This window comes from Pseudorasbora parva, chromosome 1, assembly GCF_024679245.1.
Source record: "Pseudorasbora parva isolate DD20220531a chromosome 1, ASM2467924v1, whole genome shotgun sequence".
Taxonomy (NCBI): Eukaryota; Metazoa; Chordata; class Actinopteri; order Cypriniformes; family Gobionidae; genus Pseudorasbora; species Pseudorasbora parva.
This window is the reverse complement of record NC_090172.1, coordinates 6,320,575-6,464,753: the sequence shown is the minus strand read 5'-3', so window position 1 is coordinate 6,464,753 and position 144,179 is coordinate 6,320,575. Positions and strand designations below refer to the sequence as shown.

The window sequence follows — 144,179 nt, the reverse complement described above, 5'->3', positions numbered from 1 at the left end:
AAGAGTGAACTTAGTTTTACCTTTCTGAAGACATGCTTGACCTCCAGACCATCTCCAACCTCTGACATTTGACCGTCCCACGGGGCACTAATGATGACTAAATCATCTGCTAAAAAGCACACCTGGAGAGACCGGAGGCATTCAAATAAAAATAAAAAACTGCTTTACTAAACATATGCATGGAGCTTTGTTCAGTGACCTGCTTCTTCCAAAGCTCTCCAAAGCTTTTGACCTGTTGAAAGACATGTCAAGGTTTAGAAAACCCCACCTAACACCTCAAAGCTCAAAAGTAAACACGCAAGCCAAGACAATACATGACTCAAGGTTGCATGTTTTATATGACTTTTCTTTCAGAATATTTGTTTTAGGAATGCATCTGCCAGCGACATAATTGTAAATCAATGTGAGCGCTCGCGGAGGTTCCCATATTATTCCAACCATTTCGAATCAGAAGGAAAGCCCGCTCAATGAGGAATTCCCACGCCTGACTTAACCCACCACGTCTTCAGAGTAACAAAAGAGGTAAATCATGTCATACTGCTTCCCACAGATGGGCTGGCTTCTGTGTTGACAAAGGCATGCAAAATAGTATTTACAGATGGCAGAGCGGGCTCTGGCTCTCCAGCATAAAGGGTTTCCTTTTGAGAGCCGTTTTTAGGGCCATGAGAAAACATCTGAGCTGAAGTGTGTGGCGCTTGCACCGCCGTCCACGTCCCTCCCTCCGCATTGCTGGAGTCTTTCACGGCAGTCTGTGGATTTCGGAAGCAGCTGCCCCGCAGAGACGCCACTGCTGTGAGGTCATACAGAGGATGTGACATGCGTGTCATGTTCGGCCCCCCTGCCGCCCATATTCTCTGAAAGAATAGCCCATGAAGTATATGTGGCATTTGTTTGCACTGTCAGACTTCTTGAGTCCCTGTGGTAAATATCTCTGAGACTTGGGTCTGATTTTGCGGGATTGACCTTTGACCTTAACTGAATGCATTAGTTTTGTCTCCCAAACTGCAGAAGCTTTCAATCTTACACAGACTTTACTCAATACATCAATAATTTGTAAGGTCATGTAAATGTTTTAAACCGTGTTCTTTTATTTGGCAAAGGGCATACATGATTTAAGCTGATCTGCATACATAGATATTTTGGTAACACTTTAGTTTAGGATCCAATTCACACTATTAACTAGTTGCTTATTAGCATGCATATTAGGGTAATGGGTGTTTATTAGTACTTATAAAGCACATATTAATGCCTTATTCTACATGACCATATTCCCTTATTCCCAATACAGTAATTAATTATGAGTATAGTAGTAGTTAATAGTGAGAATTGGACACTTAAGTATGATCATTATTTGTATTCCCCATGTGGTTGTTGTCCTTAATCAGTTTTGATCTTCAAACATCTTTATTGCCATTCTCATTGCTTATTCAGCATGTATATATATATATATATATATATATATATATATATATATATATATATATATATATATATATATATATATATATATATATATATATATATATATATATGATCTTCAAGAAGCTCGAAAACATTTAAAAAAAACTTAATTATGGAACCTTTTGACCACACACTTTCTTCATAGTTCATTTTTTATGTTTTTGAGCTTCTTGAAGTTCCTTATTCTCACCAAGGCTATATTTATTTAAACAGTAAAAAAAAAAATATATATATTTTGTTAAATATTATTACATTTTAGATTACATTACATTTTAGACATTTACTGTTTTCTATTTTAATATATTTAAAAAAAGTATTTATTCCTGTGATGTCAAAGCTGAATTTTCAGCATCATAACTCCAGTCTTCTAGCCTGGATGTCAGACCAAACTTAGCCCCGCCCACAAAATGTTTTGTCAGAAACTGTTCGGACCAATGAAATCATCAGGACGGGCTTTAGACGATGACGGACAGATGATCAACAGTAACGTAATCATGCACGTCATCAAAATTTGTTCAAATCCTAAACGGAGAGCTTGTTTGTGTATGCATTCACCTTCACTATTTCTCTCTGAAATGATGATCATGTTAGTAGTCTGTACTAGTCTTTAAATCATTAAAATCTTTTATTTTTTTAACAACACCGGCAAAGATCGTTTATTTCAGCGCGATTATTTCAATCATGTGACACTGAAGACTGAAGTAATGATGCTGAAAATCTGACATTTTTTGTTTGTTTGTTTTGTTGCACATGTAAACACACTCAATATTGGAGTCACCGCAGAGACTCCAGAATTTTTGGCACAATATTTAGTAAAAACAAAACAAAAACACACATTCCACCTGATTGCTCAAGTTCTCAGGTGTTCTCCATCTGGGGTCTGAAGCTATTCCCTTTAGAAAGGTCAAGTGTGGGGAACTGGATGGGCATCAGTCATATTATAGTTCAGAATTTATATTTAAAAATATATAAATGTGTTGGAGTTGTAAAAAAGCCAAGTGGTAGTGCAATCGTCAGTGAATTATGACCTACATTTGGTCTGTTTCTTACATGAACTAGCTTTAGAAGACTTGAAATATAGTGCATGAGTCACTTTTATGGTACATATATGGTGTTTTTCTTTTGCTGCTTTAACTTCATAAGTCCCAAACTTTCAATGTATGAAAAAGAGGGAATAGGAATGAATGAAAACTGCATTTGGGTTTAAAACAACAATTCAGTAATGACAGAATGTTTAATTTTGTGTGAACTAATGTGAACATAAACAAAAATATGAAGAAAAATATCTCAGATACTTGAGGCTAAAAGGCAATACTGTCCAATAAATGTCTGTTTGACATTCAAAGCTTGTTTTGTTCCTTTTTTTTTTTCTTTATTATACAAAAAATAAAAAATAAAGTGCAGGATCCATGCTGAGATTTTGACATGGACAGCGGAATATCCAGCTTGGTTAATGTCAGTCATCTGGCTCCTCTGTGTCAGCTATTAATGAAGCACAGTAGGCCACGGCAGACAGTGACACCACACAGGAAGAGCTCCAAAACTTCCACTGGGAACAGAGGAACTGGGGAAGAAAGAAGCTATGCTGAGAGGGCTTCAACCATGGAGCTAAAAGTCATAATTGTTGGTAAGAAATCACTATACTGAGGGTACGAAACAGTCACAGACCGATCATGAGGAAGACCTTTGTATGAGATTTATTGAATCTCTGAAATCTTTTTCATGGAGCGTTAAGGTTCTGGATGACAGATGTGAGATTCCAGCTGCTAAGAATCTGAGAATAATAACTTTACTGTAATGTAAAATACTTCTTGTCAACATAATTCAGAACTAACACTGGTTGGTTGTCAATGGGCAATTAATCTCCATGATCCCCAGCACCTGCATAATATGCAACAGTAAAAAAATGTCATGAAAACATGGATATATGAAGATATATTGCAGAAACTGCAAGATGTAGTTTGTCTGTTTTTGTGAGTTTTGTTATTATACTAATGTAACACTAGATGTTCGTGGGGGAAGAAGGAGGTGGGAACCTTTTGCGAACATGTTGCAAAATTTTGGCGAAATGTTGCAAACATGTAAAATACTTTAATCAAACAAAACAAACAAAACGAAAGTAACGCGGGTAGCCCCTCATGGACGACTTCCCGCACTCACATAATAAAACCTAAACAAAATTCCAGGCCTGTTCCTCTCTTGTCCTTCACTGGTGTCGCTCGTCCTTTTATGCCTCCGAACTCCCTCATGAGAGAACTCGAGACCAGTGTGTCTCGCAGGTGACGATCCGGTGCAATCAAGCCCCGGTCTCACTCGATCCTCCCATGTCTCTCGCTCATCCATCTCGCCACAACTAAAGACAGTGTATCTTTTAGCATCTTCTTCGTTGGGAGCTTTCTACTGCCACCAGAGTGTTACAGAATAACCGACAACTCAAAAACGAGTTAAAAAAAAACTAAGGACTCACCCGCACGGTGTCTCCTCCTCTTCCCAGAGAACCGAAAGTGGTTGGAGTATTTGGCCTGGATGGTCCAGAACGGCGGACTCTGCTTCACCACCAGCAAGCACGAGGCAACCACCAGATCAAGAGCTGGAGGACATCAAAGCCCCAGAGTCAACGCATGTGGGGCAGTCCATCGCAGAGCCAGGGGTGGACATAGACCACTGTGACCACTGTGGTCCACAGATCCAGTTCCCACTCAAATGTTCACCCTCAAATCAACATCTTCACCAGTCCTGTCCGGCTATTTGGATGCTCCAGTCCCATCTGGAGATCTTCTTCCTGCCTGTGTCCCTACCTGACTTGCCAGCAGCCATATCACCCTGTAGCCCAAGACTGGTATCCCACTGAAGCTAAGCAGGGCTGAGCCTGGTCAGTACCTGACTGGGAGACCAACTGGGAAAACTAGGTCGCTGCTGTTAGAGGTGTTAGTGAGGCCAGCAGGGGGCGCTCATCCTGTGGTCTGTGTGGGTCCTTACACCCCGATATAGTGATGGGGACACTATACTGTCAAAGAGCACTGTCCTTTGAAAGAGATGTTAAACTGAGGTCCCGACTCTCTGTGGTCATAAAAAAATCACAGGATGTCCTTGTTGTTATCCTAGAAACTACTCCTTTTATTAAAGAATTCTATCATGTCTGTATATGCAAGTGAAACAGGATATTCAATGACAATTTAGGACATGAGTAGATAATAATTTTTTATTTTAAAAAAAATAATAAATAAATAAATAAATAAATAAATAAATAAATAAATAAATAAATAAATAAATAAATAAATAACTGGCTATATTGGCTATTATATAACATTAGCTGAATCTTCTGTTGCCTCCGCAATGTTAGCGAAAAAGTATACTGTTTCTAAGGAAGAACAAATATATTTTTTTAAAGGGGTCATGAATTGAGACATCAACTTTCCCTTGAGCTTTTGATATATAAAAGGTCATTGTAATATAAGAATATCCTGTAAGTTTCAGAGCTGAAAACTTCCTTGTTAGTCAAAGAATAGCTTTTATAGAGACCAGGCCCAGAAAACGATGGTGTGCGCATCTATACGTCATCTGTTGCGAAACAAACCTCTACAGCATAGTAAGCACGTGTAATTCAGTCGCCCCGCCCACCAACTCATGGAGCTGTTCGGATCACGCTAGCCAGCAGCAATAAACATGCCGAAGAAGATGGTTGATAAAGTAACACAGACATAAGCTTCCTTTGGATCATAATATTGGGAATGTATCAATTGTATTTTTAATGAAGATGCAGCTCACGTGGGGAAGAAATGTACGTGTGTTCGCTTCATTTCACTGCGGAATCGTTTGTAAACAAGTCTCAGGTCGAGCTGGATTTCCAGACATATTATGATTGAAACACAATGCTGTGCCTTAAATATTGGATCCAACAGGAATGGTGCAACACACTTATGTGAGTAAAACGTGTTTAAAAAAAAAAAAAATGATAGTATTGCATTGTTACAGATCGTTTTGATTATGCGTATGTGCCTAACAGAACATACCTTAGCATGATGTCGCAAGCGGAAGAATCCTTTATTCGTTGGTTCATTGCGATTCGGGATCAGACATGTTTGGGCCTGGACTCGCAAAGCCCATTGTCCCAGGGCTGTGTTTTCCAAACCAAAACATAAGCGCATCAGTAGGCCGGTGTATCTTAAATAGTAAAATAACATTCCTATCTTGATCTGTGTTGTTCACTCTCTTGACTTAAAATGTTATTTGAAGGGAGCGCATGTCTGTGTGTGTGTGTGTGTGTGTGTGTGTGTGTGTGTGTGTGTGTGTGTGTGTGTGTGTGTGTGTGTGTGTGTGTGTGTGTGTGTGTGTGTGTGTGTGTGTGTGTGTGTGTGTGTGTGTGTGTGTGTGTGTGTGTGTGTGTGTGTGTGTGTGTGTGTGTGTGTACAGTTTACGCTTATATCCACCGATCAGGTAGCCTACAAATTTAGACGCACCCTAGCGGCAGCAAATCTAATCTGCCCGTGAGTGTTGTCTATCAACTCTCAAAACCCTTCTGAGCTGTATTCGCCTAACTCTTGCCGGGCCAATCACATCGTGTATAGAGTCGGTGGGCGGAGTTGCGTTTGCGTGCTTCTAGTAAACACAGAAACTGGCAAACGGTGGTCTTTCGAATTAGCTTTGACCGCAACTCTGGAAGACTTGGAGTTAAGCTTTTCTCTGAGAAAAGAACAAAGAACGGCACTGAAGTCATTCTTAAAAAGGGAAGATGTGTTCGGAGTTTTGCTGACCGGGTACGGCGAATATTTAATCTTTCAACAAGCTCTGCTTCACCTTCGTTGCTCTGGTTGGTTGTAGCGCTATCCTATCACGTACAGAGGGAGTTTGAAAGACAACCGTTTATCTCGCATTGAGCCCTGTCAATGGTAAGTTTCCAGACCAAACATCTTGATGTGGCGGTCCAAGAAATAAAAAAAATATATTCCAATCAATTGTGGGTGGATGAGAGATAAATCATTCTGTTTGATAGAGACGTTTACGAGCCCTATGGTTGAGAGAATCATTCCGGTTGTCGCTTTCAAAACAATCCCTCCCTCATGTGAACTGAACTGACAGGGGAGCTGAAGCTCATTAAATCTGCAAATCTTATCCAATCCTGACTGTGGGCGTTTACTTTCAAGTCTTCAGTGCGGCATGCCCCTCAAAACCCAGCGTTCAGAAGAGAGCCTCAAAACCAGTGTAGAAAATACCCTATTACTTATTAGTTATGATGTTTTTGAATGTAAAAACCACACAAATGTCATTAGTTGACCTCAGACAACAGTATAAAAAATAAGAAAGCCAGTTCATGACACTTTTAAATTACAGATGTTCTCAATTGCTAAAACACTAAACCCCATTCGTTGAACCTAGCTTTAAAATATTTGTCAAATAAATCACTATTTTTTAAATCTCATGCTCTGTTTTTGCAAAAATTCAAAATGATGCATTTAAACATGAGTGTCAATAGATAAACACAACTACTACAGTTGTCATCAATTACACACCATGACTCATTTTTTCATACTAATGATCTTCATCAGTTTTGTTTTATTTGAGCCATTTCATTTTCAAGGGTAGAATTAAAGTCAGGTTAATGTAAAATCAAAGCAAGGTTCATTTGGAATCATAATCTCCAAAAGAACCACTAAAATATATATCCCATATATAGGCCATATCTATCTTTCATGATCATTGTTACACATCAAAACAGAATTCATCTGTCGTTAATCATTACAAGATAACAACTGCTTGGATGGTAATTAATTTAATAGTATGGCAATGATTCCAGATACGTTTTATTTATTTGACAGTTCTTCACCGTGGTTTTTACAAGGAAACACCCTTTCAGAACAAACAAGGGCTGGAGCAGGGAAAGAATGTCAACTAGCAGCTCTGAACTGATTTTTCTTGTTTCTGATATCAAACTGAAGCAATAAATCAGCCTCACACCGAACCTCAGTAAATGTTGACTTTGACACTTGCACAGCTCATGGATCATAAGTGCACCCGTGAACATGTGCAAACAGGAGTCACGTACAAGCACCAGTACAGAAACAAAACTGACTCCCTTTATCTGTGCAAAATCAAGGTAGTATCACATGCATCTATACAGATTCCCTGTATAAGGGTGTTCAGAAGATCACCTAAAAACATCCTCTCCATGTATAAGTATTGGGTTTACTTCCAGTACCAGAGTTTTAGAGCGGAGTTGCATGATAAAACACCCATAGCTCAGCTAATTCAAATAATCAATGTGGGGGAAAAAGCCTCCTGGAGATCATAGCTGCATTATACAATGGGTATTTGAAGAGCTGGGACATGGTTGTAAAATATATATATTTTTATTATTTTAAAGATTGGGTAAGAAGTCTTTTATGATCACAAATGCTGCATTTATTTGATTAAAAAGAAAAATACAATAAATAGTGAACAGTAATTTTGTGAGACATTCTTACAATTTAAAAGAACAGTTTTCTATTTGAATCAATATAAGTAATTTATTCCTGTGCAGCGAGTTTTTTAATATCATTACTCCAGTCTTTAGTATCACAGGATCCATCAGAAATCACAAATAACCCTTGATACACATGGACCAAACTTTTACAAAACATGCACAAAAAGCATGGACATAACTGCTCACCATCAGCAGTAACAGGAAACAACATAGACAACGGAAATATTAAACACGAGGGCTAGTTATACACAAAAAATAATAAGCAACAAGAAACACCTGAATCCAATGACACAAACAACCAATCAGAATGTGACTCAAGGAACACAGAACCAATGAAAACAGGACACATGAACTGGGGAGGCACATACCTGGGGTCAGGGAATACATATAATAAACCAGCAATAAGACTTATAATATAATGCAAAATAAAAGACATGAAATGTCAATATAAAACCCAAAATTAATCATTCAAATGTTTCTGCATTGGTTAATTTACAAAACTGTCCAAATGAAATGATTGACTAAAATGAATCTACATAAATGAGAGGACATTCAATATATTCCATTTGACTGATGCATCATCATGCTCAGCTGTAAAACTTGAAAAAAAAAATTGAATGTAAAATGTGACAGTCATTTAGCGATGTGTCTGTTCTTAGTAAAGCAGCTTGTAACAGTTACTGAAAAATGAAGTCATTAGTAGCCCCAGCTAACAGGGAACTTTCCCTGAACTTCCATTCAGAAAGGTTCTGGCTAGAGTTCTGGCGAGCTTCTCTCAAAGTAATGAAGCATTCTTCCAGGGACGTTAATAGATTTTTCTTTCAAATGCATCATGGTCTATAATTTATACATCATTCATAGAGCATTTTTTTCTGAAACATTTTATATCAAACATTAGTTTTTTTCTTTTTCTTCAGAGAACATTCTAAAAGTAACATCTCCATAATGTTTTCATTATGATACATTGGAAAGTTCCCATAACATTGTTTTTAAAACTAAAAATGGGATATTTTGAACATTCACAGAACATTCAGAAATAACATTTTCATAATGTAACGAGAACATCAGCAAAACATTCTTAGAACTTATTTTGAACTTTCTTAGACCTTTTGTTAGCTGTTAGCTCTCCAGCACTGTTACACACAATCTCTACCACACACTGTTAACACATTATCTCCTGTAATAAACACTAGAGGATCAGGAACAAAGATTAAATTGGGCCTTGACTTTCAATTGTTAAGGTCTACAAACACAAAACATAGTTGGAATTAACAGTGAACAGTGGTGTATTTTTAAATGACATTAAGCAAAAATATTAAATAAAAAAATGTTTTATTAATTTTTAGTTTCTGATGTCTATATCATTACTAATGTTAATAAATTCTCATCTAACAGGAAATGTTCTCAGAATGTTCTGGCAAGCATTTTCCAGTAACGATAATAGAATGTCTAGTCTAATGTTCTCAAAATGTCATTACAAAAATATTATTTATATCATTATAGAACTTTTTTCTCTAGAATGTTTTAGTTGGATGGTCATCTAATGGTTTTGGTTTACATTTTAGAATACTGTTCCATCATTAATTAATAACTTAACAGGAACAAATGCAATATTAAAGGGTTACTTCACCACTTTTTCATATTAAACTGTTATTCCCTTAACTAAAACGAGTTGATACATACCTCTCTCGTCTCAGTGTGTGCACTTAATCTCTCTGACGCGTGGTGACGATCTGATAGCATTTAGCTTAGCCCACTAAGCCCAGTTCATTCACTATGGAACCAAACAGAGATCAAGTTAGAAGTACCAAACACCTCCATCTTTTCCCTATTTAAATACAGTTACACGAATAGTTGAACGATCAAGTATGGTGACAAAATAAAACGTGGTACTTCTCTAATCGGATTAAAAAGGAGAACTATAATGTATGGCGTAATAGCACTTCGGCTCGGCGCAGTAAAAAGTCCCGGCCGAAACATCTTCCCTCACACCTCCCCCTCACTCTCTCATTTCTGTCAATAGGCAGATGTGAGGAAAGATGTTTCGGCCGGGACTTTTTACTGCGCCGAGCCGAAGTACTCTCAGAAGTGCTATTCCGCCATCCATTATAGTTCTCCTTTTTAATCCGATTAGAAACGCGCCACGTTTTATTTTGTCACCATACTTGATCGTTCAACTACTCGTGTAACTGTATTTAAATAGGGAAAATATGGAGGTGTTTGGTACTTCTAACTTGATCTCTGTTTGGTTCCATAGTAAATGAATTGGGCTTAGTGGGCTAAGCTAAATGCTATCAGATCGTCACCACGCGTCAGAGAGATTAAGTGCACACATTGAGACGAGAGAGGGATGTATCAACTCGTTTAAGTTAAGGGAATAACATAGTTTAATATGAAAAGGCAGTAAAGTATCCCTTTAACATTCTATATTCTCCCTATTTCTCCTCCCCCATTGTGTGGACACGCCCCCTACTGCTGATTGGCTCACCTTCCCTCCTCCCCCATCATGTGTGGACACGCCCCCTGATTGGCTACTAGTGTGTTTTGCTGCTCAGTCTGATCCACTTTCAACAGCATTTCTCAGAAGTCGCTCAAATGCGCCATGAACAAAGTATTTTTCTAAGTGACAGTGAATAGTAGAGAAACAATCCACAACCGGCTCTCCTGTCTCTTTACTAGGTTAGGGTTAGGAGTTAGGGTTCGGCTAAGGAGAATAAGTTCACATGTACTTGCAAAGTTACTTATAGTCAGTAGAATGTCTAAAGTGGTCAGTCAAAATAAAATGTTGCAGAACTTTTAATTTTTTTAATGTATACACTGAGCAGTATACTGTTATTGCATCAAAGCTAACCGATGTATTGATTTTATACCTTTTTGTGTGTGTGTGTGTGTGTGTGTGGGGGGGGGGGGGGGTCATGCCTTAGAACACTGGACCACAAAACACACTGCTCTCTAGAATTTCAAAGAGAGCTCAGGACGTGGCCTACGGCCAGTGTATTGCTGTCTTTCTGAAAGCGTCAGTTCATCCAGCGCTCAGCTGAAGCCGGACTGCTCTGACAGGAGCTGTGATCAGAGGAACACAGTCAGATGATTTAAATGTCCTGTCAGATTCAGAGATAACAGCAGCACAATTAACTGTCAGCTAAACTAACACATGTTTTCTTAATATTTTGATTCAGCAAGGATGAATTGATTATGCTGATTTGATGCTCAACAAATGCCCAACTTTGAACCACTGTGGTAATTAACACAGTAATTTACACAAATCTATTAGTTAGGGAATTAATCCATGATGGAACATTTAATTATAAGCAATTCATATGATGCAGCGCTCATTAGTCAGTGGTTTAGTTTTGTGAGTCACAATTGGATTTAATGAATGCGTAATAATGCATATTAGTGCACACGTGTTGTAAAGTGTTTCCCATATCAGAATGATTTCTGAAGGATCATGTGACACTGAAGACTGGAGTAATGATGCTGAAAAGTCTAGATCCGGGCTGGCACTATGTTGCTGTCTGGAAAATATATCAAAAGAGAAAATGGTTTGCAATAAGACAGCAACATAGTGTAGGCCCAGATCAGGCCCACATCTGGCGGAATCCCCATCTCGTGGAATCCACATGTACCAGATGTGACTTGGATCTGGGCTGACACTATGTTGTCTAGGCCATGTAGAACCTCTAAAAACCTCTGAACCCTTTCAAAAACAGGCAGTTATTGCACATTATAGATTCAGTTTAATATATAGCATGCACTTTGAAAAAAGCTAATATATCCAGAAAAAAAGATACTGTCCTGTTGAATATAGCTTCAGTGTTCGCTAGATTTTGTTGGTAGTGTAGTGTAATTGCACTGTAGCTAAATATTTCAAACGATTCATCTGACTGCAGTTTATCTACTTTAAATTAGTAGCCTGTAGCTTGGAGAGGTACGGTTTCAAAGAACTGTAGTTCCCCCAAGTGAACACCGTACCTCTGCATGACACCGAACATCAGCCCCTGTGGCACAACTGTCACAGAGGAATTTCACACTTCAACCATCAGTGTGTGTGTGTGTGTGTGTGTGTGTGTGTGTGTGTGTGTGTGTGTGTGTGCGTGCGTGCGTGCGTGCGTGCGTGCGTGCGTGCGTGCGTGCGTGCGTGCGTGCGTGCGTGCGTGCGTGCGTGTGTGTGTGTGTGTATGTGTGAGCCTGTTTATGTGGTTTATGAGGACACAAATTTGTATAACTACATGGGTATTACACTGGTATTACATTAAAAATGTGGTTTATGAGGACAGATCAAATGTCCTCATAATTCAAATGGCCTTAAAAACATACTAAATGACGTTTTTTTGAGAAAGTAAAAATGCAGAATGTTTCCTGTGATGGGTAGGTTTAGGGGCAGGGGCAGTGTAAGGGGATAGAAAATACGGTTTGTACGGTATAAAAACCATTACGTCAATGGAGAGTCCCAGTAAACCACATAGACCAACATGTGTGTGTGTGTGTGTGTGTGTGTGTGTGTGTGTGTGTGTGTGTGTGTGTGTGTGTGTGTGTGTGTGTGTGTGTGTGTGTGTGTGTGTGTGTGTGTGTGTGTGTGTGTGTGTGTGTGTGTGTGTGTGTGTGTGTGTGAAGCAAAACTCTCTTTGTATATTAGTACTGATTAGAACCTCAACTTTCTTAATAACCCTTATAACTTCTGCATTTATAATACATATAAGAAAATCATACGGTTTTAATTCGACCCCCCCCCCCCCCCCCCCATATATCAAATGAAAGTTGTCGGCCTCAAGAATATCGCTGAGCAGTTTATTTCACAGATCCAATAATTTACAGTAACTTTATTATCAAAAGAATCACAAAGATGGAAATGACTCCTTTGAACAAGCAAACACATGAGTCATATTCCTGTTTGGATCACAAACTCGTTGTAAAGCTACTAGCCTCAATCGCTATATCAGCTTGTTCCTTATGTTGTTTGCTTCAAAATGAGACTATTTTTACATGTCTGTGAGCAAGCATGGCCAAATGACACTGTAATATGTCACCGATGTCCGGATTAAAAATGTGATGCAGACAAATACTTCTTATTATCCTTAGTTTTGATTAGCGATGTTAGCCGCAATTTTTGATCACATATTGCATCATATGACAAAAAAGCTGAGAAGCTCAGCTCTTTATAGACATGCTTCTAGACCAATGAGAACCCGAGATCTCCCTTTACAAATTTAAAGAGGCGGAGCCTTCTTTTCGATTTCCTAGTGGCCAGTTTATGTCAATGCAGATGAGTAGGAGTTATAAGAGACTTTGGACAGATACATCTTTTTTAGGAAGGAGATATCAAGAAAATTATTTTTCCCCTGTTTAGTGCCAATTTATAGAATCAACAGAAACTTCCAGAAAGTTTGTAGACCAAACTGATAAAAAAAATTATATAGATTTTTAAATAACAAATTAATTTAAAAAAAATCAAAATATTTATTTTTTATATATGTTTATCATAAAATCAATTTGAATAGATACAATAGAATATATGCAATATTCCACCACTGTGTAAAAATTTAGAGTGTTTTCTGTAAAATGAGACAATTTTTATCAATTTACTTCATGTGGGTAGGGCGCTCTTTTAAATTCATATATGCCTAATTAAAAAAAAAAAAAAAAAGCTAAATGTGCCGCAGAGCTGAAGTGGTTAAGAAAATAGCTTATTAATGTCTTAGGAAAAGCTTCATGTCTTGTTTCCTAAACTTTGAAGGTAAGAAATTCAGTCAGCGCTACAACCATCACCAAAGGTGAGGGACACCTTTCCCTCAGGTTGTTAGAATACTGGTTGATCAAATTCAGTTTTTAATCATATATTTCCTTTTTTTCCACCAGTAGCTGACCCTAAACCTAGTGATGAAGAGAAGACTGAGTTAAGAAGAAATCTGCTGACCTGGTTTCCAGAAAGGAACTTCACACAGGGCTGCAACCATAGCCTTTGGGGGCCACATCTTTCCCTCAGATATTCAGAGTAATGTTCAATAAAATCAGGCTCCCTTTTGAAGGAACGAGACGTTGTGTCAGATTTTGAACATCTATGAACATCTGATGCAGCATGTCAGGGAACCGGGACTACATACGTAACTAAAATGTGTTTTTTAATCACAGAATTTCTTTCTGTGATTTTTTACACCATTTGCTGACTATAAGCCATTTGAGGAAGAAGAGGCTGTATTCAAGGAAAAACTCATGTCTGGTTTCCTAACATTGGATTTAAGGAATTCAACCTGGGATGCAACCCCCATAGAAAAGTGAGGGATGCTCCATTCCTTCAGATAATTTGAATATTGGTCGTTCAAATTGAGTTCAGGAGAAATCTCTTGACCTAGTTTCCAAACATTCAAGTTAAAAATTCTATCCAGGGCTGCAGCCTCCTCAAATATTAGGGACACACATTTCCCTCAGATATTCATCAAGGTCAATCATAGATTTCTTTTCTTCACCAGTGGCCGACTCTTAACTAAGTGAGCGAGAGAACATAACATCACAGAAAATGAGAGATTGAAGATGGTAGTCCATCTTGAAAACGAGTCAAAATAGAGATTCAAAGAGGGTCTGAACGATTCGGACAGTGTAAATATGATATCCTTCTGCGTGAAGGAACTCGTATTTTGTATCAGTTTGACACAAACCTTTGCACCCTAGAAATTGGTAGAAATTATCTTACATACCTGATTTAAGTTAATCCATGTGTCTCCCATGGCACCCTACAATTGGCACCTCCAATGCAAAATGATCATCAGATGACCTCCACTTAGACTACTTTGGTAACTCCTCACTCCAAAGAATAGCCACTCAGACTACATCGGGTAAACCCAGACCACATAAGAAGCCCAAGAATAATAGCTACTCTGACTATGTCAGTAACGGTAGTTAATCTCAGTCGGATGACATATCACCCCCTATAAACACTATCACTTGGGAGAAGTGACCTGATGTGCTGCGCAGGAGTTACCAAACAGACTCCAAACATAATCACAGCCGGGAGGACCTCATCTCAATCACAGAGGATCCCCACGACAACAACAACAACAACAACAACAACAAAAGAGTACATCAGTTTATAGATAATTACATTGCAAAAATTGCATGGTTCATTAACTTAATTTATTTTATATAGTTGGTTCTTTATATATGCTAACCCTTATCTGTTATAGGTAAAAAACATTTTGATTAAGTTACATGAAGGCCAATTATGGCAACCCATACTCAGAATTTGTCCTCTGAATTTAACCCATCCAAATTAGTGCACACAGATTAAGAGTAGTGAGTAGTGATCACACAGACACACGCACGCACGCACGCATGCACACACACATCACCTAGAAACACTTGAGCTTCATCTCAGGCAGGTGGTTGGACTCTTTTGAAGAATCATAAAGTAAATTGCAGACTTCATGCACTTTTAAATGAAGTCCCCAGGCAGAAATTAATTCCCATATCTTCACACTGTCACTTCTAGGAACTGAGTCTTCTCCATGTGGAGGCTCTGGCGTGCACTTTGGTTCAGGAACCTTAGAAATGGCTTTGTAACCTTTTCAACATCTCAGCTGTTGCTATTTATTTTAGTTGCGCCATTGTGTAGAAGCTTTGAGGTGAGCAGTTCTCTCTGATATACAGTATGCACAATTTAAACGCAACAGGAAGTTTCACAAGTTTTGAACAGCACATAGATTTCCCAACTTCGGCTGTACTCAATAGCCTCTTAATTTGTTTTCGCAATTTGTTTGCCAAAACTGGGCATCTAGAGCTCAAGGAAATCTGTTGAGTCCACAGTCTTTTCTGACGAGACATAAGAGGCCAGTATTGTCTCCTGCAGGGGATCAAATCCTTCAGTTGCAGAGTTTAGACCTCACTTTTCAGTATCAGACATTGGTCCATGACCTACCTGACACCAGCCTTTGTGAAAGCATCTCTATTCAGCCTCCTAATTTGAATAGGATTAGGCCTAATGAAGGTCCTCTCCCATTGGCAACAGTTCAAATCAGAAGCCTGTTGTCCTGGAGCCTGCAGGCAACTTAAGGCTGTGACACACCAAGCCAACGTCAAAGAAATAATGACAACAATTAGTTGATTGTGTTGTCGCTGTCTGCTGCGTCTGGGTCAAAAAGCTGGGCTTGATCACACCAAAAGGACTGTAGATGACTCTTAACTATGTGTATCTGGTGTAACGGTTTATATCAGCAGGTATCAATAGTCTATATTTACCGTTGAAGAAAGAGAAACCATAATGAGGATTGCAGATATACAAACCTTAAACAAAGCAACACTTATTTGGATATCAATCATCATGCAATGTCCGACTACCTGATTCATGTTCTTTGTGCAAATGGTGTAAATTGTAATTAGATGCTATTAGTGTAAGTAGCGGCAGATATCATGTGCACCTCAGTGTATTTATATATTATACAACAGAATGCAATAATAACAACATATTGTAACGGATTCACAGAGGCAGGATTCAATTGCAAGTAACTCAGTTTATTGACAGAATAGTGTCACAGAAGTCAAAACTCAGAACACTGAAGAAGTCCGGATAAGACGGAGCAGTGAGAGAGGCTCTGTTTGGCGACACGGGCAGGCTGTGAGCAGCTGTGACTCGGGAGGTCTGAACAGGTATTCCGGGAAGGGATCCAGCGTTTCACGGAAGGGGGAAACGACAACCAACATGGAGACACAAGGGGAAACATCCAACAACGCTCTGACAAAGACAAGAGAGAAACAGAGAGACTAAATAGTGTGAAGGTGATGAGTTGCAGCTGGTGCAGGTGATCAGCCACAGGTGCGTGATGAGCCAATCCCAGGCTCCGCCCTCACCTACATTCAACACGCACCCAAGAGTGAGACAGGGAATCCATGAACCGTGACAGTACCCCTCCCCCTAGGAGCGTCCCCTGACGCTCCCAGCCGACCTTACCTGTTGATTGTAATCATCAATAAGGGAGTGATCCAGAATGTCCCTAGCAGGAACCCAACTTCTCTCCTCCGGACCGTAACCTTCCCAGTCCACCAAGTACTGGAAACCGCGTCCCCTCCGTCTAGAATCCAGAATGCGATTAACCGAATAAGTTGGTTCCCCATCTACGAGTCGCGGCGGTGGGGGAACCGGGACTGGCGGATTAAGGTGGGAGTGAAAAACAGGTTTGATTTTGGATACATGGAAGGCGGGATGAATCCTCCTGTACGCCGGAGGGAGTTTGAGGCGGACTGTCACCGGACTAATGATCTTGGTGACAGTGAACGGGCCGATAAATTTGGGAGCAAGTTTATTAGATACGGAGCGGAGAGGAATGTTCTTGGTAGAAAGCCACACTTTTTGACCGACGACGTAAACGGGAGGCTTAGACCGGTGGCGATCGGCTTTAGCCTTGGTGCGCGCTCCCACCTGGAGCAGAGTCTCACGGGCTCTGGTCCATGTGCGATGACACCTCTGGATAAAGGCGTGAACAGAGGGGACCGCGACCTCGGAATCCAGACTAGGAAAAATAGGTGGCTGGTAACCTACACTACACTCAAATGGCGAAAGGCCCGTAGATGACACTGGTAACGAGTTATGAGCGTACTCAACCATAGAGAGTTGCTGGCTCCAGGATGAAGGATTCTTGGATACCAAACATCGCAACACTCTTTCCAGATCCTGATTGGCTCTCTCGGTCTGACCGTTGCTTTGGGGGTGATAACCCGAAGACAGACTAACCGTGGCTCCTAGTAATTTACAAAACTCCTGCCAAAATTTGGACACAAATTGGGAACCTCTGTCGGAGACCACGTCCATCGGGAGGCCATGTAACCGAAAGACGTGGTCTACTACAGATACCGCTGTCTCCTTGGCTGAGGGTAATTTGGGCAAGGGAATGAAATGTGCTGCCTTCGAGAATCGGTCCACGACGGTCAAAACGACCGTCTTGCCCTGGGAGGGCGGGAGGGCGGTAACAAAATCTAGAGCGATGTGGGACCAGGGTCTCGAAGGAACAGACAACGGCTGAAGTAACCCATGGGGAGGTTGGTTAGATGTCTTACCAACCGCACAGACCGAGCAAGCCAAAACAAAACTGCGAATGTCGCGAGCCATAAGTGGCCACCAAAATCGTTGCTTTATTAAACTGCAAGTGCGGTTTACCCCTGGATGACAAGCAATGTTGGAGCAGTGACCCCATTTGAGGACCTCGGATCTTAACCCCTCTGGAACGAACAAACAACTCGGTGGGCCGCCGGGCGGGGGCGTTACCCCTTCTAAGGCCACTTTGACCTTCGATTCGATCTCCCATGTGAGTGTAGAGATAACTATCTTCTCTGGCAAAATACACTCGGGAGTAACCGGGCGTTCGGAAGCATCAAAAATACGAGATAAAGAGTCGGGTTTGATGTTTTTAGACCCGGGGCGGTACGAGAGAACAAAGTCAAAACGTCCGAAAAAAAGTGCCCACCGAGCCTGCCTGGAGTTGAGTCTTTTAGCAGATCTAATATATTCAAGGTTCTTATGATCCGTCCATACAATAAAAGGTACCCCCGACCCTTCAAGCCAATGACGCCACTCCTCCAACGCTAACTTGACGGCCAACAACTCTCTGTTACCAATGTCATAATTGCGTTCGGCAGGAGAAAGACGATGGGAGAAAAACGCGCACGGGTGCATCTTGTCATCTGAGGGAGAGCGCTGTGAAAGAACCGCTCCTACCCCCACCTCTGACGCGTCGACCTCTACCACGAACTGACGTTTGGAATCAGGGGCGACTAAGATGGGAGCCGAAACAAAGCGGCTTTTGAGTTTGGCGAATACAGCCTCGGCTGTATCGGACCACCTGAACGTCGTTCGGGGAGAGGTCAAGGCAGTCAGAGGTGCGGCTAGTTGGCTGAAATTGCGAATAAAACGCCGATAGAAATTGGCGAACCCCAGAAACCTCTGTAGGGCCTTACGGGAATCTGGACTTGGCCAATCCATCACAGCCTTAACCTTGTCGGGATCCATGCGCATTCCCTCCGATGACACGATGTACCCTAAAAAAGGAACAGACTGTGCATGAAAAGCGCATTTCTCCGCCTTGACAAAAAGCCCATTCTCTTGCAACCTCTGAAGCACTCGTCTGACGTGTCGAACATGTTCCTGGAGAGACGAAGAAAAAATCGAAATGTCATCCAGGTAGACATATATGAATTGGTCGACCATGTCTCTCAACACATCATTGACGAGTGCCTGGAAAACCGCTGGGGAGTTGGAAAGGCCGAAAGGCATGACCAAATATTCAAAATGCCCCCTGGGGGTGTTAAATGCGGTTTTCCATTCATCCCCCTCCCTGATGCGAACCAAATGATAAGCGTTACGTAAGTCCAACTTCGTGAAGACGGATGCTCCCTGTAACCTCTCGAAAGCTGAAGACATCAACGGCAAAGGATAGGTATTCTTTACCGTGATGTTATTCAGCCCTCGGTAATCAATGCAAGGTCGCAGAGAACCATCCTTCTTCCCCACGAAGAAGAACCCCGCCCCCGCTGGAGAAGAGGAAGGGCGGATGAATTTGGAGGCTAGAGAATCAGAAATATATTTCTCCATGGCCTCCCTCTCTGGAATAGAAAGAGAGTATAGTTTGCCCTTAGGCGGAGACTTACCTGGGAGTAAATCTATAGCACAGTCATAGGGACGATGCGGAGGAAGAGAAGCAGCTCGGGACTTACTGAACACTTCCTTCAGGTCGAGGTACTCCGGAGGCACGTTAGACAGATTCACCGTCTCACTCTGAAAAACAGAACGAGAAACAGACGAACAAGCAGACACCAAACAAGACTCATAACATTTATCACTCCACGCAGACACAGAGTTTTGTCCCCAGTCAACCCTTGGATTGTGTAACTCCAGCCAAGGGTGACCGAGGACAACGGGAGCCAAAGGGGAGTCCAGGATGAAAAATGAAATGCGTTCAGTGTGGTTGCCGGAAGTGATCAGTGTAAGTGGTTCAGTGGTGAATGAAATGTCAGGGAGAACTTGTCCGTTGAGTGCGTTGACAGAAATGGTGTTTTTGAGTGCAATGATGGGTATGTTGAGTTTATGAGCGAGGGCAGAGTCAATGAAGTTACCTTCCGCTCCCGAGTCGAGGAGGGCGAGGCTGGAATAATCCTGAGCTGCCCACAGCAATCTCACCGGGAGGAGAGTGGAGGATGAGGTCTTTTCCACGGAGATCCCGCCCGACAGTAGCCTTCCTCTTACCGCCGGGCGTGGTCTTTTACCGGGCAGGAGTCTAGCAGGTGTCCGTTCCCGCCGCAGTACAGGCAAAGACCACGGGATCTCCGTCTTGCCTTCTCCTCCCGGGAGAGCCGAGCTCGACCCACCTGCATGGGCTCCGGGTCGAAGGTGTAGCTGACCGCATCCGTAGCGCTGGCTGGAGGGCATTCGACACTCCCATGCTGAGGCTCCATCCTGGACCTCAGCCTACTCAGACGAGCGTCCACCCTCAACGCAAGGTCAATGAGACCGTCAATCCTCTCCGGAAGGTCGATGGTGAATATCTCCTTCTGGATGCGGTCAGCCAGCCCATGCAGGAACATGTCCCACTGTGCCTCCTCGTTCCACTTGCACTCGGCGGCCAGGGTGCGGAACTCGATGGAATAGTCCGAGACCGAGCGGTTACCTTGACGGAGCTCTGCGAGTTGACGTGCCGCTTCTCTTCCGGTCACCGCTCGGTCAAACACCCTTCTCATCTCTGCCGCCAGCGTCTGGAACGAGGAGCAGCAAGGATGTTGATTCTCCCACACCGCCGTTCCCCAAAGTGCGGCTCGTCCGGAGAGCAGGGTGAGGATGAATGCCACCTTGGATCTTTCTGTGTTGAAAGTCTGCGGTTGAAGAGCGAAAAACAAGGAACACTTGGTAAGGAAGGCTCTGCAATAATTGCTCTCACCGGCATAACTCTCAGGGGTAGGCAGACGTGGTTCCGGTTGCCGCGATGTAGATGGTGTGTGGGGAATCGGCGGTGGGTCGGGCACAGTGGGACCGACGAGTTGTTGCATCTGTTGGGTCAGCTCGGCCACCCGTGCCACCAAGGTGTGTACTGCCTGTTCTGTGGCAGTTAAGTTCGCCTCCTGCTGGTCCAGTCTCTCGTTGCTGCTGGTCAGTAGGGCGTTGATACTTGCTGAATCCATGGTTGGTCAGAGCGTTCTGTAACGGATTCACAGAGGCAGGATTCAATTGCAAGTAACTCAGTTTATTGACAGAATAGTGTCACAGAAGTCAAAACTCAGAACACTGAAGAAGTCCGGATAAGACGGAGCAGTGAGAGAGGCTCTGTTTGGCGACACGGGCAGGCTGTGAGCAGCTGTGACTCGGGAGGTCTGAACAGGTATTCCGGGAAGGGATCCAGCGTTTCACGGAAGGGGGAAACGACAACCAACATGGAGACACAAGGGGAAACATCCAACAACGCTCTGACAAAGACAAGAGAGAAACAGAGAGACTAAATAGTGTGAAGGTGATGAGTTGCAGCTGGTGCAGGTGATCAGCCACAGGTGCGTGATGAGCCAATCCCAGGCTCCGCCCTCACCTACATTCAACACGCACCCAAGAGTGAGACAGGGAATCCATGAACCGTGACACATATTCAGTGGACATTGAAATCATAAATGGATGCTACCTTACATTACTTGTCCCTCAATGCCTCCACCACACCTACCCTTAACCCTACAAGAGCAGCACTTTATTCACGTTTTATTCTGTTAGGCACTTTTCGAATATTTTCTTAAGGAAAATATGATTTCTCAGTTCATGACCGCTTTAAATAAAGAAAACTTGGGCTTTTAGAGAAGGCTTTATTTGAGACGAAGGCTTAAATATATTGCTGCATCACTATGGGAGAAAACTTGCCAGAATAAACCTCTTCACCATCTATCTAATTTCATTTTTATCTTCAGGGCAGCATATCTTGAATTAGGCTGGGTCTGAGTAGGAGGCATGTTCATTTTATTCATTACTACATCAAAACGGCTCTCCATGCCCTCGAGATACAAGCACACAGACAATACTGTGGCTGACTCACTGTGAGCTTTGAGCCAATCTGATGGGAAGGCTCTCTTTGGGCTTTTTCTGCTATGTGGGTCCCACATATTCCTAACGCATTGTGTCAAGCCTCAGTGTGATTATTTTCATTTCAGAGATGTGAAGCACAGACAGTGTTCATGTGTGTATGCAAGGGTGGGTCCTTAACAATTAAGTGACTGTTTAAGTGGGGGAGTCATGAATTATCTACTGAGAAAACAGAAACAGTCTAGACAGATAAAGATGAATTCATACCACACATCATAACACTAGCATTTGTTATACACATATAATGGGATAATCTATAATACCATCTGTTATATAAATGTCATGCAATTTGGCATCACTTTGGAACTGAATATGATGCCACACACAATGTTATGTCATAGATGTGGAAAAAAAACGTTTTATCGCACTTTAGTACACTTTTAAAAAGTGCACTTTTGTAATAATGTCAAAATAAAAAAAATGACTTTAAATTACACTTCAATCATTGTTTTTATATTATTGTTATGCTTTAAAAAAATCACTTATTTTGATCACTTGATTATAAGTCACCTTTTAAAGTTTTGCCATAATATATTATAAAGGTGTTATAAAGATATACAGATGTACTACTTAAGTGGGCCAAAAAGCACTCAAGCTACTTGAATTTAATACATTTAAACTATAAAGCATTTTTATTCAATCAGCATGCAATAAGGTGTCCAAAAACATTATATTAAGTGCACACTAAAGTACATCCCCTTTTGAATATGTACTATGAAAATATTGACATACTAAAATTGTCCCACTTGTCACACACGCTTTGTATTACTTTTAGCTAAAAACGGCAACTTCAAAATCATTATTACTTTTAGATTTTAAGTTTTAGATTTATTTTAAAAATGTTGGGACTTCAGCCTTACATTCATCCTCTTCTGTAGTTCAAGGGATTGTCGGCAATTTTAGGCCCACATTAAAGGAACTGTATTTAAGAAATGTATTTCAATGAATTATAAAATAGTCCTGATATGTCACTAGACATTAAGAAATCATGTTCATTTCAAATACTTATATCACTGACAACAGTAGTCCGGTTAGGATATTGTCATTTAAAAGTTGTTGTTCACCCCTCAACTGATGTTGTTGTTGACATGTTGTGTTTTGGTGTAAAGCTCCGCCCTCCACCTATTGACCAATCATGAAGTCAATAGTGTTTCGGCATCCGGGTTGCCAGATTTGCTCTAGTAACCACAGCTGCCGCTACAAACGTTCCTGCTAATCCTGCAACCTCGAGTCAGGGAGAGGGGGAGAGGGGGAGAGGGGATACACCTGTAGTACCAGTTTTGGCCACAATCTTACATACACTTCCTTTAAGCATGCATTTCAAAAACCCATGAGAAAAAGTTACTTTTGAGAGTATTTTTAATGCACGGCTATTTGCACAACTCAAATCCTGAGGTCTTAAAGGGATAGGTGAAAATCATGAAAAAAATAAAATCTGTCATCATTCACACTAAAAAATGCAGGGTTAAAACAACCCAAGTTGAGTTGAAAATGGACTAACTCAGCAATTGGGTTGCTTTAACCCAGCGGTTGAGTTGTTTTAACCCTGCAATTGGGTTTTTTAACCCAGCGGTTGGGTTACAGTAAATGTTTGCTTAAGACAACTCAACCGCTGGGTTAAAACAACCCAATTGCTGGGTTAGTCCATTTTCAACCCAACTTGGGTTGTTTTTATCCTAGCATTTTTTTGGAGTGCAGCTTTATGTTGTTCCAAACCTGTATTTCTTTGCTCAGTTAAACACAAAAAAAGATATTTTGAAGAATATGGATAACCAACTATTGAATTGCGTACATAGGGAAGAAAAATACCATGAAAATCAATGGGGCCCATCAACTGTTTGGTTACCGACATTCCTCCAAATATCTTCTTTTTTATTCATTCACATAGGTTTGGAACAACTTGAGGGTGAGTAAATGATGACAGAATTGTCCTTTTCAGATGAACAATCCCATAAACACTTGCATTTTTTGTGTAATTTTCCTAACTGTGTTCTCTCTTTCTCTCTCTCTCTTTTTTTCTTGCCAGCATTTTAAAAGCATATCCTCTGGAAGCTGAACAATGTGTGAGCACTGATGCTATCACAGGTAACAGAGATGCGGCTCTAGGCAGATGAAAGGCAGTATTGTGTGTGTTGTCCACAGGTCTGATGCAGTGAAAAGCAGCTCTAAGAGGCTGAGAAAGTGAGCAGGCAGTCAAGGCTGCCAAAGCCACCACCATTCCAGCACTCTGCGCACTGCCTTTCAACACTCTGACGTTTCTCATGGAGGTAATGTAAAAAAAAAGATGAAAAAATCAAAACATCAAGGGCAGTTTGTCAAGCTCAGAATATGAGAGCTCTAGACTACCTGTATTATCGCATCGACATAATATCTGTGTAGACTGTGTAATAGGTATGCACACATCCCTCTCAAAATCCATCAAAACATCATCTAGTTTTATTGAGTAAGTGCTTTGAGGTTTGAGGTTTTTGCATACAAATGCAAACATAGAGGCAGCTTTGTGTGTCTCTCCCATGTGGGCATGTCCAAAAGGCCTTGACAACTCTCTAAGAGAATTCAAGCATATAAAGCACTGAATAGAGTTTATTGAACGTCCTGCTTGACTCTGTGGGCATCTGCTAAGGGATGAGGCGTGGACGGCAGACAACGTCTCCCCTTACACATGTCAGACATTAACACTTGACCCTCAATCTGCTACACATGGGTCTTGTTTCACTCACTGTAGTCGCTGTGTGTGCAACACAACCTGCTGTGAGCTTACAGAGGAGTACTGGCCTCAGATAACTACTACCTGAGTAGATTAACTTACCATCCATTCACCATGACACCGGATAGTGTTCACACATACAAAGTATTTGGCTCCATGCAGTTTGAATTCTACATGTGGGCGATGCAAGAAGTGCAATATGTGCCAACATTAATTACATCCTCAAAGTTATCGAGTTAGAAACCCTAAGTACTTGCCAAGTAATAATTAAAAAATTATAATGTGGAGTTCCAGCTTCATCAAAGATTAATTAAAATGTCACATAATTAAACATTTTATTTTCTGTTCTTTTGAAGTACATTTTCATTTAAACCAGGTCCCTGATTCTTTCAGCCTGACCTTTAAAGTTTGATTAGTTAGCATGAGATAAAAATTCACCCTCTTTATTTTTCAAATGTATGTTATATCTTATTGTGAACGATTCATCTATAGATTTTTCTTTGTGTGTGTGTGTGTGTGTGTGTGTGTGTGTGTGTGTGTGTGCGCGTGCGCGTGTGTGCGCGTGCGCGTGCGTTTGCGTGTGTTCAAAATATCCACCACCATAAAAGATAATAAATGCACAAAAGATAGATATAAATATATATTTTACATCTCTAAACTGAAAATTTGCCTCCATTTTTGGACTGAGCTTTTTTTGAGATTTTTGAGCTTTCTGTTCCTCCATTGACAGTTATGCAACTACCACTTTAACACTTCAAAAACTTCATGAAGAGATTGTGAAATGAATAAACCTCACTGGTTCTTACTGAAGCACAAACGTGATGCGTAACGCGGGAATGAACCTCATTGGTTCATAAGGAATCTCAAACCTGCTGTGTAATACAAGAATGAACCTCATTGGTTCTTCCCATATGTAAATGATGTACATACACTCACCTAAAGGATTATTAGGAACACCATACTAATACTGTGTTTGACCCCCTTTCGCCATCAGCACTGCCTTAATTCTACGTGGCATTGATTCAACAAGGTGCTGAAGGCATTCTTTAGAAATGTTGGCCTATATTGATAGGATAGCATCTTGCAGTTGATGGAGATTTGTGGGATGCACATCCAGGGCACGAAGCTCCCGTTCCACCACATCCCAAAGATGCTCTATTGGGTTGAGATCGAGTGACTGTGGGGGCTATTTAAGTATGAACTCATTGTCATGTTCAAGAAACCTATTTGAAATGATTCAAGCTTTGAGACATGGTGTATTATCCTGCTGGAAGTAGCCATCAGAGGATGGGTACATGGTGGTCATAAAGGGATGGACATGGTCAGAAACTATGCTCAGGTAGGCCGTGGCATTTAAACAATGCCCAATTGGCACTAAGGGACCTAAAATGTGCCAAGAAAACATCCCCCACACCATTACACCACCACCACCAGCCTGCACAGTGGTAACAAGGCATGATGGATCCATGTTATCATTCTGTTCACGCAAAATTCTGACTCTACCATCTGAATGTCTCAACAGAATTTGAGACTCATCAGACCTGGCAACCTTTTTCCAGTCTTTAACAGTCTAATTTTGGTGAGCTCATGCAAATTGTAGCCTCTTTTTCCTATTTGTAGTGGAGATGAGTGGTTCCCGGTGGGGTCTTCTGCTGTTTTAGCCCATTCACCTCATGGTTGTGTGTGTTGTGGCTTCACAAATGCTTTGCTGCATACTTCCGTTGTAACGAGTGGTTATTTCAGTCAAAGTTGCTCTTCTATCAGCTTGAATCAGTCGGCCCATTCTCCTCTGACCTCTAGCATTAACAAGACATTTTCGCCCACAGGACTGCCGCAAACTGGATGTTTTTCCCTTTTCACACCATTCTTTGTAAACCCTAGAAATGGTTGTGTGTGAAAATCCCAGTAACTGAGCAGATTGAGCATGCCGTATTATTGTACTGTACTGTAGTGTATTTTAATATATGTCCTTGTCAGGACTCCTGATTCTTTCAGCATTTTAATCACTAGAGACAATCACAGATTTTAGGATTTTATTTTTAGGAAACCAGTTTAATCAACAGCGCACGTGACTGCACTTTAATAATGTGACTGGACACTGCATGGACAACATTTATTTTGTGCTTTATAGTGTAATTGAATTAGAGGTGATTATAAGACAATTATCTGCAGCAAAAATGACAACTGGATTCAAAGAAATGTTCCTCTTCCAATTTCTGTGAACTACCTGACCTGATTCCATACAAAAAGGTTTTGCTTAACCCAGAAATCATCTCTGCTTATCCAGTCTGGCTGGCACATTTATTAGTTTGTATGCCCTGGTTGCCTCCAGAAACATCAATCAAGAAAGGTGATTCAAAGAAGGAGTGTGTGTGGGGGTGTTGGAAGAGAGATGTGGCCACACTAGCTCCCAGGTTTGAAACTGAATCCCATGTTTTAAAAGAAGGAATCCATTTAGCCATCATATCTCTGACTGCTACATCTCTGAAGCACCGGCAGAATTCCCATTCATAGTAACTTATATCACATTCACAGAAGAATGCTTCAAGGTGACATACGTGAACATTTCATCCGCACAGCCTGAAGAAAGCTTTAAATGAGTTACAGCGTTATGAAAACACATAGCGCACAAGTGCAGCTGTAAACTGAACTCATTCAGACACACATAGAGCTCATACAGCAACTTGTTTAAATGAAGTGATATGTCAAAAATAAAAGTTATTCTTTGTGTGAGGCTGGGGGGGGGGGGTTACAGTACAGTTAACACACACTGAGCAATAATGTTAACTGGCATGTTAATGTATGACTCATTAGGAACTAAACCATTTATTAATGATTTCTGCGTCAGCAACTAATGACCATTCTATATGATTAATAGATTAGTAATATATTGATTGCTAGTAATTAAATGTGACATCATTTATTAATGACCTAATTACCTTCGACCTAATTGGGTCGATGCCATGCATTTCAACTTCCAGTTGTCTGCTTTAATTAATCATTGGCTAAGGATTTGGAAAGGATTTATTATGACTTTACTTGTTGAGGCACATGACTTTTAACAGGAGGAGCCTAAACATTCAGTCCTGTCAATCATCATTAGGAAGGTATAAGCAGCAGTCAATGCATCATCCCAGTGACAATTCTTCCAGCATCCTGTCTCCTCCCCATCTCCTCCTCTATTTCTCTTGTTCTCCCTCTGCGCAGTATTGTTATAGGGCAGGTTTAACTCGGAGCTCGAGCTGAGCCTCGGGTTTGAACCCCCTACAAGTTTGTTTTACCATTACCATTCAGACTGAAAGGGCAGGCGAACTTGTGAAATAAAGACTTTGTAAAAGGCTGTATGGATGGAATGTCTATGTGCAAAAACTATATAAGTTATTGCAGCTTGTTACAGAGATTTAGCCCTTGTGACTACCTCTCCATGTGACAAGTAACATCAAGCTCTGCTGCTTAAAGTGAAAGCTGAAAATTGTATGTCTCTGGAGATCTAAGGCATATTACATAAAACCCACGGCTTTACACATGACGTGTAATCATGCAAAGACAGGTCCACATTAAATAAACATGATTCACGGTTTACTACCATTGTGCTCAGTGACAGAGATAAGTACTGCTATAGTTTCACTCAAGTTTTCCAACACAGGAAACTAACAAGGCATGAGCTAATGAATGTTGCATAGCATTGCATTTGGAACGGTACACAATCCGGATATGCACCGATCCAAGAGATCAAAAAAGTGGAACCCAACATCTGCTGTAGACTAGAGTGTCTGGACATCTAAGAGCATTTCTGAGGGTAAAGACCACTAACTTCGTTAGAGACCCATCCCACAGGAAGTAAGCAGATGCCTAATGGAACTAAGAAGTACTTATGTTAGCATTTGGTTCATTGAGGCATGGCTGACGTGCTCGGTTGTACTTTAGGCTTTGTTCTAAATTCATTTAAGGCGGCTCGGTGGCTTTCAGCTAGGGGTGACCGAATTAGCTGCCGAGATACATTAGCAGAACCCAGTGTGCATGTAAATCTCTTTTCAGAACAGGCCAAGACCATGTTTGAGGTGCCATCAAAATATGTGAAAGTAAAAAGAAGTTAGCAAGTAAAACATCAATTATTAACATTCTGAAATAAATTTTGAATGGTGCAAGCAAAAGTAAAATTCACGTGCTGCTAGGCAGATGTTCGGATGTTTTTGGTAGTCACTAGCAGTGTTTTAACTTTTAACGTAATGAGGTACAATATTGTATTACTCCCTTAAAAAGTAAAAATTGTGTTACTTAGATACTTTTTATGGAAAGTAATGTGTAATGGTACTTTTGCGTTACTTTTCTCATCTGGGCTGGGGTTGCTTGGTTGATTTTTAATTTAAAAATATATGTATATATATATATATTTGGTAAATGTTGGGCTCTTTCATACCAAAAGTGAAATGAGCTCAAACCTTTCAGCTGTGCTGCCATTTTAGATCGCTGGAGAAGAAAGTTCAACACTCTTACTTCAGCAATACTAACACAAAACACAAAATTCAACACAAAAGTGATGTTTATCTAAAACCATTTTGGCTTCTTAGTAGTGCTGTTGAATCAATTAATTGCAATTAATGACATATTAGATAATTAGTTAAAAATATTTGTGTGTGTATTGTGTATAATTATTATGTATATATACTGTATATATATTTCTGAGATATATACATGTATGAGTGTGTATTTATATATAAATGACAATTGTTCTCAATACACACAAATATTATGTGTAAACAAACTTTTATTTTGGATGTGATTAATCACGATTAATCGATTTAACAGCACTACTTATTACTATGGCTGAATGGATCATTGAAGGTCAGCTGCAAAGACACTGGTTAATAAAGTGAGATTAAATACATAAAGAATGTGTTTGTCATTTAACATTTAATTTCACTGTTTTTATTAATTTTAAGTAACACTGAATCAGCTTTTGCATCCTCACATTTAGTCTAAGACTACAATAACCATCATGTTCACACAGCGCACAAAATGAGCACTTCTCAAACGGAAGGCTGTTACGTAAACATAAAGGAAAAAACTGGTGCAAGGATTCAAGTGCAAAATGAGTGATTTATTAACAAAAAAGGAAACAAATACAAAACATAAAGAGAAAACAAAACCCACGAGGGGGCAAAATACATAATCAAAACATAAACTCAAAAACATACCAACTGGGAAATCACAGGAAACCAGGAGACATAGACACAACAAAACCGACAAAGACTGACAAACACAAGGAGCTTATAAAGGGAAGAAATCAAGAGGGAACAGGTGGGAGAAATCAAACACTAACCAGATAACAAGGGGGATGGATCAGACAATGACAGGAGCTCACGCTCAGAATAACAAAACCCACATGTGCACACAAGACAGGACAGGCATGTGACAAAGGCTGCATCGTGAGGCTGTGTCCTTCTTAGTCCAGTCCTTTGGAGACTTGTAGGCTAGAATCCTCAGTGCTAAAATGAGATGTCTAGTAAGTGTGCATGGCTATTTTCATATGGGGGGGGGGCAGATAATGTGTAACATAGGCTTTGTCACACATGTTCTCGCCCCCACGGCATGAAAATACTGTTATAAATAACACTAAAGATACACTTGATGTATCCTTAACAATTAGCTGAAAGAAGAGCGTTGAAAAAAAGGTTGCCTTCCTAGTGTAACAGATGTAGGTTAGTAAGAGCAGCTAAACCTCAGCCCACTGGCCTCAAGAGACACATTAGCATCTGACGCTAGCAGCTGCGGTCTTGAATGCGGTTTGAATGCCGCTTGGATCAGGTCGAGTAGGACCGGCTGCATTTGGTGCCGTGACCCGGATGGGACTGAAGTTTAGGGGGTAGTTACGGACATAGGCCAGTAAGTGCTGTGTGTGTAAACCTAATTCCCCTGCCCTCAAGAGGTAGCGACTATTAGCTAGCGACTTATGCTAGAGTTTGCTGCCTTGCTTGTGTGCCCTTCTCCAACACACGGAGACACCCATTCAAATCCTGCTTGGATCGGGTCGAATAGGATCAGTTGCATTTAGAGGTTGGGGGGTGGGGGTGTAACGGACATTGGCCAGTAAGAGCTGTGAATATAAGCCTCACTCCCCTGACCTAGGCATGCTAGCAGCTGCAGTTAGCTTCCTCTTGTTAGCACACCTGCATACCATGCTGGAGACCCCAGTTTGAATCAAGTAACATTTACGATTACTTTTGGTGCCATTGTGGAAAAATAAAGTAACTTGTGCAAAGTAATTCAGATATTTTGTTGTAAATTTAAAAGTTATGATTTGCTAAATTAGTAACTTGAAAAAAGTAATCTGATTACATAACTCGTTACATTACTTGTAAGGTGTTTCCCCATACTGTGGTCACAATCGGGTGTTGCTAGGTGGTTGCCAGGGTGTTTAGCCGTTATGTGCTGGTTCACGTCAAATAATGATGAACTGAATATGGGTTGGGTTTTACTGAATGCAGACAAAATCCATAAAAAAAAAAAAAAATATATATATATATATATATATATATATATATATATATATATATATATATATAATTTTCTTGGTTATGTGATATTCAGCGATAACATGAAGGGAACATTTCATTTTATAATTTTGGAAATAATCATGGAAATGTTACTTTTGAAAATTCTTTAAACATTCAAAAAAAAAAGTTTTACAGTTGAAAAAAATTGCACTTGAAAACAAAAAAACAGCTACTGTGTACCTCAACTTTAGTTTAGTTAAGTTTTTAAGTATAATTAAGTCATTTTAATTGATAATTTGTTACAGATTTGTTACATAATTTGTTATAGATCAACATTCAATGATCCATAAACAATGTAAATAACATTTTTGTGGTAAAGATTTGAGAACTTTATTAAAGACTAGATAACTTTAAACAAACGTGTGATTAATGTTATGCAGATGATACGTTACATCATGTCCAGGGTACCAATGGCATTAAAAGTTAGAAAAGTTTACTACTAAGTGTAAGAAGTGTGTTTTAACACTACACAGAATAAGTGAGAGGAACAGTGATATTGCCTTAGCAAACACCTCTAATGAGTGTGCTGCAGGCTAGAGGAATATTTTATGAGCTGATAAAGCTCAGCCACATTTATTCGTCTCAAGGAGATGAGCATTGATAAATAAGACATTTCTAATTGCATTTCTGCTTTGTCATTAGGTTCTTCTTTCTTGCTAGACAGAACTTGTCGTTTAGCTCAGCATCAGTGGAGATCCAGCATGGTGCACAATGTGAGTGGAAACTAATTGCAAACAGTCTTATCTCTGCCTCATTGACCAGGAAAATAAGAGTCTGACGGTTTCATTTGAGCAGCATACCATCCGTATCTCAACATTCATAATCATCCATTATGATTTGTTTACCTAATGTGCATAGAGATCTCACAGAGCGGAACCAGGTATGTGGCTGGCCCACATGGAGTGTGTGTGTATGCGTGTGTGTGTGTTTGAAACCCATCCTGTGTAGTGACCACAGCTGGCTCCCACTCTCCTCTTCCGCTCCACTTCCTCTACCTCATCCATACAATACAGCCCACCTCAAATACCCTCCCCACATACACACAAACACACACACACACCCACACACACACTCCGGCTACAGCTGCCCTGCAGAGAGGCCACAAGGCACAATGAATGACAGCGTGACCTGCTGTCTCCTCTGCATGCTTCCCCTGAAGCACCTTTATAGCCTGACCCATGAAATTTCATTTGAATGCAGCTCTCCCCCTCACTGCTCGCCATTAATAACAATCCACACATGCAGGAATGCTGGGTAACTGAGCAACAGCATTCGCATTTGCCGATTTTACAAATAACTCTGCAAAAGAATCATGAGTTGAATTCAGTACTGCCCATACCATTGTTCACCACTGTTCCACACCTCCACTGCTACAGCTTACAGTTACTGTAGCAGAAACAGTTTTATTAATATTATTTAGTTATTAGCTTGTAGTCTAAGGCCCTGTCCCAGTTGGAATGCTAAGCCCTCATGATTTTCTTTCGAGTCCACACATTAATGTGGAAGTAACGCCGCCGTCGGGTAGAAGTCTGCTGCAGAGATCACTTCAGTGTGGGCTGGGCAAAAGTGCACATAGTGGGTGAATATCAGCTGCAAAGTCTGCGCTTTATGAGCACGCTTCTGAAACCAAGGCCCTGTCCCAAATGGCACCCTAAACACTCACTCTTCCTACGACCTATCAGTAAAGAGGGCGCCCACGAGCACCCTTCTGAAACCTATAATGACAAATGGTACACCCTGGCCTATGGTCTTGTGAACTTCACAATCACAGACGCGCGGTGGCCATTGCAAGTCCACAGACAGTAAGTGCACAATGAGTGAATGTAACATTATCTTTGCTGGCATGAAACATGACCATTATGTCTGATTCACAAAATGATGACTCTTTATGAGTCTTTATTTTCCTGTAATAAGACTCATGAGTCATCAGTTTAAATCAGTCCATCTAATCCATCACTGAATAAATCATTGAATCTGTCATGTTGGTTTCTGAATTAACATCTAATTTAATTAACTTACTGAATTTTTTAGTAATGTGTGCCTCAAAATAAAACAAGAAGTGTTTTGACTGGTTGTTTATATGAGAATGTGTAGTCAAAGATACATATTTGTAACACAGTTTACTTTTTTCAGTGTAATTTTAATTAAAAGGAACAGAAAATATCTATAAATAAAAGATTAAACAATCAAAATGTCAGACACAGATGAGGACACAGATGGAAAAGTGTTAGTGCAAAGTTTAGTTAACAGAGGTACGGACACATGTGATACTTAGAAGGGTGGTGACACTAAAACGAAGGACAATGAAGGTGAAGACAATGAAGGCGAGGATGATGGAGACGAAGAGGATGGCAAGTGAGGGCTTCGAAGAAGGACAGGTAGTCAAGGTTGGATTGGTGCCAGACCAGACGGTGAATGTGAAGGTGAGGAGTGCTTATGTAGTGTAGCTGGTGATGGTCCCCAGGTGTTCAGAATGCTGGTGATGGTGAACGAGTGGGCGTGGCTGTGTCTGACGGCTGTGAGGGCGTGACAGTACCCCCTCCTCCACGGGTGGCTCCTGACCGCAGGCCCAGAGGAGCGGGTCGGTCAGGGTGGTCTTGATGGAACTGAGTTAGAAGATTGGGGTCCAGCACATCGTTCCTGGAGACCCAGCTCCGCTCCTCGGGAACGAAGTCCTCCCAATCCACCAGGTACTCAATCCGGGACCTCTGTCGCCACGAGTCGAGGATGGCTCTCACGCGGTAGACAGATGGGTCCTCGTCGATGGTAGGAGGAGGAGGTACGGCACCATCACCAGGATCTGTGGGTGAAGAAGGGACAGGTTCAGTGAAGGGTTTCAATAGTGATACATGGAATGAAGGTGCAACTCTGTAGGTGGGAGGAAGGTGAAGATGGTAGATGACTTCGTTCAGCTGCCTGTCTATTGTAAACGGTCCAATGTACCGAGGACTCAGCTTACGGCATGGCAGCCGGAGACGGATGTCCCGCGTGGAAAGTCCCAGACCCTCTCGCTCTGGTGGAACCAGTAATCCACCGCTGGGACCTCGGAGGGCTCACCTGTCCAGGGGAAGAGCGGTGGTTGGTAGCCGAGGACACATAGGAATAAGGTGAGCCCTGTGGTGGACTGCTGGAGGGAATTCTGGGCGTATTCAGCCCAGGGCAGATACTGGCTCCAGCTCTCCTGGTTCTGGTGGCAGTAGACTCTCAGGAATTTCCTTATCTCCTGGATCTTCCGTTCAGTCTGGCCATTGGTCTGAGGATGGTAACCTGATAAGAGGCTGACGGACACCCCTAGGAGATGGAGGAAGGCTGTCCACACTCTAGAGATGAATTGGGGTCCTAGGTCGGATATGATGTCTTCCGGAAGCCCAAAGTGTCGGAAGACTTGGGTGAAGAGTGCCTCCGCGGTTTGCAACGCAGTCATAGGCCTTTGAAGGGGATTAGCTTGCAAGATTTAGAGAATCAGTCGACAACGACTAAGATGCAGGTGAATCCTTGGGAAGAAGGCTGGTCGGTCATGAAATCGATCCCCAGATGGCTCCAGGGACGCTCTGGGATCGGAAGAGGGACCAGCTTGCCCTCAGGGAGTCTCCTAGGGGTGTTGGCAATGGCATCCCGGTGAAGAGTGAGTCAAGTCCAGTAGGGGCAGGCGATGATGAGGCGGGACATAGAGGCGCCCTTCTGGACCTCCCGGCAGAGCAGGCTGTTGGGCGTTCTCCTCTTGTATCTGTTCTTAGAGAGCCCACTGGATCGGGCTGACAACGAGGATGGTTTCAAGGTGTTCGGGCTCAGGATCGGCTTGGAAGAGACGGGAAAGGGCATCCACCCGGTTGTTTTGGTTCCCTGGGTGGTACGTCACCTTGAAATTGAATCTGGTGAAGAAGAGGGCCCAGCGGGCCTGACGATGATTTAACCGTTTGGCGTCACGTTGGTTACGATGGTCGGGGATGACTTCAATGGATTTTCTGCTCCCTCCAGCCAGTGTCTCCATTCCTCCAGGGCTTGATCGCCAGGAGCTCCCGGTTGCCGATGTCGTAGGTCTGCTCCGCCGGGGATAGCTTCTTGGAGAAGAAGGCACATGGATGGAGTCATGAGGGTGTCCCCTGCCACTGAGACAGTTAAACGGAAGATGAGGATTTGGGTGGACCAGGATCAGAGCGGACTGGAAGGCGTTCTTCAGCTGTTGGAAGGCCTAAGTTTAGTTAAGTTTGTGGCCAATGGAGTCCAGGACAGAGACTTGGGCCGGTTCTGGAGCAGAGAGGTGAGTGAGGAGCTGAGCAGGCTGTAATTCTTTATGAAGTGACGGTAGAAGTAGGCGAATACCAGGAAGTGCTGCAGCTCCTTGATGGTATTGGACTGTGGTCAATGGGTGATGGTGTCCACCTTCCTCTGGTCCATCTTGACTCCATGGTTGTCTATGATGTACCCAAGAAATTGGACAGTAGAGACATGGAATTCACACTTCTCGAGCTTGTCAATAAATAAATAAATAAATAAATAAACAAATAAATAAATAAATAAATAAATAAATATTTTTGTCATCATTGTGTCAGAAGATGGCAGAATTTTCATTTTGGGGTATCCCATATACTCCAACTATAACTATCCCATTGAAGAGATTACATTTGTGATTTTCTTTTTCTTTTAGCCTCTGAACTCAGTTGTTTGAGAGTGTGAATGTGATGAAGTTGATGTTCAGCCTCTCTCACTTAGCCCACCAAAAAGGTTACATTCCTTTCTACTTCATTTCACTCATACTCACAGAACCTGTGTGGGCATCTCTAAATCTTGCACCCCCTATTTAAGATGTGTAAATACTCTAGTGTCCTCTGAATTCAAGACCACTAAAAGGTGAAAAGAGCACAAGCTTTTACTCATTTCAACAAAAACTGATTTAACGCCTAGGATTCCTCAAAGGATTTGCAAAGTGCAACAGAACAGCAATCATCTAACCACAGAGAAAGCACACACACACACACACACACACACACACACACACACACACACACACACACACACACACACACACACACACACACACACACACACACACACACACACAAAATCCTTTCCCAAATGAGTCTTTAAAAAAAGCAACTTTCAGTTTTGAACTTTTATTATCAAGTTGTTATTAACTGTCCCATTGAAAGAGATGGTAGCAGTGACATTGACAATTAATGTAAGCATAACTAAAACAATTAAAATGTTCAGTTCTACTCAGCAGTGGGAGCAAAAGAAATTACAAAGTTATATAATTGTAATCATACAATTCTATAAATCATATGTTTTAACCTTATATTATTTTTCCTTTACGTCTTTATTGTGTCAAATATATAGAAATATGCAAGCAAAAACAATGCTTTACCCAAAAAACTGCTTGCATACAGAAAGCTAGCCTGCTCTCATGCAACACTGTAGGAGCAGCTCCGGCTTGTTTGATAACAGCATGAATGTGCATTATACCAGCACTAACCAGCATAAACCAGCCTGGACCAGCACTATACCAGCACTAACCAGCATAAATCAGCCTTGACCAGCACTATACCGGCATAAACCAGCCTGGACCAGCACTATACCAGCACTAACCAGCATAAACCAGCCTGGACCAGCACTATACAATCATAAACCAGCCTGGACCAGTACTAACCAGCATAAACCAGCCTGGACCAGCACTATACCAGCACTATACCATCATAAAGCAGCCTGGACCAGCACTAACCAGCATAAACCAGCCTGGACCAGCACTATACCATCATAAAGCAGCCTGGACCAGCACTAACCAGCATAAACCAGCCTGGACCAGGACTATACCAGCATAAACCAGCCTGGACCATCCGTGGTAGTTTCACGGAATCGCCGAAAATTCCGTGATGGGTTCACCTGTATGTCAATGACAGTCAGCATCCGTGGTCCACACACGGATTCCCAACACACATTCAATTATTTGCATTTGTAAATAGTAGACATGATTTTATGAATAGCCTACTTTTATATTGGAGCAACTAACTCAACTCCTACCCTAACCTACCCACTCAACAATATAAAACACATAACAGGCAAATAAATGTACAGTCACCAGTGGCGTAACTTTGTTTTAAAAAGTGGGTGGGACAGATATAGTATCTGTAACGTTAGTTGTCCTGTGAAAGAGCTTTCTTTAACTTGCGAATCGGTTCAGTGTGTCAACTGTTGATTTAAAATTTGCTTTGACGAATTCCTCAAGTTCATTCAGAAGGATTCGTTTCGTATTCGTTAGAGCTGATTCAAGATTAAAACCAGTGTAACGTTACGTGAGTGAAAATAAAACGAGTCATGAAAAGAATCTGCTCAAATGAGTCATTTGCTCGTGAATCGGACTACACTTGTTTGTTTTGGTGTTCATGTAGCTCGCGAGGAGGACTGGACAACTTGCAAGGCAATTTATTAATTTACGCTATGTTTTTATCATCCCATTTAATTCAGCCTTCACAATTCGGCCTTTAAAAAATCTAGTAAATAAATGTTTTGTGTTTTCTGTGTGTGTTAAATATTGTGGCGCTGGAGGGAGAGTCTGCATCGCATACACTGACTGGAAAACTGGTAACGTTACATTTTCTATTTACCCACCCGGTGATTAAAATCCAGTCAGTAAATGTAATCTGAGTATAGGAAATTGTGTTAAATTATTTATTTTACATTAATAATAATAGATGATCATTAGTGAGTCAGCAACAACATAAACCTGCTACTGTCAATCAATCCGTTTCTATGAGAAAAGCGTGGAACGTCAAGTATTATTGCGTCACAGACAGCACTTGCGTCACAGACGGCATTTACTATAAACACTCTCACTTGAAGTTTCTTCAGCACAGCTATAATCCGAGCGATTTTGAGCTACACATCTGACTACCGATATTTTACAGCAATAACCTACCGATATTAACTTTAGAAACAACTTTACACGCACCATCATTTTATACAGTCTCCATTCAGCGTGCATACTCACAGAATAGACTCGCACTGTACAGCCACACAGGGTGCTGAGCATCACACATACAGTTTTGTACATCTGATCTGATATCACCTGTTTCCGTTGGATTTGATTTGATCAGCATACAAAACAATGGCTTCAAATTTAAACTGCAGAGAGGTGCCTCTGGAGGTCTATGTGAACGGTGAGTTGTTCTGCATTGACAGTGTCTGGGTCCCGGATGAGGAGAATATGCAGGTGGACTTTATGGTCACCGACAGCATCTACGAGCTTCTCGGGTGCTCACCGGGCGACATAACCGCACAGCTGGAGGTGGACGGTGATTGCATGTCAGTCAGTCACGCCGCTTTAGAGGGCGAGGATCTGCAGATCGACATAACCTGTAACTCGACAGGTGAATGCTCAATATGCACCACTCACAACTTTTCCATATAACTTGCAGTAATCATTATGATGATCACAACTTTTTTTAATGATATCATTATTTCTGCTTAAATTAATACATGATGTTAGCAAACTGCATGATTTGTGTTGTGTACATTTCTGACATATGGACATTAATTTGGCCCGGTTTACACCTGGTATTAAGATGCGTTCTGGTCATTCGTCATACGAGGGAAACACATTCCCGTTTACACCGTGTTTGAATCCGTCTCTTTTGTCCACTTTCAACCACTTCTGTCCTGATGTCTTTGAGGGGAGGGTCTGTGGGCGGGATTTGGATGAAATATGCTCACACAATTTACATATGAAACCAACCAGATAAAACCAAAGAACATTCGCAGAGCAGCAGCTTTCATTTCTGCTCTGACAGCCGCGACGAATTGTGCTTGGTATGTTTTTTCATCTTCAAACCAAGCTTGTGTCTCCACTCAAAAGTTTAAATCCTGCACTTCCCATAATGTTAACGCATTAGGACAGATGTGTTTCTGAATACCTCCAGAAGTGGTCAAAAATGGACAAGCTCAAACTGTTTCACCTGTAATGAGTGTCGTCCACTTGTGATCTGATCGACTGAAACACATCTTTATACCAGGTGTAAACAGGGTCTTAGACACAGTCACCTCTGATAGCAGTTTAATTTAAATTGTAATAAACACAAATTGAATGAGAACGTCAACCTGGTTTCCGGATGTAAGCTAGTTATGTGTTTAAAATACAACATTTATATTTTAAATGGGTGGTAATCAAATGAGTTAATGTCACATCCAATATTTTCTTTAGATTGCCACAGTGATTGCTTGTCATTTATTTCATTAAAGATTAATTTAAAGTGTTACGGCAATTAATGTAAAAAGCAATTGGGGATTCTCAGACTCTGACAGTCTCCAAAAGCATCCTAAGATACAGTTCTGCTCATACTTCTTCATACTCCTTGCAGAATATGCAACATTTCATTAATTCATTTCATTATAATATTAGCAAAATAAGAGGGATCTAGGATCATAAAAATTGCATGTTACTTTTATTTAGGACTGTCCTGAATAAGCCAATTCATATAATAGATGCTTACTTATAGCCAACAAGACAAAATTACTGAATTTATACATATTTATAAATGTCTATTTATGTCTGTTTATCTCATGTTATAATTCTGACTTTATAACATGCAATTGTAAGTTTAAATCTCACGGTTCTGAGAAAAGGCAAAATTGTAACATAAAAAGTCACAATTACCTTTTTTTATTATTATATTTAGTGACATGATGTGTACATTTATCTTTTGTTGTTTAAAGATCTTTTTTTTTCATTGAGTACTGCCCTCAGAAACTAATAACTATGTTTCCCAGAAGACAAAAAGAGTACATTTACCCTGTTTATCTAATTCAATGGATTTTAGTGAAATACACTTTAAAAGTGTCCTTCCCAACCCTGATGTCAACAGAGCATTTGAGATGCAACATTACAATAAGAAGCAAACAGAAATGTCTTTCCAGTCCGACTAATTATTCATGTCTAATCTGTGGTTTGAGATGTTTCTAATAACACATTATTTGTTTTTCAGAAACTACCACCGAGTGGATGGCGAGAAAAATGAGTGGATTCTTCAGAACACTTTTTTGGATGAATCCGGCTCCTGAACCTGAAGTCAATCTGGTTACTGTCCGCTGGCCAGCAGAAGTGCCAGAGAACAAAAAGTACAGCCCTAAAAGAGGTGAATGTCAACAGAGCATTTGAGATGCAACATTACAATGGCCACGTACAAACTGTAAAGTTTCAGGAGTGACGACCGCATTTAACGTCATTAACAACCAGCTGTTCAGTTTAGTTCAAACACACTGTGTATAGTTTTTGTAAATGCGGTCGTCAATCCCGTAAATTACTGAACTGTGTGTGTGCAGAACGAATAAGATGCAAACAGAAATGTATTTCAAGTTGGGCTAATTATTCATTTTTGATCTGTGGTTAGTGATGTTTCTAATAAAAGATAATTTGTTTTCTTCTTCTTTTTACTAAAGTGATTAAGAAAATGAGTGCTTGCTTACAAAAGTATTTTCCGATCGATCCGGCTGAGCCTTTGTGTGATCCCGTAACGGAACCTGAATTGGATCTGGTCGAACCCAAGGAGTCGTGTGTCCCAGATGCAAACGTTCCTGACACTGAACCTGTGTCTGCGGAAGATCGGAAGGTGGATGTCAGTGATGGCATGAATGCCTCTCCTGAAATGAGCGGCCCAGGAGGTGAATGTCAATAGAGCATTAGAGAGTCAATATTACAATGTCCACGCACACACTGTAATGTTTCAGGCGTTATAAATACATTTACATGCAGGAGTGAGTTCCCAAAATGATCATTCCATGTGTATACGGACCACAACTTACTCCTGAACTTCAGAGCGCACTCTCGCTGTGTTGCCATGTCCAAGCAGTTTTTATATCATTTTATTTAAGCTTGGCTCATACAGCGTTCAAGTTTATGCCGTTATTAATGTCTTCTGCTGTGGGTTGCAGTATTTAATTTATTTAGTTTTTATGAGCTTTTCTGCTGATTTGCTTGCAAGATCTGGCAACACTAATAAGTCAAGGCTCATACTACTTTACCTGTGATTCCTTGCACTGCACATACAGACGAGATAAATCTCTGGTCTTATCATCTGTCATCTCTTATATCTCTCATTGTACATCGTTAACAAATAGTTGTTCAGTTCTGTTCCGTACACACTGCGTATAGTTTTTTTGTAATTGTGGTCGTCACTGCTGTAAATTACTGAACTATGTGTGCAGAACGATTGAGATGCAAACAAAAATTTCTTTCAAGTTTGACTAATTATTCATTTTTGATCTGTGATTAGTGATGTTTCTAATAACATGTTATTTGTTTTCTTCTTTTTTCAGAAAGTACTAAAGACAAGAAAATGAGTGCTTTCTTAAAGAAGTATTTCCCGTTGGATCCGCCTGACACTGAACCTGTGTCTGCAGAAGATCGCAAGGTGGACGTCAGTGATGGTGTGAAGGCTTCTCCTGAAATGAGCGGCCCAGGAGGTGAATGTCAAAAGAGCATTTGAGAGTCAACATCACAATGTCCACGCACACACTGTCAAGTTTCAGGAGTGACGACCGCATTTAACGTCATTAACAACTAGTTGTTCAGTTCTGTTCCGTACACACTGAGTGTAGTTTTTGTAAATGTGGTCGTCACTGCTGTGAATTACTGAACTATGTGTGCAGAACAATTGAGATGCGAACAGAAATTTCTTTCAAGTTAGACAAATTATTAATTTTTGACCTGCAGTTAGTGATGTTTCTAATAACATGTTATTTGTTTTCTTCTTTTTTCAGAAATTACTAAAGAGAAGAAAATAAGTGCTTTCTTCAAAAAGTACTTCCCGTTGGATCCGCCTGACACTGAACCTGTGTCTGCAGAAGATCGGAAGGTGGACATCAGTGATGGTGTGAAGGCTTCTCCTGAAATGAGCGGCCCAGGAGGTGAATGTCAAAAGAGCATTTGAGAGTCAACATCACAATGTCCACGCACACACTGTCAAGTTTCAGTAGTGACGACCGCATTTAACGTCATTAACAACTAGTTGTTCAGTTCTGTTCCGTACACACTGTGTATAGTTTTTGTAAATGCAGTTGTCTCTCCTGTAAATTACTAAACTGTGTGTGTGCAGAACATTTGAGATGCAAACAGAAATTTCTTTCAAGTTAAACAAATTATTAATTTTTGACCTGCAGTTAGTGATGTTTCTAATAACATATTATTTGTTTTCTTCTTTTTTCAGAAAGTACTAAAGACAAGAAAATGAGTGCTATCTTAAAGAAGTATTTCCCGTTGGATCCGCCTGACACTGAACCTGTGTCTGCAGAAGATCGCAAGGTGGACGTCAGTGATGGTGTGAAGGCTTCTCCTGAAATGAGCGGCCCAGGAGGTGAATGTCAAAAGAGCATTTGAGATGAAACATCACAATTTTAGGAGGGATGACCACATTTAACGTCATTAACAACTATCAGTTCTGTTCCGTACACATTGGCCCTCATTTATCAATCTTGCGTAGAAACGGGTGTATATGTTGGCGTAAGATTATGCTTACACTCCTCTCACCGCCTGATTTATGAAGCTGTGCGCACCTCTGCAATCCAGGTGTACGCAATACTTGCCCTTGATAAATGTGGCGGGTGAAAACGATCGTCATTAGAATAACACGCCCCTATATATTCAAGTCTCCGCCTCCCCCACGCCCTCATTTTACGCCATGGACAAACAGAAGATGGCAAAGAAGCAAAACTTCTCCGACGTGGAGATCGGGCGCGCTCAATCATCTCACTAGTCCACTAGTCAGGGCACTGATTAGGACATAAGTCAATGGGCTGACTCAGTGCTCTGACTACTGAACTAGTGAGATGATTGAGACGTGCGCCATCGAGATCACCAGGGAAGTAGGAAAAAAAACCGAAATTTTTATTTAAGAGTATAAAGAGTGGGAATAAAGGCACGCACAAAAACAAAATATGGACCCAAATTACGAGTACTGTTAATAGTGTGGGGGTTGAGAAGCGCACTCCAGCAGTTTAAAGCTGTTTGGATGATAAATTACCATCACAATGCATTATTTTACAGCACCTTTTGAAACAATTAGCATTTAATTTCGTATCACGGCACATGTATTGGGGTGTACGACAGTGATGATGATGTGATGTGGAGTACCATTCATTCACATTAATAATTACATGACGATTTGTAAGATTCTTATTATTATTATTCTTATTATTATTCTTCTTATTATTATTCTTAATGACGCTTGTTATTTAGAAGAAGAATGTCGTTTTTATTGATTTTATTATTATTTAAAAGAAGAAGGTCATTTTTATTATTTTGTCAGTCTGAATTATTTTAGTCCCAGTCCGTGCGCAGCTGCCGGGCCAGGCGGGCCTGAAACGTCAGGTAAAGCGCACAGGCTCGCGACTGGAGGAAGCCTACAAATCAAACGCTTTGATAAAGTCACACAAATTAAATATTGACATTCATGTTGCACAAAAATACTGAATGTTGTTGTTGTGGTTTTTCATAATATAGCATATCTTGTCAGTGCGTTTTGTGGTGTTAGGAATTGTTTTTCTGCGCATTTTCCCACTAACTCAAACGTGCGTACACCACCTCCTGAGCTGGCGGAGGATTTGAGCGTGCCGTACGCCAACGTCCATATTGATAAATCTCAAAGTCACCGTGGGTTTGGGTGTACGCAAGGTGTATGCTGGAAATTTGGTGTACGCACTTTTGATAAATGAGGGCCATTGAGTGTAGTTTGAGTAAATGTGGTCGTCACTGCTGTACATTACTGAATTGTGTGTGTGCAGAACGTTTGAGATGCAAACAGAAATTTCTTTCAAGTTAAACAAATTATTAATTTTTGACCTGCAGTTAGTGATGTTTCTAATAACATGTTATTTGTTTTCTTCTTTTTCCAGAAAGTACTAAAGACAAGAAAATGAGTGCTTTCTTAAAGAAGTATTTCCCGTTGGATCCGCCTGACACTGAACCTGTGTCTGCAGAAGATCGCAAGGTGGACGTCAGTGATGGCATGAAGGCTTCTCCTGAAATGAACGGCCCAGGAGGTGAATGTCAAAAGAGCATTTGAGAGTCAACATCACAATGTCCACGCACACACTGTCAAGTTTCAGGAGTGACGACCGCATTTAACGTCATTAACAACTAGTTGTTCAGTTCTGTTCCGTACACACTGAGTGTAGTTTTTGTAAATGTGGTCGTCACTGCTGTGAATTACTGAATTGTGTGTGTGCAGAACGTTTGAGATGCGAACAGATTTTTTTTTCAAGTTAGACAAATTATTCATTTTTGACCTGCAGTTAGTGATGTTTCTAATAACATATTATTTGTTTTCTTCTTTTTTCAGAAAGTACTAAAGAGAAGAAAATAAGTGCTTTCTTCAAAAAGCATTTCCCGTTGGATCCGCCTGACACTGAACCTGTGTCTGCAGAAGATCGCAAGGTGGACGTCAGTGATGGCATGAAGGCTTCTCCTGAAATGAGCGGCCCAGGAGGTGAATGTCAATAGAGCATTTGAGATGAAACATCACAATTTTAGGAGGGATGACCACATTTAACGTCATTAACAACTATCAGTTCTGTTCCATACACATTGAGTGTAGTTTGAGTAAATGTGGTCATCACTGCTGTGAATTACTGAATTGTGTGTGTGCAGAACGATTGAGATGCAAACAGAAATTTCTTTCAAGTTAGACAAATTATTCATTTTTGATCTGTGATTAGTGATGTTTCTAATAACATATTATTTGTTTTCTTCTTTTTTCAGAAAGTACTAAAGACAAGAAAATGAGTGCTATCTTAAAGAAGTACTTCCCGTTGGATCCGCCTGACACTGAACCTGTGTCTGCAGAAGATCGCAAGGTGGACATCAGTGATGGTGTGAAGGCTTCTCCTGAAATGAGCGGCCCAGGAGGTGAATGTCAAAAGAGCATTTGAGAGTCTACATCACAATGTCCACACACACACTGTACAGTTTCAGTAGTGACGACCGCATTTAACGTCATTAACAACTAGTTGTTCAGTTCTGTTCGTACACACTGTGTATAGTTTTTGTAAATGCGGTTGTCTCTCCTGTAAATTACTGAACTGTGTGTGTGCAGAACAAATGAGATGCAAACAGAAATTTCTTTCAAGTTAGACAAATTATTTATTTTTGACCTGCAGTTAGTGATGTTTCTAATAACATGTTATTTGTTTTCTTCTTTTTTCAGAAAGTACTAAAGAGAAGAAAATGAGTGCTTTCTTCAAAAAGTATTTCCCGTTGGATCCGCCTGACACTGAACCTGTGTCTGGTTGGAAGGTTGATGTTAGTGATGCTTCTCCTGAAATGAACGGCCCAGGAGGTGAATGTCAACAGAGCATTTGAGAGTCAACATCACAATGTCCACGCACACACTGTAAAGTTTCAGGAGTGACGACTGGATTTAACGTTATTAAAAACTAGTTGTTCAGTTCTGTTCCGTACACACTCTATAGTTTTTTTAAATGCGGTTGTCTCTCCTGTAAATTACTGAACTGTGTGTGTGCAGAACAAATGAGATGCAAACAGAAATTCAATTCAAAAAGTTTATTTTATTTCTTATGATTGTCAGCATTTTTTTGCTTCCGTAAATATTGTGGACAACTAATGTTGTTTAAAATAATTTGCAGAGGAAAACCCGGTCCTATGTTTGGTGGTCCCTTTGTGTTACATGCCTTAATTAAAGTGTTACTTCAGCGATTAGCATATGGCTTTCTATGAGTAGAAACCCTGGAGTATATTCGAATGATCGTGCTCCCCTCTCATATCCCCCTGAGACGAGAGATTTATGCATTTTATTTCTAGAAAAATTACTCTGGTGACGCAAATATCACCAAAGTATTTATTTAGATTAAGTTACAAAACTTGTGTTATCTTATGAAATATGTTGCAAATTACATTTTAAAGCATGTATTTTGTACTTTTTTGTGAAATACACTTTAAATGTGTCCTTCCCAACCCTGATGTCAACAGAGCATTTGAGATGCAACATAACAATAAGAAGCAAACAGAAATGTCTTTCCAGTCAGACTAATTATTCATGTCTAATCTGTGGTTTGAGATGTTTCTAATAACACATTATTTGTTTTTCAGAAACTACCACCGAGTGGATGCTGAAAAAGATTAATGAATCCTTCCAAATGCTTTTCTGGATGGATCCGGCTGTTCCAGAGCCAACAGCTGAAATGGATCTGGTTAGCGCCGGCTGGCCAGGGAGCAGCAGTGGGATCGAAAAGTACAGCCCAAAAAGAGGTGAATGTCAACAGAGCATTTGAGATGCACATTACAAGGGCCACCTACAAACTGTGAAGTCTCAGGAGTGACGACCGCATTTGATGTCATTAAATAACTATCAATTCAGTTCTGTTCTGTCCGTACACACTGTGTAAAGTTTTTGTAAATGTGGTCGTCACTGCTGTGAATTACTGAATTGTGTGTGTGCAGAACGTTTGAGATGCAAACAGAAATGTATTTCATGTTTGACTAATTATTCATTTTTGACCTGCAGTTAGTGATGTTTCTAATAACATATTATTTGTTTTCTTCTTGTTTCAGAAAGTACTAAAGACAAGAAAATGAGTGCTTTCTTCAAAAAATATTTCCCATTGGATCCGCCTGACACTGAACCTGTGTCTGCAGAAGATCGCAAGGTGGATGTCAGTGATGGTGTGAAGGCTTCTGCTGAAATGAACGGCCCAGGAGGTGAATGTCAAAAGAGCATTTGGGATGAAACATCACAATTTCCGAGCACACACTGTATAGTTTCAGGAGTGACGACCGCATTTAACGTCATTAACAACTAGTGGTTCAGTTCTGTGGTCAGTGATGTTTTTAATAACATATTATTTATTTTCTTATTTTTTCAGAAAGTACTAAAGACAAGAAAATGAGTGCTTTCTTCAAAAAGTATTTTCCATTGGATCTGGCTGAGCCCTCATGTGTTCCTGTGTCAGAATGAGAATCAGAGCTGGAATAAGAAACCCAGAGAGAATCCCCAAGTGCAATCTGCAGTTATAGATCCAAGCACATACACACGTGAGAGTGAGTGAGTGCGTTTGAGTGAGTGAGTGAGTGAGTGAGTGAGTGAGTGAGTGAGTGAGTGAGTGAGTACGTTTACATGGACAACAATGCTCCAATATTAATCTGATTAAGACAATACGATTTCTAATGACCTTAATCCGATTAAAGAATGGTGGAAAAGTCCCGTATATCTTTTACGTATCTGTAAGTCTGAAATGTCGTTCCCATAACGCTGTTACCTGTGGTTGTCGTCAGGCAATGAGAGATCCGAGACATCCAAACTAAATGGGTTTCTTTAATAATAGATAACTCAAACAGATACAAAGAACACGCTGGAGATTAAACAGGAACAACACACACATTACACAAACGTTCAGAACCGACAAGGAGTGAGGGAAGTGAGTCCAAACATTAAAGAGTGATAATGACGAGGACCAGGTGCTGGGAATTCGGGGAGAGCGGGAGAGAAGATGAGGAAGTGCGATCAGGTGCGAGACAGGGAGGATCCTGGGAAATGGAGTCCAGGAACGGGAGTGACTGTGACATTACCTGGGAGGGAGGGGGGAGGAGCGGCTCTGGGGGTGGGGGGGTGTCCTTGTCTGGGCTGGCATCCCTCCCCTCTGTTACCCACCCACGGGCCTATAGCACCCCAAAAAAATTGTTTGCTGAATTTTGGGAACTGTCTGGTGGGCCCGTGGGTGGCTACTACGCTGGGAGGCGGAGGCTCTGGGAAGCCGGGAGGCGGTTCGGGGAAGCCGGTAGCGGCTCGGGGAAGCCGGGCGAAGGCTCGGGGAAGCCTGGAAGTGGTTCTGAGAAGCCGGGCGAAGGCTCTGGGAAGCCTGGAAGTGGCTCTGGGAAGCCGGGCGAAGGCTCTGGGAAGCCTGGAAGCGGCTCTGGGAAGCCGGGCGAAGGCTCTGGGAAGCCTGGAAGCGGCTCTGGGAAGCCGGGCGAAGGCTCTGGGAAGCCTGGAAGCGGCCCTGGAAAGCCTGGAAGCAGCTCTGGGAAGCCGGGCGAAGGCTCTGGGAAGCCTGGAAGCGGCTCTGGGAAGCCTGGAAGCGGCTCTGGGAATGATGGGTCCGGACGAGGCACACACTCTTCGACTTCATACTGGGAACCATTCAGAAATAAGACTAGGTTGATAGTTTCCACTAATGAATACACACACGGAGCATTGCAAAATCGAATGGTGTCCTCGTCCAAACCCATCAAGAACACCACGTTAAGCGGGGCATCGGGCCAGCTCGGAGAATTCCTCCACGTACCTCTCCAGCGGCCATCCGTCCTGTCGGAGACCCCACAATCGGTCTTCCGCTGAGGCGGCTGCTGCTGGCGCCATAGGAGTCTTGGAGACGATGAATGCCCATCTCGCATCGGATGTCTTTATGAACGAATTATTCAAAAAGCAAGTCATGTAAACACCTTAATCAGAATATTGTCTTATTCAGAATAAGGTCAATAATTAGATTACTGCTGTCCATGTAAACGTAGTGTGTGTGTGTGTGTGTGTGTGTGTGTGTGTGTGTGTGTGTGTGTGTGTGTGTGTGTGTGTGTGTGTGTGTGTGTGTGTGTGTGTGTGTGTGTGTGTGTGTGTGTGTGTGTGTGTGTGTGTGTGTGTGTGTGTGTGTGTGTGTGTGTGTGTGTGTGTGTGTGTGTGTGTGCGGGCTTAATAAACATTTTAAGGAACATTGGATGTGTGGCAATTAATATCTTCTGGCTAAAGTGTTACCGGTGTTTTAAGTGTTTTTGCTCTGTAGTGTCCAGATTGTACTGGTTGGTTAGGACATTTCTAGGTGGCAGTACTCAGTAATGAGGGTGAGAGTTTGGCCAGTTAGCAGAATACAGGTTTTTTTATTTTTTTATTATTCATTGATTTTGTACATCAAAAAAAAAAAAAAAAATGCTGGGCCCTTATGAAAAGAAGTACACTTTTGTATGTATGTAAAGCATCCATTTGCACAACTGTATTGAATAGACTGTAAATAATATACAATATTAATCAAATTAAAGGCCACTTAATGCTGCAGTCCATAACTTTTTGTGCTCTAGCAGTTAATAATTAGAACTGCATTCTTGCGGAAGAACATTACAGCCGGAGCTATTTCTCTCTGTTTATGTCTATGGCGAGTCACGCAGGGACTGTGCTCCTCCGCAGCGGTTCCTACCAGACCGGTCTGAAATAGTCCCAATATAAACACTTATTATAAGTGCACCATAATGATTCAGGGTAAGACAAAAACACGGTTTGGAAAATGGACTCATGTTGTACATTCTCATTATATAATATAAATCGCCCCCTATAGCTGTCAATAGTGAACTATTTGAGGGGATAATGAGGACATGATTCGGTTTATGGACTATTGTATGCGACTAAACCTTAGCAGTAGCAAGCAAAACGGTTTTGCACGTCAGACTAGTGTAACGTTATACAGAACAACAATGGAGTAACCGCTAGCGCATTTGAATGACGAAGCACTCTTTGTGAGAACGCTAGGTTTATGTTTGGGTGGTTTTACAATAATCAAACTGACAGCTATAGTGGTCAGCTAAACAAATGTATTTAAACACACAACATAGATCACATGCTCCATTGATAAATTAACTAACGTTATAAACGACCGTGTTGTTTACTGATGTTTACTTACGCGACGATAGCCAACAACAGACATCTGAAGCAGTTTTACTCACCGCGCACGACCGTGAACCTTTATCGTTGGGACCGCTCCGTCAAAATCACACTTCTTTGGTAAGTTAACTGTTGATTTCATGAAGTCCTGACAGCAGTGACCGTGGAGATCCACTTTTGCGACTGAAGCGATGTTGTGAAGCTTCCCGTCATTTCTGCGTTCAAATCGGTTCAAATGCAGCGCTGCCTTCCCGGAATGCTGTGCTGAAGCGTTGAAGTCGCTTGACGTCACCCATAGGAATAAAGTGGAGCGCGGCGTGACAGACGTGTTGCACAGACCAGTGGATCTGCTGCACCTTGAGAGCGGTGTTTATGGGCGGCGTGCATCTAGTCACACGCGCGCGCACCCTACCGGGAGAAGAGCCCGTACGGCTCATACAAGGACCATCCGCTCTATCGACATCAAGCGGACCAATACTCGAAAAAAAACTCTCCGAAACTTATGAGAAACCGGAAGGAGTATTTTTGAAACAGAAATACTCCATCAAACGTCCAACATTAGTTTTTGAAACTTTGTCTATGTTTAGGATGGGAATCCAAGTCTTTAACAGTGTAAACAGCTCAGTATGCATGAAACAGCATTCCCCCCCCCCCCCCCCTTTAATGTTTAATCGTTGAAATGATCGCGCGCCACACACGCACTCGTTCATATTTCTCATGATTCAAATGATACAGACGACAGCATGATGACGTGATCGGTCACGAGACACACGAGAGCCAATGGCATTTTACAATCAAAGCTGACGTAATGACACAATTGGTCACGCGACATACGACAGCCAATGCTGTCAAAGCTGACCTGACGTTTCTTCCGGCGGCAATATTTGAAATGTATTAATATTCGGCGGATGAACTCGACGTTACTGGTCGTTTTTGGTGATTGACTTACATAGGCATAAATTCCGTGAACCCATCACGGAATTTTTGGCAATTCCGTGAAACTACCACGGATTTTTGAGTTACGGGTCCATGTTCATTTCACGGAAATCTGTGAGATCAGGTTGGCATAAACCAGCACTATACCAGCACTAACCAGCCTGGTTAAACCATAAACCAAAAAGTCATCCAATTTTTCCCTCTTGAAAGTACTGGTTCTTTATTAGCATCAATGGCTGCATGATAACCTTAAACATCCATAGAAACTGAAAACCACAAAAGGTTCTTCAAAGTGGAAAAAAAAAGGTTCTTTAGAATTATAAAATGTTCTTCACACTAAAAAAAATAAGAACATTTTCTTCTGTTATGTCACCAAGCAGATTTATTACAACCTAATCGTATTGCATAAAGGTGAAGCAGGAAGGCCTCCAGCTAACGCAGTGAATGAATGAGCCCTCTTAATTTTTATGGAGAAAACCTTGGCACTTTTAAGCTATGAGAACACAGAACTGGTTTACGAGTGTGTGCTCGAGTGTATGTTGGCACATGGGTGTTTGTACACGATGCATTACACACGCAACGCGCATCACGGGACGCATCAACAATTTGTCCAGATTTCAGGGTTTCATAATTTGTACTCGACAAATAGAAAAGTTTCTAGCCAGATGAGTCCTGTGTGCCGGTTCCTCTCTGATATGAGGGCTTGATGGTTTTATCTCCACTCCTCCCTGCTGGAGTTTAACAGCGCTTGACTTTATTGTGTGAGAGTTTGAAGAGGATACTCGTACTGTACTGGCAGTAATTCCCCACAGACATTAATGAGGCTCTGTACCTTCCTCTGTTTGAGCCATAACTGCAACAGATAACTGTACTGATAGTTTGATTGGTGGGGATGAATGGATCAATATGGGGGGGGGTACACAACATCATTTTCAACTAAAAACAGAAAGAGTTTTATGCATTTTGAACATTTATTGACATGACAATGAAGTTTTGGGGGCCTGAAAATGCGAAGGTTGGAAAACAGGTTTCAAAAAACCAAACCAAACCATTATCATACCTTTGTAAACTACGTTAATTTGTGAAAATGAATTGACATTGACATCACAAAGTGATATCTCCACCTACTGGCCTAGCAGCAGAATACAGCGTGTTTAGTGGCGGCAGTGGCTCAGTGGTTCATGTAAGTTGTCTATAAACCAGAAGGTTGTTGGTTCAATCCCCGGTTCCACCTGACCGAGTGTCGAGGTGTCCATGAGCAAGACACCGAACCCCAGCTGCTCCCGACGAGCTGGATGGAGCCTTACATGGCTGACACCGCTGTCGGTGTGTGAATGTGAGGTAATAAATGCAGTCCATTTACCATTTAGTAGTTTTTGCGGATCTTTGTGAATAGGATCGTTTTGACAATGTTGTCTGTATGCACATTTTTAATACATTGTTGAAATGTAAATGTATCCTTAATCAACTTTTCTATGTTTTTTTTTTCTTTTCTTTTTGGACATTCATAAAGTCTGGTTCTGAACTCTTTCCCCACCATCGAAGGACATTTCTGGCTCTCCGTGTTTTCACTGTTTTACGGTAGGGGGCGCTTTTACACAATTTCTAAAAAAGAGCACAGCATCTCCTGATCAAAACACATGCGAAGAAGATGCAGAAACAAGTGATATAATTTGTAAGCAGATTCATATGTAAAATAACGTGATCATCATATAAATCCAAACTGCCTAATGTTACTGAATGAAATGTGGACCCAGGACGAGCTCCAGGACTGTGAGGCATTAGGGGTGCTGATGGACTCAATCTACTCCATCTGTGTTTGATCATTGCTCTGAATCTGATCCAGATGTAGTCTTTGACAAAAACATTCATGTTCAGATAACCATACAGCAAAATATTTTGGGGGGTTATGAAAATGTTGTGAAAATGATAAAAGCCTGAAATCGAGAAGTACAGATTTGTTTATATCTGTCATTTAATATGCAGTGGTTCAACAGTTGTGCTGCGTAATATTTTTGTGAAAACCATAATTGATTTTTTTCGGGAACAGAAAGTAAAAAAAACAAAAAAACATTAGAAATATAAATCTTTAGTAAATTTCTTTACTGTCTCATTCAATCAAATTAAAGAACTGACCCCAAACATATGCATAAGACTTTATGAGGCTGAAACAGGCCACTTGAGGATGATGGAAGAAATCATAATGCTCAACATGGCAGCAATAGTCCAGCCTTGATTGAACAGAACTGTACAGTCAACACCAGTGTCTCTGTCTCAGACCGCTCTGAGCTGTTCAGTGATATGAACGTGCCAAAACTGAGGCTGGGCTCTTCTGCCTGTTTCTGGGGTCTTTCGTCAGGCGTGAGCACATGAGAGGAGGTTATCTGGGTGGGTTATGTAAATGTCCCGCTTTTACAATGCCTGGCGCTCTGTGAAAACCTGTGCCAACGTTGTACCTCAACACAACCCCACAGCCCCGTTCCTCTGGGACAGGAGGATTGCGTAACGCTTTATGCCACCAGCAACTCGTCTGCCTGGTTCACACAACACTTACAATTACTTTTTCTGCGCAAGTTACCTTTCTTTACCCTTTAGCCTGAACTATATTTATAGTTCTGCAATTATAAGAGCAGAGAAACATCTGTGTGTGCTGCAGCCTTCCCTCTCGTGTTAAACATCAGGAACAGTGTTGTGTTAAATGATCATGATGCGTCAGCTGCAGCTGTGATTGTTTGGTAACACCTAATGGAGCTTAAATCCACCGTAAAGCTCGTGAACACAGATCGGACACCCCCACTTACACATATTTCATGAGCGCGTTTTTCACTCTACAACACTGCAAGTGCCTGGGTGTGTCATACATTTCTCAGTTTATCGTTAATCCTCTGGTGAGAAATGTCACCACAAAATTTTGCAAAACCGCAAAACTTATTTTATAATGAACATGTAGCTTATTTGTAGGGCCATTATTATTATTATGATTATTAAAGCATTTAAGCACATTTCTCTCAGTATCTGTGTAAAAAATGACTTGTTTTACATTATTTTATTTAATTATTATATAAAAGCAAAAAATTATATATATACACTGCATTATAGTATAGTTTTGTTGCTTACAATTTAGTTTAAGGTGATGTAGTTACATTGTACTTACTCAAATAAGTACTGAGTAATTAACTACATGTACATACGGTTACAGTTAGGGTTTGGTTTAGTGTTAGTTACTTGTAATTATGCATAACTTTCTGCGCTGTAAAAATGTTGTTGTTGGTTTAACTTAAAAAAAGTAAGTTACCTTGCTGCCTTAAAATTGAAATTGAACAAATTGAGTTACAATGGAGATGGATTTGATGAACAGAAACTCAAAATATTATGTTATCTGAACCACATCAATTATCTAACTTGATTTGACCAAAGATAAAAAGTTGTAATATTTTTTTTTTTGACAGTGTGTTCCAGGAATTGTATGGACATTTCCATTAACCCCAAAACACAACACAATGCACATTTATTGTAGTGATGTTTTTACGCACTATCATTCAAAATACATTACACCTGTAAAAATACAGAAAATTCCTTCATATTTATACAGTACATTGGGCCCTATTTTTACTTAAAATAAAGTGGTATACCATTTTAATTAGTGCTGGGCAAACGACGAATCGCATCCAAAATAAAAGATAAACGTTTGTGTGTGTGTGTGTGTATATAGTATATATATATGTATATATAAATTTTCTGCTGGGCAATTGATTAGTCACATCCAAAATAAAAGTTATGCTATCACACACACACACACACACACACACACACACACACACACACACACACACACACACACACACACACACACACACACACACACACACACACACACACACACACACACACACACACACACACACACACACACACACACACACACACACACACACACACACACACACACACACACACACACACACACACACACACACACACACACACACACACGGCTATATATATATGCACACACATATATTATGTAAACACAAACTTTTATTTTGGATGTTGTTAATCAATTGCCCAGCACTACATTTTTATGTATCTTACATTTTTATTTATTCCTGTGATGTTCATTTTTTTTTCTTCGGAAATCATTCTATGCTTACCGGTATTTGATCCTCAAGTGACATTTCTCATCAGTGTTGAGTAGAAAGTTCAAAAGAACAGAATTTATTTGAATAAAAGTCTTTAGCAGCATTACTAAGATTATTTAAGTTAATCCATTTCTTATTCTATTGCTTTTATCAAATATCATTTGCATATGTTTTGTGTGTGTGTGTGTGTGTGTGTGTGTGTGTGTGTGTGTGTGTGTGTGTGTGTGTGTGTGTGTGTGTGTGTTTGTGTTTTAACATTTCAATAAATGAAGCGTTCCTCAGTATTTTAGTTCATAAGACAACAATGTTTTATCATAGATTCTCAAGTTATACAAATGTTGTGTCTGTACAATTGTACAGGTTGTACAGGTATATATTAACAGGATCTCTGTTAATATATAATAATAATAATAATAAAAAATCCTGTATCATTAAGCTCATCAGACATTCACCATTTGAATCACACAAACAGAACTCTTGTGCTCGTGTCAAAATGCAACTTAAAGCTGAAGTGTGCAATTTTTCTCTTTTCTGAAATACTTTCTCTCAAGGAGGTCTATAATACTCGGAGACGTCATCTGTCAGCATTACTTATCTCAGAAGCTGTTGTTCATACTGTAATTTCAATTCTTTGCTTTTGGTTTCGCATGCAGGTTTATTGAGCCAAGCTGAGCTGTGACTGGAGCTGCAGGAAAATGTCACGACAATGCATCAGATTTCATTTCATGTTTATTTTATGCTTCTGCACGGGCAAAACATCTACTATAATATCATTAAATATTCAAATCAGCCTGAAAACTATTATGGAACTTCCATTTGAGGATGCACAGATATCACACACTTCAGCTTTAAATAACTATTTATATTTCATAAACCATACTGCCATGTAAAATTGATCTTCTGCAAGGCGCAGCCTTCAGTGTCCATCACATTTGCTCCAAATGATGTCTAGTGCAGAAAACACCAACCACGTTTCAATCAGATTTCAATCCTGTGTGTGTTTCACAAAGTAGCAGTGCTATAATCACTAACTCATATCTCTAGATGAAATAACACTGATTCCTGTAGACAGCAACATGAAAATAAGTGGAAAAACTGACCACGGATGCTCAGTAAGTGCATTGTGTCCTTGATCACTTTGATTTGCAGGAGAGTACTTGCCTCCACATTATGCTTGTGTATTGAGTAAAATGTAAAGATTGTGTTATATTAAAGGGGTAGTTCACCCAAAAACCCTCAAGTGTTTCAAACCTGTGTGAGTATCTTTCTTGTGTTAAAAACAAAAAAGCTATTTTAAAGAATATTGGCACCCATTGACTTCCATTGTTTTTTATTCCTACTATGGATGTCAACGGGTGCTGTAGTTACAAACATTTTGCTTTTGTGTTCAACCGAAGAAAGAAACTCATACAGGTTTGGGACAACTTGAGGGATTTTGGTTGAACTATCCGTTTAAGCCAGTGTCATGGTGTTCATTTGACTGATAATATGAATGCAGGCTGTGGTTTTCACACTAGGGATTCACAGATGGGTGTGATATCTGAGTCCTGACTGTGCATTGAGCTGAGTCCCGTATCTGAGTCGTCATCGTTCCCGTCACATGTTTTTGAAAGTCCTCTTGCCTGCTCCACCCACACACTGTCCCCCTGGAGTGGAATCAATCTGTCTGTTTCTATTGTGCTTTCCTCTTTCAGCTCCGCATTGTCTGCACTGTCCTCCTCGAAATCCAAAGAGTTGACTTTCTCCATTAAATCCATGAGTTCTTTCTCCTTTGCCCCCCATATCTCCTCGGTCAAGTCCAAATCGTTCCTTATAGCCTCCAAGTCGGTGTTCAGCCGCAGACCGATGTACAAACTGGTGTCCAGTTGGGTTCTGATCCTCTCCTCTTCCAAAAGCAAGTCGTTGTCAGACGACACATCCAGCGCTGGATCGCTCTCTTGAGTCGTGGCTCTGAGAGATGCTTCTGCAGAAGGGCTTTCGTTGTCTTTATTGGCGAGTTCCTCGTGCCTTCTTTTCATCCATCTCTGGTTGAGCTCCTCTTGTATCTCAGTTGTGATGCTCTCCATGAGGGCCTCGTGCTCAGCCAGTTCTTCTTGCAGCTTGATGACCTCCTCGCATCTCCGAGCGTATTCCTCAAACTGGGCGAGAGCTTCCTCTGGACTCGTTTCGTCCCCCTCGCTGACTTTATCAGGGTTGGCGTCCACTAAATACGTATCCTGGACATAGTTGATCCCGTGCATCTTCATTCTATCAAAATGAACTTTGGCCTCATACCTGTCGATTTCCCTGTCGAGCTCTTTTATCCTCTGAATCTGCTGGCGGATGGTGTGATCTTGAGATATGACCAGGTGCACAAGGGTCTCCATCTTCTCCATGCACGACGCGTCCTTGGATGCAGCCTGCGCTCTTTTCTTGTTGATTTTATCCAATTTCCTGAAAGCTTTCCTGACTATCCGTCTTTGTTTTTCCTGTGACAGAGCCATGGTCACTCTCGCGGTGCCCTTGTAGACGCACGGGCTCTCCTTGCTGAGAACTACGCGCGCCTCTGCGCTCCGCGGGCCGTTGCTCGGTAAGGACGCCTCGTTTTTCACCAGCACAAACCGGACGTTTTCTTGTTCCTCTCCCCACGCGCTCCACAGTCGCAGGATCTTGGTTTTGTTGGGTAAAATCCTTTCGAAGCCTCTCCATTTCTCGACGACGCAGTAGGACTGAGGAGAGCCCGAGAGAGACACGCGCGGCTCCAGGTCCTGCTCGTCCAGTAAAACCCGGATCACATCCGCGCAGGTCGTGCGTTTCGACAAGCCCGACACGAGTTTCTCCTCGCGACAAACCCACACTGAAATTTTACTCTCCTCTGCCTCCATCACTCAGCCTGATTTAATGTCCCAACAAGTCTGTAAAAGTTTCCTGGTGCAAGAAATGATATGCAGGTGATATGAAAACTACTGCAAAACGGAAATATCGCAGCCTATTAAATGTTTAAGGTTAATCCACACTGTTGGAAAAAATAAAGTTGTGATGTTGTTGATTCGTTGCTCGTGCTCCAGTGTCGGCAGGTTTGTCAGTCCTCATGTGAGTCTCTGAGAGTGAATGAGCGCAGACGGGACAGCGCTGCTGAGAGAGCGCCACACTGATCACATGACCACACCTGCTGCGGGCACTTCGGTTTAGATGAAATACAACAACAACTTCTAACGAAATAAAAACTGTTTATGTAAAACGAAAAAATTAACCAATGAAATGACAACTCTGGATAAAAGAACACGGATCTGAACACTTAATTTCACATTAATTTATCACATTCACACGTAATAGCCTATATCTTTTATAAAACACTTTATTATCACATATATCATCATCATCGTCGTCGTCGTCGTCATTTTAAAAGTCTAACTATTAGTTTGTTTTCGTTTCATGTCTTGAGGTTTTCTTTTTTTAATTTATTTTTAAATTTTTTCTGCATGTAATATATTTTATAAAAACTCATTTGGGATCATTTTCTTTTTTATAAAAGCACAAATACCCTGACACGTTTCTAAAAAAACAAAAACACTTGATTATCACATATATCATCATAATTATCATCATTTTAGAGCCTAATTATTAGTTTGGCATAAATATTATGTCTTGAGGTTTTAAATGGGTTCTCAAACAAGAATAAATGTTGGACGGGTCTTAATTCTGTCCATGGGGAATTGGGTGGTTGTGTTTTTTTTATTCACGGATCTCTCCAGAACATTTTTGTTCACTGTTCCTTGCTGGTGGAACGATGTCCCCACCTCCACCCGGAATGCAGAAAACTCACCTCTTCAGTGAGCATTTAACCTCATCTTAAAAAAAAAATGTGAGGTTTACAGAGACAACATTTAAATTTGGTTGGTCATGTGATCTCAATATGTCCCCATAAGGCACCTCTCTACAATCAATCATCTTTTATCAGGCTGACTGGAGTCATCTCATGTGAGTGGACATGATTGAAAGTATTATTCACCTTTAACCCGAGTTCATCTTTAACCTGCCGTTCCCAAAAGCAGCCTCTCCCAACCCACAGTGAATTGATCTGCTTAATAAAGGCCAGAGTTTACGAGCCTGACCTTCAGACGGACAGATTTGACGCTAGATATTTTAATAGTTGCATGTTGTTTTAATCTTGAAGGCCAAATCTAAGTTGGTGTATTTGCTTCTTCGAGATGTGCTGCTTTCAGAGTATTGCATTAAGAAATTGAGAAAAGAAAAGAATGCAAATGAATGATTAAAAATGAATTGTTATGTATTTGAATACACGCATACATGTACATACTAAATAAGGATCATTATTAAAAACCGTTCAAATAATATAAAAAAGAAGCAAGGAAATGACAACACTGGATAAACACTGGACCCTTCATTTCACATTATAATCATATACATGTATTACAGTCATACATATGCCTTTAATAAAACTCACTTGAGATTAATTCCCTTTTTTATAAAGGCACAAATACCCTTGCAAGTATCTAAAAAAGAAAAAAAAATACCTCGCATTCTCTATGAAGAAATTATGTATTTTTAAACCTCTTAAACGTCTTCAACTAACAACAAGTTACTAAAAGTCCTTTAGGTTTAACCTCTTCCTGAGAGCGATCCTGCAGCGACACCTGCTGTTCACTATCATTAATGCAACATCCACAATTCATATGAGTAAAATACCGCCCCTAGTGTTCACTGATATTACTGTAACTGCAGTGTAGAAGAGGGCTATACATATGAATGCCTACAGCTTTTATATTTGCATTAAAATAGACATTTCTGTGCATTTAAATTATGCACAAAACTATGCCTTAAAATTGAAAGCTGGGTATCACTAGTGATAAAGTTGAAGTTTGTAAGATTTCTTAACTTATTTTGGTAACACTTTATAAAATAAGTTTTCATTAGTTACCATAGACTAAAAATGAACTGCTCTTCTACAGCATTTATTCATCTTTGTTAATGTAATTTCATACTAATACATTATTAAAATCAAAAGCTGTATTAAATGCACTCTTAACTAACATGAACAATGAACAGCTGTATTTTATTAACTAACGTTAACAAAGACAACACACATACATTAACAAATTAAATAAAGTGTTAGTTATTTCACAATTTCAGCTGTACTGGAGTAAAAAACCTAATTGTGTGGAGACAAGACATGCACTAATGCGTAGATATTCATAAATGATAATAACTAAATGCACTGGTCACGCACCCACGCACGCACGCACGCACACACACACACACACACGTTTTGTGACGTATGGGGACATTCCATAGGTGTAATGTTTTTTTTACTGTAAAAAACATATTTTCTATCCCCTTACACTGCCCCTGCCCTTAAACCTACCCATCACAGGAAACATTCTGCATTTTTACTTTCTCAACAACAAAAAAAAAAACATCCTGTATGATTTATAAGCCTTTTAAAAAGCGGACACACACACACACACACACACACACACACACACACACACACACACACACACACACACACACACACACACACACACACACACACACACACACACACACACACACACACACACACACACACACACACACACACACACACACACACACACACACACACACACACGGCTATATATATATGCACACACATATATTATGTAAACACAAACTTTTATTTTGGATGTTGTTAATCAATTGCCCAGCACTACATTTTTATGTATCTTACATTTTTATTTATTCCTGTGATGTTCATTTTTTTTTCTTCAGAAATCATTCTATGCTTACCGGTATTTGATCCTCAAGTGACATTTCTCATCAGTGTTGAGTAGAAAGTTCAAAAGAACAGAATTTATTTGAATAAAAGTCTTTAGCAGCATTACTAAGATTATTTAAATTAATCCATTAAGGGGGACAGTTTACCCTAAAATTAAAATTGTCATCATTTACACCTTTTTTCTTTCTTCATACTATAGAACTGTCTGTTTGGAACACATCGAGGGTAAGTAAAGGATAACAGAACTTTAATTTTGGGGTGAACTATCCCTTTAACTTTGTTTTCAAAGCCGGTTCCTAAAAGTGACGACAGGGGGCGCTGCAGACTAGCAGATCAATTTAGTGTTACAATCCATCCCTGCGAACATCAATTACAAGCAACATTCTAACAAAAAAAGAAAACCTTTACGCCAGGACCATTCACTCAAAAACGCGTCAGTCCAAAACTGTACAGCTTTCTTCTGTGGAAGATAAAAAAATATTCCTGGAATTTTTGGATTGGCTATTCCTTTAATTTAACAGAGCGAAAGAACATGACCAGACAAGATGTGTTTTAATTATTTATTTTATTCAATATTGTATACATACAAAGTATCTAGAAAGCTACAAAATATCTACCACTTTATCAAGGCGGCATCAAAATGTTACGGAGCAAAGACAAGACCATATGCGATAAAGAACACACACATAATAAGTTTTTTCTTTTCTCTCTCAGCCTTGCTCCAATGTTTTTTCCCCCATCATCAGGGATATTAAAAGATATCACACCTTTGTACCAAGAAAAGCCAGAATATATAATTTTATACAAAGCACCTTTTTACAAAAAAAATCTCTGCACACAAACCCAATATCTTTTATGATACTATCTGAACTAGAGAAAAGTTCACTTTAAAGCCAACATCTTAAATGGTAATGAACATAGGAGGTACCAGTACCTACACACAGACAAAATACAAACATAGATCAAAAAACATAAGCTAAACTGCCGTCATACTGTAGTCCGGATTCCGCTTAAATCCTTATTTAGTGTCCATTACTAGCAAAATAATGTCCGTTTAACATTCATCATTAAAGGCATTAGATCTCAAATCCCTAGAGAAGTAAAGGGGACTGTTAAGGAGGAACTGACATCGCAGATGCACCAGCAGTAACAGTATCACCACCCCAACGGGCTCTGAATATACTGACGCCATCACAAAACATGTAGAACAATACAGGAAGATCTCTATATGAAACGTGAACAAGAGGGCGAAGGTAAGGCAAACACGCAACAATCAACACCGTTTGCCGTTTTGATATTGAGCGTACTTAACTCCACAGTTTACTTTAAGCAGTACAACATACACAGCTGTAAATCTAACTTAGTCTTTCACTCTTTGAGGGTTCCATCCACTTAAATGAACAGAATGAATAAATTATGCAGTGGAGATGATACGGTTTGGTGAAGCCAGCTTTGTCCGTAAAGAACTTACGTGTGACCTTGTGGTTAATATCCTCGACTATCTTTAAGGTCTGAGGAGAAAAAACACCTTTACGTCACTAAATATAGTGTTTGCTATATTCACAAAAAAAAAAAGACATGTAAATGGCTTAACACAAGAAGGAAAAAACACATCATTATGAATTCGGCATTCATAATCTCCATGGTGCTATGAGGTTTTTCACTTTTAGAGTGAAAGTCGCTAAAGCTCTATGTCAGACAAGTCTCACACAGAATGGAACCAAAGTTTTAGAAAGAAAATAAAAAAAAACATGACAGTTTGCCACATCCACTAAATCAAATGCTGATAGATATTTGTTAATAATAATTATTACATAAGTTTATTTCAGAACATCTCCACTTGCTAGCCCAGGTTGATTTTTCTATAAAATTTTTCATGAAGGCAATGTGGTGAATATTTGACCTACATCCACTTTTTTTTTTTTTGGTTTTTGTTCATCTTAAGGATGTAAAATAACAGCAATCTTTTCTAAGCTGGAAAAAAATCGGAACCGAAGGCACTTTCATGCTACAGTGCAGGAAATAAAGAGGAGCTCAATGCGTCTCCAACTTTTTGGTCTTTTCGGATAAAAAAGGCGAGATCAGATACTTTACGTACTGCATGTCTAAATATGTCTTCTATGTGTCTCTGAGAGCGAAAGGTCAACCAAATGGTCAGAGCTTTTTTTTTTAAATAAAGATGACACTTAGGATCTTATGGTGCGGTCACATTTGCAAAATTGCAGCAAAATTTTGAGGATGAAAAAAATGTGGTGGAGAACACGGCCAGCTTACAATATAACTTCTGATCAACCAACAATAGTCCGTTGTCAATAGCATAGTGATCTGAGCAACAGTAAAATGTGACTGCGCATTTAGTGTTACTTCTCCTCCCCTAAAAAAGGCTGTGCTCATCCACGTTGACTTCATACACTAGAAAGAAACTTTATACAGAGTGAAAGTTCAACCAAAAGGCCAGTGTTTTTTTTTTTTTAAAGATGACAAAGTTGGATCTTATGCTGCGGTCACATTTGCAAAATCACTGTGAAATTTCGAGGACAAAAATGTGGTGGAGAATGTGGGCAGCTTTCAATATAACCTCTGATCAACCAACAATAGTCCATTGTCTATTATCAATAGCGTAGTGATTTATAAAGCGCATTTTCCAACAAAGCAGCTTCTGTTGGTCAGTGCGACAAATTCATGTGAACAACTTGAAAATTAGCAAATTATGAAAACTGTGGATTGTCCGGATTTCTATTGGAATGACTGGATTTCGTCAACAAAATTCAGCAGAGCAACAATAAATGTGACCGCAACTTTAGTGTTACTTCTTCCCGAAAAACAACTGCGCTCATCCATGTTGACGTTATACACTTGAAGGAAACTTCATACAGAGTGAGAGGTCAATCAAATGGCCAGTAAAATTTTTTTTTAATAAAGATGACACGTTGGATTTTGTGGTGCGGTCACATTTGCGAAATTTCAAGGGGAAAAAAATGTGGTGGAGAATGCGGGCAACTGTCAATGTGAGCTCTGATCAACCAACTATAGTCCATTGTGTATTGTCAATACTGTAGTGATTTGTAAAGCGTATTTTCAAACAAAGCAGCTTTCTGTTGGTCAGCGCAACAAGTTTGTGTGAATTAGCAAAATCTGCAAGGGAAAACGCCTGGATTGCTATCGGAATGACAGGATTTTGTCTGCAAAATCTCGCAGAGCAGTAAATGTGACCGCACCTTTAGTGTTACTTTTTCCCGAAAAATGACTGCGCTCATTCATGTTGACTTCATACACTAAGGCACTGTGCTGTATATTGTTACACTTTGGCAGGTTTGTACTGTACAATTCCTACAACATGTGACAATAACAAGAAAGTCTTCCAGCTTAGGAAAGAGGTCACAGCTTTAGTGGCATCTTTTGGAGTTCACACAACCATTATTAAGGCTTGCAGTCGTAGAAATCGATTAGGCCACAGAGACATGGGCTGTGTGGGAATGTCAAAGGCAGCGAAGAATTCTGGGACAGGACTGATTCCTACAGAAGATGAAGGAGTGCTCCGTGACGGACGGGTGTACAGCATGTTCAGGGATGGGCATTTTGAAGTGTGGCTTCCCCAGCGGCAGAAAGGCATGTCCGACGAACGGGTCCAAGTGCTCGGGTCAAGATGATGGATAATCCATCAACCCCTTGTAGTTAATGCAGTGCTTCTTGTTTCTAGAGTTATCTTTTATACAAGGCGTTTCGCTGTACAGCCAACAATGATGGGTTGATTCTCTGCGTTTTCTTATTGCAGGTGGTGACACGTGAAAACAGACACGGGTTGGTATAAACTCCTCGTATCACAGTGCAGTAATTCCTCAACGAAAATGAAAAAGTAGCAAGTACAAAGTAACTCTTTTCAAGGGCTGGGCTTATGAATTCCCTGAATTCTCTGAATGTTCAGAATGCGGGAACCTTTGTTTTCCGATGGCCACAAGAATCTTTTTTTAACACCTACAGTAGCTTTCGTTTTAATAAATCAATGTTACAGAATTACATTTCTCAAATACTTTTTCTTTGGGAAAAATACCTGTGAGAATGTATATACATCTGTACACCTACATGCCACTCACACACATTTATGGCTGCACCCATATGTTTTTTTGTTTTTTTAAAGAAATCCAAAATGAGGTTGTTTTCAGATTCAGCCTAACTCAAACCAACCCTTAAGTCTAACGATACTGTCACTTTATATGTATAGTCTACGAATGAATGTTGATTCGGCATTCTTTGACATTCTTTCCTGTATTAAAACATAAAACTGTACCGCCATTCACAGCTGCAGTTAAACGTCAAACACATATTAATAAAGAAATATATATATGTATATATATAATTAGAAGCATCACTCAAATGTGACAAACTCATCTTGAGTGAGTGTTGAGCTAGAGGCACTGCCACTGAACTGAGGTTGAGAGTCTGTGTGAAAGAGCTGCTTCATTCCTTCACTAGTCTGTAGATGTGATGCTGGGCTCCATGCTCGCTGTTTGACACTTCGAACACACAGGCCATGCACAGCAGGGTCTCCTGTGTGTCTCTGTTTGTTACCACCTGAAACAGAGGCGAGAGCAAGAGATGTAGCATTATGTACAGTAAACCACACGAAACCTGTCAAAAACATATTGAGGTTACACTTTACTTTAATGTGTCCCTGTTACAGTGTAATTATATATTTAATTACAGTAATATTAATAAACTACATGTACATACTATAGTATGTGGTTACTATAGTAATTAGGGTTAGTTGCAAGTAATTATGCCTAATTTATAGTAAATTAGGATAGTAAATATGTGTTTAACAATGATACAGTAAAATAAAGTGTTACCCATATTCCTACAAAATGTTTAGAAAATTAAGGACAGCACCCTTCAATTCTCATTACTAGAATGGAAAAAAACAATTTAGCAGTGGCAAAAAAGCAGGCCTATGTATAGAAAAAAGTATACACTCCAAAGATTTAAAAAAAAAAAAAAAATGCAACAAGGATGCATTAAATTGATAAAGGGAGACAGTAAATACATGTATACGGTGAAATAACTTATTTTGAAAAAATTCTATTAATCAAAGAATCCTGAAAAAATGTATCTAATTGTTTAAGCATATTATTAAAATTCTTAAAATTAAGCTGTTTTTAAAAGAAGAAGAAGAAGAAGAAGAAGAAGAAGAAGAAGAAGAAGAAGAAGAAGAAGAAGAAGAAGAAGAAGAAGAAGAAGAAGAAGAAGAAGAAGAAATATTTATTGAGCAGCAAATCCTCATAGTAGAATGATTTTTGGAGGATTATGTGACACTGAAGACTGGAGTAATGAATACATATTTTAGCTTTGACCACGGGAATAAATTACATTTTAAAATATATTAAAAATGCAGTTGTAAATTGTATTATTATTTCACAATATTTCTAAAATATCACAGACCCCAAACTTTGAATGATAGTGTACATCATCGTAGTATTTGGGATTATGTACACTGATTTAAAATAAAAGGTACTTATAAATTATATAAAAAACTACATAGATTTAAAAATAGAATTATATAAAAATAAACACTGAAAAGCAGAACACAATTTATTTCTTTTTTATATGATTGTTCATATTTACAGATCTTTACAAATTGGTAGAGGACAGTCATTTTGTTGCTTTCATTTAAAATATTATAGTTAAAAAAGATTGTATTATAGCAACAATGATAAATGCAAATGACCAGAATTTCAAAAAAAAAAAAAAAAAAGCTGAAAAAATAAAGCTTTTTGGCTCTTTCAAAAGATCTACAACACATGAGTAATGAGAATTTGATGTGGGGAAGTTTTCTTAAAAATTATAGGGTGATGCAAAAAAATCTTTAAGGTTCTAAAATATTTCATTTCTTTATTTTGGTGTGAAATGTGATCTAGATTTTTTTTTTTTTTTTTTTTTTGTGAATGGATTTAAACAAGAAGTAGATTTTTGACTGCATGCATCACACTATGTCAGCGTGTGACTGCATGTCGATTAAAAGCAGATCATTTCTTCTTTTATTAAGTCTTGTACATTTATATAGGGCTTTAAAAACGTTTAAAAGACAAACTTAACTGACCAGATTTGGTGCAATGGTGGCTTGTTAGGTAATTTTGGGACACATTTAAAAAGTGATAATTTTTCCCACATTAGATCGTATGCATTTAGTGCAGTACTGGATCACCTGAGATGGGTACCAGCACCCTTCAACAATGATCACTATAACACAAACAAACATCTTCCCTCAGTCTTTCTATCATAACTAAAACCTCCATCGCATCAGGATGTGAGGGATTTGAGAAACGAGAGCAGGGAAAGTGCATTAGTAAGACCCTCACTATAGGGGAGAATAGGGCTCTAATCCTTGTGTGTGTGTGAAGGTTAGAGAAAGGGGTTCCTCCCCCTTTGCAGGAGATTATCAGGCTTTGCACAGCGCCACAGGAATGCTAGGAATGCACAGTCATATCTGCTCAGAGGCCACAGGCTCCGCCCTGCACTGAGAACATTCACTGATTGGTTTAAACACCACTGATGGACATGCAGACTCACCAATAAGATGGTGAAGTTCTCCAGGACGCTGTTCATCATGTATTTCTCAGGCAGGTGTTTAAGTTTGTGGATGAAGTTGATCATGTATTCACACATGGGAGACCGACTTATTCGGTACACAAAGCGGCCGTTCTCAAAGCGAGCATACTCTGTCTGAAAGGAGAGATGAGAAGGAGATGAGAGGAAAAGTACCGTGGTATATGACACACAAGCAGTCAAAAGTTTAGAAGGATTTTATAATGTTTTTGAAAGAAGTCTCTTATGCTCACTAAGGCTGTATTTGTATGATACTGTATAAACAGAATATTGTGATGTGATATATATATATATATATATATATATATATATATATATATATATATATATATATATATATATATATATATATATATATATATATATATATATATATATATATATATATAAAATACAATGTAATTTATTCCTGTGATGCAAAGATGATTTTTTAATCTGCTTATTATTATTATGTTAAAAAAAAAACTGCTTAACATTTACAGCTCTGGTAAAAAATGAGAGACCACTTAACATTGATTTCACATTTAAACATAATAAATGTCTTAATTGTTTATTTTGGTCAATTGAATGTGTCCTTGCTGAATAAATGTATTCATTACGGTAAAAAAAGTACTTATCCTGAACTTTAATGGTAGTGTATCATGGTTTCCACAACATTGTTTTAACTTTGATAATTATAAGCTTCTAATCAAATCAGCATATTAGAATGATTTCTGAAGGATCATGTGACACTGAAGACTGGAGTGATGCGGAAAATTCACCTTTACTGTCAAAAGGAATAAATTAAACTTGAAACATTTTTAATCATTTTTAACATTTATTTCACAGCATTGCTGTTTTTACTGAAGCGACTTCTTTTATATTTATATTTATATGTCTTTTGTATAGGAGATACCATGTGTTTTTTTTCTGACAAAAAAATGTACAAGTTCTAAAATCACATTATTGATCTCGAAATCTCAACACTGTCTCAAATTGCTTAGATTAAGATACCAGAGTCTGCAATTAAAAATATATTTCTCTAAATATTAAGACTCCATAAAGTGTCCTGAGTTATAAACTTTTTCTCTGGGAAAATGTCTTGGTTACATACAGTATGTAACCTTCGTTCCCAATCAGTTGGCGACTCTCGCCGCCACGTCGGATGACCGATGCATAGGAATCCTATTTGTCATTCATCCGACACGGAGCTGAGAGTGACCAACTAAATGTGAACTCATATTAGAGAGAACATTCAATGCTCCATTCAGATGTTAAATACTGCACTCAAAACGTATGCTCGATATTCACCTCTACTTTCTCCACAACCTGTTTGCCAAACGAGCAAACTTTCGTGGAGCAGGTGATGGTCATGTTCTCCGGGCTCTCGTACTGACTGGTCACTCCATAGAAGGCCCCGGTTTCATCCTGAATGTTGCAGTTTAAGTCAGCCTATGAACCAATGAGATTGAAGCTTTAATTTTCAAGGTCATTAAAAAAAATCTATATCAGAACAAATGGATAGACTTACCAATATATAACATTTAATATAAAACTGCTATCTAATGGGGATTGAAGCACAGCTAAAAGAAAAAACTCAGTTGTTGCAAACATGGAGCATTGCATACTACACTTGTATGGACTACATTTATACATTTTTTATGGTGTTTTTTTTTTTTTGTGTGTGTGTGTGTGTGTGTGTGTGTGTGTGTGTGTATGAAGCTTCTGCAATAGTTTGGTTTTCCGTATAAGCAAAACGTCAAACAGGTTTGGAAGAACATGAGGGTGAGTTTATGTTCATTTTTAGATGAACTATCCCTTTAAGACTGTGTTATCCTTATACTAAACTACCAATCAAGACTATTTCTCCATATTAGTCTATACAAGTATTAAAGAAAAGGCTGTGTTTAAGGTTAGAAATAATAGATTAAATAACTTTGAGTAAAAAGGCACTCAAAAACATTCTGAAAAAGAGCAGAAAAAAGAACAGCTCACTCTCCGCTCTTTCAGTAAGCTAACGCGATTTTCATTACAGAGAAAGCTCAAATATTCATTTCTGACATACTCTCTTTTCATTAAGACAAGCCTGTTACATTTTCACATCACATTCAAGAGAGGCATTATTGTGCAGATCCAGAGTTTCATTTGAAATTCAGATCCCACTGTCACTTCAAACGGAATTTGAGCAGCCTCGCTCCGGCCACGACGAGGCCCACTTTGTTGGTTGCCGCTAGTTAGCATTTCACAAAATGCATGCAATGTTTGAATAGCTATTAGAGGAGCAACCAGGTCATCCAATTGTTTCCCGATATTAAACGGAATAAGTGCGAGCTTTGATCATGGACTCTTCAGCTATGCCGTGCCAAATATAACCACGGCGGTCTGGACATGCAAACAGAGACGGCTGTCTTTAAACCTAAAGTGGCCCAGTGTCTTTAGGGAAATGCATAATTATTCATGCATGTAATCACTCTCTGGATAAATATTTGCGTTAAATAGGCAGTTGTATGGGTGGTAAACATGAACTGCGGTAATTTCGCTCTAATTAGAGTAGAAACCTTGGCACAAGATGGGCATGCATTACACAGCACACTGTAAACGTTTGTTTTTAAGCCTAAATAAAAATACTAAGTTCGTCCTGGACTAATTGTGAGTTATGATATCCTCTTTTGCAGATAATTGCAGGGTCTGTGAATTACTAAACATATGCTTGTTTTTTGCAGGGATTCACTCACCCAGAACTTTATGAGAAAGAATGAATTCTGAGGACCCTTGCCAAACAATTCCTTCAGCCCTCCTTTCTTCTCAGGGAATTTGTCATAAATCTGACGAATGTCCACAGACTCGAGCAGGGCATCGTTGTAAGAATGATTTGTCTGACCGATGTGCACGAAAAGATGCTTGTTATACTGCACAGAAAAAAAAACAAAGGCAACATGTTAGAAACAGGAACACATCTCCAAATTACCGATATTGCTAAGTTTTAACTAGGGCTATAAATCTATTCAATATTGTAAATAAATGTATTGGTATGTTGATTAGCTAAGCTAATTAATCATGATTTATCAAATAAAAAAATAACAATATTTAGTGCGGCCTCAATGGAGATAATTGACGTACATTTCATCATTGTTAAAGACAAGAACATGATTAAATAGACATGACAAAAAGGTCAGTTCATTTATAAAAACAAAAACAATGCTTTTTTGTACGGTGATAAACAGGACAGTGTCAGTGTATTTTGGAGACTTAAAATTGGTTAAAAAAACTATTTATCTGATATTAAAAGAGCAACAAATGTAGGAGGAATAGATTAAACCAGATTTACTGAACAAGGCAAATTAGCATGCTAGCTCAATCCCATAAAAGCGCAGATGGGAGCTGAAAGTTCTGCACATGATCTACTGACGACGCTCAAATAAAAAAGCACAGACGCAGCCGGATCATTTCCACAATGACCAAAACAATCTACCAAGAGCAGCGCAAATTAGCATCTGGTTTAAGACGTGCTTTTTTGAGCGTTAAATAATGACACAAATACCAGAAAATTAACAAGCGCAAACCTTAGTAAATCACCTCACATGATTACTTTAAATACTGTCCTCCTATAAATTTTGCATCTGAAAGAGAAACTCCAACAAATGCATATGCTATTTGATCAGCCGCAAAAATAACCCTGTCCACGATTTATCACTGCGTGTTTATAGTAAGTCCTTGAAGTAGTTGTTTAACGGCCAAACAGGGTTTGGTACTGGTGCAAGCTGTTAGTAAATCTGGCCCTAGATTGTGAAAAGTAGGTGTTGCACACAATAATTCATACTAGAATATGTTTTTAGTCAATTGTAGAGGGAAAAAAAGACAAAATCAGGAATGTGTATTAAGAAGTAAACCAGCTTCAATTTTAATTTTGTCTTTAAGAATGGCATACAAAAGCTACTCACAGAATCTGGATCTCTCTGGTGCTCCAGAAAAGCAGAGAATTCCACAAGCCTGAGTTTCGATGTGCCAATAGATCGGCCCTGCCAGGCAGGAACTGTGGGTGCCGGTGCTGTCGCGGGCTCATAACCTACACATACACACACACACACAAACAAACACACACACAGAAAATTAACTCTTTTAAACAAAAGGAGTGTGGAATCTGAATGTAAATAGATTTTTTTAAACAGCAAATGGTGACATACTTGAGATTGTTGTTGTGACTGCTGGCTGGATAGGGTACGCTTGCTGGGCAAATGGCTTGATGCTAAAACAAAGACAAAGGCAAACTAAGACCGGGAAAATGAGCAGTCTAGCGGCACTACATACTGAAGAGATTAAGAGGGTTATACAGCAAAGAAGAAACAAAGCTGCACAAAGTATTCAAACTTGGATTCAACCTATCATTGCCTCTGGAAAGGCTTCCTCTATTGCTGATCCCTCTGAGGGAAAGAGAGAAAGCTGAAAGGGTCAGGGAAAATACAGATATCAAGAAGAAGAGAACGACAATAAAGCAGACAAAACAGAGACAGAAGGAATAAATCAGCTTTGCATTTCCTGAAGGAAATGCCAGTGCTTGCAAGGAGAGCAAAATAACCATATAAAAGTTTTAGGATATAAATTTGTTTCCGTGGAAATGAAAAGCTGAATCAGTTTCTCACCAGCTTACCCCCCTCCTGCAGTCACATTCTTATAATTTCATTAAATACTGATACTCTCTTGCAAGTCAGGACTGGCAAAAGAAATGGCACATTAAATATCAAAAAAGTTTACTAATTCACAAGTGCACATACTAGAAAGCATTAGCAGTGCACATACAATGTTAGTTGGCAATAATCTGGGCTTTTTGCTGCAAAGAACTAGTCTTGCATTGTGCACTTTGTTTCAAACAGCTGTATATGTTTAAATAGATGCAAGAAAAACAATTATATATGTCACAATTTAATATGCAAATATTATTATACAAAGAAGCAGAAGAACAAGAATCAGAAGAAACAATGTGCAGAATATGTTGCAGGAAAAGAAAAATGTGAAGAAGTATCAGAAGGTGAGGATGAAGATGTTGAAGAAGATGCAAAAGAATACTAAACAATTAGACTGAACAGTGGGACAGTTAGATTGAATAGTTAGACTGAACAGTGGGACAGTTAGATTGAATAGTTAGACTGAACAGTGGGACAGTTAGATTGAATAGTTAAACTGAACATTAGGACAGACCAAACAGTTAAGACTGAACATTAGGACAGACCGAACAGTTAGACTGAACAGCAGGACAGTTAGATTGAATAGTTAGACTGAACATTAGGACAGACCGAACAGTTAGACTGAACATTAGGACAGTTAGATTGAATAGTTAGACTGAACATTAGGACAGTTAGATTGAATAGTTAAACTGAACATTAGGACAGACCGAACAGTTAGTCTGAACAGCAGGACAGTTAGATTGAATAGTTAGACTGAACAGTGGGGCAATAAGACTGAACAGTGGAACAGACCGAACAGTTAGACTGAACAGGTGGACAGACTGTACAGTTAGAACAGTCTAACTGTCCCATTATGGAAGAAGAAGGTGCAGATAAAGACTGAAGAAGATGCAGAAGAACAAGAAGCAGAACAAAGAAAGAAGAAAGTGGTGGTGCAGAAGGTGCAAAATAAGAAGGGAGAAGAACATGCAGAAAAAGAAGGTACAAATGAAGATGATGAAGAAGTAGATACAGAAAGAGAAGAAGGTGGTGCTGAAAACAAAGGTGCAGAAGAAGAAAGTGCAAAAAAGGAGAAGAAGAAGAAGCAGCAGAAGAATGTTTGATGTGCCTTGAATGCACTGTAATAAGAGGAATAGCTCTAGTGGGACAATAGGAGCAAAACTTCTAGAGATACTCACTCTTGTGAGGATCCAGGCTGGCCCGTGGATATCATGCCCTGCCAAAACTAGAGAATTAGACAAATAAATAGACAACAAAACACAGCCTATCCACACACATACAAACCGTCTGAGCACTCTAGATACACAAGTTATCACATTGCCATTGAAAATTGAGGTGTACCATGTGCCATGCAGTCTAGTTATCTTGAGTGTGGCATTAGTGGGTTTATCTGATGAAGGCAGGTGATGGGGCACAGCTCTGAGGGTGTGTAATGGGATTGGACCTGACGCAGGCCGTGTGGCTGAAGTAAGTGTACTGATAGGTGGGTGCCAGAGGGCGGTCTTACCCCTGCTGCTCCGGGGAAGGCAGGACGCGGGATGCCCGGAAGACCCAGTTTGTTGTGGATGGCTGTTGCAGAGACGATCTGAGCCGAGGACATGGAGGCCATACTCTGAAGAGCTTTGTCCTTCACGCTCTGATCCTTTAATAGCATTTAAAAAAGAAATTAGGACTCAGAAAGGGATGGACACCGTGAGCTAGGGGTTAAACTGTTTCTGCAACAAAACACGGTTCATTACACACATTTGTATCATGGTTCATCTCATGTCTTACAAGTCTGAGACCAGTCTAAATGCTTCTTGAATGTTTTTATTATTATTATTATTATTATTATTATTATAAAATTGTTTGAAATAATTAAGATTTTTTATGGTTTTTGAAACTTTCTTATGCTCACTAATGCTGCATTTTTATGATCCATAATACAGTAAAAACAGTAATATTATGAAATTGTATTACAGTTTAAAATAACTGTTTTCTATTTGAATATAGTTTAAAATGTAGTTTATTCCTGTGATGGCAAAGCTGAATTCCCATCAGCCATTAATCCAATCTTCAGTTTCACATGATTTCCGCAAAAATGTTAAGCAGCAAAAACTGTTTTGAATGTCAATAATAATCAGAAATGTAATAATGTAATAATAAAAAATTCAGCTTTGCTAGGAATAAATGACATTAAAAGACATTACATTAGAAAACAGTAATTTTAAAGATGAATGATATTTCTGAGTATTACTGTTTTTCTGTATTTTTAAAAAAACAAACAAATAAATAAATAAAAGACTTTGGAAAAAGATTTAAAAAATCTTAACTATTCCAAATTTTTAACAAATAGAGTGAAAATGAATTGAAAAATAAAATGTAACATGTAAAATAAACAAATGCAATAAAAATGTAATTTTAGACCCCCTTGTGAATCCAATAGAGTGAAGTTCGCTGTGATAAGAGTAATAACAGGTTAACCTGCAATAATGACACTGCGAGTGAATATTTGTGAAGCAGTGGTCTTAAGTAATCACCACAAACAATGAAAGTGTAAAAATATTTCTATATTTACTGAATTGTGACCACAGAACCGTGATACAAACCGAACCGTGAGACATTTGAAACAATCGCCCCCCTGCATTGAACACAGGACAATAAAGCAGCCCACGCGCTCACACACAAAGACCACAGACAAGAAAGCATGTTGAAAGATTCTTCAGACCTATAAAGCCATTGATCTTAAAAGGAATGTGCTAGCATTAAAGACGGAAAGTCTGAAAAGAGCGAAAGCCTTCAGTGCAGGGAACGGGAGATTATAATGTTTAATATCGAGGGCAGAGTGAATGAGAAGTGAATTTGATGTCATATATTCTCTTGCAGCTCCTACATTTCCAATAAACTGCATTGTGTCTGTCGGGAACAAGGGTTAAATAATATTAACTTTTTTTTTTTGCAGTGTGTAATGTTCTCATTCTAAAAGATCCTATCAAGGTCACCGTACTGAGATGAAACAGTACAGATGAGCACATCAGAGAAAAGGGCCTGAAGGACATCACTTTCTCCTTAACTGTGTTATTATCACAAGGAGGCTAAAGACGATATCTGTATATAGAGTTTAAATAACTTAAGGAATGTCTCTGCATAGACGTATGTCTAAAAATGCTAATTTAATTAACTGAGCTAAAGAGTGTATGCCTAAGTTCTACAAAGGCAAACACTCCACGTGCTTATTGTAAAGAGTGCATGGCCATATTCGGATGGAAGTCCTGCCACTGATCATGTTAAACAGCCAGTGAATGGAGCAGAACTGCATTGAAAAGACAGTGAAAGGTGCATAAGCTGAGGATGAACATGCTGGGAGTCGCGGCTCACGTATGAGAGAGTGAGAGCTGCTTAGAGAGAGGCGGAGAGGCTCAGAGCTCAAGCAGGTGTTTAGCAGCTGCTATACTGTGACGGCGACACGTTGATGCACAGTCAAGAGCACTGAGGAATCGTACTTACCATGCTTGTCACCTAAATGCAAACAAACAAGGTTACATTGTCAATTTTCAATTCACACTTTATGGCAAGTTAATTCAAACTATTTATAAGTGTGCTGGGAGACTTGTTAACAGATTTACAGACTGATTTCTGCTGAAAGACCAGCATAAATTGTGTTTTGGATTTGTAGGCTTCTTAACAAGTTAGGTCACTCAAAAATACAAATTCTGTCATTAATTCCTCACCCTCATGTCATTTCAAACCCTTAAGACCTTTGTTCATCTTCGGAACATACATTAAGATTTTTTCGGCCCCCTGATAGACAGCAATTTAATTTACCCTTTCAAGTTCCACAAAGTAAATGGTAAATGGACTGCATTTATACAGCGCTTTTAACAGACCCTATGGCCATCCAAAGCGCTTTACATATTGCCTCACATTCACTCATTCACATACCGACGGTGATGTCAGCCATGTAAGGCTCCAGCTCATCGGGAGCAGCTGGGGTTCAGTGTCTTGCTCAAGGACACCTCGACACTCGGTCAGGTGGAACCGGGGACAGAACCAACAACCTTCTGGTTTATAGACAACCTACATGAACCACGGAGCCCCTGCCGCCCCAAGGGTAGTAAAGGTATAAAGGTAGTAAAGACATAGTTGAAATAGCCCTTAAACCTTGATTTTATAAAGCGACAAGAATACTTTTTGTGCACAACAAAAATAACGACTTTATTCAACAATTTCTTGTCTGTGTCATTCTCCTACGCAGTTGACGTAGTAAACGTCAGAACAGCGGCTCACCATTGGCCAGCTCCTGCAATTAGACAGGATTAGTTTTACTGGGTAGATGGCGTGATGTAATTTAACACATTTTTTATAAAAATGTTGTGCCTCTGACAATTAAGTGCTTTCAACCTTTTTTTAATCTGAATGGTAAGCAGAAAACACTTTTGCTACAGACTTGTCCCGTCATCTAGAACGCAACTGAATGCTTTTTCAAGCTCCTCCATACTTGTATTTGCACGGGATTAGTATTACTCAAGGTCATTTTTCCGGATGGTTTTACAGAAGGTAAAAGTTGCTGTAATCTTTATTGACATTGTCCGTAATTGTTACTGAGATGGCCCATTCAGACAGGACTAAAATCACTGATAAACTCTGGTAATAATTATAAATTATTATTTTGTGGGAGTTTAGCACTTCACTTCATAACATTAAGGCTGAACCGCTGGAGTCACAATGGACTCGATGTCTTTGCTGCCTTTCTGGGACTTGAAAGTGGTAATAACGTTGCTGTCTATAGGGGGTCAGAAAGCTCTCAGATTACATCAAAAATATCTTCATTCGTGTTCCAAAGATGAACGAAGATCTTACTGGTTTGGAAGAACATAAGGGTGAGGAATTAATGACAGGGTTTTAATTTTTGGGTAAACTAGCCCTTTAAGTAGTTTGATTTGGTTAGACAGTTTCCACCATGTTAATTGTCTAACACCGTGCTCACACAACCTGGTATGTTGCAAAGCTAGACTGCTTTAGACAAAGCTAAAGTTTTTAATTTTAATACAATTTTGCATATGTAACACATGAATGAACCCCCTGTAGCAGATCTATACAGGTGGAGCTGGGGAAGGTGAAGGGTTTCTAAGACTGCTAACAGCAACACTACCGGTATTTGTTTTGAGTGTTGGGCCGCAGCTCATTGGCCAGTGCAACCATGTTACTACAGCTTTGGGAAACAGCTGTGACTAGCTAGCTAATTTCTTCAATGATGCTTCATACTATAGAAGTAAAGAAGCGAGTTGTCGTTGTAAGGTAAGCGTACCCCTGATTGGTCCATGGTTAGGTCGCGTGCAGCTTTGACGCTTTTAAGCGACTCAATTAAAGTTGCCACCAGCTGGTGAAGAGGGTGCTGACCAGTACAGAACCAGTTCTAACCATCATAAACTAGAATTGAAATTGATGCTGGTCTTTTCATCAGGGATATATCAAAATGACTGAAATTTTGGTTCGATAACACCGCTTTGCTGAATAATACTAATTATGAATATGAATATTGTGAATTCTGAATCTTTATTTTATAAATGTGATTTTTGTTATATGCTAAGCCCTTTGAAGTCACACATGCTAATACTAAAACCAAGATTAAGGACTCAGTGTGAGAGCTGGTCAAGCAGATGAACTGCAGAAAGCATCTTTAGGGAAGATTTATAGCTGATAATATGGCAGTTTGAGATTACTGTGGCTAGGGTTTCATTACAGACCAGCTCAAAGAGGGGCACCATAATGACAGTCATTTCAGTCAACATGTCTCAGATAAGAGCACACTGGGCAGGTTTACTATAATGCTACGCTGCAAATGGCAGGAGGGAGCTCAAATTCTTCCCCGCTCCTGATTTCTAATTTGCTTTAGATGAGAGTAGACAGAGACCCATACAAAAGCTGGCTGTTTTTACTCAGGCAGCCGCCAGTGTCCCTGAAAGACCAGCCATTCATGGCGGAAATGCACACAGACGCTCCACTAGGCACACACACACACACACACACACACATATACACTCGCACACAAATGGGGGAGTCATTAATCTATCTGAGTAAACTGGGAACTGTGGAAAAGTGTGCTGGTCAAAAGGAGTTAGTCATCACCTCACAAAAAGAAAGAGAACAAAACAGAAGGAGATGGAGAAGTCAGACCAACCTCAAGGTCTTTTCAGTAAACACAGACATTAGGAAATGACCCTTGCAGATGTATCTTAAATGACAGGTCAATTTATTATCAGATTATCCCTTCCACAAAAGGCACCTTTTTTTGTAAGCCGCAGCCTTTGTGGATGAGATGCATTTGATGTAAGGTGATTATATGCAGCACACTTTGCTGTTTATATGGCTGAATCACACAGAGGGAGGGGGGTGGAAATGGTAGGAGAGAATGTGGTGTTTGGGGGGGTGATTTCAGTAGTTTCATTAATGCAGCATAAGGAAAGCGTTTGACGGCCAGTGGGTTACTGGGAAAAAAAAGCCAGGAGAAAGAGCGAGAAGAGAGGGGAACGCCACAAAAAGCATCTGAGCGACGGCCCTAATGGGGCTCTCTGGGCCAGACTTCTTGTGCAGAGCGTTTGGGAAGAACAGATGACCTCATTAAACTCCAGGAGAGGTAAAAGGCAAAGCAGTGCTCGTTTTACTCAAGACTGTGCTCTTCCTGTAGTCATGTGGCCGCTCGTGTTGTTTAAGCCAGAATCCTGCTGAACTCTGACCTCCAGCTCTCAGCCATTCTCACCAGCTGAAGCATACTGCCAGCATGATACACTCCACACATGACACACACACACACACACACACACACACACACATGCAAACATGACAGAGAAATGAATTCATGTGACCAGCAAAGTGCATTGTGCTTCTGAGTCTTTGTTTCGTCAATCAATCAATCAACTTTATTTATATCGCACTTTTACAATGAAAAAGCAGCTTCACTGTGTTAAACAGGACAATATTGCAACAAAATTTGATTCGGCTGTACAGTCGTTCTGGAGAAAACAATGATGTTATCAGCTTATTTTAATTTATCATATAGCGACAATGTCATATAATTAATTCTAGTTTACATACTCTTTATTTTGTAAAGGCAACTATAAGCCAAAAGTTGATGTCGTGAAAGTTTGACACACTGACTGTGTCACTTTCAAAGCATCCTGACACATTGACAAGTAACACTCAACCAATGGTGTTAGTCTGGGGGCAAGGCTAGATGTTTGCCTGGCCAATGACAGACAGGTTGTTTAGAAAATCTGCGGACACTTAGAGGACATTTACACGGCAACGATGCACTAAAAACGGAAACGTTTTCTTCGTGTTTTTCGCATACAGATGACAAGGTTGTCAACACAGATCCGCGAAAATGGCTAAAAGCAGCTATATTATTCAGTCCCTCCCATCAGGATTTTGCAATATTTTGTCGTTTTTTTGCTATCAAAATCACCATATACCATTTTGAGGTGGTAAATTTACAGAAAATTTCCGGATACTACATTTACCATAATATGTATTACTCTATGTTAGATACACAATAGTCATACATAACTATAAAACAAAAAAAATACATAAAAATTGTTTATTTCGTTATCCTTCAAAAAAAGGCATGGCAAGATCACTTAGGGTGGAAAAAGTGACCAAAATATTATAGGTAAACCATCGCTTTAACTTTCACACAGTCCACATGTGCATGCACGTCATCTGTCACCTTGAGAAAATAATTCATTACAGCTTTAAATAAATTAGGGTTTATATGATATTATTATTTTTTGTGATAAAAAATAAAAAAACTGCTCTTTGAAACCCATTTTCAGGCCCCCAAAATGCTGTTGTCGTGGCCAAAACACATACCGGTACATAGTTTTCAGTTTTTAGTCAAAAATAGTGTTAAACCACTTAGATTATTTTCAAAATTCATTCTGCAATTCTTTTAACATTAGCAGTACAGATATTACAAACTTCATATTAATGTTTAACATTTTATTCAGAAACGAATTAGACATGTAAAAAATTCAGTAAATTTAATGTAAATAAAATCCGGACATGCACAGATATCAGAGTTTTTTTATATGCATTATCTATTTTTATATATATATATATATATATATATATATATATATATATATATATATATATATATATATATATATATATATATATATATATATATATATATAAATAGATAATGCATATAAAAAAACTCTGATATATATATATATATATATATATATATATATATATATATATATATATATATATATATATATATATATATATATATATATATACATCTTTATATGTGCGATATAATTTAATATCTACAGTACATGTATTTATCATTATATATGTTTTATAGAATATTTCCTTATACCATAAAGATTTATTTTGTGAAATTCTAAAAATGCTTTCCCTAAAATTACAGGGATAGAAAACTGGGATTTATAAAACCTCAGCTCCAAGTCACAGTGAGCGGCAAAATTAGCTGCATTACGGAACAAACTTAATAGTTGCCTTTTCTCTCCAGAGCTATAGAATTTCACATCCATATTAATTTCCAAAGCATACGGCTCTTTTCCGTTTCGCGGCGTGTGCCAACGGTTACTGCACCCCTGCTATATTTAACCAGGAGTCGGCGTGGGACCTATAGCGCTAGACTCAGAGCAAACACGCACTTAGTGGTCAGTGAAACAGAGAGGAGAAAACGGCCCTGACGAGCATGAAAGGAGGATGCACATCGGGGACGGAGTACAGGCGTTGAATTATGTATGCTAAACAGGCCGTCGCATGCGAGGGGATCTAGGTTACAGGAATTAGAGCAACAAGGCATTCACAGGAAACAGGAAGTGAGACGCATGGCAACCACAAGCCCAAAAGCAGAAAAGCGCATACCTTTAGCTTGGAATGAAATTCACGAGATTTCCTTCTGGCAAGAACCTGAATGTGACTAGACACCTGCGGGGTAGGGGAGGGGAGGAAAACAAAGGAACAGCCTGTAACCATGGCGATGAAAAGCCCCCCTGCAACTGGGCAGAGCCAGACGTACCTTGATGGCAGCTTGGATTTCTCGAACTTTCTTTCTTGCTAAGACCTGTATGTGACTAGACACCTCCGTTTTTCAAAACAAAACAAGAAAAGCAAAAAGAAAAGAAAGCAATCAAGATTTACAGACATTTTTAACAAGTCAAACATTTGGCTTGGTTCAAAGGAGAGCGTGGCCAAGCCGACGGCCGCCCAGCGCACCGGCCCGCTCACCTCCTCACTTAAGTGAGCTGATTAAGGAGGATGCAGGCTTCTTAAGCACATTAAGACAGCGCAGATGTGATCTTCTGTGTGCTGAATGAGAATGGCCACGTCTAGTATTCTTCGGGGAGGAGAGCGAGAGCGTCCGCGCGGGCCCCGGGGCCCTTTAACCGCTGCTCTGCATATTCCACCGAGTCAGAGATGTGTTTGTGAATTATGCACTAATGGTGTATTAATAGTGATGTGAGGTGGGAGGTTGTGTGATGTTGTAATGAGGCTCTGCTCCGAGGGGTTACGTGGAGAGCGTTCCTCGTCTTAATCAGGCCAATCACACACAAGTGGCTGTTGAGCGGGCCTCGCGTTCAACGCGCCGCTAATGAGGTCGACGGTCTCCGGAGGCCCGCCGCTCTCAACTCTCCAGCCCCAGAAAAGTCACATTTACACATATCTCAGCAGCACAAGTGGTCCTTTGACCTTTCCAAATTAATTACAACAATCACTTCAATGGTTCGGGCTTAGCCAAATGGAATTACAATGGGATTGTTGTGATGTTTCAGCGTTTGGGTCGATTTCTGGACTTTTCACCGTCCTTACAAAACATTGTCCCTTATAGGTTTATGTCATTTCTTCCATCAATCGTTAGGAAATCACTTTATGTAAAGGCATGTTCTGGGTTAAGCACAATGTCTGGTTTGTCAACACAATTTAGGGGAATTTTGCCGATTACAGAAGGTAATAATTACAATTCAGCCCTCAGTTTGTAAATCAAATTTTGAAAAGTGTTCACTGCTCTTTGCACTTTTTAAAATACTAGTAGGAAATGCAACATTTATGTTATTAAATTTGAGTCGACTAGTCGCTGATAAAATCATGAACAAATAAGCCTGAACCTCGAGCTGAGAGTCGAATGCAGGTTCCCAGCAAGCAATAGCCATCATTTCACCGTCTCGGTTAACTTTAGACCCGATATAATCCGGCTATGAGTAACCCACTTCTAGCAAAATAGCCTTGAATTTGTATATTTTTGGAAATTGGAAACTTCTTATGAAGCACTCTCTCAGAGTATGCATTTATTTGTCCTTTTAACTGTTGGAAACAGCATCTTAAATGTGGTCTTCAAACATTTCTTAAACTATTGCGCCCTTTATAGGCCATGATCAGCGACTAGTCGATGTCAAGCTTAAAGCGTCATAGTCATAGGCATTAAATTTGACTAATTTCTAAAATATTAGGCTACAATAAGGTTAGTTAACGTTAACTATACCTAACAATGAGCTATATATGTTGTTACAATATTCATTAATGAATTTTTGCTAACTGACTAATGTAGATAACTGTTGCATCATATGTTGTTAGCAATATTTGATTGCTCAATCAAGTAACTGACCGATCAGAATCAATTATTCCAGCGAGTTATAATAAGTGGATTTATCAAACCTCGTTCAATGTACTGTTAGGGTTTGGGCGGATTGGGAAAAAGGCAACTGCTAAATGATATTATCTAACGATCCTAAAACAGTGTGGTCATTGTAAAAGATATTCTGTTGCTGTACTGTAGTAATTTACTGTAAACACTTTTCTAGTTTGTTTTAACCAACTGAGGGATCAGAGAGCGGCCATGATACTATATAACCTGGAATATTCACATATCTCATTTAAAACAAGAGGATGTCTTGTATCATGTTCCCTGTCTGCTGTAGTTAATCTGATAAGAGCTTTAAGACATGACCCATCGAAGTGTTAAAGCCACACCAACACATTTACAGTAGATCACAAAATGACAAATTACATTACAATCAAATGGAGAAACAGGTTCATGGATGTAAAAAGACATTTCAGTTCTGAACAGGTCATCATTAAAATTGTGTTAGCTAATGTGTGAGTGAGTGAGTGTGTCAGCGGCGTGTTCTCATACAGCTGAATGAAACATCTGCCGGCTGAGCCCAGCATTCAGGTTCCGTCTCTTCTACAATCGCATTAGCGTTCTTGCGCCCAGCCTGAGCGTGCTGCAAAGCTCCATGCTCCTTCATGAGCGACTGTGTGTGTGGGTACAACCTTATGTATGTGTGTGTGAGAGTAGGGGTGGGCAATAAAGACATTTTATCATCAAATCTCCTCAACTACCTAGATGCACAGAAAAAACAACAGGTGACCCTCAAATTCCTGTGTCACTCTGTAAGCCGAAGAAGCACATATTTTTTCACACATAAAAGAGCGTTTTCATAAATTTATAATACAATCACACAATGTGATCACAAAATATACCTGTGCAAACAATTCATTCAATGTTTGAAAAGTACATATTGGCTTTATAAGGTAAATCTTACTGAATACAGATATTTTCAATAGTTTACAGCTACAGTTTGGCCTTTTGGTTGTACAGTTTACTTTAGTGGTACATTTTATTATATATTTTTAATATACTTTTATCTATAAATTAACATAATTATATATATATATATATATATATATATATATATATATATATATATATATATATATATATATATATATATTAGAGCTGTCAATCTATTAAGAAATAACTAATTACTCACATATTTTCCTGTAATTAATAGGGATTAATAGCACCTAGCATTAAATTTTTTTACTTTTTAATATATTTTTATATTCTAATAATTTCACATTTAAACTCCAAATTGATTAATTTTAATTTAAGAGAACTTAAAACAATCTTCATATAAACCCATTATAATAAATGTCACATTTACCTTTATCTTTTTTTCTATTGGTTCAGTCAGACCAGGTCAGATTATTTTTATATATATATTTATATATATATATATATATATATATATATATATATATATATATATATATATATATATATATATATATATATATATATATGCCAAAATATGATGGGAAAAATGGATGCTACATTATTGCATTAAATATTTTTAACGCTTTAAACTGAAGTAAGAAAAATGCATCTCATGCGTTCATTTTGACAGCATTAAATAGTATATATAACATAATATGATATAATTTTTAAGAATACTTTTTTCCTTATATCACCCACCCCTAAATGTTCATTGTGTGTGCTGTAAGTTCTCTCTGCAGAAGCTCAGACAGCAGGCACATTCGACAGTACTGGCCTTCCCCTGTTTAGTGGCATGCTTGCGAGACCACGGATTCTCTTACCTGTTTCCGTGTCCTTGTCTTCCCAGTTCTGAGTTTTATGTATCTGGCAATCAGCTCATTCCGACCTAGGGAAAGACAAAAGATGAGATGTGTTAATGTAAAATGTGTGGAGATGTAATGCTATAAATTCAATTACCCTTATTAACGCAGAAACGTGTGGCCTTGAGTTCATATGTACGAGCCAAAATTTCTACCACCTCAATTGTCCCCACCATGTCAGCAACATGTAGCAATCTTTACCCCAGTGAATAAACAAACATGCCTAATTTAAATGAAAACTTGGCTGTGTTTGCGATTACCATAATAATAGCCCAACAAATCTACAGCTTTTCAATTTAATCTAATTTAATCCCAATTTCTTCAAAGCCTCATGTTATGAAAAGAAACAGATCCAGGCATTCATATGGTTACAGCACGTAATGACAGAGAACATATTCATTTAACACACTACTGTTCTCACTAAATAATAATTAAAGCATGGTTCTGTAGTGATCTCCAATTAATGGCAGCTCTACACATTCTTGCGCCCTCGGCACTGCTCTAATTACTGATGCAAGGCACAATGACCCCTGCTTAGCCTTTTCATATGTTAATAACATACCGCCACCCCAAAACTATTACACAAATTATAGGTAAGGAGCCACTCTAATTATGTGTCCAGCTGTAGCCAACGGTTGCCATAGAACCCTTGTTTTTTTGTTTTTTTATTCAGGGCCGTGTAATAAAACTAGCTTTTTAAGAACAATAAATGGTATTTTCAGCTAAATATAATTAGCATAAATAATGGCGAACATGTAAATATACACACACAAAGATACTGTATAGAGAGAGAGAGAGATGCAGAAAATCACACTATATTTATGTATGCAATTTGGAAGTTCTCTCCATTTTGAACTGGAACTCTGTAGCCCCAGTCACTTATTAATTTTTTGGGCTTTTGATGACCTGAACGCAGCAAGACTTAAACTCAAAATTGCCATATGAACCTTGCCCTTCTCAACATGTAGCTAACCTCCAGGCCATGGCTCCATCAAAGCACTTCCTAAAATTAAAGGTAGACTTGTCAAAAAATAAATAATAAAAAGATGATTTGATTTGAGTTGAGTTGAGTTGTCAGCAGATGTGTGCTGGGTGTGGAGTGGGGTGACTGGCCATGGCGGAGGCTGGGCTGAGGTCTGTTGTTTGTGAAACGGGCACACACTGAGATGGCGAAGCCGCATCTTCCACCTGCTGTGCGCTGGGCTCGCTGTGTTCAGGTGGGCTGGGTAATCTCCTGAGCTTCTGCTATTAGGCACACCTGTCGTGTGAAAGGGAATCTCTTTCTTGCTCACCTCCTCTCTCTTACGGACCAGTAATTTGCTTTTCTCTCGTGAGTTTTAAAACCAAGGGGAATCATAAAGAATGGATCGGACCTGTTGATATCAGGGTTTTTTTGTACAGCCATGTTTTTACAGAGCCCCGCACATGACATGCAGGAAAAATATGTATATCATGGCCACAAAAATAACAGTTTGTTCCCATGAGTTACTCATATCAGCAGGTTTTACTAAATCAATCACACAACTAATAATTATTTCCCTTGTTTTACTAAACCATGGTCATGTTGTAATAGTTTGTTCCCTCATTTTAGCGATTTACTAAAACAAGGGAACAAATGATTATATTGTGCACATAATATAGCAAAGCAAGGGAACAAATTATTATTGTGCACAAGATTTACACAAAAGGAGGGAATTCATTAGTAAATTGCGGCCAACTGGCCATGATTTTCTAAAACAAGAGAACTAATTAGTTTGTAGCTATATGTTATTTACTTTTTTTCCCCGCATGCCATGTGCAGGGCTCCATATGTTTTATCACTCAGTTTACTAAACAAATGATGCAAATGAGGTAATGACGCAAACACACAAACACAATTAACACTATTTGTATGCTGCCCGATCTTTCTGGGTCATTATGAGAAGGTGTTACAGACTAAAACAATCTCTTATATTTTACAGGGACTGTACCGCATCAAGCATTAATAGTCTATTTTAAATAAATAAAAAATGTGTGTCTACACAGCATAAGAATTATAAAACTCTGCTTCTTTAAATGTACATAAATGTACATACAATTCCATTCACTGCCTGTTTTTAGCATTAAGGTAATTGGATCAGACAAATAAGCTAGAGATGTGAATATTATAAGTTGCGAATTACAATAATAATAATTATAACAAGCATAATTTACATCAGGTGTTTCGCCGAAAAACAACACAGACTTCATTTAAATACTCAAACCTTGGGCCAGACTGGATTGCAGGTGATTAGTGAATAAGAAGATTTTTACTCTTGAATAACAGCACATAAAAAGGTTTATAAATTTGCCCTAAATTGTCTACAAAAACACTTTGCATAAAGTCGGGATTGTGACGAACATCCAATGGTAATGGATTATTGGAGGGGGGAAAAAAATAGGGAGGAGACTTGGCTCTATGTATTGGTTGTTGATAAGATTTATTATGTGCATTTAAAAAACTAGAAGATAGACAGCCAACTTTATCTATGAATTCATCATCAATGTCAAAATAAATTTAAAAAAGCCCCAATCAGGCAGTGAATGCTTTTAAGACCAAACTCTGAAATTACCGACCAAGCATGTACATGTGTTGCTAGCAATATGTGAGATGTCTAATAACTCCCTCTACAAAGACCTCGTCCTAACAGGTGTGCAGCGCTCCCCAACACAGCCTGAGGCCAATGAGAGTGCGATTCCAACATGCGTGCTTGATGCATGTGCGGGCTGAATGGACGGGCAGCTCTTTCTTCACTGATGCATTCTGTTAAGGCTATAACAACGGCGGGAGATCATGTGACCTCCAGGACAAATAAATAGCATCTGGGGATTTTCAGTTCCAGCCCACCTCCTCAGCATGCCAACACTGTAATCTCTCCCAGATGAAGCCAGGGCCTCGCCACTTTCAATAATTCACACACTGTGTACACATAACATGACAATAAGGGCATTCATGCAGACGCCTGATTCCTAGATCAAAGCTCACAAACGGCCAGCTGTAAGCATGCTTACTGCTGAATAATTCATTCTTTTCACCGCCTTGAAAAAAACCCTGCTCAGCGGGACTTGGCCAGCATGCTTTCTTTCCTGTGTTTGCCGTGCAAAACAACATTGGCAGAAAGAAACTGAGTCAAAATAAGAGGGTAAGGACACACAGGAGGTCCCACAACCCCAGGAGACAAGCTGCCCCCCCATGACATTAATAAGAGAATATATATATATATATATTTTTTTTAAGTAATATGTGTAACAGTTTTATTCTAAAAGAGGTTGAGCAGGTGCCCTGCATGTGGTTGGACTGTGGAACTCTGATTCTGGAACAATGCACATAAATTCCAGTGCAGAACTTTAATTTAAATTATTAATAATTCTGGTTACTGAAAAGCAGGGCTGCACAAATTTGCCAAAGAAAATCATATCGTTCTTGTTTTGTAATTTGGCAAATCAATGAGAACATCTATGAATAATAATAATAATACAATAGTTTTTTAACAGTATATATTACATTGCATACATATAATATTGCAATACAAATTGTACAGTTTTGGGCTGTTTGAGTTAATTCAGTCAAAAGTTTTAATGCACTTTTAAAAATCTGGTGAGATGCTGCAAAACATTTTTGAAATAACATAACTGAATCTGGCATTTTTTGCTTTGTGTAAAAAGGTCCATTTGAATGCACCACTTGGATTTAAAGTTTTGTCCATGGCGGATATTCATGGTGAATAGGAAGGATGTGAACTCTTGAAAGAGTTCTCCAGTTGTCAGTCAAAACAGTAGGGGAAGGATTAGGTATTTATGGCCTGACTAAAAAGCAGAGCACCGAGCGAGAAGGAAACCATCCTCTCGAGGAAAAGCCTTCCCTTAATTTCAAAGACAGCAGAGTCCATATCAATAGCTCCTAAAACAGCAGAAGCCGCTCAGTGGGGCCTGCCGGCACCCCTCTTTCTAGGATTGTCCCCCAGCTGACTCTTCATTCAATTAGGAATGCATCTCCGCCCTTTGCGCCAACTCCCTCAGAGGAAAGAGGAGCGGACTCCCTCCCCGCTCCCTACTGAGAGCTGTCAGCACTCCCACCTCAATTTAGACACTAACTCATCCTCCCCTGCTCAGACTCCTCAGATATGCACTGACAGACTCTGGCCATTGAAGGCTTTCACTAAATAGGGTGTGTCTTTGATAGCTGCACAGTCTGGAGCTGAGGTGTGACTGTAGCTGGACGTTAACTAAGCCAGAGAACAATTAAAAGTCTTGGTACAAGAGTTCACCCTCTTAATACATTCATCCAGCCCTTGGTTCCTGCATCCCCTTCTTGAACTGATGAGGTTTGCACAGCTGCTGCATTACCCGTTACTCCCCCACGACTCCCCACTGCAGCCCACTTTACTACACATTCACTCTCACCTCACAATGCGGCATCACCCTTTTATAATTTGGATGAGATTTCATTTCCTCAACTGAGCTGTTCTCAAACAGCTTAGAACAACAAGCATTTCCTCAGTGTTTTATAGCTGTTTCTTAGTGTTGCCGAAACACCCTAGCAGCAGTGAACTTTCAAACTACCAGTAACCATTAATGTGTCAAGAATCAATATCTTAGCCCACAATGACATCGAGATGGTCCTCAATGCAGAACATGAGATCCAGGGATGGACACCACTTTATATACTTTAATATATTACTTTGTTATATTACTGCAACAACTGAGTCGCAAACTTCACGTAATTGTAAAAATTGAGCAGTTGAACTCAATTTGAACAGTTGTAAACCCACCAGTGCTCTTCTTCCAGAAGGGAGTTTGGTTTCATGGCATTTGTTTCCAGGTGGACCTCTAAAGAATGTGACACACACATCTCCCGGACATCCTGTAGAAGTCCAACCACTAGATGACAACTTCAAAAATCCTGAAGTGTTTTCAGTAAGTGTGCAATATGCATCTGGTGGTCAACCAATGGCCTGTGGGCGTGACATCTGAGGCTGAGACAACATCTACCTCAAATCTACCCAAACTCCACCACCTGGATCTGGATTCAACCCCATCACCTGAATCTCGTGTTGTGCAGTTGGGAGCTAGTGACATCCCTCACCTTGAACGCGCCTTGTACATTGTTTAATTTGCGTAATTACACAGATTAGTGCTGGGACTTTGGACCATAAATCTCTGCTAAACAAACTAGTTGGTCCAAGCTGGTCGTTTATCCTCATAAGATGGTCCAAGCTGGTCGTTTATCCACATAAGATGGTCCAAGCTGGTTGGTCCAGCTGGCTACGGCCAAATTAGACCACCAAAATTCAGGCAAAAAAATTCCCCTTGATCACCTTAAGCAGGTAACAACAGGTCCAACCCAGCACTTTAAAGTCATTATCTAGTAGATCAATTGGACCAAATGTTAGCTTGACCATCTTGGTCAAGCTAGTTAGAGCTGGTAGACCACATTGGACCCGCTACAATGCTCCTGACTGACTGCCTTAAACTGATATGACCTGATTTCTTCAACAGGGTGAAGCAACAAGTGGCATCTCCCTCCTCCTTGCAGTTTGACTTTGATAAAACCATCATCATCAGCCCTTACATTAGTACCCCTGTGCCCTTCAAAGCACTCTGCAGAAGTTTCAAGCTTGTCTAAATGATTGATTAACTGGACTGTCAACTGTTGAAACTGGTTTTGACCTGGTAGATCAAATTGATCAAGCTGGTGGACCACCTTGAAACAGCAACAAATCAGTTTGCATGTCCTAGAAATTGAGCTTTAGTTGTGAATTCTTCTTAAAGGTCTAACTCAGATAAAACCATCATCACCAGCCCTAACATACAGCTTTCTCTCAGACCAACAGCAAGATCAATCTGGTCAAGATGATTGATTAACTAACTGGACTACCAACTAACCATCTTGATCAAGCTGTTTTAAGCTGGTAGACCACCTTGGAATAGCCACAAAAAAAAAAAAAAAAACAGCTGTCCCAAAAATGAGTTTGAACACCTTAAGGTGGTATGAGCTCTTCTATTTTTTTTCTAGCAACACGTGGCAGTGTCCTCCTCCTTAAAGGTCTAACTGGGATGAAACCATCAACACCAGCCCTTCCATTAGCATCCTCTCAGCCCCTCACAGATAGCACTCCACAGGAGCCAAAGAGCCTCTGCAGCAGGAGTGTGTTATATCATTTAAAAAGACAGCATAAAATTGCCATTGATTCCACACTGAGGGGGTGAAGCAAATAAAGCCCCATCATCCTTCCTGCCAGCATGTCATAGCAAAGATGATTTAATCAAAGCAAAATCCTGCAGCTCGGCTCAGACCCCATGCCATAAACATTGTCCTCATTTATAGTTATAGCATATTAAAGCCTTTTAATGGCTTTGGTTATGTTCTTTGATTGCTAAAAACACATCACATTTTTTTCTCAGAGCATTTTAAAGCACTCATTTCCTGCTGTACCACATTTGTTTAACGCAGGCCTGACCGCACTCACATCTGGTCAGTTGGACAACGATGAAGTCAGTGGATGCTGGACCGTGGCCATACAGTCATTCAGCAGTGAGCGATTTCTCACATAAATGCTCACTTCAATGGCTTCACCCCATCCAAATCTAGCAATAATCCTCAGTAGGCCACAAGTTTAAACTGACAGCAGAAAGGGACTAAAATACTAAGTTTGATTGTTCTTAACATTCATTCCAATGAGATTTCAAACATGTGCAATAACAACATTCTACTTGACCACTTCTGTTCTTTTCAAAAAAATAATAAATAAATTGAACATTGACACTTTTACACTCGAACCAAATGAATCATACAAGTGGGCAATATTACCAAATCTACTGCTAGTTAAAATACACATTACCCAAGGGGGAAGTACATTTGAAGAAAGATATTTTTGGTTGCTGTTAATTAGGGGTAGTGTAGTTATCGAGTAGTACTTCTGTCACTATGGACAATATATCATAAAAGCATGAATTCTTTGGGGTTGATATTCCCCCGGTGAGACCTGTGGAGACAGCAACCCTTCTCCTGTGTGCAGTACAAGACACAATACCCCTGCTTCCCTGTCACGCGTGATAGATGACTCGAGGGTCTCCGGCTTCCATTAGCATCACAATAGACTAAACCAACAATATGGAGGCATTCACTCCAAGGGTCCCTGGCTTGGCTGGGCTGGGGGAAGGGCCAGAGAGGGGCAAAGGGAGGCAAGCAGGAAGCCTTTTACTCCCACGAACAACAGCATTCAAGGAACACTGCTTGCTAGGAGGGAAACCCACATAGACAGGAGACAAAGAGCAAGATTGGTGCATTGGAAGTTGAGCAGGTGACACAGAACTAGATTCAAGTGTGCAACATGAGGCACAAAAAGGGATGAGGTTCAAGCAAAAGTTTATCCAGATTTTCAACATTGTGACTTATTTCAACATTCACAACTGAATATCTTACTTCAAAATAATAGTGCAAACAAACTACAAAACCTATTGACTATTCAATTCTTAGATTAGTAAATGTGACAATATATTAGAACTTCAAGGAAGTATCCAAATATCCAAGGAACTAAATATTACAAGAGAAAGTGCCTAACCTTAATCTAGCTACTGAAGTCCATTTAGAAAGATTGTTATAAACATCTGGATCATTCAAACCAGTCATAAGGGGGTTATTTTTTCTTCTTTACAGAGTCATATGTTACTTCACTATGTCAAAGTTTCTTTACTGCCATTGTGGTTCCATGAAGAAGTGGTTCGACATTGGTTTTCAACTAAAATCTGAAAACTTGTGTTTTGGCCATTCTTTTACACTACATTGGCATTTTGGGGGCTTGAAAATGCTTACTTTTAAAAAACGGATTTCAAAGTGCAAGTTTTTAAAAATCATACCCTTATTGTCCCCGTGTAAACTATAAAAAACGTGCTGAGTTTTTTTTTTATAAAGTGGTATCGCCAACTACTGGCCTGGCAGCAGAATATAGCGTTTTAACAATTTTCGCGGATCCATCGTCATCTGTTCGTAAAAAACGTAGGAAAATATTTTTCATTTTTGAGTACATCATTGTCATCTAAACGTACTCCGTCTCTTAAAAGTCTGTCTTATCTGACGCACCCATCTAAGGACTTTGGCTGTGTCCGAAAATCATCACTTATACCCTCATTCACTATTCCCTACATTACTCCACTAATATAATCCACTAGAAGAGTGAATGAATGAGTGAATGAATGAGTGAGTGAATTCGCACACTAAGCGCAGCAGAAGTGCTGCCATTTTAGCATAGTTTAATAATTATTTGAAACTTAGCAAACTGCCAGCTCCAGCAGTAAAATGAAAATTTTTATTTTTAACTTTGTCATGGAACCTATGTATTTCTTAATTCAAGTAATTTAAAAATCAATTCAAAATGATTTTATACCTGTATGACAGTATGCTGTACCCACATTGGACCAGTGGTTTGGAAAATGGATAGATTGGTGATTCAGCCGGCGAGACTGGGGTACTCCAGTACCAGGGTTGGAGAACACTGCCTTGAAGAACATTTTACATTAATTGTACAAAATGTCCTTTGTAAGTTTCTTGAGATTTTAAAAATGTTCTTCACACTTTCCTTTAAGTACTTTTTAATGAGTGGCTCTTTGAGAAACCCCTCCAAAATCTTGGTTTATTCAAGCACCTTTAATTTAACCAAATTCGACATGTGCTTAGCAATACCCTGGCCTTTTAAGGTCAAAACACTGGCCTCTCACCCACCCTTTGACCCGAACAAGTTTAGAGTTCAAGATCATGCGTTTTGAACTGTGACCTAATGAGTGTGTGTGCGTGTGTCTGGGGTTGGGTCATTCTGCCGGGTCCCCTGTGCCATCTGTCACCTGCTGAGAAAGCAAGACCTCACTCACACACACAATCACACACATCACCCACTTACCACACTCAGAAAGCCCCTTCATGGGCGAATGGAACAAGAAACAAGCTTTTATTAGCACGTCATGTCCATGTATTAGTGTTGTGTGGTAAGGTAAGATTCAGTTTTATGCTCAGATTTGAACGAACGACCAACCCAAATGAATAAAAAAATGCAAGCGAATTATTTTAGCCTGCTGTACAATAAAACGGATAAATTAATCCTCTAGACTTGGATTAAACAAGGGACTCAGGACTAAATATTATGGAGACTTGCGGGAGGGTTGTTTGACTTGGTCTTTGACACCACCAAGCAATCACAAAGAACACCCTAGCAAATGAATACGTAAGACCCAGTATGCTTCATTTTTTGTGTTCAGCTCTGTTTCAAGCATAATCGAGTGTGCCAGACTTTCAAAGCATACTCCATTGCATTTGAACAGACGCATTGAATCTGAAGAACCTCTTTTTCAAGCGCTCAGAATACTTGCACAGGCACTGGTGTGACACACAAATCAAGCTGTACGATAATGACGTGTGGAAATTTGGTCATATGTACTGTCCGCGAACCGGAGTGTAAAGTGGACACGGGAAGCATAATATACATAATAAACTTAATATACTTTCTCATCATCATGAAGGTGTCACTGTCAAGCAAAAATCAGGAGCATAGGAGCATCAGGTAGATGGAAGTACTTCTCCTGATATCCAAACTGTGCACAGTTTTAGAGCTCAAAAGCAAGACTGACATATAAGACACACATATAATTAATCGCACAAAAATACTGAGAAATCCTCTTAACGCACCAGAATATACCTTTATGGTGGAGCATTTAAACCCATCTTATAAGGGGTATTCATTCTGGCAATAATGCACAACATCACAAAAACATCATCAGGACACAGGTACGCTGGTGGTACGTCTTTAATCTTTCAGGTACTCTATTAAATCTAATCTTCACAGGCTTTCATTTACTCCAATCCGCACTTGAGCCAAGGATATCTGGCTTTGTCTCAGCCTTCATATCTATATGCCTATATTTCATGAGCTGATTCTCAAAGCACATCAAAATCGTTAAAAGCATTTAACCTTAATGTACAAAAAGCAGCTTCTGTCTGAGCCAGTCACTTATCAGAAGCTCATGGGTGACAGTGAATGAGGATGGATTAGTGCGCACCCTCACAAGATTGTAACACACGACCGCCTTCAATAGCCACACTTTTTTTGTGGTCTGCAAATGACAAACAAACAGGCCTGAAAACTGCTTCATGTTTCTTGTTCAGCTATTACGTCTTCTTGAAAATTTCCCCCACTCCATCACTGTCATGCAATGCTCTGCCGATCTGAAGTGCGTGGGATTTGGGTATGGAGCCAGGATCTACAAGCAAACCTTGGTAATAGGCCATCACTTCCATTCAAAATACTGCCTGACCACATCTGAGAACGTCTATAACTAGCCTAATTTATCAAGGATTAAAGTAACCTTGGCCTTCTTTAAAAAAAAAAGAAAAAAAAAGTTCACAGTAACCGATACATTTTTGTGGTGAAATGCATTTTTAGCTAAATACTTAGATGGATATGTTGGCCATTATGGTCAATACTTTACTATTTTTAGATGTCTATAACTTGGCCAATTAAAATAAAATAAAAAATGTTCAGTGAACACTTCAGTGAGTCTCAACATTGTCAATAGAATGTGTATATATATTATCCGCATTTATTCCATATTGGATATTTAATGGTTTTTGGCTATTGTGTACGGTTTAGATTCCTTTTGTGCTCATTTAGCAAAATGGGTAGTGAATGGTTAAATGGGAAGTGATTGATTATTCCAAAGATTTAACAGTAAGATCTCTCTAGAAGAGCTCAGAGTGTGTTCCTGTGCTGAGCTGTTTGTGTTTGTATTAAAAAATGAGTTAAGCTTATAATTAATGTTGCTTTGAAATGTGCAGTAAATTCTTTTAGACCACACAAACAAACTCCCAAACTAATAATTAAGATCCATTGGTTATAACTCACTACACTTTTATTGTGTATGTTTTTCAGGTTTTTATAATTAGACTTTCAGAGGTCTCTCTATTAATATGAAACCTTTCATATTAATACTTTCAGGATATTTTGTTTTAACTAATTTGTGACCACGGACCACATACCAGTCATAAGGGTACTTTTTTTTATTGAGATTTATACATTATCTAAAAGATGATAAATATGATAAATATAAATATGCTTTCCATTGATGTATGGTTTGTTAGGATAGGACAGTATTTGGTTGAGATACAACTATGAATAATCCTATGAAAATCTGGAATCTGAGGGTGCAAAAAAATCTTAATACTGAGCAAATCACCTTTAAAGTTTTCCAAATGAAGTTCTTAACAACACATATTACTACAAATAATATTTTTTGATATATTTACAGTAGGAAATTTACAACACATCTTCAAGGAACTTTATCTTTCTCATAAGGTTGAGAAACCTTACAAAATAAATAAATAAGTTGTTAAATAGTTATTTACAAAATAATATTGAAATTGATAGCCCACTAGTTGTTTATATTTCCAACATCTAATTTTTACTCGCATAAAGGTCTGATTTTATAATTGAGTGATTTGTGGGTGTCTTACCAATCCAACGACCAAGTAATTACAAAGAACTAGTTGGAAACAACGCTTCATTTACAAAACTGAACATCACCAGTTCAAAGGGCACGGGAAATCAGTCAGCATGACTCAAGAATACAATTTAGTAATGCAGTATTTAACACTGACTAATAGACGATCAGTCTTAAAACAAGTACAGCGACATGACAGCCAATCAATTAATTCCTCATAATACTGCCTTTAAATATAATAAATACCACTTTAAAAATCAATTGAAAGTGTACGGACACTAAATGAGATCGATAAGTAGCTCCTGGTGACCTGAGAGAAGTCTGAAAGCGCTGGTCGCGGGCTCTGGGTCACGAGTCAGAAACCACATCAGGATTAACGGTGGGCATCCATTGTGGGAACAGACGATTCCCCAGCAGAAATCTGTGGGTCGCAACCTCCGAGACAGAGAGGATTACGCCAGACGACCCCTCGTAAATCCTGGCGGCGAGGCGGCAGGTAAGGAGGAAGAGAAGGCCTGGGCGTCTTTCCTCTATTTTAGTCCTCCGTGTTTACCAGCAGCCAGACTCCCGCCCTCCCTCCTAGGGTCTGTCTGTGCTCCCAAAGGACCAATTATTACAGCAAGTCCTCCACTGAATCACTCTATCAATTAGGAGGTGGTGAGTACATCATCACATATATTACTGCTGAGGCAGGCCTGGCTGTGGGGGCTAGGAGAGAGAGCGAGAAAGAGATGGATGGATGGATGGATGGATGGATGGATGGATGGATGGATGGATGGATGGATGGATGGATGGATGGATGGATGGATGGATGGATGGATGGATGGATGGATGGATGGATGGATTCCGTCGCTTTTTCTGACGGAAAAGATGGATGGATGGATGGATGGATGGATGGATAGATGGATGGATGGATGGATGGATGGATGGATGGATGGATGGATGGATGGATGGATGGATGGATGGATGGACAGCGCACCGAAATGCTAGAGTCGGTCTCTGTCATCGGGGCTCCTCGGAGGTGCGGGCCAACTCCACCTCCGGCCCTGCGGATGTGTGAACACACTGATGGCTGGCACCTCCCAGCAAGTGCACGTTCAGAGCAAGAAAGAGGGTTAAATCAATATTTTCAATCTCTCAGGATCAATCCCACATCTGAACATGAAGAGAAACCTGTTAGCAGTCACCAATATGTGTAAATGAAAAGCCAAACTTCTTGACCTTGATGGTCCTCGTTTTTAAGTTCCCTGCTCCATCTCCTGCAATGCGACAAACTCAACTAAAATGTTTCAAGTGAATTGTAACACCACCTTTTGATCATTCTAATCATCAAATCATTCATTACCATATAAAAATACTAGATAAAGTGTTTGACCAAAATAAAAATTATTTAATAACCATTTAGCAAAGCTTCTGAAATTATTAAAAAAAATCTAATGAGGGCATTTAATATTTTTAATTATTTAATCTCAATCAAATAATATAGTGAATAAATAATATAGTATAAATGAATTACACATTAATATATTAAAATATTATTTAATTACATATCATTATAAAAACAGTATGTTGAATTTATTTTAGTATTTTTCAGACAGACACTTATCGTTTTGCTTCAGAAGACAATGATTCATCACTAGGACTGTATGAATTTCCATTGTGATGTTTTGAGGCACTTATCGACCTGAAACAATTTATTGATTGATAATAAAATATATTAAACATATTATTGGTTGATATTATTGTTGCTCAACACTTGGTTGTCATCGGAAAAGTCATTTCAAGGAAAAGTTATAACATTTGAACAATAATATGGTGTGCACAATAAGACCGGGAACATTTATTAAGATGATAAATATGGTTCATTTTGATTTCAAGAATCATACTGATTCATCACTACTAATAATATACTACCATACTACTCTTACTATGTCTGCACTAAACAGTGTGCTAAGAACATGAGATGCCTTTTCTAAAAAAGTGCAGTATGCAACAGGACACACTTCATGGAATATTGTATTCCACAATGCAAAGCGCTTTTGACTACACATGTCTAATGTGGCAAATTAATCCAAAGTTATTACAATTTTAATATCCTCTTTTTTGACTCATTATTATCATACAGGTACACTAGTATGCCGTTACGAGAATAGCCACAATGTGTGTTAACCAATGCATGCTGCTGCTTCTTTAAATTGAGCAGAATGTCCAGCTTTGCTCAGACAAATGAAGCCAATTGAGGAGGTGAAATATGAGACCAGCCGAAGCCTGCCGGATCCGCTCTTTAACAGTGAAGACGGCTCACACGATCACCACAAATCTCTGCAGTCATGTCCAAAAAATGCAATTTAAATATGTTGAGCTGGTACATTTATTTATACCTTAATTATTGTTATGATGTTAAACCTAATAAGGATAGAGTGAAAAAGAGCTAAATGGTGACTGACCTGTAATTGAAAACAAAAATTAGACCATTGGATTTAAGTGAATTTCTGACATTCCAGGCTTATTCTTCTTATTCTTGTATCATTCAGAAGAATCACAGTGATTTTCTTCCACACAAGAAGAAATTGCAAAAAAATTGACCACTGCCTTTTACATGCCCTCATGGTCTTCAACTTCAAAACAAGCTCTTTGTGCAATCGGAGAAGCTGTCAATAGTATCATGTCACACCGTGGTCAACAAATAGCAAATATGAAATGCCTTGAGCGTTTTGCTTTCAGACATGGCCAGCCAGGCATGGGATAGACTAGACAACCCAAAGCACTTCTTTTAACCCGACGGCACTGGAGAATGTCTTGACCAGTGGGGACATGCAGCATGAGACCCCAGGGTCTTTTAAACAACTCAGAAGGTCAACAAAGGGGCACGTCCTAACCACGAACACTAGAGATAAGTGAAGAAATCTGAAACCTCCATTGAAAATCAGCACGGGTCAATACAAACAAAATTATGTTGGGTTCTCTGACAGGTCCATATGTTTACAATGTCTGGCTCCAAAAGAACGAGAAATTCCTCTTTATTCGTTGTTAGCACAAAACATCAGGTGCTGACAAGCCCTAACAAGGCCGTCAAGACTGAGCTTTGTTAAGTGTGACACGACCAGGAGGCGTAAGATAAAGTCCACATCATCCATCACTCAGAGAACACGGCTAAACAGCCTCTGATCCGACTGCTTTTGTGTTTTCGGGATCAAACACATGCATATTTTTGTCACTGCACTGCAAAGCCCCTCTTTCTTATTTTGCAGTCTGACGAATGGCAATAATATGAGTTTTAGGGCACACAATCGATGATAATTCAATATGCTTTGTTAGAAACCACTCCAAATATTTCAGCAAAAATAAAAATATCCCACAAGTCACAGTTCATTTGCTGGTTTGAAGTATCCATACAGAAAATCAATGCAGCTGTTCTCCTCAGGAACACCTTATTCGGAGCACGGCATTCAGACGATTTTTACGCAAATAAGCCTGCAGCAAAAAAAAAAAAAAAAACAGACTATCATCATACAGTTTTGAGCAAAGGCCGCACCCCGTAAGAACAGCCCTGGTGGTATTTCTGGCTTGTTTTGCAGTAAAACGTAATCGTTTTGTAATCAAAAAATGTGCTTCTCGCAGGTGTAAAACCACCGCGGCGTGTCAAAGCTACAATTACGTGCAAACAAAAGCGAGGGATTATATTGGAGGTTTGTGTTAGACTAAAGTTCTCCAGACTCCATTCTGAGCGAATGCAGAAAGCAGGGACCTGAGCGGATCCCAGAATTCCTCATTATCCTCACAGCGGGTAGCTAGGGTGCGCCAGCGGTGCGAGCGCGAAGCGGGCCGCCGCTGAGGCAGGTCTGGGAACAGCGCTCTGGCAGCCCCACGGGGGAGGCCAGGCTCGCTCATTAGGCCTAAATGATCCACGGCAGCCCTGCAAACCAAGTGCCACTTAGTGCCCATCGGAGACGCCAGTCCGGCCTTGATGAGATTGCTGAGCACACTGCATATCTATAATAACACGGTGAACAAAAAAGGCCTCACGATGGTGCCGGTAACTCGGGCAAATGGGTCCAGTAAACGTTTGGCCGATAACGTGGCAGCGCGCTCCCCGAAAATGTCTTTCATCCTTTGGTCAGCATTGAAATGACACAATATGATAAATGTTTGCCACCTTCAAAGCAAACAGATGCACTGTGGGAACCGCTCCGTTGGCGAAAAACTGTTATCAGCAAGTACGACTGTGACTAAAAGCAGCTTGTTGCTCCTGAGACAGATGGTCATTTCACAAGTAATAATTACAGCAGCCTCATGCATTCTCACGTTCCTATCACATTGTGAGATTTACACTGCTTTATGGTAATAATCTGACTGATTATACTAATAAATGTCATGGAAACTTTCCCAACACGCATGTCTGAAATCCAGCGCATGGTGACAGGAATTAACAGAGAACCATAATCATCTAAATATCCTTAAAGCAAGATGTATTGTTGTTTACCTCTATTTGGCGTTTTATGTTTTAAGAAGAACCAAATTCATCAAATTCATATCTCAAAAATGCGGTTTGGAATCGCTGATGTTTCTGACGTCACAAACTACCTTGTAACCAATCACGGCACACTGTGGGCGGGCTTTAGCGTATCATTAACTATTCTTTGAACCAGGAGAGTCTCAAAAGAATGCCAGGTTAAAGGATTAGTTCACTTCAAAATGAAAATGTTCTGATATTTTACTCAACCCCATCTCAACCAATTCAGTCGAAAAGAAATTACGTTTTTTTTTTTTAGAAAAACATTCCTGGATTTTATCTTTTTAACATATTACCGTTGTGTCTGATGTTTTTAAGTGTGATACCATTGTGCAGCGTTTACTACAGTAACTTGAGTTAAAGTTGAGCGAGTGGATCTCCGAGATCAGGGGGTGGAAGTTGCATTCAAGCTATTTTAAGGCATGAAGACATTTTTTTTTTTCAAAGGACAAAACATGAGGGATACAATTATTGACGGGGGGAGGGGGGGCTTTAAGACTTGAGCATAAATCTTAAACTATTTTTCTTATTTATTTAAATTGCCTTGTTTTGAGGATTTTTTTTGTATTAACTTGTAACACTCAGCCTGATAAAGGCTGTTTACACAACTATCACGGTACGTTAATCCTTTTCTTAAAAGGTGCTCAAATAAACTTTTCACAACATCCACTTAGATAATAAACCAAAGTGTTTTGAATCAGCAACCCCAAACCCAATAAACAAATATATATGTATACAATATTAACAATTTTCTTTATCAGAAAACAAAACAAACAATGTTTTATTGCAGTGAATCTTTAAGAACGTTTCATCCAAAAATGAAGAAAATTCTGTCATAAATTGCTCACCCTCGTGTTTTCCCATAATTTTGCTACTAACACAAAAGAGGATACTTTGAAGAATGTTGGTAACCAAACCATTGTGCGGACAAACGTCTCGGTTACGTATGTAACCCTCGTTCCCTGAAGGAGGGAACGGAGACGTACGTCAGAACTGAACCGACGAATGGGATCTTACTTTAGAGACCAATCCTACTTCGAGCATCTAACAACGAGCCAATGAAATTTGGCATGCGATCACGCATTCCACGCTCCGCCCCGCAGCGCGGGTATAAATAGGAAGTGGAATGGTAGATCAGCGCTTTTTCTGCTGAGGAGCCGAAAGGTGACCGGACTCCCAGCGGAAGCACAGCATCTGGCGACGGGACGTACGTCTCCGTTCCCTCCTTCAGGGAACGAGGGTTACATACGTAACCGAGACGTTCCCTTTCAGTCGGTCACGTTCGACGTACGTCAGAACTGAACCGACGAATGGGATCCCTTATGGAAAACGCCAGGATGCTGGCCCTTCCAGCGTCCTGCTTGAGCGCACTGCACCGTCTAGTATGGTACGGAAGTCAGGGCTCCAAGCAGGGAGTACAGTCACTGCTGTTTCTGCAAGACCCACTCAGAATGACTATTGGATAACGCTGGGAAAGCGTGCCTACCTCGAGAGAGAGAGGGTACGCTGCGGGGCCACGTCCTTCAGGGAAGGAGAGGTGGCAGAATACACATAAGGACTAACCTGGCAGGGTAGTGCAACATATGGCAGTCTCTGGGGTGGTTCCAGCCTGATTGAAGGGGGGAAAGAACACGCCCAGAGACGACAGAGCGGGCTCTGTCGAGGGAAAGACACGGGGCTAGCCCGAAGGGTAGCTGGAACCGTGGAAGAATACACATATGGGGTTGCCGTGAGGGAACCGCTACATATGGGACCCAGCCTACAGCCACGTTTCACAAGCATACGGGTGCAGGCCTGGCGTCAGACGGTCCGCAACGTCTGACACCGGAGGGGTGACGGAGGAGCTCGACAGGGTTAGCCGGTTTCCCGGGGAACACAACTGGAGACAATAGACGCACGTATCCGGCCCAGAGGGCGGGAGTGGCGTTTCGCAAGCCGACACTTAGAACGGGCACTTAGCGCTCCTGGCCCCTGGGGGCGAGGATGCGGGAAGATACCGGCTCTACACGTAAGCTATAGAATCTAGCCAACGTGTTAGGTGTCGCCCAGCCCGCAGCTCTACATATGTCTGTCAGCGAGGCGCCTTGAGCCAGCGCCCAGGAAGAAGCAACACTCCGAGTGGAGTGAGCTCTTACACCGAACGGGCAAGGCACGTCTTGGGACTGGTAGGCCAAGACTATAGCATCCACTATCCAGTGGGCTAACCTCTGCTTGGAGACAGCCTTTCCCTTCTGCTGGCCTCCGTAACAGACGAAGAGTTGCTCTGAGGTCCGAAGGCTTTGGGTCCGGTCAACGTAAGCGCGAAGAGCGCGGACCGGACACAGCAAAGCCAGGGCTGGGTCTGCCTCCTCCGAAGGCAGCGCTTGCAGGTTCACCACCTGATCCCGGAAGGGAGTGGTAGGAACCTTGGGCACATATCCGGGCCGGGGTCTCAGGACAACGTGAGAGTTACCCGGCCCGAACTCTAGGCACGATTCGTTGACCGAAAGTGCATGCAGGTCCCCTACCCTCTTGATCGAGGCCAATGCCGTCAGGAGCACTGTCTTCATTGACAAGATTTTCAACTCACAAGACGCCAAAGGCTCGAAGGGAGGGCTCTGAAGTGCTCGGAGCACTAGAGCTAAGTCCCAAGAGGGTATCGAGGATGGACGAGGAGGATTTAGTCTCCTCGCACCTCTGAGGAACCTGACGATTAGGTCGTGCTTCCCCACGGACTTACCTTCTACTACATCATGGTACGCTGCTATTGCTGCAGCATATACCTTGAGGGTGGAGGGAGACAGCCTTCTCTCCAACCCATTCTTGCAGGAAGGAAAGCACGACACTGATCGAACACCTTCGGGGGTCTTCCCGGCGGGAAGCGCACCACTCAACGAACAGGTTCCACTTCAGAGCATAGAGGCGCCTCGTAGAGGGGGCTCTAGCTGAAGCGATGGTATCTACGACAGCTTGTGGTAGTCCATCTAGAACCTCCGCGTCCCGTCCAGGGACCAGACATGAAGATTCCAGAGGTCTGGACGCGGGTGCCATAACGTGCCCCGTCCCTGAGAAAGAAGGTCCTTCCTCAGGGGAATCGGCCAAGGAGGGGCTGTCGCGAGGAGTGTGAGTTCTGGGAACCAGGTCCGGTTGGGCCAATACGGCGCAACTAACAAGACCTGCTCCTCGTCCTCCCTGACCTTGCACAGAGTCTGTGCAAGAAGGCTCACTGGGGGAAACGCATACTTGCGTAGGTCCCGGGGCCAGCTGTGCGCCAGTGCATCTGTGCCGAGGGTACCCCCGGTTAGGGAATAGTACCACTGGCAATGGGTCGAGTCCGGAGAGGCAAACAGGTCGACCTGTGCGGCCCCGAACTGGTCCCATATCAGCTGGACCGCCTGGGGGTGGAGTCGCCACTCTCCCGGAGGTGTCGGCTGACGAGAGAGCTCGTCGGCTGTCTGGTTCAGCACACCAGGGACATGAATGGCCCGAAGCGACCTCAGCTGCTTCTGACTCCACAGGAGGAGGTGGCGGGCGAGTTGGAGCAGACGACGGGAGCGTAGACCACCCTGACGGTTGATGTACGCAACGGCCGTGGTGCTGTCCGTACGGACCAGTACATGCTTGCCACATAGCGGCCCCTTGAGGCGGCGGAGTGCCAGATGTACTGCCAGTAACTCGAGGCAATTGATATGCCAATGCAATTGCGGCCCCGTCCACAGACCAGCAACTGCATGCCCGTTGTACGTGGCCCCCCAGCCTGTGGTGGAGGCATCCGTGAACAGCACAGCATGCCTGGACACTTGTTCTAGGGGCACCCCGGCCCGGAGAAACGAAGTGCTGGACCACGGGCTGAAGGTTTGGCGGCAGTAAGGAGTCACTGGGACCCGGTACTGACCGCTCTGCCACGCCCACCTCGGGACTCGGCCATTGAGCCAGCGTTGAAGCGGTCTCATATGAAGCAATCCGAGCGGCGTGACCGCGGCTGCAGATGCCATATGCCCCAGGAGCCTCTGAAAGAATTTCAGTGGGACCGCTGTCCTGCTCTTGAACATATTCAAGCAGTTCAACACCGACTGGACTCGCTCCTCGGTGAGGCGCGCCGTCCGGTTGACCGAGTCCAGCTCCATACCGAGATAAGAGATCCTCTGTGTGGGACAGAGTTTGCTCTTCTCTCGGTTGACCCGAAGGCCCAACTGGCTGAGGTGACTGAGCACCAGGTCCCTGTGTTCGCACAACTGGTCCTTCGACTGGGCTAGGATCAGCCAATCGTCGAGGTAGTTGAGAATCCGAACGCCGCGTTCTCTGAGTGGAACAATGGCTGCCTCCGCGACCTTCGTAAAGACGCGGGGCGACAGGGACAGCCCGAAGGGCAGGACCTTGTACTGATATGCTTTCCCCTCGAACGCCAAACGTAGGAACGGTCTGTGTTGAGGGAGAAAGACACACGGAAGTACGCATCCTTCAGGTCGATCGCTGCAAACCAATCCTGGGGACGGATGCATTGGAAATGCGTTTCTGCGTCAACATCCTGAACGGGAGCTTGTGCAGGGCCCGATTCAGAACTCGCAGGTCCAGGATTGGTCATAACCCACCCCCTTCTTGGGCACAATGAAGTAGGGGCTGTGAACCCCGTCTTCATATCGGCTGGAGGAACCGGCTCGATCGCGTCCTTCGCCAGTAGGACCTCGATCTCTGACCTCAAGACCTGAGCATCGCTGCTTCGCACAGAGGTGAAGAGGATGCCCCCGTACTTGGGCGGCCGGCGCGCGAACTGAATCGCGTAGCCGAGTCTGATGGTACGGATGAGCCAGCGAGACGGCCCGGGGAGACCTAGCCAGGCCCCCAGAGACCGTGCAAGCGGGACCAACCGCACCACAGACGTGCCCGGGGTGGGGCAGCGAAGCGGAGTACTCTGGCCCGACTCGGGAGGCCCGGAGGCGGCCCGAAGTGTTGCCTGAGCATTCCTGGTTTGGACAGAGAGTGGGTGAGAAGGCCCGGAGGCGTCCTCGGAGCCCACTCTGCTGCCCACTGCCCGGAGGCAGGGAAGTGAAGCACTCAGCCCCGACCCGGGAGGCCCGTGGGCGGCCCGGAGTGTTGACTGAGTGCTCACGAGAGAGGAAGTGTGTGGGTGAGAAGGCCCGGGGGCGTCCTCGAGGCCCACACAACTGCCCCCTGGCGACGGGAGGGTAGGAAAGGAGTGACAAGGCCCGTGGGCGTCGCACACTGCCAACCTGACCCTCTTGGGGCCCAGAGAGAGAGGAAACTGCTCTTAAAATGTGGGTACCGCTGGACTCCGGAGAGCCAGTGGCAGAACCGAAACCAGTCAGGGCCCCCCGGTCCTCCTCCGGGGGGGTGGGGGAGGGATGCGAACATCGTCTCCCCCGAGCAGCTCCTGTTCTCCCTAGCCGGCCCGTCTCAGGGCCGCGTCCCCTTGCGCTTGCCTGCCGGTTAGCGGGCCCTGGACGGGTTGGGCGTCCCTCGCGTCCGGCACCCTGCTCCTCCAGTGGAGGCTGCTGCTCGGCTCTAGCAGGGTGGAGGCGGACGCAGGAGGGGATGCCCTCGGCGGCGAGCCGGCAGAGGCGCTGCGACCGACGACCGAGCAGCTGGTCGTCGGCACCCTGGTGCAACGCCTCCGTCTGCTCTAGGGCCACCAAGAACTGCTGGGCAAAGTTCTCGATGGTGCCGCCGAGGAGGCCAGCCCGACAGACAGGCTTTTCTTGCGCATATCTGCCAGGTTAGCCCCCTATTCCTGGACCACTAGTGTGGACACCGCCTGACCCAGGGAGCGTGCAGTGATTTTCGCCGCCCATAGGGCGAGGTCCAACACCGCACGCAGTTCCTGCACAACCCCTGGGCTGGGACTACCCTCGTGCGTGCAGGGCAGAGGGCAGTGAGAGAGGGAAAACAATGACACTTTTTTTTTTTTTTTTTTTTTTGTCTCATTTTTGGCCCTTTTGACCCTCCATATTTCCCTCTCTCCGATGCAGCAATTGACATCTGTCCTCTGCCAGAGCCAAAAATGAAACGCTAAGCCCTTTTCTCTTTAGGATCAGCGATTCCACCTTCAACTACCAGCAGGCATGCGAGACAGTGAACGTGGCCGTCAGAACGGCACACAGCGCACTGAGCGCTCAAGCCTCTATGAAGAAGGCAAGGCGAACAATGCCCTGACGTGGTCGTGTTCTCATGAGAGAATCCGTACCACCCACGAACAGAGTCTCAGCATGCTTTTGATGCGATAGAGGAGTGGGGGCCCGAGGGGATTTACCCGGCGGGGAATCCCCACTGTAATCCTCAGGCCACCAGCGCTTATCAGCCAAAGTAGCCCTTTTCCAGTAACACTAGAAATGAACTAGATCGGGGGATAGGCGAAGGGACTCGACCCCATCTGAGGTTTCATAGTCTCGACCGCGCATCTAGAGCGCCGACTGACGCGCGCCGGTTGTTGTGACAACCACCGCTGTCAGCCGGTCGCTCGACGGCACACGGCGCGCTGAACACTCGAGCCCTTTATGAGAAGGGGGAGACGAACAACGCGCCGACGTGACCATGTTCTTTACCAGAACATGAATCACCCACGATCGCAATCTCACATGCGCTCGTGGCCGTCAAAGAGGACAGGAAACAGTTGCATACCAGGAATACACGGTTTGAATGACATCTTGAAAAAGACGCAGGGTCAAACCGTGTTGCTCTTTTGTGAATGGAAAGCTGCTCTTTTAGTGTGCTGAAGCACTCAGGGAGATGACCGCGGCTCCACACAGTTCGTTCTGCAAGCCTGTGTGAGCTCTCAGTGATGTGTATTTGTGTGTGTAACGCCCAGCGAACCAACAGTTTGTATGGGAAACGCTCAGCGAACCAACAGTTTGTATGGGAAACGCTCAGCGAACCAACAAGCTCCTTTAGATCGCTTGATCACTGATCAGACGGTCTCTCACTGACGCGCCGTATCACCCGCACTGGCAGACTCTCTCACTCAACACTCTTTGACTCGTAGTCAGACACTCTTCGTAGGAAACAGTAAGCACTGCTCGGCTCCGAAGTAGAAAGCGCTGATCTACCATTCCACTTCCTATTTATACCCGCGCTGCGGGGCGGAGCGTGGAATGCGTGATCGCATGCCAAATTTCATTGGCTCGTTGTTAGATGCTCGAAGTAGGATTGGTCTCTAAAGTAAGATCCCATTCGTCGGTTCAGTTCTGACGTACGTCGAACGTGACCGACTGAAAGGGAACACACACATTGATGTTTCTCAAAATAATAATTTTCTATGTCAAAAAGAAGAAAGAACATCTGATGAGTGAGTAAATGATAACAGAATTTTCTTTTCTTTTTTTTCGGGGGGTGAACCGTGCCTTTAAGATGGTGTAAGACTTCAGTGTGGGCGGGGCCGCCAAACACAACGACCAACCAAATGTAGAGGCCAGGCTGGTTGGGACAATTCATGGAACATGGAAGATACACATTTCATCGCTTGATGCTGCATTTATTGTAATATTTTTTTTTCAACATTATTTTTTTTTCTGTTCGAAGCGCAAATGAAGTCCTGGAAAAAGAAACGGAAAAAGTTTCTACATATCACACATTACAGTCAGCATCGTGCTGTGGCGCATTATTCCTAACTATTTGACTTAAGGCTCCGCTGCGTGCACAATAACATCCATTAAATGCAATTTCTGGGAACTCAATGTCCCATTGTGCGTTTTTTCCCACATTTCACATCTGGTCATGTGTTCATTTATATAATCCAGAGGATATGTAATCACGTAGGGCGTGCTGAATGGAGGCTCGCAAAGCAGGTGAATTATGTAAGTGCAGCGTCTTCGCTTCTTTCTGCTGAAGGGGACCGCCACTTTCTTCCACTCCTTTTCATGCTCCTCTCATCACAAAGCAGCTGTTGTGATGTTTTTCACTGCGGTCACAATTAACCTCTGAGGCTGGGCAGGGAGCCAGCCCCGGCACAACTCAGGGCGCTAGAGAGCCCATCAGGTAAACAGTATGATAAGCTTTGCTGCAAAAATTAGACATTGTTTTGAAGTGAGAGGCAGTTGCTATAGTGACTGTTGCTAATTAACTGCATTCAGCCAGGGGAACAAAGGGCTTAAGGGTACTCAGGACGGCGTCTCTCGCAGAGAGCTATGCGCAGTGAATATGTGCAATCCCGCGGGTCTCTCTGCACCAAAATACCTGCGCCTCTCCTTCTCGTAAGAGCCGGGAGATGCACGGCGGCTGCTTTATCGAGACTAAAGGCTGCTGGACACCAATTAGAGAGCTGTGTGAATCTCCATGCCGTCGGGTTCTAAGCTGCCCTAAAACAAAAATAATCATCGAATCCCCAGCCAATCAGGGTGCTTCATCAGCATGGAGGACCTCTCAAAGGAGATCTCATCAGCTCCTGTGGCATTCTGGAGAGTGGCCTGCCAGCTAGTGCATTTCATTAAAGCAATGGTACACAAGAGAGAAGAGTCACAGAAGCACAAGTCAGAATGTTGTAAGGTCACAGTCTGAAAACAATTTGCGCAAGCAAAAAAAAAACCTTACAGAGTAAAGAAATATTCACTATAAATACTTGCAAAATAAGACTGAATGAATGGCTGGTCACTAACTGAACAACTATTTATTTGTCTTTGTTTTGACTGAACCCTGATATAGTCATTAATCACTAGTCAGTTGGATGAATAGATCGTTGTGACCCTATTGGTCTTGTTGTGTTTTACATGGGACAATGGTATTTTTCACCACACTTCTTAAATAACTTATCTTCCTTGGATCAATCTCATGGCACCAGGCAAACCAAGCTTCACCAACAAAGTTCTCCTAGTTAACAGCAGGTTGGTTAACCAGTTAGACAATCACCCAACCATCACTAACTAACATAAACCAATCTGGATTGTTGTTGTTTTTTTTCTTTTTCTTTTTAACCCTTGTATTAGTTTCAAATACTGGGTACAGTTTTATATGGACAGGGTTAAACTGACCGTAACTGGATTCAATACCACTCACACAAAAAAAATCACACTATGAACAACAAAACATTAAAAGGTTAAACGGTAACTTATAACACTTATTTATCACACATTACAAAAAAAATAAATAAACATACTTTTTTTAATTGTTTTTAAACTTTTTTTCCACAAATGAATTAAAAAAAAAAAATTGTATTGAGTATTCAACTTGAACTTTAAATACACAAAAAAGTGTATGTGGTTGTAATAAAAATGGTAATAAATACTTCTTGCAATTTAATTCACTGAAATTCAATTTGGCCAACTAATACATTTAGATGTGATCAGTCATTAGAAAATTTTCAATTGGAGACCTGATTATTTTTAAAAATTGGAATAAATGTGAAATGGGGAGGGGGAATACAATATTTTTTACACACATTCAAATGAAGGAATGAGACTACAGAACATCCCCACTGCAGAACACGCTCACATGCATACACACACACATACACACTTAAAAAAATTAAAAAAATAATCCATCCATCACAATGCAGGCTGCATACAAATATGAAATGGTTAGATTTGAACACATTTAGAATGCAGAGAAGGATTTGTTACAGGTACGGAAGGAGAGAATAAGGGTTAACCATAAAATATAAGGGTCAAATTGACCCGAAAATATCATAATCACTATATTTAAGCCGCCCATTCCATAACACATCAGTGATACATATACATTAAATGTATAAAAATCAAAACTTCAAGAAAAACATCACAGGCTAACCAGTACTAATCAGATTGATCCGTAACATGCAGTAATATGTGTAAAATGCTGGCCACGTGTTTTGTATAGAATAAAAAAACTAAAGAATTTCAGCTGGATTTTAAGGGTAAAGCCTGTTATGTCTGTTTTGTATATGGGCCACAATAGTCATGCACAACAACCCAAGAGTCAAAATAACCTTGTATAGAAAAACGGCCCATTAACCACATTCAATTCACCAAAAATGCCAATCAAGACTGTGTCTCGAATTTGTCCCAGAACCCCACTGACAGACGCACCCTCTTGTTTTGACAGTTGTAACGGCCCTTGTTAATGGTTGAGTGAGTGAGCGGGTCACAGTTCACGGTGTGATGGCTTTGGCACTAGGACCCAGTGACAGCTGCAGAGCTGAAAGACGAGACTATACAACGAGTCTACGCTCAGAGTGAGGGCAGCCGCAATCTGCTGCCTTCAATGTCCCGCCAAACTTTGTGAAAGCCCCAACACTTCCTTTCAGAGATCCGCTCTAGATACAGTGCTCAAATCCTTAGACAAAAAAGGTCTACATTGCCAAAACGTACACATATGTACCGTATTGTCCAAAATAAAAGTAACTTTTTATGATCTGAAATTTTCTGCAACCTATATTCTAAAGTAACTTATGAAATGCAATTAATGTCAAGCAGGCAAAAAAAATGCACAAAGTGCTCACATGTAGATTTGTTTATTCCTATAGCGCCCGGTAGTTTCAGTTTCACTTTAAATAAATTTGTTTAGGCTTGACATAAATAATAAATGTTATGTTGTAAATGTTGTATAAACAATGCATGGATATGTTATGAGGTTAAAAATTAAGATATGTGCATTGTAAACCAGAATAGCTCACCTTTTTTTTAAAGTTTAAGTAAGCTGAGCTTGCAGGTTTTTTATTTTCTACTCATACAGTTTAATTGCTCTTAACTTCAAATATTTGAGTAAGCTATTTAAAATACATTTAAAATTGTCAACTTAAATATTTTTAGTAGTGGAAACCTGGCTAGTTTGAATTAGTTAATTCAATAAATGTTACCTTGCTAATTGGTAGAAACAATGTTTTGACAGCATTAGTATATCACTGCAGCAATAAAAAAACATTTAACGGTGCATCTGTTCTCAAACTAACCTCATGCGCCACTTGTCACCATGATGGTAACCCTACAAAACACCAACATAACTCTTTCAAACTAATCATTAAACACTACTTAATCTCACACTTAACATTCATTCTGCACAAAAAGCATTATATAACACCTAACTTTAGCATTTACTCTCCTTTGTGAGTGTCATGGCAAAGCAAGCTGGAAAATATAAAATAGAAATAAAAATCCCAGCCCAGTTTCAGTTAAATTTAAGTTTGCCTAAATTAAAATAATCAAGCTCATAAAACTCAAAACAATGAAACAAGCATCAATCAGATGATTTAAAATGTGCCAGTTTTGTGAACTCGAAAGAAAAGGAAAGTTCTAAATACTCATAAAAGTTCATTTGACTAAACTAATGTTTTAATTTGAGTTTGCTCTACTCAAAACACTTAAGTATTCTGAGCGTTAGGGTTTAAACTTTTGGCAGGTAACTTGATAAAGTGGCAAATGATAACCTCTTCCACATTAAAATCTTAAGTTATTATTATTCATCTGTGACGATGACGAGTGATGGGACATTTTGGCGATTACCTGGTTTCCCAAAGTTTTGATTCAAAATGCTGCATTAAATATGTTCTGATTGTGTAATGTCACAGAGAAGCTTTACATGCAGTGTGACAAGACCGAAAATGTTATAACCCATAGTTTAAGATGAACTGGCTGAGTGGACGGCCTGTTATCCAGACTGTTGCTTTGGCTTATGTGGATTTTAACGTTCCTTTTCCAGAGCTATTAGAGTCAGTTTATTTACACTTATAGGATTTCTGCCTACAGTCTTTCTCTCTATCCTCAACATGATCCCCACATATACTGTCATTTGTCTTTTCTTCCAACAGTTCTGAAACAGATTAAGAGAACGACCAAAAATCTCCCAAAGACAACAATCCTGAGGTCTTGATTTGAGTAACTGAATCAATATGCTTTTATAGCATACAGTCTAAACTGTGTTGGCAGGGATTTGTGTACAAATCTGATTAATCTACAGTATGCGATTATCTGCTTGTAATACGTATTTACATGTGTAACAATGTGTGCTGCTTTCCTGTTGTCTCTGCCTGTGGTCTGGAGGACTGTGAAACATTACTCCTGAGGCTATGATGGACATCGCTGTTGAGTAAACATAAAAGCGGACACCGTGAACAGCTGCTAAAGCTGACCTCTAGTCAATCCCTGCACTCTCACACAGGTCAGCAACCCCAGAACTGCCCGCCACTGCTTACATAGTCAGGTGATTTTGTTGACATCATTTCCTGTTGGAGGAGCTATAATGGCTAACATGCGACTTCCTCTGTGCAAATCATGTACAAGAAACCATAATAGAAAATGCAGCACTGTTTCATTATTTAGCAGTTTCATTCACTATAAAATTATCTTCCTGACGGCAAAACTCTTTTTTTTTCTAGTAAAAATACCTATATTTAAAATAAAATTAATGTATGTGAGGAGCAAAATTGCTTTTTGAAAGAACTATCATACTAAAGAAGGTATTTTTCAGTTTCTTTCATTAACTGCTTTGAGCAATAACCTGGAAAAAATGTTTTCTTAATTAATATGGTTTATGCTAGAATGCAAAAGAAACTTTACGTAAGATATATATAATTATTTAAATTCAATTATTGGTAACAATTTAGTTTGCGACCAATTCTTGCTATTAACTATTGCTTATTAGCATGCATATTACTAGATACGGGTTGTTTATAAAGCACATATTAATGCCTTATCACTGTAAAAAAATATTTAGAAAAAAAGTTACCTGGTTGACTTAAAATTTTGAGTTCAGTGAAATTACAATTTTGAGTTAATACAATGAACATTTTTTGAGATTCGACAACCTTTATTAAAAGATTATTAAAAGATTTTGTAAGCATATTGGGTAATTGTGTGTGTTTTATTTCTGATGATGCAGTGAAACATGCCAAATAGTGCTATTTTCATGATTTATCAAATGTTTTATGTGGTTCAGATACAATAATATTTAGAGTTTCTATTTATTAAACAAATTTCCTTCATTGTATCAACTCAAATTTTAAATTTCAATAAACTCAAAAATTTTAAGGTAATCAGGTTACTTACTTTTTTAAGTTAAACCAAAAAACAACTTTTTTTTTACAGTGATTATGCATGTAGTCTACATCACTTTATCCTACCCTAAGCTTAACAACTACTGCAATAACTATTAATAAGCAGTGATTATGAATTTATTAATGCAAAAAGCATAGTTAACAGTTAGTTAATGAAAATTGGACCATAATATAAAGTGTGACCAAATATATATATATATATATATATATATATATATATATATATATATATATATATATATATATATATATATATATATATATATATATATATATATATATATTATGAGACTTCTTTTATTTTGACGTATATATAAAGTAAAATAGTATATATTACTTTATATAGTATGTAGTATATATTACTTTATACATTAATAGTATATTTTACTTTATACATACATCAAAATGAAAGAAGTCTCTTATGATCACCAAGGATGCATTTATTTGAAGAAAAATGCATTAATATTGTGATATATTACAATTTAAAAGAACTGTTTTCCATTTCAATATATTTTAAAATGTAAATTATTCCTCAGATGGCAAAGCTGAATATTAAGCAACCGTTATTCCCATCTTCAGTGTCACAGGATGGTATTCATGGTATTCCAAATATTAAGCAGAAAAAAAAATGGTTTTAAAGAAGCATAAAATCTGAGTATTAGAATGATTTATGAAGGATCATGTGACACTAAATACTGGAGTAATGATGCTGAAAATTCACAGGAATAAATACATTTTAAAATGTATTACATAAGAAACTGGTTCTTTAAAATTGTAATCATATTTCACAAAATAAATTATTTTTCTGTGTTGTCTTGGGTTGTAAATTTTGAAAAATCTTGAAGATTGAAACGTTTCAATGGTAGTGTAAAACATTTGTTGTAAACTTTACTGTACTTTAATTGCATAACCTGGCTTTAAGTTGTTGTTTTCGCATTGACCCATGGTATGTAACACAATAATAAACCATAAAAAGAAACCTCTTAACATCAGTCTGAGCAGCAGTGATTCTTACACTTTGACTTGATCATTTAAAACTGGTCAGCCAAACCAATGTTCTTGCTTTGATTCTTAACGGAGAGAGTGAATGAAAGTGAGTTTGAGAGCAGAGGGTGTGCAGGGTGGCCCAGAGGCTTTGCTGCCACTCCTAAACTTTACATTTCATTTGGCCGGAGGGGTCATATGACAGCTGCAAACGAACGCCCCGAAGGCCTTCTGCTTTCACTTGACACTGACAAGCTGTGAGGGACTCCAACACCGCAGAAAGAAAATATTCCCTCTTTCCATGACATCACCCAGCCAGGAATGGAGGAAAGGAAAGGGGGAGGACGGCAGGAGAAGGAGAGGAGGAGGAGGGAGGGGGTGGCACAGCTGGTGACAGCCGCAGTACCATCTGCTCCTGACTAATAGTTCATGCTGCTTTACTTACACTCCCACTACCCAACAGCAACCCGACGAACGGGAAGCCTGCTGCAGAGGCCCGTGAAGACTTCAGAGATTCCTGATTGACAATTATTCTCATCTTCTACAACCCTTCATGCAATTCCTCAGAGCCCTCAGTTTCACTTCTCACCTCCAGCGATCACCTGTGGGACCGATCCGAGCAGCCTGAGTGTTGAGGGGTTTCGTGTTGTTACCTTGTCATGTGACATTTACAACGTGTCTTAACCAGATGCAAAGTGACAAGTTTCCAGCAACAAGTCCCTTCTCTGTCTACAGTAAAATCAAATATATTTCAGTGGAAAAACAGTGTTCGTGATTCATATTTTTTACATAATGTGAAGTGAAACAGCATATTCAATAAGAAAAAAAAAATCTAAGAGCTGATTTTATTGAATCTTGAAAAGTGCTGAAGGGTTGTAGAATATGAGGGCTTAGCGACGTCAATTGAAAAGGAAAGTTATTTTGACAAAAAAAAAAAAAGATTACGAAAAAAGAAAACTGTGCATGCACCATAATAATAATACAATTTTGTCCACTCACTATAACATTAATAAGCAATAATTAGGAGTTTATTGACGCAAAAATCATAGTTAATATTTAGTTAATAGTAAGAACTGGACCATAATCTAAATATATATATATATATATATATATATATATATATATATATATATATATATATATATATACACACACATATATATAAGTGGCCCTTCAAAAGTTTGTAATTTCTTATGATCACCAAGGAAGCATTTATTTGATCCAAAATGCATTAATATTGTGATATATTACAATTTAAAAGAACTGTTTTCCATTTCAATATATTTTAAAATGTAAATTATTCCTCAGATGACAAAGCTGAATATTAAGCAAATATTATTCCAGTCTTTAGTGTCACAGGATGGTATTCATGGTATTCCAAATATTAAGCAGAAAAAACGGTTTTAAAGAAGCATAAAATCTGAGTATAAAATGTGTAAAATGAATCTTTCATTTTAACTGGTTCTTTAAATTTGTAATTATATTTCACAATATATTTTTTTCTGTATTGATTGGCTTATTAATCATAAGCAAATATATATAAATTGTGACTTTGTTCAAATATGACTATTTTTTCAACAACAAAAAAAACTTAAATTAAAAAATGTAAATGCTTATATACAAAAAGTTTCTTATATTGTAAAATTATATCAAGCAGTAGGGCTGCATGTTTTATTGGGAAAAAATATTTCTGATTCTGATTTTGCTGTGCTTGTTTGTTGGGTAAAATTTGGCCACAAATGTGTGATTATATATCAGTACTGTTTATAAATAATAATAATATTAAAGTTTTTCTTGTAATATTTTGCTGTAAAAACAGAAACATAATATAAATTCAACAGGTAGTGCTGTTATGGCAAAATTAGTGTATTTATTTTCATTAAAGCATGAAATATGATATGAAATTTTAATTGTATCATTGATGCTTACCTCATATGTGGTGGATAAACAAGCCAATTTTCTTCAAATTTCTGTTACAGCACATTAATACAGTTTATTACAGACCTAACTGGACAACTTAAAAAGAGTTTTGTTCTTTTGGTAAAAACTTTATTTGTTCATTGTATGAATGATCTTTGCATGGAATTGCCCATACGTATTATTAAATTACAGTACTAATGCTTATGGGTGTCTTCATTTCGAACACCAAACCATTAAACTTTTATTTTGGCTGCAGGAAGCTTATCTTTTGTTTATAAGTGCTTCTGGTTACAAGTATGAAAAAATGTATCATGCATCCCAAAATAATTCGTTTTCTTGGGAATGACCTGAATTGCGGCCAAGACCAGGAACATGCATCACAAAAGTCTGACCATTTTGATTTCCTGTTGATTTAATATAAACCACTGAGCAAGATTTTTTTACAGACTAGCTATTACTTTGGCTAGGGAAATAGGAAGCAAGTGATCCTAAGTGATCAATGACTGTGACTGGTTAGGACAAAATCTCAGATGACTTTTGAAGAGAACTGGTAAGGACAAGGTGTTGTTATTTGCCAAATTATTATTCATCAACAGCAAAACAACACCTTGCATTTTCTGCCAAATGTTGATTGGTTTTCTGAAGAAACAGAGATTATTTGTGGCCGTATCCCATATGGTATAGTTTGGAGGAAGCAGTGTTCTTACCATACATCTTGCCCTCGTCCGAGAGGATAATTTTGCGGCGTCCACATGGCGGGTATATGGCAAGCGCCTCCTGGAAGCTCTGCTCAATGTCAGGGCTCCACACCCCCTCAGCGTCATTGTCAATGGGCTTGTCTGCTGAGTCGCTCATCCTCTCAATATCCTCGGCAGAGCTTTCACTGCCACTCCAGCTGCTGGGATCAATGGTGGCGGTTGGGACCTCCAAGCCGAAGCCTGGAGCGGACTAGGGTGAATCCTGGAAGTGAAAATAAACAAGAGCAGAGTTGTGGTTAGTCTCTCCAGCGCAGATATCCGCTGATGGGATTTCAGGTGATGCCATCATTTGCTGGTAGTATCACTTTAAACTCATGCCACTGGTTGATTCAGAACATGTGAGACCATTCAAACTAACAGAGCAAAAGTTTTAAAGAGCTTGCACTCTTTGGTGAATTAAATGAACCGCTTTCTCATAGTTGTTTCAATATATTAAACTGGACTTTGGTTTAAAGTATTTTAAAACTGAGAAAATGACATTTAACTACATTTCACTGTAAAATACTTGTTTTGTTATATTTGTCAAAGTGGCAATACCTAAATGAAGGCAGTGCTCCCTAAATTACTTTTTCGTAGCATTATGACAGCTCGAATTTTGAAGACATGTGTCTAAGATTACTGCAACTTAAATCCAATTGCCTGAGGAAATTAAGTTTCCGACTAGAAGGTTTATAGTTAAACATTTCTTAAAACCACCTGGCATTTCCATAAAAACCATAAAATTCCTCTGTCAAAAGGAGAACAATCTCAAACTCAGTCGCCCGGTTTCGAGTTGTCAACATCCAGGGCAATATTGCCCTCATATAGAGTTGGCCGGAATTAACAACTTGGTAAAAATAGCCAGTTTTCTATTTCAATATACTTTAAGTTATAATTTATTTCTGTAATGCAAAGCTGTATTTTCAGCATCATTACTACAGTCTTCAGTGTCACATGATCCTTCAGAAATCATTCTAATATGAGGATTTATTATCAATGTTGGAAACAGTTGAGCTGCTTAATATTAGTTTATAAGGATTATATAGTTTCAGGATTCTCTGATTAATAAAATAAAAATAAAAAAAACAGCATTTATTTAAAATATAAATCTTTTGCAACAATATACACTGCCACTCAAACGTTTGGGGTGAGTAAACGTTATTCAGTTATTCAGCAAGGATGTTAAATTGATCGAAAAGTACTTCTGAAGACATGTTGTTAGAAAAGATTTCTATTTTAAATAAATGCTGTTCTTTTTAACTTTTTATTCATCAATGAGTCCTGAAAAAGGTTCCAAAAAATATTAAGCAGCACATCTGTATCCAACATTGATTATAAGTGAGTATCAAATCTGCATATTAGAATGATTTCTAAAAGATCATGTGACACTGAAATAAATAATACATGCATAACAATTCCTGCAATTAAAATATATTTATTTTACATATTTAAGTAATTCATTGGAAAATATATCAATATGCCAAAAAAAAACATGTTTATGCATGACCAAACAAAATGTTTATATTTATATTTGTATACAAATACATTTTATATACATTTCCCCACATTTCCAATAAATTCCCATCAATTCCTAACTTGGATTTCTAATTTCTAACTTGTTGGAATATTTCCAAAATTCCCCAGATTAGGTTCCCAGTATTACGTTCTTGTGAACTTAAAGGACACATGCATACAGCGGCCAAAGTAAGACCACAGGTGCAAATGAAGTGTGCCATTTTAGGACAGGGCCATTATACACTGACACTATCTCTTTGGAGGTTAGATGTTGTCACTTTCACAGGGGCACATTTGTAATGATGCAACAAAAAAAGGAATAATAATTCAGCAATAAAACACAGTACACAACCATTTTACTTCTGCATCAGAAGTATGAGTGAAAACTAAGAAGAAATATGTAGACTGATATTTGATTTTAAACTCTCGGAAAACACCTTCCAAAAAAGTACCTCTAAAGTGGTACCATGTACCATATTATGTGGCCTCAAGGTACATATTTGTTCCTAAATGGGAAAAATAATAATAATAAAGTCCATAATTTTAATATCAAGTTGTCTTCGAACCAACAACTTCCCAGTTACCAGCCCTGAGCTTTGGCCACTATTTTAAATCACACTATAAACTGGGGTCATAAACTGTAAGAATGTAATTTCCTCTTGAAAATGTTATATTCTCCGCACAACTTCACATGGACTTCAATATGCAACACCTCCAAGAACTTCAGGAGTATTCTTAAAGACTCTCCCCTCTTCTCCATGTACCACTCCACTCCTTCCCCCACCCATCCGACAGCTTCCTCTCTCTCCGTGCCTTCTTCCATTCAGGCAGCTCAAGCTGTTGTGATGTGGACTAGCAGCATATGTTTCTTCTAGAATGTCAGTTCACGAGGGGGGAAGGGAGCAGGCTGTTGGGGAAAAAAAAGGCTCTGGGAGAGTGGAGGGAGCTTTTACTGAATTCCGTGTTTGTGTGCTGAATGCTGACACTGCAGAACAGACTCACAGACTGATGAGAGAGGGGAAAAAGCCTCCTCTTTCTGACCACTAAATGCTTTGGGCCTTCATGCCCCCCCTCCAACCAAACTGAATAATGAACTACACTGGTAATCACTTCCAGCACTGCTGCAAACATAATGTGGTTGTTCAGTGCGGTACCTCATCTTGGAACGGCATTCTCCCCCACCGTCAGATATACAAACTGTTTAAAGATGGCCAGTTTGACGGGAACGCTCAGGAGCTCAGCAAAGATAAACATGTTTACTTCAGCTATCCTTGCAGTGCTGGCTCCCATATGCTAACAGAAAGCCTTCTTGAAAAATGGCTGCCGTTGGTCCCTTGGCCACGTGTGGCCTACTTGAGAGCGGGAGCTAAGGCCAATGTCTCAACACGTCTGTTTCGCCTGACGGAGTTTGACTTCTCTATTGAAAATATCAGTGACAAGAGTGCATGCTTTCAAAGTGACATGAACAATCCCATTTCAACAGGTAGATTTAGTTTAGCATTAGCTAGACCAGCCTGAATTTTTGTTTGTTTGCTGATTTGGAATGTTATTTAAACTGAAATCTGCCCACATTAAACGCGCTGTAATTGCATGTCTGGAAATATCCTAAATAAATCTGTCTCTTCCGTGATACCCTGAAAATTTTGAATAATCCGATCTAATATGATTTCCGACCTGTAAGGTTGCCAGAATAATAATCTTACACGGTGTGTTAATAGGCCAGAGGAGAACTGGCACCCCGACTGAGTCTGGTTTCTCCCAAGGTTTATTTTTCTCCATCATGCCCCGATGGAGTTTTGGTTCCTTGCCACTGTCGCCTTTGGCTTGGCTTGCTCAGTTGGGGACACTAAAAATATGATTAAAGTTATTCAACTTATTATACAAATAAAATATATGAATTAGGTATTATTTAATTCTATAAACTATAATACTGATCTGCCAACATTGTCGCTATATGATAAATTAAAATAAGCTGATAACATCACTGTTTTCTCCAGTACGGCTGTACAGCCAAATCTAATTTTGTCGCAATATTATCCTGTTTGACACTGTGAAGCTGCTTTGACACAATCGTGATTGTAAAAGCGCTATATAAATAAAGTTGATTGATTGATTGATTGATATCTGCTGTGGGATTTAACCTAAAAGGGACATTGTCTAAAAAAAAAAAAAAACATTGCCATAAAAATCACTGATTTACAATAGCTGTTTTCCACTCTCCATCCTATAGGAAGCAAGACAACACTTTTAGTCCACCGATAGCACTGTGCCGAGTTGTGTGGATTATGTCTTTTTTAATCGCTTCTCGGCAAATATTGCTCACAAACCCTTGTGCAATACAAGAACATCTGTGATAATTGACTTTTGGCATTTTCTGTAAATAGTGGTGAGGAAGGACAAAGCTACCATAGCTTGTTTTACAAGTTTGAGCCTAAAAGTTAAGCAATATTTCTAAAGATTTCATAAATATGCTAACAAGTACACATTAACAGTACAAGATTTTGGTATCAAGATGCAACTGGTAACACTTCATCTTAAGGTGATGTAGTTACATGTTACTACATGTACTTACTATAGTAGTAATAACAGTAAACTTATGCATAATTACATGTAACTAATCCTAAACCAAACCCTAATCGTAACTCTATAGTTAGTAGGGATGTGCGATTTCAGCTTCCAACGATTATGAAAATAAGATAATCGATGTGAAATGATTATTGTGCAGCTCCATTCTGAAAAAAGCAGCATATGGGATGTATTATATGCTGGAATTAGCATGGGAAGCGGGAGTGCTGGTGGTCCACAAGCTAAACCAAAAAATTATCAGTTGAAAATCAGATTTTTTAAAAATAATATTACAAACCCTACTTAAAGCAGAGCCATTTGTCTATTTTAAATGACATATCATATTTAGCAAATGAGCATATTTTCAATAGATTATTTAAGCCTTGGTAGTAAAATGCGGTAGCAATTAAAGCTTAATTTGCACAAGATGAATGCAAAGTTTAAACTGCACAAGATGAATGCTCAGAATAACACTAGGCCATGGCAATTTCTAACCACTCACGGCTCTGAGTTTTATCACCAGACCAAATGGATCTACTCTGAATTTACATTTCCACTTACATTAATTGGAGGTTATTCTGCCTTTGATGGTAATGGAAAGTGTAGTAGCTGGTTCTAGATAGGCAGCCGCTTTTAGAGGAGAGAAACAGTCTGCTCGTGCAGCGGATCACAGCCGCTGGACTGGGCTTATAAGGTTGGGTTAAATGTTAGTGAATAAACCATGGGTTGCATCGAAGGCAAATTACCTCTAAATGTAACAAGTAAAGACAAGCAATGTTTGCTGTTGCAGATCAAACTGAAAATGCATTTACATAAACAAGTGTTAAAGAAGAAAAAAAATCAATAGCCTAAAAACAGCCTAATCATGCAACATGGCTGAAGTCCCTCGATGATCATTTAGCCTTCGATACGTCAACGTAACTGATTCACCTCTGCCACTATTTCATGCAACATCTCTCATGGGGAGACCAGATCAATGCCGCCTAAAAGATAATGATAATTTCCGCCTTGTTCGAGAGCGCTGCATTATTGGATTACTTCAACATGCACAATAAATGGGACAATGATTAAAGCTGGATTTTATCTTTTAGCCTTTTCCCCTCAATTGATAAAGACGTCATTCATCAGATGTGACCAAGAAAATCCTTCGCAGCGATGTAAAGGCTCCTCAAAATGTGCTAACTATTTTGCAAAAGTGAACAACATTTAGGAAGACAACTCTATTAGACTGTTTTACAACAAGTCATTGTCTTATTGTGAGTGCTCTCGGAAATATTTAACAGCAAACTGTCAGTTCTTACACGTTTTGTCTAATTAGAGACAAACAATAGGGGGTGGGGGGGATGCTACAGAGATTATTTACATCTGAGAGAAAGAGACATAACTTCATGAGGAAAACTGAAAATACAAGGACGTACCTCCTACGTCCTGTACCTGTTTACCTCAGCAAAGAAAGTAGTTTTTACACCTAAATATTATCTAAACTTGTCACAATAATAAAATGTGTTGATACCAATACCAGGGAAATTTCACAATACTAAACCACAAAGCAAAAATGAATATGCTCTTGAAGAAGCTCATTTATTTTAAAAGAAAGTCCAAATTAAGACTTGTTGTATGTACAGTGAGTTTTGTCTGTACTTCTAACTTTGTGGTTGTGTTATACAGCCAAGAGCTATGAGATGATTTATCAATATTCCTTTTTTATTAATATAAAGGATATACTGACATTGATATTCTAAATGATGAAACTGTACTAATTTTTTAATATTAGCAAATTAATATTCTGTTAGTATAGAGAGACAGAGAGAGAGAGAGTGAGAGGGAGATTATTAAACATCTATTTTGAAGTGTATATGATTTATAGGCTGTATACACTCTATTAATACCTCAATAAGATGGCATTTTTATCACAAAGTGCTTTTGATTTAAACATGCAGCTATTACGCCGAACGTTTCCTTTTGACATCCAGATTGTAATGCAAAAGTTTTAACCCTTACCTGATGAGACAACTCACAGAAAGCAGTAAACTACTGGAAAGATTACAGAATGACAGACTAAGTGAGATTTCCTTATGGTACAGCAGCTCACAGGCACACACAGCCAAAAAAAGCCTTGACAAATGCATTTTGGCAAGAGTGAAAAAGGATGTAGCTGGAAGCCTCTCCATTTTGACTCATTAAAAATTACACTATAATGGACAAACAAGTGCTGCTCTGTGCGCAAACAATGTGAGCACCTGCAAGTTGTGCGGAGTGCACACTTACACACAATATCTGAAGGAAAAAACCTTCTTGATAATGTTCCCTTGAATATCGTAAGCCAAAGTCTGCTTCTCCCAACCCAAAATTAAATCACTGAAGAAAGTGTATCAGACACTGAAATATTTGAAATCAAATTTTCCCATCATAAATTGTGATGGGATGTAGTCCTTCATCTGAATGTCTACTTTTTTTTTTATTCACCGTACTGAAGCATGTAAAACCATTTTTATGTAGAAAATAAAAAATACTAATAGAAAGAAACGGCAAGGAACACATTGTATGTGAAATTTTGAAGTAGAAAAGGCATTTTCTTGTTAAACATACACCAGTAACGTTTCAAAATACTCTTTTACAGTCATGTATGCATCTAGGAAGCGATTCAATAAATATGCTTTTAATATGTTGTCATGTTGACATGAATAATCATGATTAAGATCACTGTGTACACTATAAAAAATTATTATGAACAATAAATTATGACAACATATGTTTTTTAATTGCTTTAACTCATCAAAATAATATCAAGTTAATTAATTTTACACTAGAGGCTCACATTGTTTCGGGAATTCCGCGGTATGGGAAACTAAATCACTATTGATCACGTGACTGGAACGGGACAGGAAGAAGTGTCAGTGGGAGTGGGCGGGACCAGGAATCGTAATACACTAATACCAAACGTTATATGCAAATATACCATTTAGGACTATACATTTTAATTTTGAACTGGCTTCTATTTGCCCAGTCTCTTTATGCCCTCCTGTTTTCTTTTTTTGGCTGGTTAAATGACTGATGTGCTCCACACCCATAACAGTTGGTGGAGGTCATGCACCAAGTTGGTATATGCCAATTCCAATCACCAATAATAGTAGTTGCGAAAATCATAATCACAATCATGTGTGTGTGTGTGTGTGTGTGTGTGTGTGTGTGTGAGTGAGAGAGAGAGAGAGAGAGAGAGAGAGAGAGAGAGAGAGAGAGAGAGAGAGAGAGAGAGAGAGAGAGAGAGAGAGAGAGAGAATGCATGCCTGTGTGTGTGTGTTTGCATGGATGATTTACATTACATTTATTGACCATTGATTAAGCTGGCTTTCATTTCAATAAAATTACAATCTTAGTTAGGCATGCTGTGATCTGTACTGTATTTTTTACTGTAAGTGACAGATACAGGCAAAAAAAAAACACAACACAGGAGTGTGAGAGAATGGGAATTAATATGCCGTAATTGGGATGCGACATCATTTTCCCTGTTTTTTTTCCGTGGGATTGGGATGGGATAGGAATTATTATTTTTATTTTTATTTTTATTTTATTATTTTTTATTTATTTATTTATTTATTTTATTTTTTTGGGGGGGGGGGGGGGTTGGAATGAGACAGGATTTTTTTTGGGAGTGGGACAGGAGAGGTTTCATCCGCTCCCATGTCACCCTCTATTTTATACAAGAGGACCCACTTTATATTAGGTGGCCCTAACCTACTATGTAGTAACATTGTACATACATGTTGTTACATTGTACTTACATTTTTTTAAATACCAGCATGTAATTACATCTGTAATTAATTTATGTAGTTACATTTGTAAATACACTTTTGACACTTTCCTTACCTATAACCCTTCCTTAAAATGAGCCATATCAACACACCCGTACCTAATTCTACCCCTTTCCCACCTCAAAATCAGCAAAAAAGTTTTGCAATACAATATGAACACAGTAAGTACATTGTACTTATTTTTAAATGTAAGTACATAGTACTTAAGGCCACCTATAAAGTGGGTCCATACAAGATTCAACTAATTAAACGCAGTCACTTTAATGTAATTAAACGCCTAAGCTGATTGTACTTAAAAATTATAAGGCAGCAACTTTTTTTTTTTTTTTTTTTTTTTTTTTTTTTTTTTACCGTGTATGCTATGGATTTGTTGTTCGTCATACAGTATACGGCAGCTGCCAATCAAGCTGTAATTCCCTGTAGCGGCCTGAGGCACTGTTAAACATCTACACACATTACAGATGTGCACACTCATTCACTGCTCTATGCATACATGTGCGTTTATACGTGAACGCTTTTGTGTTTGTGTGCTCGAGTGTGTCAGCACATTTGTGTTGCATTATAAGTGTGGCGCTGATAATACACCAGCACATCTGAGCCAGGATGTGCCCAAACATGTCTCCTTCACAACTCAATGCCATTATATACTCTCTGCCACAACAACTCCAGAGCTCGGGATACGGAAGAGAGAAAACGTATGAGAGGTGACACAGGGAGCACTGAACATGTCTGCGGGGGCGTTTCATCATTGTCATTAAAATGAACACATGCCTGCATGGTCCAATTATTCTGATTATTTAAAACCAGGAAAAGCGAGTCACATATGGGAGGACGAGTTATTAGTGGAGTATAAACCTGCTTAGTACTACTGTTGAGTAAATAGAATTGATGTAATATGCTTTTCTGCTGTAACATAATGAACATATTGCAGTATTAGCATATGCTAATTCATGTATGGGTTAAATAAGGTCTATCTCAAACAAGGTTTACAAATGTGCTCTTTAAGAGGTTACTCTTTTGTGGTAGGAATTTGCATTTCAATAGCATATTTATGTTTGTGCATCTCCAGTTGTAGAGATGTGCGCTTTGCTTCGGGTCTCGACGCTTCATGCACACAATAATTTGAATCATATCCCAATGTCTAAAACCGAAAACACCAATTTGCATGTTCGTTAGATTGTCATTATTATATCAAACTCTTCCGGATAATTATGATATTCAAGGGATTTGTGTAAAACATGTTAAAGCATGGGTTATTGCAAGGAGGTAATTTTGTCTTGAACATTGGGTGGACCCAAATGTCTCTTTTGTGTGTGTGGGGGGGGGGGTCAATTAAATGATTAAAGATAAAATAAGAATGACAAAAGAAGCTCTAGGTCTAATTATAGCCTATATAGTTGTGAGTTTTGAAGTAATCCATTTAAATTCTGGTCAATATTTTATTTAAAAATATGCACACATTCACTCTTGTTTATATGCCTAATACGTCAAGAATGTATACATATATATATATATAAAATATATATATAAAAACAAACTTTTCACATCTAGTCATTATCTTATGAATGACAATTTAAATTATTGAACATTTTCAATTAAAATTGGCGAAATTATATTTAAACAAGTTGAGTACTTGCATCACTGTATGTTACTGTGGGTCGTTAAACGTCCTTTGTAAAACAGTTGTCAAATATGAAATGTTTAGCTACTTACATCTTACCACACATGCACTCTTACACCATCACGTTGGAATACACAAGCTCAGTGAACATTAAAGTTGCAGTGTGTAGTATTTACGAGGATCTAATGAAATGTCAATAGATATATAATGTACATAACTATGTTTTCAGTGGTTTATAAAGTTATGTTTTTATTACCTTGGAATGAGCCATTTCTATCTACACACTAAGGGTCCCCTCTACCTTTTTTTGTCGAAGAATTGCCGTTTTCTCAATTGAAAAAAGTTCTCTGCAGAGCGCTAGTCACTCTCTGCTCTCTCCGATGTAACATTTTTGTCCTGTGTTGGCCCCCATAGCTTCTCTATGCGCTTTTAAAGGGAGGGGGAGCGTGTTAAGTGACTGCAATTCACAACCTCACCACTAGATGCCGCTAAAATTCACACACTGCACCTTTAATCTCCACCTACTTTGATCTGATTGCCCATCATTTTGACATTGATGAGTTCTGTTTGACCGTTAAGGCAAACCAGCATAAAAATGTAAAAATGTCTGCCATTCTAACAGCATTAAGAAATATAAAATGTTGGGGGGACAATTTGGCCATTTCCATTTATTGAGAGGACTTTATGGACTTCTATGGTGTTACAAACCTGGGTTATAGATGGGAAGTAGATCCACATGAAACTGAATCATTTTTTTGTGGAAGAGTTGTATATATGATATGTATATAAAATGCATTGAATGAAGTTGAGAGTACTACCCATTTATTAGCAGAAGAATGCACTATACAATTCTAAGGAGCAATGGATACGCATAACTTTGTCGATGGCGAGCGTATAAATTCTGCGGAAAACTGTAGAGATTTCTATGTTCATTTGGTGGATGCTGATCCTAGCTGCACTAGTTTTTTGTGGCATGTTTGCTGGGAATTGCAAGCTCCTATTCACAGTAAAACTGCTTTGGAATAATACATATTCTGAAAAGTGTTTTTCAAATCGATTTGTTGAAATTTAGTCATTTAGACAGAAAGCATAGCTCAAATAAAAAGGTCTTAAAAAGAATCTGAGGAGAAACGTATCAAGTTCATGTTGAAACCTGACTTTTGATTTCTGGTTAAAAAGTGAAAGCTTGCCGTTGTTAAAGCTGCAAAAATAATTCTGAAATAAACCATGAACCAGAGCAATATACAGGGCTTCCAATTAAGACTGATTAGTCAACTCATCGTTCAGGCAACAAACAGGCTCTTTTTACTCCTGGTATTAAAATGCATTTTGGTTGAGAGGGAGACACATTCCCTTACACCTGGTGTTTTAATCTGACTCTTCTGACCTGATTTCTTTGAGGGGGGAGTTTATGAGCAGGTAAATGTATGGTTTTTTTTAGATCGTTCCATCTAATGGACGAAATAAGCTCACTCAATTTACATATAACCATATGAACATATGAGCATCAGCTTTAGTTTCTGCTCAGACAGCCTCAAGACCAGACGAGTGTGTGTAAGAAATCAGGAATGGTCAGAGAACATTGTGCTTGGCACGTTTTTCATCTTCAAACCAAACTTGGGTCTCCAGCCGACAAAGTTTAAAACCCGTCTGGCTCGCGCTCTTCCCATAATGTTCACGCATTAGGTCAGTAGATGGAGAGAAGACGGTCTTTTGTGGCTGTTTGAACACATTCGACCACATGAGCGACTACAAAAGCAATCTGGTCCAATGTGTTTTCCACTACCTCTGGAAGTGGTCCAAAGTGGACAAGCTTAAAACGCTTTAGACCCGTTTACACCTGTATTTAGTGTCGTCCACTCATGATCCGATCGACCAAAACACATCTTAATACCAGGTGTAAACAGCGCCACAGATTACTTTGAAAATATGCACATTTCTCTGTATCTGAACCTTAAACTCTGGGTTCAGAGTCTGAAGCAACCGCGCAGAGCATTCAGAGGTGCGAGATAAGTGGCTCTCCACTAACTTTAGCAAGACCACCTTCCTACATCTCTGCCTTTGGTCTCAAGCCTGTCAAAGCCAAAGTCTAGTGTGCCACAGCCTGTTAGAACACTAATTATCACAGCTTCTAAGAGGCAGGAATGTCACCTGTGGAAACAGTTGCAGCCTTAACAAATAATTGCATGTTCCTATCTGCCCGTCTCCAGCACCATGGAAATGGTCTTATTAGCGAGATAAAGGAGGAAGCAGGCAACAAGTCAATGCCATGGTGAGAGCGGCCCATGGCTGCGACACGCCATGGTGGGAGATGACACTTATCGACAGATTACATAAACCACTCAGGTTCTAGCTAAGCAGGAATTTGGCTTTCTAAATGAAGAGAACCAATTTCAGCCATCGCACAGGGCCGGGGTAATGAAATAGAAGATGAGAGGTCTGAAATGTAATTTTCTGTGTGGACTCCTTTTGTGCCGTTATCTCTAAAGGTGCAATAATGGTTCAGTCAACGACTTCCACTGACCCCGTAATGACCCACAGTAGTTCAGGTCTCTGAGTAAAGAACTATAATTACCATATAATTACTAAATACCACATATTGTGAAGAATATTTGTTCAGAAATGTCTGAAGTATTTCAAAGTATGCTTGTTTGGAACAAGCAGCGTCAAATTATGCATATTCATAGCAGCCAGACATAACAGAGATTCCACACGCCACACGCATCCGTCCTCCAAACAAATTCATTATCGCTGGAATGTGTGAAACAACTTAGTACAACACATGAACCTTGAGAGACAATTTTACTAATTTTTAAGTCGAAATTGAAAAGGACCATTCGAATTTTATTAACATTGTTTGCATAATAACATATTTTCATAGAAACGGAAGTCTACAATGATCAAAATCAAATCAAAATGCTTCAGCAAAATGCCAATTATAAGTTTCCTCATTGCATATAACTTACTAGGTCTTGAGATTTCGCTTTTTTTTTAAATATTCCAACTTTTCTTCTTTGTTTCTAAAACATTTTTTAAATTAAACAGGTGTATAAACATAATATAAAATGCTTTTCCCCAAGTCTATAAGCTCTAGAAGAATCTCTGGTTGTGCAGAGAGAAAATCAATTGATCTGTTTTGTACTGGATCTTTCAGCTGGTTTCATGAATAAATCTAAAGTCCCAGAGCATTGATGAATCAATGATAGAGTCTCTCACGACCAATCTCCTGAAGCAGACAGCAAAGGTCCAGTGGAGTGGATGGCCACTGGCGCTCTCCTGCTGGCAAGACCCAAGCGTTTATTTCATGCCTCTTTAAACCGGCGGGGTGAGATGCGGTGAAACCGTCTGATAGGATCCAACTCAAACCTGAGGCCTGAAGCCTACCGCCTGGTGCTGCAACTATGGGCCGCTTTGGGATCAATTCCTGTTGGCCAGAGTGCTGGATTGATTTACAGGGCCTGTCAAAACAACTTTCTCCACCTGCCTCCAATGCGCCACAATTATGTGCAATGTTTGGCCCATCACAAGGATGGCACATGCAAGGGCACAGGCAGTAGTCCCGTTTCCTGCCTGAAGCTTTAAAGTAATATTTTACACACCAAAATGAATATTTTGTCATCATTTACTCATCCTGACGTCATTCCAACCCCCTATGATTTTCTTTTTCATACAAGGAAAGTAAATGGCGGCCAAAAAAAACGACTAAAGAAGTGTCTACACTACATTCAAAGCCTTACAATAGCTTTGTGTAAGGAATACACATAAATTTAAATCCTACTTATGCAAACATGAATATGCACAGCACAATGTAATTATCAAGGATAAACCATGTAAATTTGATTGCATTGAAATGACAAGCGTGGAAATTCTGCTTAAAATCTATTTGTGTTCCACAAAAGAATAAAAAATCAGATTTGGAATTAAATTAAGGTATTGCAAAAAAAAAAAAAAACGATAAAGAATTTAATTATATTTGATATTGTTGACCTTATCCAAGCTTCTTTAGGATGCATTGGGTGACCTTATTAAAAAAGCATGTCTGTCACAATACGCTTCAAATTCCACCGTCCCAACTTGTGACGGTGCTAAGCAAGTGTGGAAATAGTGCATATAAAACCCAGGTAATAAAAGCTGTGAATAAAGCCTGCTTATCATAAGAGATTTCCCAGCCAAAACCAAGGACACGGGCCGAGCGACATGCGGTGAGGCATGAGGAATGAAATGGCAGTGATGAGCAGAGAGGCCATCTGCATTTCACAAGTCCCAGCATGTCAAAGACAGCGTCTGTTTGGAGTGCACCTCCATCTGTCATAAATCACTTCTTCTCACCACAGCACTAATGGCGGAAAGGTCACATGGAATTTTCTGACATGCTGTTTGTTTGTCATCCATCGGCAAAGGGATGCGGCTGTGTTTATTGGTGCCACGTGAGTAGCGGCGACCAGATGAGACCCATCCATGGGATCTGCGCTAACATGCTAGTAAAACAATCTTATTTAAAAAATATTGTTTCAAAAGACCATACCTTTAAAAAGTTCACAGACAACCAACCCTGACCGTAGTACAAAAAGTTTTTAAAACCTCTTATACAAGATCAAATGCCCTGTTTACTCCTGGTATTAACATGCATTTGGTCGAACAAATTACAAGTAGACGAGGGACACATTCCTGTTCACACCTGGTGTTTTAATCTGTCTCTTTTGTCCACTTTCAACCACTTCTGTCCTGATTCCTTTGAGGGGAGGGTCTATGTAGAGGTAAATGTACTCTTTCAGATATTTCGATCTAATGGATGAAATAAGATCACGAATATTGTCACAAATATGTTTATATTAACCCAATTAAAAGTTTCACAAGGTGTTTAAGACATAACTGTTAGGACTAAAGTTGTAAAAGATCATTATTCTGCATGAAATGCAGACTAGTTAATGATTTAGTTAAAAGTTAGGTCACCTTTTAAAAGTAACCTTTGCATCGCTGCATCAATAGGACGAATGCTCAACCAAAAGGAACACTAATCACCATAATGGTGAGTTGACACAAAAACATTTAAAGCTACACTGTGTAACTTTTTTAGTTTATTCTTAGCTAAAAACACTTAGTTCTTTCAAAAATATATGTGCTCATTAATGTATATTTACTTCTTTCAAGTAATAAAGTATTCTCGTAAGTTTATAATATGCCACTGAAAATACATACGGGTGAGGGGTTCGAATGCCGGCCGCCATGTTGCCCCTCCATCTTGAAAGTACATTAGCCAAAGAGGGACATACCCATAAATTCAAGCTTCGCCTTTCGCGTTTTATTACTCGATGGCACCGTGTCGAATGTAAAGAGGGGGATTGCCATGTTAATCTTGGACTAAATCGGCCACCGTAGGAGTTCAAACAAAATTAAAGGGATAGTTCACCCAAAAATTTAAATTTGATGCTTATCTTTACACAAATGCAGATGTTTAACTCCAACCATTGCTCGTATAATGCATGTCAATGGGGTCTAGACCCCATTGACATGCATTATACGAGCAATGGTTGGAGTTAAACATCTGCATTTGTGTTCTACTGAAGAAACACACACCAACATGTTGGATGCCCTGGGGGTGAGCAGATAAACATCACATTTTCATTTTTGGGTGAACTATCCCTTTAAGTAAGGTTTAGAACAAATGTTGGATTTTACAGTGCATGCCAAACAGTGAGAGAACATTGTGCTTGATATGCTTTTTGTCTTCAAACCAAACTGCGACCAGTTTTAGACATTTTAGACCCGTTTACATCTGTATTTAGCACTTTTAGCTCAAAGTGACAGTAGCCATTGACTTGCATTATACGAATCACCAAGGATCATAGTTTCAGCTAAAAATCTTCTTTACTGTTCAACTGAAGAAAAAAGTCATCTCCATCTTGAATGGCCTGAGGGTGAGTAAATTAACAGCACATTCTCATTTTTGGGAGAACCATCCTTTTAAGGAGCCATTTCCCCCTGACCAAGAACACTTACATGGTTTTGTTGTTGAAACCTTGTGTATTTAGGTTGAATCAATTCAACCTGAATCAAAACAATAATTTTGACTACTTGAATTTAGATTTTACCACAGGATGTACAATGATGTGTAAAAAATCCTTAAGCTGCAAACACTGAAAATCCCCCCACAAAAGTGGTTATTTAAGTCAAAGTGAAGTCAAAATGTTATTTAATCTAAATAATTAGGTTTCACCAACAAAAGTAATTTATAATGGGTCCTATCAAATAGAAAATAAATCATTTTATTTACGTTACCACTTTTTTCTAGTGCACTAATACGTTTACATTTACTTTACGTAATTAAACTTAACTGTTATTAAGTTAAATAATAATCAATTTAGTTTTGCAAAAACTGATTCTGTCTGCAATTGCTCAAAAAACTGGAAGTCCCACCCCCACACTCACGCCATTGGTTGAGCCAAAATTAGAGTTGTTGAGCTGCTCAAACAAACAGAGCAATGTTTAAAAAGCACCACTATTTACACAAATGGCTTACTTAAAGGTGTCTATGCATATTTAAAAAAGAAGGATATATTGGATATATTGCAAATATCGCAGATGATTATGCCTAACTAATTGAGAGAAAGAAATAGCGATTACAATTAAAATGTGTTAATCCTGCAGCAATAGAGAACTCTGTCAGCATTTACTCACCCTCATATACAACAGTGATTTAAGACACCAACATATTTCTCAAAATATCTTATTTTGGGATTTTGGGTGGAGTTAGTATCCTTTCATTTAAAAAAAAAAAAAAAAAAAGATGTACGTCACCTTATAATCAATGGTTGAATAGCATACTAAATGTTTCCAGGAACTGTAACCTTTTATATTTAAAAAAAAAAAAAAAAAAAAAAAACCTAACCCCTGGAACTGTTAGTATTTGCATAAGGCATTGGAGAGGTTAAGCAGTGTTTACAAAGCTGAAGGCCGCACTGTAGCAAGATTTCAAACTCATTGAGCAGGTCCACTTTGCATACTAATGTTCAGAGGTAGCTTAAAGTCTGTATCTTCCCCCTGTAAATCCAGGACAGCTTCAAAGCAAAGTGAATCTCCGCCGCTCATGATAACAATACAGCAGCAAGTAATGAAAGGCCTGCTAGGGATTTATTACGATGGAGAAGAACAGAATATGGTGCCAGAGATCCTGGACGCTCGACATTTGAATACAGGCCACAAATTATAAACAGTTTCAGTAAATGAAGTGACTGGGTGTCTTTGTTCCACAGGCGTACATCTTCCTATTGCAAGCAAGGAACAGGGCGCACTAACCACTAGCGTGGCCAGCTCTGGGAAAGGAAGTTATTGAAGCCTGGATTTCCTGCTTTCAGCTGTGGCCAAGAACTTGGAGGTTTATGGCGGTTTCAGGAACTGACTCATCTAATGATTCATGGATCAGAGATTGCTTTTCACATGTGTCTGGTCATGGAAAAATTTGCTTGAATAAGAACATACAACATTTAAGTATGCCAAAGACGGCTGAAGAGCACGATATTATTAGATATAAAAGCATAAGCCTTTCAGAATTACTGTTTTTTTTTTTTTTTTAAGTTGTTCGGACGCCATTTGTATCAACATTAATTTCTTCCACTGAACTGACTAAGCCCTCCATCTGGTTAGAGTTACAAGGCTATAACTTTGAAATGTTGGAACAAGCCTCGCTAGTCTCTTCAGTACAACAAGCAAAAAATGATCTTGAATTCACAGAAAATGTCTTCTATTACCAATGTTTACTAAGAGAACTTCAAACTAAAGTGGTCTCTGTGTCTTCAAATAGCTCTGGAGCATATTAGTCCATTACAATCACTACCGCAGCTGAGAGTCAGAATTTTTAATGTTAAAATAAATTTTGTGTGTGTGTGTGGGGGGGGGGGGGGGGTGCAACTGCTAAACATGAGCAGCACTTTCAGAAATGGTTGTCAGAACCAAAGTGTACTCCGTAGCTGGCATTCATTTTATGGCAGTTGTCCTGAAGCACATTTACTTACATGACGTCAGTGGCTAAGAGCCAGCTTTTCATTTTGGTGGCAATTTACCTCAGCTTCTTTACAGGCTTGTTGTTACAACTAAACAGCAGACCACACTCAGTTATTCCCTTGGAGAATCAATTTACCGTGGGTCGTGCTCAGACTTTAGACTAACGGTTTTTGTTTGTAACACAAGATTAAACAATTTTTTTGAAGTAGCGACTGAACACTTGATTTAACATGTTATATAATATTTCCTCAGTTTAAAAACAGAGGCAACATGCCTGGCCAACTGTAAAATATGAGATATGGAAAATGCATGTGTGCAGAACTATATTCTTCCTCCAACACATGGTGATTCAAATCCAATCTGAATTTTAATATGTAATGTGAAAAACAGATATGATACACATTTGAACCGCTGTACCATGCACGTGACCCAAGCGTGTCAGTGTCATTTCCGATTATAGTTAGAGAAATGCACAATATATCGTTTAAGCATTGATATCAAGATGCGTGCATCCGCGATAGTCAAATCGCAGGATTTGCGATGTCAAGTATAGGGATCATAGTTGATCCATACGGTCCAGGCACCACGGTTCGAAGCGCACATGTTTCTCTGATTAATTGCAAAGATTGACCATCATGGAGTTAAAGTTTATCATTTAATCATGTTTTTGAACCATTTTAAACCATTTAAATGCAATAACACACCAAAGATAACTCAAAATAGGAACGTGCGCACTGTTTTCTGTGCGAACACACAGAAACATTACGAACACTAAATTCCATTCTCTTCTGCAATTATTTGTGCTTGAACGGACACATACACGCAAAATTAAGTCAAAATGCCCGTCTCGGTGAGTATCCGAATAAACAGTCACTTATGGCTTACATAAAGAATTGAGAAAGAAAACAGTTGCGTATCAGCATATTGGGTGGACACAGTGGTTCATGTTGGTTGTCTAAAAACCAGAAGGTTGTTGGTTCAATCCCCGGTTCCACCTGACTGAGTGTTGAGGTGTCCTTGAGCATGACACTGAACCCCAGCTGCTCCCGACGAGCTGGATGGAGCCTTACATGGCTGACATCACCGTCGGTGTGTGAATGGGTGAATGTGAGGCAATATGTAAAGCGCTTTGGATGGCCATAGGGTCTGTTAAAAGCGCTGTATAAATGCAGTCCATTTAACATATTGGATCCATGCATACGGTCTTAAAGTGACAACAGCCCTAATATTCCTGCTGCTGTCTGTCAATGTTAAACAAACAACAAAAGACAAAGAGAAATTCAGTTCTGTTGCTTTAACAAAGATTAATTACATTTCATTTAAAAAGTGAAGACTATGCAGTGTTATTTTACATCTGATTATTCATTCGCTGCACCTGAATACTATTAGACTTCCATGAAAAACATAAATCACTGCTTATTTTGTATCTTTTCTATGCAGATTCACTTCCTCACAAAATCATCCCAATTATTCTAGAATGATTCATTATTCCAAAAAGAGGTATTTAAGTGATCTGGTGAAATGGTTTTCATATCGAGATATATATATATCTATATAACAGAAAAACAACATATTGCAATGTCAGCTTTTTCAAATATCTTCTATGCATTCAAAAAAGGCTATGAAACAGAATGCACGGGTCACGAGACATATTGTTAAAAGTTTACAAATGTTATGCATTTTAAGTTATTCATTTGTTTTTTGAAACAACTGTTTTAGCAATATCAGTATCAATTATTATTTTTATTTTTTCTATTATGAAATTCTGTAATTTGGTTATTTTAGTGTGGTGATGTTTAACTTCACACTTCAGTTCTCACCAATAATAGATCCGGCTTATAAACATGAAGTGTTTGCGATAAATCTGATTAGAAAGAAAACCAAACACATAATGAGGAAACAGGGCAGAGGCAGGTGAATTTACACTGTTTAACAATGAATAACAGCCACGATGTGAACTATAATATAAACAATTCCAGCACTGAAATATTAAAAACAGATTGGCAGTAGTTTTGCATTGCAAAAAACTTGCATTTAGTGAACAAATAAAGAACAATACTTGATGGATGATGATTTGTAAAACATGTCATTGTAGCAGCTGCGGTTTTGATGCACGTGTTAGCGAACTGTAAAAGAGTCACACTTTGATAAGTTTGATGCTAATAACCAACTTTCAACCAATATGACACACTTCCTTTTTTCTCCATCCAACGTATGCGATTCATTTTCTTCAAAAACTTTAATAAAACCAGAGGATCCATCCAAAGTTGATTTCATCAATCAGGAAAGAGTGGCCAATACAAGATTTGTATAAAAAGACATCTGATTTGTTCAGCTCTTTATTTATAACAGCTGTTTGCATTACTTGAAGAATGCACTCGAGAGAAAAGACAAGAATATTGCTGCAAAGCATAACCATCCTTGTATTCACTAAATATACTACGAAATACAGAAATCCATTTATGCAAATCATTAAACACAGAACCTTCCCTTCCAAGGACTCACAAATGTATAATATTTTCCATGGCTTTGATTTTTTTACCCCTCCCGCGATAATCGTGATTCCTGTTTGACCACAGATAGATTCTAATAGGAAATGATGCCTATGAAGAGTAAAACACACAGGACGTGGCTGTTTGTGTTGGTCTTTCTCCCAGCAGAGTTTAGTAGTTCACATTACCCCTGACCACAGAGCACAGCAAAGTGAGTTAGCTGCTTCTAGAAGTGGCAAAGGCACTTTTGTGCGGTTCATTCATATCTGTTGTAGCCTTGTTGAGGTAAACCCTATTTCATAGTGTGTCGCCATTATAAACCTATTTGTTCCACGCTACCCACCGAGTGAACATAAATCAATTGCAGTCAATAAAAACATCAACATGTGAGAGAACATACGCTTAGATAGGCTAGAATAGCTTGTTTTCAATGCGCCAGGTGTTAATTCAAGAATAACTGCTAATTTGGACATGATTCAAAACAACTCTTAAAATTATTCACTAGAATGATGCAATGTTTCCAAAGAAGATCGACAGCAGTAGACCATATGCTCATGGAAATCGTAAGCTGCAGATTTTGAGTTACACAAACATAAAGTGCCCCTGTTGTCAATCATTTTTCCTTAAAACTCATCTTTGATCACCAAAATGACATATTTAAATGTTTTTTTCCCTGTGAAAAAAATTATGAATGCCCTAAAATAGCTTGAATGTAACTCGACACCCTTACTTCATTTAGTATACTTGGAATTATGAATATGCAAATGAGCCCCGCCTCCACTCACTCGCACTAGCTCAGAGATCAACTTAGTCGAGTCAACTTTACTGTAGGAAATGCTGCACAAAGTTATCACTTTTTACAAAGTCGTACATATGGTAATTGATATGACTAGCCTTTTGGTTGACCACATTATAAAACAGCTAATAATGTGTTGCTAATGTTGCACAAACATGTTCCTGTTCCCCATCTCAGTCTGCCTTCAAAAAAATTCAGCATCCTTAGAAAAACTTTGAACATCAAAGAACGTCAGCGGAGAAAGGCATATTGATATAGTTCATGATAACATCATAATATACTGGGATAACCTGGCTTCTCTTGAAACTCTCCTGCTTCATAGTTAAAGATATCCTAAATCCCGCCCGCATTTTGACATGATTAGTTACAAGGTAGTTTGTGGCGTCAGAAATATCAGCGATATCAAACCGCATATTTTTGCGTCTTTGGTTCACTGCGGTTTTAAAGAGAAAATACTCAGCAATGGTGTTGACTTATGAATGGTTTGCACATGGTTTGTCTTAAATGTATTAAAAACACCACATAGACATATAAACAACATGAAAAACTTGATTTACTTTCAAATCAATAGTTTGTTGTAGTACTAATAAAAATGTTTCATTTGCATGTGCTACAACTCCATTACAGTACACAAAATTCACAACGGACTGTTAGCAAGCATCCCGCACGGGAACGTAAAAAATACAAACCGAGGAAATCCTATTGTTTAGTGTGCAGGATGTCAGTCAGACTAGAATATACTCCAACTTTTTGATCTTTCGTCCTTTTAAAAGAAACAACTTGGAACAAGCACATCGATGCTGGCCAACAGAAAGTTAGCGACTCAAATATGAAGTGATTTAAAATGCCATTGATAAGCTGAGTGAAGCGATATCTTATCTGAAGCATACACGGGCCATATGGTGCCACGGCCGCTGCCGCCTGTTGCTGGCATAACAATAGCCTGGACAGGACAGCGAACGACGGGCACGGTATTAGCCTGGATTCTCTGAGCAGTAAACGTGAGACCAAACGCTCATATTTGCATCTTTTTTTTTCTTTTACAGGTGCGGAAAGGGTCTAAACCAGATGTCTGCTTGAGCACAAAACTGTTTGCCTTCTACAATTCAACAGCCTCACACACACACTCCTCCCGGCTCAGCAACAGGAAAAACAATAGGTTCTCTCAATGCGCTCCCATTCCCCCACAATCCTCCATTCCCAGAGGTAACCCAATCCACTATGTCTGAGCAATGCACCTATTCTCTTCTCATTTCACAACTGAAAGACTGCTTTCTTCCTGAGCCACGCCGGAGAGCACCACTGAAACAGAAAGTATTGAAATTAATGTTTTTTTCCTCCTGATTTAAATTCATTATTTATGGACTGTGATATGCGATTTTTCTTAACAAGGATTGTAGCTTGAAAGGGCAATGCTGTACTTTTGCAAAGCTAAACACAGTTTTCATTCCCCCCAAAAAACTGAGTTTTTGTCGGTTATGTTCTGATCAATAAATAACTACATACTCAATGTGCATTTTATATATTAGAGAGGCTGTACACAATATAAAGATCAGCGGCAGGGCTGGTTTGCCTGAATCCATCTATCAATGGTGCTCAAAATGTTTTTAACCGCAAGACAATCTATTCCTCATTCATAAATGATAATAATACAATAACGTACCTTACAATAAAACCTGGACTCATAGCAACACGGTTAACACAAATTAGCAATATACTAACAAACAGCCAACTAAAGTAAAGGGTAAGTTAGAAACTTGCATCATAAAATTATCTCCACTCTGATTTTATGGTTTAAGCTTTCTTTTTCATATGCCAGTGGATGTGGCTAATGACTACTTTATAAGGTTCTTCTGTTTCCTAACCACATCTGATCAAGAGTCAGATGTTCGACATCAACTGATGGATTCTGTGGACTCTGACTTGAAAATGTCAAGCAAGCGTGTGTTCAACAGGTTTAAGCGCACTCTGCATAACACTGAGCACAAAGGACTTATTGCGGTGCCTATTTTACACAACAAGCAGATTTGCTTCTCGTCACTTGTGATACTGTATGTCAGAGGTTATATCTGATGGAAGTCAATCTGTTTACTGTAGTACATGATAATGGCTCAGTTAGAGGACACAAACAACACATTGTGTCGCTCGGACCCTTCTTCATAAAAGGGCCAATGTGAAATATAAGACAATAATTAACTGCAAGAAAAGAGGTCTTTTCCCAAAACACACAAAAGAGGAACTTGTTTCCCTGTTAAGAAATAAAGTCCGGAACAGGGCAGCAGTTTAAAACCTTTTGCATTAGTAAAACAAAATGAAATAGCTAATGTATGTTCTCATAATACACTGTAAAAGTGCTATTTCTACCTGTTCACAGCAATATTCTATTTGTTTTCATCAATGTATAATCTTTTCTGTCATTTCTCCTCATTTTTGTAAATATGTGAACTCAAATTTCACCATATGACATTTCAAGTGAAAAAGTTAAATGCAGGCAGTGACTTGGGCATCACTGATCCTCCTTAAATTAAGGCAACAATTTTAGTGTGATCTGACCTCTAATGACTTTGTAGCCTACTACAGTTAGCTTGATTCAGTCGTAACATTTACACTAATATTACTGACTTGAATAAAAACAAACAATACATTTATAATGATAAAAGGGCTTTGGTCACATGAAGGGGACGTTGTTGTTACATTATAATTACTGAAATAAGTGCTGAGTAGTAATATTAATTAACTACATGTACTTACTATAAAGTTACGGTTAGGGGTTACACTTAATTTAAAGGTGTCTTTGATACACTGTGAGTATACATTTAATACTGAGTAATATTAAGTACTTACTATAGGGTTAGAATTAGGGTTTGGTTTGGTTTTAGTTGCATATAATTATGCATAATCTATAGGCCTAGTTATTACAATAGTAACTACATGTAACATATGTAACAATGCCACTAAAATGACCTGGTTAGGGTTTGGTTTAATGTTAGTTAGCTGTAATTATAATTTACTGTTATTACTATAGTGAGTAGTAATGTGTAACTATGTCACCATAAAATAAAGTTTTACCAAATTCTTCCAGTTGTTCCACTTCCCTGGTTTTCACCCAAATAAATTTTGCTAACACTTTATTTTACAGTGTCCTTGTTACATATAGTTACTGTAGCAATAACTAGACTATAAATTATGCATAATTGTATGCAACTAACCCAAAACCAAACCCCAATCCTAACCCTAACCCTATAGAAAGTGCATGTAGTTAATTATTATTGTTCAGTACTTAATTTCACTGTAACATGGTCACCTTAAAATAAAGTACAACCTGCATTTCTATAGTAAAAACTGTGATAAATCATCATGGGCTTTAATGTGAATGTCTCACAAGCTCTGTGATGAAAGAAATGACTAATAGCAAGTTACAGTTTTATCATAATAGTAATAACAGTAAGGGGGTGAATCATAATTAGCTTGATAATACAGAATTAACACTAAAAAGTGAAACTCACAGCTCGTTTTGTTTTTCAGTTTAAGCAGCTCGAGGTGCGATTAATATTTTATTTCATAACTAATAAATACACAAAAGGACAATTAAAAATGTCAAACATTATAGAATAATAATATATGGAGTAGTTAGTGTGGAGTTGGTAAAGCTAGTCATTGATGAATTGCTAGGCTAAGCTATGCCGTCCCGCTGTTACTATCGTTACGTTCATAGTTTCGTTCGTGATGAAACAGCGTTTCTTAATAACAGACTTTAAAATACACACCTTGAAACTGACACACTATGTTTTAACGGGCATTGTAGCTAATAAAGTCTAAATACAACACGCGACGACGTTACTCCATAAGAAACGGGGCGGGCAATCCCAACAAAGGAAATGACAGAGGAATAGCAGCCAGATTCTCCCATGAAATCTTTCGGAAACATTAAAAAACAATGTCAACAACTACTAGAATTGGATATGGCAGATTTGGACAAACTTCTAAACTGCACAACAGTGAGCTAAAGTTTCTCAAGAGCAAGTTAGGTGCGAGTACACAGGGTTGTTGTTGTTGTTGTTGTTTTAATAAATAAAATACATAGATATTAAAGCTTAAGGATATCATGTGTTTTCCAGTGCGTATTAAACAAGGAAACAAGGGTAATATGAGTAAATAAAGATGCCAAGAGTTGGCGTATACGTCAAATAAATAAAAAGGAGAAAAGTCAAATGTACTTACGGGTGAGATCCGAACAGAAGTTGGAGAATAAACGCCAAAGATACGCGAGCAACAAGTCTCTCCTCGATATATTTGTGCACCGCTCCGAAATAGCCAACTATGGAGGAGAAAACAGCAACATTTGGATCCGTCATCTTGTCCAAAATTCTTTTCATGCAATAATCAATGTCCAAAAAACGTTCCACCCAAAACGACGCGTATTGTTTCTGGTGTAAATGTGCAGGACTTACTGCAGCGCACGAGCGCGCAAGGTCAGCTTCTTTAGCAAAAATGTGAAAAATGTCAAAGATTTTCGTGCTATGTCAGACTGAGTCAGTGGACAAAGTGAAAGCAGCACCCTGTTGCTGCAGCGTCGAACTAAAATCCCATTGAAAAGATACTTTGAGCCCGACCCCTCTTGTTACATGCCTATCAATAATCATAATCACGCAACACAGTTTGCATTTGCTCGTCTGCTTTAACTTAATCCATACAATCATTTGAGCTTAAGCCATTAAGGGCTAATTACCTTAAAACTTACCTTAACGTCCGCTTTCTTTATTTATATCAAAATGTAAGTTCGGCCCCTTTTTGGTTTGTTCTAGTGTGGGTTTGTATAGTTTTTTGCAAACTGTGTAAAGTTATTCTTGTGTTGTTTTGGGGCCGGCCGGGAATGTGAACGGGAATCTCCGCCGCACCGATAGAGATGCGAAGAATGCTCGGAATGAGAGCAGGAATGAAATGAACGCGAGCGTCGAGTTTGCAGAGGGGCGGAGCGAGAGGGTGGCGTCATCCCGCAGCTTCTCCCACATCCATGGGGATGACCTCACAGGACACGTCCGAGCCCTCCTCCAATGGGAGACGGCACTGGCTTGTTTATACTTTCTGGCCCACTTGTTTGCGACGTATTGATTCAGATCGGTGTAATAATAATACTTTCGAGGTTGTAATGGTTTGCTGTGATTAGTAGTACATCCCTGTAGAAGTCCTTATTGATGATTATAATAATTATCAATACTAAGATATCAATACTTTATGTAGCCAATGTATATATTTATAGGTTGCATTTATTTGATCAAAAATACAGTAAAATAACAGTAATGCTGTGACATATTATTATAATTTAAATGATCTGGTTTCTGTTGTAATATATTTAAAAAATGTAATCTAGCCTATTCCTGTGATCAAAGCTGCATTTTCAGCATCATTACTACAGTCTTCAGTGTCACATGATCCTTCAGGAATCATTCTGATATATTTTCTTATTATTATCAATGTTGAAAACAGTTTTAGCTGGTTAAATAATAGGCCTAATAATAATAATAATTATTATTATCATGATGAATTACCAGTCAAAAGTTTGAGGAATTAATACTTTTATTTATCAAAGGCACAATAAATTGATACAAAAGACAGTAAAGATATTTATTACATTTATTATTATTTATTATGAAATTAAAAAATATTAAAATAAAGTTATATTTATAATACATCTTATTACAATATATCACATTTTATTTAATTTACAATGATTTCAGAATAGCTGACACCATTATTTATTTTAATATATTGTAAAATGTTAGCTGAATTTGCAGGATCATTACTCCAGTCTTCAGTGTCACATGATCCTTCAGAAATCATGCTCCTCAATTGTTATCAAATAAGAAAAAAGGGTCAGCACTGATAATTCAATTATTAGGTCAATTATTATTATTATCAGTGCTGACCCTTTTTTTTTCTTAAAGGCACAAATGTCAGTTTTCGCCAATAGAAGGTCGCATTTAAAATAATCATAAACAAAAACAATAATAAAGTCGAAGGAGAGTGGAGTGAAGGGAACGTCTCGGGTTATGAATATAACCCATGTTGCCTGAGAGGGAACGAGACACTGCGTCTTCGTAGATGACACTTCGGGGAACGCCCTTGGCGTGACGCTTCTGAAGCTTATTTGAAAAAGACCAATCCTGATTGGTGTTGCGTCATGACGTAGCGAGTGACGGCATACCCGGAGGTATGCGGAGTGGCCCACCCGGCTGCTTCGCAGACTTCCTGCAAAGAGGCTCCCGAAAGGAGGGCTACCGAAGAGGTCATGCCTCTGGTAGAGTGAGCCCTC

General features: G+C 39.6%; 3 protein-coding genes across 8 annotated transcripts; 1 reads left to right on the top strand and 2 right to left on the bottom strand.

The window, feature by feature from the left end:
• The first annotated feature begins 37,785 nt into the window (after nucleotides 1–37,785).
• Nucleotides 37,786–44,763, top strand: LOC137082566 (titin-like). The gene is made up of 9 exons (XM_067447827.1): nucleotides 37,786–37,856; nucleotides 38,454–38,641; nucleotides 40,253–40,402; nucleotides 40,707–40,928; nucleotides 41,583–41,729; nucleotides 42,027–42,173; nucleotides 42,473–42,619; nucleotides 44,157–44,303; nucleotides 44,603–44,763. The coding sequence occupies exons 2-9, from the start codon at nucleotides 38,479–38,481 to the stop codon at nucleotides 44,761–44,763; spliced, it is 1,284 nt and encodes a 427-aa protein (XP_067303928.1). The 5' UTR covers nucleotides 37,786–37,856; nucleotides 38,454–38,478.
• Nucleotides 44,764–55,704: 10,941 nt separating this feature from the next.
• On the bottom strand, nucleotides 55,705–58,089 carry rassf10b (Ras association domain family member 10b). The gene has a single exon (XM_067448484.1). It carries the CDS (start codon nucleotides 57,855–57,857, stop codon nucleotides 56,502–56,504), a length of 1,356 nt encoding a protein of 451 aa, XP_067304585.1. The 5' UTR covers nucleotides 57,858–58,089; the 3' UTR covers nucleotides 55,705–56,501.
• Nucleotides 58,090–61,300: 3,211 nt separating this feature from the next.
• tead1b (TEA domain family member 1b) lies at nucleotides 61,301–142,799 on the bottom strand. Of its 6 annotated transcripts, none has more exons than XM_067459910.1 (15): nucleotides 142,608–142,799; nucleotides 142,088–142,184; nucleotides 117,035–117,287; nucleotides 84,415–84,479; nucleotides 81,056–81,118; nucleotides 80,902–80,964; nucleotides 75,502–75,513; nucleotides 73,523–73,657; nucleotides 73,194–73,240; nucleotides 71,518–71,579; nucleotides 71,275–71,399; nucleotides 70,069–70,242; nucleotides 68,645–68,785; nucleotides 67,319–67,471; nucleotides 61,301–65,326 (listed from the first exon to the last, which is right to left on the bottom strand). In XM_067459910.1, the coding sequence occupies exons 3-15, from the start codon at nucleotides 117,180–117,182 to the stop codon at nucleotides 65,213–65,215; spliced, it is 1,302 nt and encodes a 433-aa protein (XP_067316011.1). In that variant the 5' UTR covers nucleotides 117,183–117,287; nucleotides 142,088–142,184; nucleotides 142,608–142,799; the 3' UTR covers nucleotides 61,301–65,212. The 6 variants fall into 6 exon arrangements, with proteins under 6 accessions (XP_067316011.1, XP_067316098.1, XP_067316187.1 ...); XM_067459997.1 differs by lacking the exon at nucleotides 142,608–142,799 and adding an exon at nucleotides 142,318–142,456; XM_067460086.1 differs by lacking the exon at nucleotides 75,502–75,513.
• Between the last annotated feature and the right edge of the window lie 1,380 nt (nucleotides 142,800–144,179).

What these genes read in the sequence shown, in the direction of transcription:
- LOC137082566 (XM_067447827.1), top strand. Translation starts at nt 38,479, where the DNA reads ATGCAGGTGGACTTTATGGTCACCGACAGCATCTACGAGCTTCTCGGG. An exon ending in TGAAATGAGCGGCCCAGGAG is followed by an intron (nt 42,174 to 42,472) that starts GTGAATGTCAAA and finishes TTCTTTTTTCAG; the next exon opens with AAAGTACTAAAGACAAGAAA. An exon ending in TGAAATGAACGGCCCAGGAG is followed by an intron (nt 44,304 to 44,602) that starts GTGAATGTCAAA and finishes TTCTTTTTTCAG; the next exon opens with AAAGTACTAAAGAGAAGAAA.
- rassf10b (XM_067448484.1), bottom strand. Translation starts at nt 57,857, where the DNA reads ATGGAGGCAGAGGAGAGTAAAATTTCAGTGTGGGTTTGTCGCGAGGAG.
- tead1b (XM_067459910.1), bottom strand. Translation starts at nt 117,182, where the DNA reads ATGAGCGACTCAGCAGACAAGCCCATTGACAATGACGCTGAGGGGGTG. An exon ending in AGTCACAACAACAATCTCAA is followed by an intron (nt 71,400 to 71,517) that starts GTATGTCACCAT and finishes GTGTATGTGTAG; the next exon opens with GTTATGAGCCCGCGACAGCA. An exon ending in AGGTTGTGGAGAAAGTAGAG is followed by an intron (nt 67,472 to 68,644) that starts GTGAATATCGAG and finishes CTCTCCTTTCAG; the next exon opens with ACAGAGTATGCTCGCTTTGA.